This window comes from Caretta caretta, chromosome 13 (genome assembly GCF_965140235.1).
Source record: "Caretta caretta isolate rCarCar2 chromosome 13, rCarCar1.hap1, whole genome shotgun sequence".
In the NCBI taxonomy this organism is placed as follows: domain Eukaryota; kingdom Metazoa; phylum Chordata; order Testudines; family Cheloniidae; genus Caretta; species Caretta caretta.
Window position 1 is genome coordinate 3,482,420 of NC_134218.1, and position 129,397 is coordinate 3,611,816.

Below are 129,397 nucleotides of genomic sequence, written 5' to 3' on the forward strand. Positions count from 1 at the left end.
GAATAAAATATTAGACCACATTTATCTCAGGAGCAATTCGTTTGTATCTGACACAGTTCCACCATGGATACATTTGGCCCATGGTCACTACTGTTCATAAGATTAACGATTACCTTTATCTTCATTATCCATCTCTGCATAAGCTTTAACTTTGCCTTTTTTTAAAACAAACAAACGAACCCTATTGCTAATGTTTGGGGGAGGGGGATTTTAGCTGCTTTGTCGCACTTTCTGATATGACTGGGATGCACCCAGTTCTGTTAACTGAGTCGTCAGGTCTCAGCCCAGTACGCAGTAGAGACATGGCCACACTGTAGCCGGAACTAAATGGCATCCATGTAAATAGCCTTAATGGAGAGGCCAAGGACTGACTAGGAATGGAGACTGAACTTTCCTCTCACCCCTAGAAGCAATCTCTCAAAGTTGGGGCTGGGGCACTATGCTGGGGTATTGTATGGGAGGTTTGCACAGTCATTCGCTGCCTTGCACCTGTTCCATGGATACGGGGTTTCAGTCTCTGTTTTTGTCAGGTCAGGAATTCTTTCAGGGCAGTCCTCTGGCCTGTGTTATACAGGAGCCCAGACTGGATGATCACAGTGATCCCTTCTGGCCTTGGAATCTGTGCATCTCTGAGCAGGACAGTATTGTTTAAAGACATATGCATTGAATTTTGTGGTATGCTGCCTGATCATACAATGCAGCCACTCACTCATTTTTCCAATTCCATCTTGGTACTTTGTCAGATCTCACAACGCTTTCCAGGAGCCTAGAATCTGCTGTTTCCCAGGATGTATCCATAACTGGGGCCTTAAAAGCGGAATTAAAAATAAACAAAAGTGCATCCCAATATGTTAACCACATGTACATAGATTTCCAGAGCAACACATTCCTAGGGCTAGGAAAAGATCCTCAGAACCAGGTAGATCAGGGGAGATGCTTAATCCAGAATGATACATCCACATGGGAATATGTGTAGATAGAGTGTGTGCATAAGTGTGTGAATAGACTGATAAATACTGACATAAGAGACAGATCTATCGACTAGACAGAGACACTAATTATATTGAATTCATTGTAATAAAAAAATTCCAGCCAAGATGCCCTCTAGCAAAGCAGTGATTAATTTATTATCTCACTGTTTTGGTCTGTGAACTGCTTTCTATGGGGCTCAGAACATGGAGGCCAACATTTTCAGAAGTGACAAGTGACTTTGGGTGCCCAGCCAGAGAGGGCCCAATTGTCTGAAAGAGCTGAGAGCACCATCCTCTGAGAATCAGGCCCCACAACAGAGCAAGCTGAACCTGTAAGGCCAGGCACCACGAGCTTGTCAGTTCCAGGTCTCCATCCCTTTAAGGCCAGGATTTGGAGAGCCTGTGACTGGAACTGGCAACTCAGAGCCTGGCCCGCTGGGCTATAAGAGAGGCAGCCTTGCTCTCACTAAAGCAGAGTGTATGGCTGTGAAATTGGAGCTGCTTTGCTGGGAGAGCTGAAGGGGAGCAGCTGTGGCTGTTAAGTCCATCCTGGCAGAGAATCCTCAGGGGGGCTGTGGAAAGATGCTGCTTAGCAGGCTGGAGGCTGCCAGGAGGTGGTCTGAACCACTGCAGCTGAGGGGTGACCTGATTTCCTGGCCCCCCTGCTCCAAGGGGTGAATGCCTACAACCTGAAGGGTTACAGGGTGAAGGTCTGGGGAACTGGTGTTTTGAAGATCTATTTGCAGAGCTGAAGGAAAGCTCTGGATGGCTGAAGGTTTTGAAAACTGACTGGTCTAATGTGAAGGGGCGCTGAGGGAAACCCTCAGGCTGAGCAACTCTCCTGTGCCAGTGTGGGGATGTAACTTGTCTTTGGAGACTCTCTGTTGAACCAGTCTCCTGGAAGGCAGGTTTGGTTTGGACCTTTGTATTCTGTTTGAGACCATCCCCTGTGTGGGAAACTGAGCCTTCATGACACTGATGAGGGTCTGAATTGACAGGAACCCCCTTTGGCCCTTTCATGTGTCTCAAGTTGAGCTCCCAAAGCATCGAGGCACTGCAGATCACTAGTCACTTCTGAAAAATCTTGGCCTGCAGTGATGAGCCAACAAGCAAGATAAAGTCACAGCCCTATAATGCACAACTTGGATCTGTGACACATGGCAGTGAAATGCTCTTTCTATAACCATGAACATACAGGGACTGGGAGAGACAACACTGTGTGTGGCAGCATAACCTCCCTCTTCACATGCTGTAAGAAACAAGCTCACTCTTGCCACACTTCAACCAAGAAGGTCTCGGGGGACCGGGTTCATGCAGCCCTTTCTTCACTTGTGGACCTTTCCTCCTGCTCTGACATTCAGGACACTTTCTCCTTCCTTTGTGCCCCTGTTACTTTGACTGTTTTGTACAGGGGTTCCCCCTATACTTCCTTCCTCCCCTGGCAACTGTCCTCCTCAGTCTGTGATAGATCCTGTGTCCAGTGGTGCAGGAAGGAGGTGAAGGGACGCACTGGCAGAGCGATGCCGTTGTTTTCTCACTTAAATAAAAGGCTTTGTCACGGCTTTGGCCAAGGAGCGAGTCCATGCCACTTGGCCAACCAACTCCCGGGAAGTGCAGCTCACGGGGAGAGCTAGATTTGGCTCCTCGCAAACGTCAGGAGGCTTTGGAATGTAGCGCAGCGTCGCAGCTGTGAAATGGGGGAGGGTGGACAAAGATCTGGGGGAGGGAGTAGTTTCCTGTAACCTCGCTTTGGAATTTGTTTCCCTTCAGCTTGGTCTACACACAGAAGTAAGACCTAGGTAAAGCAACCTAGTCCGGATGCAGTTATACCAGTCCAGCTAGTTCCCATACAGGACGGGGAACACGCTAGACGAGGGGGTTCAACTTTTGTGGAATCGCAGCCCACCTGAGTATTTTCTTTCAACTTGGAGGCCCCTCCCCCCATTACAATAGCAGGAAGGGTACTGCCCCCTTGCATAGCTAATGCATTTGGCCTGGCCACACCTCTGTCTTGACGGAGGGGTGGCCAAATTGGAGTGGTGATGCAACCTCGTGTGCCGGGACGCAGTGCCACTCACTCAAATTAGCCCCCGCTGCCGCTCCCTCGTGCCAGCAGGAAAGGGGCTCTGCTGTAATCAGTATTAGGGTATTAGTGTAACTAGCTAGGCACAAAAATCACACCCCGCCCCCAAACACCATAGTTATACCAGCCCAACCCAGTGTGTCGGCCAGGCCTTGGTCTACTCGGGTGCATTCTGACAGCAAACAACTGGTCCTTGGGAAGGGTTTCTGAGTCCTGGGGGAAATCCAGGTCAGAGCAGGGACAGGCAATGCGGTGGTAATGTGACTTCTGCCCTTGCTGGCACTGGGGGAGCTGGACTGAGAAAATCCTCCTCAAGATAAGGCCAAAGAGTTCACCGCAGACAGACGGACAGAAAAAGGGAGGCAACACAGAAGCAAGGAGCTCAAGGGCCATCTGGCTGGACAGCAGCATCCACAGAACAGTGAGCGGCGCGAGAAGCAGAGAAATCCCTCACTCTCCCTTCCAAAGGGCAGCAGGATTTTAACAAGTGGCTGCTGCGAAGGGCCGAGAGCTCACTCCAGCTCACCGGTGACTAATGCTCTGCTCTTCTTTCCAGGAAGCACTCTCTGAGCTCCACTTCCCCAAATACAATCCCACCTCGAGCCCTTGAGCTGTAGGCAGAAACGATGCTCTCAACTGTCTTGTCCCCAGCTGACGGCTCCCTGTGTCTGTGCACCCCAGTCAATCCCAGGTCCTCTGATGTGGGTCAGAACTGTAAATCTTCATTTTAGGCACCCAGCATAAAGGCACCTGTGTGTACGCACAGCCGGGAAGGATGGTTCAGTGGTTAGAGTGCTACCCTGGACTTGGGAGACCCAGGCTCCGTTCCTTGTTCTGCCACAGCCTTCCTTTGAGACCGTGGGAAGTCACTTAGCCTCTCTGTGCCTCAGTTTCCCATCTGTAAAATGTGGATAGCAGCCCTGCCGTGCCCCACGGGGGTGTTGTGAGATGCTAAAACACTGCAGGGATGGGATCCACCTAAGTACCTGAGATGTGTGTGAACGTAGACACTGTCTACACTTGGAGCCTGATTCACCAGTGTGCCTCTCCAGCTGTATGCTGGTGTAGCCCATACGACGTCAGCTGAGTTGCACTGCAATAAAAATGGAGTAGTGCAGCGATGAACCAGGCCTGTTTATGCTGGTATCAGCTTCCTGCCTGTTGCCATCCCTCTCTTGGACTTGTGGAGAACGGAACCTGATGGCCCAACAGGACTTTTCTCTCACCTTCTGGTGGCCAATCCACGTGGCGCTGCCTGCATGCTCCGCTGACATCTCTGAGAGAGTTAGCTTCCTCTCTTAGCTCTGCTTTATGCAATTAGGACAGGCACTAAATCCAGATAGAGACTGGGAGTGGCTGGGTCATTACACATATTGAATCTATTCCCCTAGTTAAGTATCCTCACACCTTCTTGTCTACTGTCTAAATGGGCCATCTTGATTGTCACCACAAAAGTTTTCTTCTCCTGATGATAATAGCTCATCTTAACTAATTAGCCTCTCACAGTTTGTATGGCAACTTCCACCTTCTCTGTATGTATATATAGATCTTCTTACTATATGTTCCATTCTATGCATCCGATGAAGCTTATGCTCTATACATTTGTTCCTCTCTGAGGTGCCACAAGTCCTCCTGTTCTTTTTTCTAAATCCATCTGATGTTTGTTCTGCTCTCCACTCTCTGCATTTGTTAACCTGAGCTATTGCACTTGAAACATTGCCACCAGACTAACAAGCTCCCTTCTTATTTTCCTGCACTCCTCTCCCAGCTGCAGTGTGCTCCTTTTTCCCGTCTGGTGGGCATCTGCAGTGAGAGAGAGCGAGGCTGTTGGCTTTCTTGCTTAGCTTCAGTTGTTTTCTCTTTTGACAGAGGCAAGGAGCCCTCTCCTGCGTTCTCTGCCAAAGCACTTGAGGTCAGGTGTTGTTTTGCAAGACTCACTGCTGCCTCCCTGCTTTGCTTGGAGTGCCGCAGTAAAAAAAAACACATTTTCAAAGTTGAGTCACCAGTTGCTTTTATTCTGCTCACTGCTGGGTGCTGCTGCACAGTGGAAGCTGCGGAGCTTGTGCAGCAGACTCCGCTTGGCTCAAGGACGAGGTGGTAGCAGAGAGAAGATGTCCCAGAGTCCTTAGGAGGCCAGTGAGTGTGCCCAGCCAGCAGGGTGGCAGATTGCCTGGTGGCTTTGTGCTGCCAGAATGCAGCTGGAGGAGGAGCAGAAACTGCATCTAGAGCACAGGCTGGCCTGGCTGAGGAGAGAATTGGTAAGACATCTTCAATTTTATAGCCCTCCCTGGAGCCCTCCCTTCCCTCTGTGCAGTAAGAGAGAGATGCAAACATGCAAGCACGCACACAGCCAAGACTGCGAGCGCAGGGGGACATGCAAACCAATACACTGAAACACACACAGAGCTCCTCCATAAACATACCCAAATGTAAACACACATGCAAGCCCACACCCCCACAGAGAGAGGCTCTTCTGGGTCAGTGTTTGTGCACACACCTTTGAAATAAACATGCAAGCATGAACATTCATTCACACACATACCCTCATGCCCACAAACATACCTGCAGAAACGTTCAGAGAAACACGCATTTGCCAGCATCAATACACATTCACAGCAGCAAACCCACACGTGGGCACACACAGACAGACACAGAGGCGCACTGACAAACACATATACGCAAATAGTCTGCACATCACAGGGACGAGTCTCCCTCTCTAATCACAATTAGCATTTATATGGCACTTTCACATTCAGTGCATTTTGCACACCCTAGGTGCCGAATCCCCTTGCACCGCTGTGAGTTAGGAGGGTTTTATTTCAAAGGGACTGAGGGGAAACAGGCCGAGAGGTCGTGTTCTCCCCTGCTCCAGATGAAGTAAGTGGCAAAACTACTAACTTCAGCAGGCTCAGGCCCTACGGGACTTGTCCAAGGCCATGGCAGCATCCGTGATTAGAACCTGTTCCCAGAATGACTAATCCCTGGCGTCCTCCCTGCCTCATGCTCAGAGGCTGCCTTACCTGCTGACCTTCCCCCATTAGACACTGTACAGTGCTCCTTGCTGTCTGTCCCAGTCCACCTCCTGACTCCTCACCTGCCTCAGTTAAACCTCCTCCCACACCCTGCGCTGGGAGGAGCTATCTCCACAGCAGCCACTGTGTCCCTGTAGCCTCGGTCTCCTGCTGGGAAGGAGGGCTACCCCTCTCGCCCCCAGGATTCCTCCTGTCCCCCCTGGGAAGGGCTGTTTCCCTCCTCCTTGATGTCTCTTGAGACAGTCTCTTTGCCTGACCCCAGCCTCCCCCTTTGCTCTGTGCTACGCAGACCGCATGTGCATGCTGCGTCCCTTTCACCACATCTGGGTCAGCATTGGCTAGCCAATGCTCTGCAGGTCAGGAGTGGAATGAAGCTAGGGGACTGGAGCAGCCGGTGAGGTGGAAAGGGAGCTTGTGAATTTACCATGTGATCAGTTTTATATCCTGGCCCCTAAAGCTCCTAGCACTGGGAAGACCTTTGAGTGTTACGTCATGGGCTAGTCTGGCAATAGCATACGCGTGGGGGAGATCACGCCAAGCCCGTGGGGGTGATCCTAGCAAAGGCCTTCTTGTGTCACCACCTTTGGCTGCCTAATCCAGAATACCACCCAGATTCCGATGGGTTTGGGTCAGCGTGCACAGGGAAGCAATCCCAGCCACCTTAAACCTAAAGTGCTCCTTGCTGGGGTGGGTGGCAGTTAAAGGGAACTGGGATGAGCAGGGTCCTCTTCCCCCCAAAATACATAAGCTGAGGATGGTAGAAGACGCTTTGCCTGGCAAATCCTGCTACGCGGGTGGGCTGACCACAAAGCCAAATGATCTACAAGAATTAAAACCCTGGAATATAGACTTCAGGAGCTCCAATACCATGGCAACGAGGATGGGGTGGATGGATAGATAGGAGAAGGCCAAAATTAAAGCCTACAAATCAGGAGGAGGAGCAGCAGGAGAGAGCCACGCTCAAACGGGGATGCCAAAAGAAAAGAGAGATGGGTTAGATGGAGAAAAATCTGAGTGAGCTTGGGGCAGTGGATGTGGGAGAGAGATGGGGGTGGGGGCTGGGAAAATAACTGGAAATCGGGTCGGAGGGAAGGGGAGATACACCACTGGTGGACATGCGGAGAAGAGGAATTAGAAGAGGGGTCAAAGAAAGGATTGGCCAATCAGAAAGTGGCGGCACAGTATGAAAGTGGGGGAGAGCCCGGATGTCAGTGAAGGAGAAGAGAGAGAGAGATTGGAAGCAGATAAATGGCCCATAAATGAGAGGAGAAGGAGGAAAGTTGGGAGGGAAGAAATGGAAAAGGGGCACGAGAGAGATGCATGAGCAGGGCTGTGAAGCTGGTTCTGTTTATTTAGGTTCCTCCAATGCATTGTTATTTCACTGGAGGAAAAGGGGAAGTGTGTGTGTGTGTGTGTGTGTGTGTGTGTGTGTGTGTGTGTGTGTGTGAATGCTGAACTCCATCCTGGCCCAGGGCAGAGCTGGCATTTGCTCCCAGCTCTGCTGGGGAGGTAAAGTTTCATTCCTGCCTCTTTAGTATTCATAGCTTTCCACAGCAGACTGAACACCAGCAGCTGAATGCAGCTCAAGGTGACTCAAAGGTCGGGTCTTGATGACAAGAAAAACAGCTGAAGATATCTGGAGCCAGCTGAAAGCTCCAGGGCAGCTTTATACTGAGGCAAAGAACTGCATCTACTGAGGCACTTTCTATCACTCCACTGCCTCACGGTTATGCACCTGGACATGCGCTTAGATAGAATCTCTAAATACAAACAATAGATGGCAATATGCACACATGTACACACACACACACACACACACCCTAATCATGGTGTCTCATTGCTCATGTCCACACGCTGTCACACCCCTATTCACAATTAAACACTTGCACATACTCAAAATCACTAATCTTTGGCAATCACGGAAACATGACCAGAGTTGCAGAATTAGGACTGTCACATAGACGGCAACTAAACTTAAGGCACTGGTGACCTGGGTTCAATTCCTGGCTCTTCAACAGACTCATCATGTGATCCTGGGTGAGACATGTACTCCCTCTGTGCCTCAGTTTTCCCACCTGGAAAATGGGGATATTATAATCCTTACCTTGTCTGCCTTATCTGTTTAGATTGTAAAGTCTTTGGGGCAGGGACTTTCTCTTGTTATATGTTTGCACAGCCCCTCGCATAGCGGGGCTCTGATTTCAGTTGGATTCTCTAGGTGCTACATAATACAGTAATAAACTGCACCGTATTCATTAGAATCCAAGCTTTCATTTAAAACCACAAAGGGGCATTTTTCTAATGCCCATTCAAGGTTTAATGGCCCCATCTTCCATTCACAGATGAGATCCCATACAAGGAGAGGGGCATTTCCAGGGGAGTGCACCCCATGTTTCCATGATATTCTACCATGGGCCCTTTCCTGAGAGACCGGGAAACACAGCCAAGATGATGATAGTCATTTAGAATTGCGGACCCCACAGTGACAGAACAGCATGGGGGTAAGGTGAGGACTGCTTTCACGTTATTCAGCAGAGCTCAAAGTGACTTGTCTGTGAGCTCAGGCCTCTTTAACGGCCTGAGTTTAACCCACGAACCCAGCTCTGAGTGTGGGCAGCGGTGCCAGGCTCAATAAAAATCACAGGGTCACTGTAGGGCAGAGTTTCAAGGATTGCTCTGTTTTTATGTCCATCACTCGTTGCATTCAGCTAGACCCTGATCCTGCACCTCCATTTCTGTAGTGTAGGGTCTGCCCAGGCCAATTCAGTTTTATCCCTCCCTAGGGGTTCAGGGGAGCACAGTGGTGAACAGTCTCTGTCGCTGTGCAGCTTCACTCATCAAGGTCCTGACCCAAAGTCCACTGAAATAATTGAAAAGACTCCCACTGACTTCATGGACTTTGGATTGGGCTCAGGTTCTCTTCATCCTTTCTTTGAAGTCTGGGGTGCCTGAATTCCTTCCAATCTACGAAGTTCTGACCTCCAGCCAAGTGCGGGTGCAAGGCAACACCCATTCAGGCTACACAGCTCGGTTGATAGGGAAGCCCAGCTTTATCTGCTCTACAGACAGGTTTACTTCAACTTTACTGTTGTGCTGACCACTGGGTGAGGGAGAGAGATTTCCCCATGGGCCCACTTGCTGTGCCAACCCCCCAGCCATCACATCACCTCCTAACCCCAAACCTTCCACTGCTTGCTTCTCAAATTGTTTCATTCTGTGGGACAGCCAGAAAAAATCAATAGACGACTGGTGTTCCAAGGACTACAGTGAGAGGGTCACTGTTATAGGACCTTTCTATATTGGGAAGCTGATGTAAGGTGCCCTGATCTGTTGGGAGTTCCCAGACAGCACAAGACAGCCTCAGCTACATCGGCCCTTACCCCTTATGATTGTGAAATCATTCACTGTAATGAATGGGCCAATTTTTCCTCAACTTTCTCATGCAAGTGGTGTCACTGACTACATAAGAACGCAAAAGCTGCCATACGGGGTCCGCTCAGTGGTCCCTCTAGCCCAGTATCCTGTCTCCACCAGTGGGCAGTACTAGAGCTTCAGGAGAAGTGTACAGAACAGGGCAGTCTTGGACAGATCCACCCCATCTTGTCCTCCTGCTTTCTGGCAGTCAGAAGTTTAGGGTCATCCCAAGCATGGGGTTGCATCCCTGACTATCTTGGCTAATAGCCTTGAGGGACATATTAAATTTGTTTGTTTTTTTTAAGCCATTTATACTTTTGGCCATCACAACTTCCCATTGCAATGAGTTCCAGAGGTTAACTGTATATTGGGTGGAAAAAGTACTTCCTCTTGTTCATATAAAACCTGCTGCCTATTAATTTCATAGGGTGACCCCTGGTTTTTGTATTGTGGGAAAGGGTAAATAACACTTTTTTCCATCCCATTCAAGATCTTATAGACCTCTACAATAATCCCCTCCCCCCCTTAATCATCTCTTTTCAAAGTTGAACAGCTCTAATCTTTTTAGTCTCTCCTTGTATGGAAGCCATTCCATCCCTGGATCATCTTTGTTGACCTTCTTTGAACCTTTTCCTGTTCCACTAGATCCTTTCTGAAATAGGGCGACCAGAACTGGACACAGTATTCCAGGTGTGGATGTACCACAGATTTATATAGTGGCATTATGATATTTTGTGTCTCGTTTTCTATCCCTTTCCTAATAGCTCCTAACATTCTGTTAGCCTTTTTGATCGCTGCTGTGCATTGAGCTGAAGTTTGCAGAGAACTATCCACAATGACTCCAATATCACTTTCTTGAATGGTAACCGCTCATTTAGAACCCATCATTATACATGTGTAGTTGGGATTGTTTTCCGGTGTGCATTACTTCGCACTTATCAATGTTGCATTTCATCTGCCATTTTGTTGCCCAGTCACCCAGTTTTGTGAGCTCCTCTGTAACGCTTCACAGTCACCTTTGGACTTAACTATCTCGACTGGTACTACTTGCATGAATAAGACAAGGAAGATTTGGCCCGTTTTAAGGAACTAGCACATTACTTCTCTGATCCCACTGAGTTATCCCGTATGTTCCCTCTTCTGTGACACGCTCTACTGTTCCAGTCTCATGTTTGGTTACTCACGCTCTGCAATCTGATGCAGCTGATGTTGCAGCCTATGGCTGTATGTATGGCCAGGATTTATACCGGCTTAACTAGTCTCTTTTCTGCTGAAATAGCTGTATCAGTATAACTCCTAGTGTGGACACAACTATATCAGTATAAAGGTGCCTTATGTGTATAGCTTATCCCCCTTCCCACAGGAATGGCTAGACCAGTACAAGGCACCTCTAAACCAATATAACTGAGTCCACATTCGAGGAGCTGTATCGCTTTAACCTCACCAGGGTAGTTAGAGCGCTGCTACTTTGTGTAGACAAGGCCTAAGATGCGGTGACCTACCCCGCATTTTCACACTTCTGATCCTTCCAGCCTGTCCTTTTGTCGCAAAGATCACTTCATTCTTTCAGCCTCGTCTACCCACCTTTCCAACTCAGACACCCGTGACTCAGCAACCCTATCTCCCTTGGGCTTCAGCCTCTTTCCCCATGTTCACTCCCCCTTCAGAAAGTCCCCTCCTGCCCTCAGAAACACTAGTAAGTGCTGGAAGACTGTGGCAAGGAGGGAGGGGATGAAAGGCTGAGGGTTTCCAGTTCTGGTTCCATCACGTTTAGATCAGGCAGTTCACAGCAGTGGCTGGACTGTGCCCATTATGTTTGTTTCTCCCCTTCTCTGGATGGATGGAATAAGAGTCTCATAAACCAAAGACTGATTCAGTGCTAAAGACTCAGCATCGTTGCTATATATATATATTTTTATGCCCTGCTCCAGTCAGAGATGCAGCTCCAGGATCAGCAGCTGCTGGAGAAGCTGTTACAGCTGCACACCAGCATGCAGGAGCTGAAAGTGGAATGCGCTTACTGGGAGAGTTCAGAGACGATCAGGGAGACGATCCGCGCCAGAGCTCGGTCCAGTTCAGAAGACATGGGTGCTCCAGTTCCCACGGGAGCCTCAGCTCCATCCCTGAAAGGAGAGACAAGCAGGAGGAACTCCATCCCATAAGGCAGCTCAAGCTATTTGGGGAACGGAACTGATGGTCACGTCAATGTTAAATTCATCTGGAAATAAACAATCATCTCTCTCTTTTTTTGTAATGGTCATCCTGAGGCATAAATTGTGACTGCTCCTTTTAGGGCTGAGCTGGTCACTGCCACCCAGAGATTCTCTCCATGAACTGAACCAAGAGTCTGAAACGCTCGCCATGGATCAGTGTTACTGCCACGTCAGTATTGGTGTCTTCAGCCTACCTGATCACGATGGTCCCGGCCAACAGGCCTCCTTCAGTGGACACCAGGGAATGTTTTCTACCCAAACGCCCCTTCCGGGAAACATCTCGACATGCACAATAAAAGACTGCCCCAGGCGTGCGTGTTTCATGAACCTTCCTTTTCACTTCCCAACACACTGCCCCTGGCTTGGGGCAAATCCTCATGAGAACTTCCAAATTCAAGGAAGCCTGTGAAGTGATTTGGTCTGGTACCTGAGGCCCAGATTCTGACATCCTTATTGCCATTCGGAATCACCGTACTCCCATTAGTCAACAGGACTCCTCATGGAATAAGGTTCCACTAAACCAGAGTTAAAGGTATGTCTACACAGGCTGGTGAGGGTGATCTCCGGGGTGGGTAGACAGACACACACTAGCTCTGTTTGAGCTATCATGCTAAAAATAGCAATGTGGCTGTGGCAACATAGGCAGCTGCTTGGGCTATCCACGAATGTACGCAGGGGTCACACAAGCTTGTAGTCGGGCTGGCTAGCCCAAGCTGCTGCCCATGCCTCCATGGCTACACTGCTCTATTTAGCACACTAGCTCAAGCGGAGCTAGCCCATATCTGTCCACCCGCACTGGGAAGCACCCTCTCAGCTGCTGTATGGACATAGCTAAGAGCACATCAGCTAGTGTGCTGGGATCTCTGCCTATTGTACTGACCAATACTGTCTCATTGTTTCCCTGCACTTTCCTGTTGGTCTGTATCCATCTGTTGTCTCTTATCTTATACTTAGATTGTGAGCTCCTGGGGCAGGGACCTTCTCTTTGCTCTGTGTCTGTACAGCACCTAGCGCAACTGGGTCCTGCTCCATGACGGGTCTCGTAGGTGTCACACTAACGCAGATAATTAATAGTAGTATCAGAATCTGGCCCTTTGACATCTATGGATTAGTGCTTCCATGACAGCTATTATTTCTGTTATCGTGGTAGGGAAAGGAAGGCTCCCAGAGACTGAAAGGTGTGGCAGCATGATGCTACAATGGTTGTGATTTGTGCTTTTAATTCATGAAAATGTACCCACTGCTCAGAGAGGACACAGTCTTATTAATAGAAATAACTATCTGCTAAATCCGAATATGTGTGTGTGTCTGTGTGTGCAGGCGTATAATGTGTTTGCAGAAGAGCTTTCCAAGATACCTGCCTTCACTCCAGTATCTCCGTAACTGCGACTGGTGCTGGGTGTGCATCAGTAGGAGTTGGCATTTTACTGATCCTTGACAGCAAGGAGTTCCATCTGATATAGGAGGGGGACACAGGAAACGCAGATCCCAGCTGAATCCATGAGCAAGGCAGGAAATGTTCAAAGTTATTGCACCATACGTTCAATTAACTCATTTCTTTTAAGACTTAATCAGCACTGTCCTTTAAAAAAAGAAAAGAACAGAATAGAACTTATTTAGAACTACTCTGGAAGTCTCTTGATTTCCCATGCACTCCTGTGCCCGCAGGAACTCTCCAGAGAGTGACTTCTGGTCTGATACATATATTCAGAGCTGAAGGCCCCAAAAGTCCATTAGGTCATTAGTCTGACCTCCTGTAGATCCCAGGCTATTAAATGTCATCCAGTTACCTCCATATTGAGACAGATAACATGTGTCTGGCAAAAGCATCTTCCAAAAAGGCCACCATGATTGGGTTTGTTTGTTTTTTCCCTATTGTATTCAAGGCACTTTAAGAATAATTTGTAGTGAGGCACCCTTCCCTATGTGAGATGTGGTGATTGGGACACTTTGGGTGGTTTTCTTTAAAGGAGGGGATGAATTCTCCAGAGCCAACAAAGTCTGGTCAGGTGAAGTGAGCTTTGTTAAACAGGGTTAGCCTGTGCTACACAATGCCATAGCTCCACCTGGGGAATAGCCCAGTACCAGGAGAGTGCAATTGCAACCAGCCTTCTATTGCCAACAGGAGAAAGGAGGTAGAAGAGCCAGCTACTAAAGGAGGAGGCTGTAGAGACACCTGCAGTGACTGTGTTAATGGGGCTGTGTCCTGATAATAATAATAAAAAACATTCCACCCTGCTCCATTTTCTTCCTCTTTCTTTGGATTCTCTGTAGCTGTCACGAGAGGTTCCCACTCACTTCAATGACACCTACTGCAGGGCAATCACTCATGGCTAATGTGGGTATGATGAGCAGCTTATCCCTCTCCCAGTGAAACCCATGCGGAAGGAAGGACAAGTACCCATGCCGGGAATCAGTCATCCCCCATAAAGAAATGCAGCGTTTGATCTGCCACGCTGCAGGTGCTGTAAGGTAAGTACTTCACCTAGAGGGGGCCTAGCACCAGCACATATGCGAACCAGAAGGCAAAGGATCGATTTCTGACTCCAAAAGCTGCTCGGGGGATGGGCCAGAACCCACTAGATGTGCCAGGGATTTGCATGGGAAACATGTGAAAATGTAACTGATGATAATTGATGTCTAATTATCTTCCGCTAGCACCAGGCCACTGGGGAGATGGGGAAAGCAACAGGGTGAAGAACTGTCCCTGGCGCGGAGAGGCAGCAGCAGCTGATGTGTCAGGCTGAGGCTTTGAAGCCCAGGAGGCTGTCCCCTGTGCTTGGCTTTAATGTAAAGCAAAGTAGGCCTGACCAAGCTGTGAGAACTCTCTTTGCTTTCCTCTTTGTGCTGGAATATTTATCAATGGGGTTGACCAGCTACCCCTTGAAACCATTTGTGGGAGGCAGGGGGGGCCATGTGCCATTCTGCGTATTATCAGCTCACACCTGGCCAGTTACACACACACAGCTGCATATATCACCACCACTGCAGTTCAGAAACGAAGGATTCTCCACATACAACAGAGGCGGGGGTCTAACTTTTGCTATCTGTGATTTCTAGTATGGCCAGAGGTTTTCTGAAATTCCATGCCATGACTTTTATTTATGATTTCCCGTAGCACCCGGCCCGATCCACTGCTCAGTGTTCCGGCCAGTTAGATGTTTGCTGATTGACACAGCACCTCTGAGTCTCCTCACCAAGCTATATTGAATTCCCTACATTAGTTCTTCCAGCCCATGTTTCCCTTCTACAAATTGTCTTCTGTTTCTTGGTACGTTCTACAGGAGGTTCCCAGAAGTGCACTAGGTTCTCTTCTCACACTGGTGTAAAGTTGATGTAAATGAGAAAACCAGGCTCACTGGGTTTAAATCAGACCATTCAAAGTACTTGGGCTGAAAGGAAAAAGGAAAAAAACCCTATCTTTTGAAATGTTTGCAAGAAACTAAATTACATCATCAACATAAGAAAGACAGGGTGGGCAAGGTAATATCTTTTATGGGACCAACTTCTGTTGGTGAGAGAGAAGCTTTTGAACTTACAGAGCTCTTCTTCAGGGCTGGGATAGTACTCAGAGAATCACAGCTAAATACAAGGTGGAGCAGATAAGGGGTTAACATATGTTGTAATAACCTCACCCTGAGGGTCCCGACCCCCAGTTTGAGAACCCCTGCCTTAGAATATAGTAGCAGGAAGGAGTTAAAAATTACTCAGCATAAGAAATGAAAAACGGGGTGACTTTCAAAAGAGCCCCTAGTTTGCGGGGCTTTCTGCCCTCAGCCATGATCCCATCTCACTCATGTTCCTGCTTCTGCTGCGTTCTTGAATGAAGAAAGAGGAAAGGGAAGAAAGTTTCTTACTGGGCAAAGCCACAGTAATTCAGATGCACTTTGAGCTAGCACCCGTGCAAATGTTTTGGGTAATTTCATATATGCGGGGAGAATCACAGCAACAGAATTGCAGAAAAGCAGTGAGAACCTTCTTCCCTGCAGGAGTATGAACTGGAACGTACCATTGTGTTAATTCTCTAGAACATGCAAAACCAGCATGTGTGACTTGTCTGTCAGTCTCATGATGAGCTGCACTTAGTGTCGTTCACTGAAGAAGTGTCTGTTAGTGCAGCTGTCAGATCACCAGATAGGGGCAGGGCCTCCTGGTGTCCAGGTCATGTAAGTTACTCTTTAAAATGTAATTTTGGAAATGTGATTGTAAAATGACACTGTGGGGTTCTATATTTAGTCTCATTTAAAATGCGCTCGGTTCACAAATCAAAGTAGTTTTTTCTCACTGCCACGGTTGCATATTAAGCCAGGGATGTGAAAATCCAGCTGTGTCCAGATTTCCGCCTCATAGTCTAAGAAGGCGCAACTGGAACGTCGCCGGCATTTCTGTTGAGAATAGAGGAGGCAGAATGGAACCCAGCTCACTCTTGCACATGTGCATAGCTAACCGGAGTAAATGAAGCAGCTCAGATACTTCAGCTGATGCAGACTGCTAATGTAACCTACACACCTCCTGGGTGTGGTGTTCTGTCCCATCTTGTGGGCATCAAGACCACTTAGAGAGAGATTAAGGAGTCTGCTCTACAGCCTTAGCTAAGGGCCATGTGGCTTTTAGCTCACGTAGTAGAGGCTCATGCATTTAGCTCCAGAAGTCCCAGGTTCGATCCCGCCCACAGACAACCGGGGTCTGTTGGTGTTACACTAGGAACTCATGAAGCAGGTGCTCAAGGACAGAGGGGCATTGCTGGCACATGATGGCATTTATTACATAGATATCTCCCAGCAATGCCCCTCTGCCCTTGAGCACCTGCTTCATGAGTTCCTAGTGTAACACCAACAGACCCCGGTTGTCTGTGGGCGGGATCGAACCTGGGACTTGGCGTTGGGGCTCTGGCAGGGATTTAAAGGGCCCCGGAGCTCCAGCCACCACTACCCTCCCGGGGCCCTTTAAATTCCCTCCTGAGCCCTGCTGCCGAAACCCCGGGGTAGCAGCGGCGGGGCTCCGGAGGGGATTTAAAGGGCTGGGGCGGTAGTGGCGGCTGGAGCCCCAAGCCCTTTAAATCCCCGCCGGAGTCCTGCTGCCCAAGCCCTGGGGTAGGGGTGGGGGGGCTCTGGCAGGGATGTAAAGAGCCCTGGAGCTCCAGCCACCGCTACTGCCCCAGCCCTTTAAATCCCCGCCGGAGCCCTGCTGCCCAAGCCCTGGGGTAGCGCGGTGGGGCTCCAGTGGGCATTTAAAGGGCCGGGGTGGTAGCGGCGACTGGAGCCCCAGGGCCCTTTAAATCCCCGATGGAGCCCGGCCACCGCTACCCCAGGGCTCGGGCAGCAGGGCTCAGACGAGGATTTAAAGGGCTCGGGGCTCTGGCAGCTGCTACCACAGCAGAGCCCCAGCCCTTTAAAGCTCTGCCAGAGCCCAGCGCCCCAGGGTAGCGATGGCGACCGGGAGCCCCCAGGGCTCCTCAGTGATTTAAAGGGCCCGGGGCTCCGCTGCGGTAGGAGCCGCTGGAGCTCTGGGCCCTTTAAATCGCCCCCAAGCCTCAGGGCTCCCAGCCGCCTCTGCAGCTGGTAGCTCGGGGGTGATTTAAAGGGCCCTGGGCTCCCAGCCACCACTACTGCAGCTAGAGCCGGGGCCCTTTAAATCAAGGTTTAAAGGGCCCGGGGATTTAAGGTCCTGCCTCTTCTGGTTGAGGCCTGCTCAGGACTCCAGCATACTGGTAAATCCTCTAACTTACTTTCACCCCTGGGGCCACCTTGATTACACTGGCCTCATTAGCACTACAAAAGTGATTTCCTCCCCTTTTTGTCAACTGTTGAGACCAGCCCACTTCCACCTTAATTGAATTGGCTCGTTAGCACTGACCCCCCCACTTGGTAAGGCAACTCCCATCTTTTCATATGCTGTGTATTTATACCTCCCTACTGTATTTTCCACTCCATGTATCCGATGAAGTGGGTTTTAGCCCACAAAAGCTTATGCTCAAATAAATTTGTTAGTCTCTAAGGTGTCACAAGGGCTCCTCATTGTTTTTTCTAGGTGTGATGGTGATGGGTGCTGTGTAATTAATAAACCACTACACCTATTTTTATTAACTGATGTGAGTTTATTGTGTCCTATGAATGTTAGCTTAGGCACTCAGACATCCCACTGAACAAAGCATGTAGCAGAGTAGAGAGTAGCTTGATCAGTACACATTTCAGACTGGTGAATATACTCGTTTGTCTCTTGCCATTAAAGTAAACTGGAGATTTGCCATTAATTTCAATAGGAGCAGGTAATGAAGGATTTTAAAGGGCAACCACTGTAAATTGGATTAGCCAATCTAGCGAACACATTTCTTCACTGATAGGCAAGGTGAATTTCAATAAAATTCAGTCCATTTTCCTAGAGGTGAAGGCTGCTTTTAGTTCATTTTGAACCAAGCCTAGGGCCATGGGTAAAAGCGGGTGTTTGTGTTAAATGTTGGTTTCAGAGTAACAGCCGTGTTAGTCTGTATTCGCAAAAAGAACAGGAGGTCTTGTGGCACCTTAAAGACTAACCAATTTATTTGAGCATAAGCTTTCCTGAGCTACTCACTTCAGAGCTGTAGCTCAGGAAAGCTTATGCTCAAATAAATTGGTTAGTCTCTAAGGTGCCACAAGTCCTCCTTTTCTTTTTGTGTTAAATGTTGTCAGTGATGTGGTCTGTTTGTTTTTCTTTTAAAGATAGTTTCAAAACCCAAGGCAGCCTAACCAAACATATTGCCACAAAAAAACAGTTTCCTAACGTCCTGTGGCTAAAGTTAAGCATGTGTGCCAGCGATTGCAGGATCTGGGCCTGAGCCCACAAAAAGCTCTTGATAATAAATAGAATACTAATTAACAATAGCACTTTGCACTAATATCACCCCTTTCCTCGGGATCTCAAAGGGCTTTACAAGGGAGGTTAGGTACTGGCTGATTGTACGGCTGGGGAAGCGAAGGCAGGAAGAGAAGTGGCTTACTCGTGTTTACCCATCGAGTCAGGGGCAGGTATAACAAACCGTACGTTTGTCCATGTCTCCAGCTGCATGTGGGTATTATACATATGGCATAACACACACACACAGTTCCCGGTGTTTACAGTTTTTGGTTCTTTATTTTTCTGGCAGACTCAGATACACAGCAACGAAGGCCGCTGGGCACCTAAACAATAACGTGCCGTAAGGCTCACACCACCAACAAAGGGGTATTTCCCCACACCGGCAGCCCCTCTGCCCAGGGGGCACGCCCGCGCCCACTGGCTCTTGCAGCCTGGCTTCAGCGCGCGAGCCCCTTCGCCGCCGCCGCACGCGCCCACTCGGGGTCTTCGCAGCGGGCCCTCCCCCCCCCACGCGCGCCACTGGCGGTTGGCTCCTCGCGCCACCGTTGCGCGTGCGCAGGGCGCGGGAGTCGGACCGGCGGCGGCGGTTGAGCTGAGGGGCGAAGTGCGGCTGCGGCCGAGCCGGAAGCGGCTCGACTGACTCGACCCCCTGGGTTCGGGGGGGGCGGCGGCCGCGGCCCTGAGTGTACGGTGTCCCCCGCAGGCCTCTGACTGCCCGAGCGCCCCCCTGCCCAGCAGCGCCCCCATGTGCTCCCCGTGCCCTCTGCACCCCCCTCACCCCACATCCCTCCACCCCCATGTACTCCCCGTGCCCTGCACCCCCCACACTCCCCGTACCCTCTGCACCCCCACCCCCCTCACCCCTGCACCCCCCACACTCCCCGTACCCTCTGCACCCCCCTCACCCCACATCCCTCCACCCCATGTACTCCCCGTGCCCTGCACCCCCCACACTCCCCGTACCCTCTGCACCCCCACCCCCCTCACCCCTGCACCCCCCACACTCCCCGTACCCTCTGCACCCCCCTCACCCCACATCCCTCCACCCCATGTACTCCCCGTGCCCTGCACCCCCCACACTCCCCGTACCCCCTGCACCCACACTCCCCGTACCCTCTGCACCCCCCTCACCCCACATCCCTCCACCCCATGTACTCCCCATGCCCTGCACCCCCCACACTCCCCGTGCCCCCTGCACCCCCACCCCCCTCACCCCTGCACCCCCCGCACCCCTCACACTCCGTGTGCCCTCTGCACCCCCACCCCTGCACTCCGCACCCCCCACACTCCCCGTGCCCTGCATCCCCCTCACCCCTGCACCCCCATCTCCCACCCTGCACCCCCCCACACACTCCCTGTGCCCTCTGCACCCCCCATCCCCCACCCTGCACCCCCCATGCTCCCCGTGCCCCCTGAACCCCCCTCACCCCTGCACCCCCATGCTCCCCGTGCCCTGCATCCCCCTCACCCCTGCACCCCACATCCCCCACCCTGCAGCCCCCCCACACTCCCCGTGCCCTCTGCACCCCCCTCACCCCACATCCCCCACCCTGCACCCCATGTACTCCCTGTGCCCTGCACCCCCTCACCCCTGCACCCCCTATCCCCCACCCTGCAGCCCCACACTCCCCATGCCCTCTGCACCCCCTCACCCCAGTACTCCTCACCCCACATCCTGCACCCCCATGTACTCCCCGTGCCTTCTGCAACCCCTCACCCCTGTACCCCTTACCCCACATCCCTCCATCCCCATGTACTCCCTGTGCCCTTCATCCCCCTCACCCCATGTATCCCACCTTGCACCCCCACACACTCCCCATGCCCTCTATCCTCTCACCCAATGTACCCCACCCTGCATCTATGTATCCCACCCTGTATCCCAGGACCTCCATCACCCTCACCCCTGCTCTGCACTCCACACCCCCTCACCTCACTACCCCCAACCTGCATCCTCATATACACCCCATGTCCTCCACCCCATCACCTCATATCCCATGTACCCCACCCTGACACACCTACCTTCCACCCCCATTTATACCCCATGCCCTACACCCCATACATCCCTGCGTACCCCCCCACCCAGCATCCCCTGCACCCCTATGCCACCCTCACTCCATATACCTGTACTCCCCACATTACTCCTGGGGGAATTCTGCACCACTGCATGTGCACAGAATTCATGTCCCCCACAGATTTCTTTGCTTCCCTGCAGAAAAATGACTTTCTGACAGGGAAGCAAAGGGAAGCTGCAAGAGCAGTCACGTACCACTCCCTAGCAGTGTGGGTACATCGTTTCAGGCAGCCGGCAGAGAGGTAAATCACAATGGGGCTGGGGACACCCCAGCCAATGGCTCATAACATGAACCGGGATCAGCTGCTAGTCCCATCTGGGGTGGAGGCAGTAGAGGATGGGACTTCCTCTTCACCTGCAAGGAGTTGCTGGGGTTGTGTCAGAACCTCCCCCAGCTGCAGGAAGGTCAGCCGCCTCCCCTGCTTCCTGCCCACATCGCTCCTCAACTGGGGGAGGGTGGGGTCACTATACAGGGAGCTGCTCCCTCATCCACCCAACCGCCGTGCATCCGAACCTCCCATACCCAGACACCCCTGTGAAGCCTAACCCGGTACATCCAGAACCCCCACTAGCTTTCCATACTTGAACCCCATCCTACTCAACTTCAACCCCTGCATCTGGAGCCCCCCCTGCAGCTGGCCCCTTAGCTTCTGGACTCCAACCCCTGCACCCAGGCCATGCCCCAATGAGCTCACTGCACTCAAACCCCCACCCTGATGCACCTACACCACCCCCTGCACCACCCTGAGCCTCCACATCCATGTCACTGACCCCCAAGTACCTGCACCCAGACCCCCCCCACCAAGCCCCACTCCCCCAGCACCCAGACCCCCCCCTCTGAGCACCTTCACCTGGAAGCCCCTGCAGTCCCATTGCCCCTGTTCCTGGAACTCCCCCCGCCCCCCCCCCCACCATGAACCTCTGTGCATCCAGTTCCCCCGACACCTAGGTCCCCCCACTGAGCTGCCTGCACCCATATTGTCCCACACAGAACCCTCTCACCCCACACCTGGATCCCCCCACACTATGCCCCTTCACACTTGGATCCTGCCTTGTTGAGCCTACCTGCCCTACACCTAGTGCACCTGGCTCAGAGGGGCAGGACCCCAGGGTGTTTCTGGGGCAGGCCCAGGCCTTGTGCTTTGTCAGGGTCTGGTGCAGCCTCACTGCTGAGGTCAGGTGTAGGGAGGCTGCAGGGTGATCTCCCACCTTCGTGCAGCCTGTGGCCTGTGCTCCCCGCTGCCATGCTGGAGCCTCTACATTTGTTTATTGACAAATGAAACTTGCAGAATTTTAAAATATTGTGCACAGAATTTTTAATTTTTTGGCACAGAATGCCCTCAGGAGTACCACATACCCCCCTAACCTGCATTCCCCATGCCTTGTACCACCTTACCCCATACACCCATACATACCATCCCACCATGTACTCCAATGCCCTATATCACCCCTGCCCTCACCCCATACACCAACACACACAGTCTATGTCGTGTGTCCTATCATATCCCTACTCCATATATGCGCCCTCATGCCCTATATTGCCTCTACCTATCATACCATACACCCCTCCTCTTATATATGCCTTATCTTCCCCCTCACTCTGTACCCCCATGCCCTATCATACCCCTGCCCCTTCTGTCTTCTTCCCATGTACCCCTCTCATTCCCTCTACCACCCTCCTCTTGCACATAATCCATCATTCCCTGCCCCACATCTCTCCTGCATCTTCTCCCTGTGCCCCTCCCCACGTATCCCTGATTCCCCCTCATCCTATACCCCTTTCCCCTACATGCCATATAATACAGCTCTCATCCCCACATACCCCTTCTTTCACTTCATTCTCCACTGCATGTACATGGCTTACAACCTGCTTTCTCCACATACCTCGTTCATAGCTGCTCTCCTAGCCCTTGCCCCTACACATTTTCCCACTCTCCAACTTTATTTCCTCTCTCCAGCTACCCCCACTTCTTTATCTCCCCAAACCCCCCTCACACTCATTCTCTATTCTGGCAAACTAAACAAAGCTTAGGTGGGCAGCACATGTTTTGAAAACATTCTCTTCCCTGCACCAACAAATTTAGACCCTTCTGCGGTGGTTCAAGAACTTCCACATTGAGTTGTGTGTGTGCTAATGAGATGGGTTTGCACCCTCTGGTGTGCACCAGTTGCTTTGCACACTCTGGTGTGCACAGTTTCATGGGTTGTGGCACACTCGGAGGAGGAGGGCAAGAGGTTGGACGGCTAGTTGGTGGTGATTGGAAAGAGGGGATGGAAGGCCAGAAACTTTCTGTTCCATTCCAGTCTGCTTTTGCAATATTCCACACCCTAGCTGGAATCTGCTTATCTTCCTATAAATTGAATCCCCATGGTAGTGAAACCTTCCCAATTTCCAACCTTATCCCCCACAAATGAAAACCCTTGCAGCCCTAAATTCTTCCTCTCATCCATTCTTTCATGAAAAGCTGCTTCTTAACTCAAAATTGTCCCATTAGCAAAGATAAAGCCTCCATCCAACTGTCATAACTATCCAGTACACACACACACTTGGCTCCCCTCATGAGCCTCCACCTGCTATGAAACAATACTTCAACACTTATCCATGGGGAGTGGAAAGGACTATGACACCTTAGCTGCTCTCTGTCATACCACATTACAAAGCCACTTTACAGAATGAATAATACTGACAAAGTTTTTCGATATGTGCAAAGTAAAAAAAAGGTAGATTGGGGTGAAAGAGAGGAACAATGGGTGGCTATTCACAAGAAGGAAGTAGAGGAAGGGTATTTGGAAGAGGATCTGAAAAGTAACTGCTTGTACTTTCTGTTTCAGCAGATCTATAGTATTCCCGTTACTCCTCCTTCTTTTTCTGAAGACCCATGGCAACATTTTATTAAAATGCATTTTGGGAAGTCCATGCCCTAGAATGCCATCTACTGTGGCTCACTGGTATTTCGAAGGCAGTGGCTCCTTTCTTCAGCAGGGATTGTAATGAATATGGCAGCCTCTTTTTACCCTCTATGTGGTGGGAGACAGCCAATGGCTGCTTCTTGACTCTGTACGGGTAACGAGATAATAATACTTACATATTTTATAGCACGTTTTGTCTGTAGATCTCAAAGAAAAGTACAAAGAAAAGTAAGTAGCATTATTCCCGCCTCTACCCAGAAGCTAGAAACGGTCCTTTCTTGCCTTTATAAGCTAGTGCTACAAAAGAGAGTGTCTTCTGTAGTTGGGTGTACCTCATGCCCTTTTTTCTTTTTTATATCGATTTCCTTTTAATTCTCCTACTTTTTCTCCATTTCCCCTGCTTTTTTCCTATTCCCTTTTCTTCTCTACTATTGAGCCAAGTACTTTTTAAAATAAGCATTCCGCTCAAAAAACACCCGCTCTTTGATTTCTGACAACTGAAATGTTCAGCATGGCTTACATTTTGTCACTTTACTTTATACAGATTATCCGACCTATGTCCCTATCAAAATAAGAGGTGTATGTGGCTGTAACCAGCAGATGGCTTCTAATAATTTACTGAAAGATCTAGATTTTTAGAGAGTCTAGGGGCCCAAAAATCATGTGTAATTGTGTAGTTACCACTATTATGCACAGAAACAGCTAATCAGACACATTTTCATGCGTAGTCATACAATTTCTACACACAATAGGATTAATTACACAAACATTTTGCAGACCTAAACTGCCTGAAAATCCAATCCGAAGTATTTTATCCCTTTATCTTATAATGAACATTAAAGTCAGTTTTCTTTAATCCCCATTAAAATTGTGCATTCCAGTTTTTAAGATTAATTCTTATGTTTTTCCCTAGTTCACGTGAATTCAGCTACCAAGTATAGGCAAAATGTTCTATATGCATTTGTTTATGAACAAGCGTGGGCCATTGGCCAAAATATGGCTCGCCGCTCACTGGGAGAAGAAGCTCACAAAAACTCACATATTTGAATGCAATTTGGAGACTACCATTGAAAAGATCATTTCACCAAAGGTATGTAACTGACTGAGATGTTTAAGACCAGTTGGAGAAAGGTAGATCCTTTTTTTTTTTTTTTTGAAAAAGAATACATCAACAAATAGTGTAAAGGTCCATATTTGAAGTCAGAGAGACAAGGTAGGTGAGGTAATATCTTTTATTGGACCAACTTCTGTTGGTGCGGGAGCCAAGCCCAGTTTACCCAGAGCTCTTCTTCAGGTGTGGGAAAGGTACTCCTTAGTGCCACAGCTAAATAAAATGTGGAACGGATTGTTTAGCATAAATACTTAACATATATCAAGGGACCTTGGAGATCTTGGAGTCATTGTGGATAGTTCTCTGAAGACGTCCACGCAGTGTGCAGCGGCACTCAAAAAAGCAAACAGGATGTTAGGAATTATTAAAAAAGGGATAGAGAAGAAGACAGAGAATATCTTATTGCCCTTATATAAATCCATGGTACGCCCACAACTTGAATACTGCATACAGATGTGGTCCCCTCATCTTAAAAAAGATAAACTGGCATTAAAAAAGGTTCAGAAAAGGGCAACTAAAATGATTAGGGGTTTGGAACGGGTCCCATATGAGGAGAGATTAAAAAGGCTAGGACTTTTCAGCTTGGAAAAGAGGAGTCTAAGGGGGGGATATGATAGAGGTCTATAAAATCATGAGTGGTGTGGAGAAAGTGAATAAGGAAAATGTATTTACTTGTTTCCATAATATAAGAACTAGGGGCCACCAAATGAAATTAATGGGTAGCAGGTTTAAAACAAATAAAAGGAAGTTCTTCTTCACTCAGCTCACAGTCAACCTGTGGAACTCCTTGCCTGAGGAGGTTGTGAAGGCTAGGACTATAACAGGGTTTAAAAGAGAACTGGATAAATTCATAGAGGTTATGTCCATTAATGGCTATTAGCCAGGATGGTTACGGAATGGTGTCCCTAGCCTCTGTTTGTCAGAGGGTGGAGATGGATGACAAGAGAGAGATCACTTGATCATTACCTGTTAAGTTCACTGCCTCTGGGGCACCTGGCATTGGCCACTGTCGGTAGACAGGATACTGGGCTGGATGGACCTTTGGTCTGACCCAGTATGGTCATTCTTATGTTCTTATGACCCTTCGAGGTGAAGTGGGGCAACGGAAGAGGGGGAAGGCAGCTGGTGCGGGGGGATGGTTAATAGCATAGATTATTGTAATAAGCAATAAATTCAGTCTCTCTGTTCCCATGATTTTTAGTGGCTATCAAAGTTATGCCTTTAATCTCCCAAGCTCATGTTTTGAAGGTGTTGTACAGGTTTCCTTTGAGGACAAGGACTGAGAGGTCAGATATGTAGTGATCACTTAGTGAAAAGTGTTTGCCCAGAGGTGATGTGGTGGTGTTGTCTTTTATCATTTTCCTGTGAGAGTTAATTTGAGAGCAGAGTGATTATCTCGTTTCACCCACATCGTTGTTATTTGGGCATTTAGTGCACTGGTGAGGTACATCATATTTTGTGATAGGTTTGTGTGGGATCCATGAATCTTGAAAGGTGAGTTGCAGGGGTGTTGATCATTGTAGCAGTGTAGATATGTCTGCAGGTTTTGCATCTGTTGCTCTGGCTGTGTCTGGTGCCGCATTGAGTTGCTGGGTCCTGATCTGTGTAGAGCTTGCTTTCTGATGATGAGCTTGGAGAGGTGGGGTGTTGTTTGAAGGTCAGAAGAAGGGGTTCAGGAAAGATTTCTTTCAGGGTGGGATCCCCATCAAGTATGAGTTGTAGTTGTTCGATGATATCCGATATGAGTTCCAGTGTGCGGAGGTAGGGGTGTGCGGTCGGAGAGGGCTTTATTTCTGTATTGAAGCAGGTATATTTGGGTGGCCCATTCCATGATGTGGTCTGCTTCTCTGGTGGAATGTCCTTCTTTGGTGAAGATGTTTTTCAGTGTGTTAAGGTGTATATCCTGGACTTTCTCCTTGGTGCATATTCTGTGGTATCTGAGTGCCTGGCTGTCGATAACGAATTTCTTGGTGTGTTTGGAATGCTTACTAGATCTATGAACGTAGGTATGGTGACCTGTATCTTTCTTGTATATAGTTGTCTATAGGGTTCCATTGTTGAAGCTGATCATGGTGTTGAGAAAGTTGATGCTAGTGTGGGAGTGTTCCAGAAAGAGTTTAATGGATACATGGTGGTTGTTGACGTTATGGTGGAAATCTATGCGGGAGTTTAAGTTGTCTTTCCAGAGGGTGAAAATATAATTGATGTATCTCAGGTATATCATTGGTTTCATGTATAGGTGCCAGAACTAGGGGTGCTGGGGGCACTACTGCACCCCCCAGCTTGAAGTGGTTTCCATTATATACAGGGTTTACAGTTCGGTTCAATGGCTCTCAGCACCTCCACTATAAAAATTGTTCCAGCAACCTTGGTTTCATGGTGCATTTGTTCAAAAATTCTTCCTAGAAACTCCAGCCAAGATTGTGGCCCCAGTTCAAGGCACTGTACAAATGCATAGTAAGGGCTAGTCCATGTCTTGAAAAGCTTGCAATCTAAATAGACAAGACAGATAAAGTGTGGGTGGAGGAGACAGAACACAGAGGTGAAGTGAGTTGCCTGAGGTCACATAGCAAGTGTGGCAGAGCCAGGAACAGAACCAAAGTCTTCTGAGTCCTAGTCCAGTACCCTATCCACCAGGAATTGTCTTCTTTTAAGTGACAATAGCTCTTGATCTCCAACTCTGTTAGCCTGAATATCTCAGAATGACACATACCATGTTGTTTTATTGTTTAATTGAGCTCTTTTTCTATACTTAGCTAGCACATAAAGAAATTGTTCAAAGACTTCACTAGTATACCTTTTGCTTTGTATAGTAACTATACTATCATTTTGTCTTAATGATTTTGCCACGAATATTAATACTTGAACCATTTAAAAAAATCATTAAAGGTTAACATTGCTCTGCGCACCTCAGGACACTTGCTTTTGGGAGTGGTGCGAATCTATCATAGGAAGGCAAAATACCTTTTGGCAGACTGCAGTGAAGCTTTAGTGAAAATGAAGATGGCCTTTCGTCCAGGTATGTACCGAATTCTGCATTTGTCTGTCCATGTCATTTACAGCAGTGGTTCTCAAAGCCCGTCTGCCGCTTATTCAGGGAAAGCCCCTGGTGCGCCAGACCGGTTTGTTTACCTGCCGCGTCAGCAGGTTCGGCCGATCGCGGCTCCCACTGGCCACGGTTCACCGCTCCAGGCCAATGGGGGCTGCGGGAAGCGGCGCAGGCCAAGGGACATGCTGCCGCCCTTCCTGCAGCGCCCATTGGCCTGGAGCGGCAAACCATGGCCAGTGGGAGCCACGATCGGCCGAACCTGCTGATGCGGCAGGTAAACAAACCGGTCCGGCCCGCCAGGAGCTTTCCCTAAACAAGCAGCAGACCGGCTTTGAGGACCACTGCTTTACAGCTTCTTATCTTTAAATTTCATTTGGGATATTCCAGTCAGATATACATTATTGATTTCAACACAAGTTGGACTTCCTGGTGCTTAACAAAAAGAATTAATGGTTATTTTGAATGTAATTTGATCTTTTTGGCTCCTTTGGGGAGGTAGTATTGTTTCATGCTTAGAGCAGAGGGCTATGAACAGAGGAACTTTGGCTCTATTCCCAAATGTACCATTAAGTAATTATATGACCTTTGTCAAGTCATTTAACCTTTTTATGGTCTAGGGCAGGTCTACACTTAAACTGTGACACTATATACCTAGTGGGAGTGCCCTGTAACCCACATATTCATCATTTATATATAACTGTGATATTTCACATAAAGCATGCCATGTGGTGTATCAAAGGAAAGGTTATGATATGCTGAAAGCCATTGTTCTATCTAAATACGTATATCATTAGTGCATATGAAGTAATGAGACTGTGTTTTATGGTTGTCACTAAAATATGCTGTGAGTTGGGGAATTGTCTAGGTATTAGATCCCCAGAGTCAAGGACAAGGTTGCTAACCAACGCCTGGGTGGGTATCAAACAACCAACAGCCATTGTCCAGCAAGGGAATTACAATTCAATTACTTGTTTGAACAAGGCCACACCAGGAGAATTGCTCAACCAGCCTTGCCTGGTGACTCAGCAATGACCGCCATACATGCCTGGACTTATGTTCTCCAAGCACATGGACTAAGGAAGTGGTTTTCAACCTGTGGGTCATGACCCAGTATGGGATTGCGGAATGTAAGGATCATGGCAGCTTTGGTGAGCACCGCTGACTGGGCCATTAAAAGTCTCGTTGGTGGTGCTGCCTGGCTAAGGCAGGCTAGTCCCTACCTGTTCTGACATCGTGCTGCGCCCGGAAGCTGCCAGTAGCAGGTGAGGCTCCTAGGCAGGGGAGCCATGGGGCTCCGTGCACTGCCCCCACCCCAAGCATCAGCTCTGCACTCCCATTGGCCTGTTCCCAGCCATTGGGAGCTGGTGGGGCACTGCCTGCGGGTGAGAGCTGCACAGAGCCGCTTGCTCACCTCTGCCTAGGAGCTGGACCTGCTGCTGGCTGCTGCCAGGGCGTAGCGCGGTCCACGGTGCCAGGACCATCAGGAAGCCTCCTGCCTTACCACTCCTGATTTGCTGCTGACCGGGAGCCACCCGAGATAAGCCCGGGCCTCAACCCTGCGCCCCAATCACCTGCCTCAGCCCTGAGCCCCCCGAAGCCCAGAGCTCCTTCCTGCACCCCAAACCCCTCATCCCCGGCCCCACTCCAGAGCCTGCACCCCCAGACCAGAGCCCTGACCCCCTCCTGCATCCCAACCCCGTGACTCGGCAAGAGCCCCCTCCCACAAAGTGAATCCCTCATTCCCGGCCCAACCTTGCAGCCCTCACACTCGCACCCCAACCGAGTGCCCTAGCCCTGATCTCCTCCCACATCCCAAACCCCTCATCCCCAGCTCCGGTGGGTCGTGGGCATCAACAAATTTCTTCAACTGGGTCACCAGAAAAAAAGTTTGAAAACCACTGGACTAAGGGATGTGTATAAAACAGAACAGAGTGGCCCCATGGGTCTTGAGCAGTGCAAAATGGTATGGTCCTGAATTACAAGGCTGGGAGCTGGGGGGGATTTGGCTGGTGCTTTCTCTGTGTGATTCATGAGTGGCTCTGGGAGCATTCATGCACTCTAGCTGGGTATGGGGCTCCACATGCAGTTGTGTTGAGTTATAACAGCACCTGGAGGGGTTTGCTTCTTGTCACAAGCAAAGCATTGAGAGAGACAGCCCAGGCTGGAGAGTTAAGGGGACACAGCAGTCCCACAGTCCCAGGATATGCCCCAGGGATCCCGTCACATAAACCACTGCAGTGACACAGCTGCAGTGCTTCAGTGAAGACCTTACCTATGCCAATGGGAGACGCTTCTCCCATGGGTGTAGGTACTCCACCTCCCTGCGAGGTGATAGCTATGTCAACGGGAGAATTCTCCTGTTGACTTAGCGTTGTCTATGGAGGGAATTAGGTCGGTTTCACTGTGTAGCTTGGGGTGTGGATTTGTCACACCCCATAGCAATGTAGTTATGTCAACCTAATTTCCTAGTGTATACCTTGCCTTAGTGGTTGTTAGTGGCCAAAATTTTCCATGGTCTTTAAACAACTACCAGTTAGTAGTTCCAGCAGACTGACAGCATTTCAGAACCTCTAGCATTTTTCAATGGCACCATACATTTGTATGTATGCCAATAAATAGTATGCCTCTGAAATGTACATGAATTAAAGATTAAATTCCATTTTTGGGTCCTAGTAACAATGGTAAACTTAGTTTATGATGGCAACAGAACTCCTTGATAGATTAACAGTCTTATTGTAAAAACAACGAGGAGTCCTTGTGGCACCTTAGAGACTAATAAATTTATTTGGGCATAAGCTTTCGTGTTTGTAAACATAAGTTTTTGTAAACACTTGTGAGAACATGACTCCTTATCACTGCTTATTTTGTTATGTTTTGCTTTTCTTTTAGGACTTGTTGATCTTCCAGAAGAGAGCTTTGAAGCTGCTTATAATTCCATTACATTGCCTGAAGAATTTCCTGATTTTGACACACAACTACCTGACTTGAAGTAAATGTTTCTCAGCTTTTCTTTATATTTTGTCTGGCCTCATTTTCTCAGAGGTAAAACTGTATGTTCTTGCTTATTATCTGACCCATACTCAGCATGCAGGTGGTACAGTTATTCCAGTTATTTGAATTTGATAACCTGATTCTTCCATATTCTAAGCCATAGAATTATGTATTGGTATAGTTCTTCCAATCCCATTTTATGAACACAGTCCTTTTCAATGAAGTAGTTGTTTCAATTTAGGCTTTAGAAGTTTTTCATTTAATTTATTTGAATGAATACTAGAGACAGAAAAGTTGAACTGCTGTGCTCCAGAGGAGGCAGCCCAAGTAGCCTAAATTTCATTCTGTTGTAAGAACAGAGTAGCCTGGATCCATGGCATAGCAATCCTTCACTGCTATGACCTAAAACTGAATTTAAAATTCTGGTCTTTTGCTCCCTGAGGTCTGGTAGGCAATGGGAGGCAGCATGTTGACACTTCAGAAGTTATTAAGATCTGGGAACTAAAACACTTGTTTCTGATGGACTTTAGTGGGGTCAGAGCCAAAGCATAGTGCACCTTCTCAGACATTTTCCCTTTACATCTCAATAAATGTAGTTATTTTGGATCTGAAAGTGTTTGCTATTTTTTGTTATAAATCTAATTTCAGAAAACCTGTAGCTTACAGATAATAATACATAATTGTTTTCAGTCGAATCAAGTAGTAAAATGTGCCACTGTGTGAGGAACAATGATGGAGCTCCCTTTTTCAAATTAATTAAAGAGTTTATAGGGTTTAATTTACAGATGATATGCTATATTGAGGAGTCCATTATGTGACATTGTATCTGGCAGAAAATGGGACTTGTATGTAATTGATAGAAGCTGAAGTTGGACAACATGAAGGTGTGGTTGGTAGGTAAAAATAAGTTTTTATAGAACATGATAGGGATGATGTTTTCCCCTGTCAAGCAAGTTTGCAGTCATGGGGTATATCTTGATTACAAATTGCTCCTGGATTCGGAGGTAGTTTTAATAGCCAGGAGCTCCTCTGTCTAAGTGCATTAGGCTAAGGCCTTGTCTACACTGCCACTTTACAGCGCTGAAACTTTCTTGCACAGGGGGGTGGGAATAAAAGCAAGTTTCAGTGTTGTAAAGTGGCAGTATAGACAGTGCACCAGCGCTGGGAGCTACTCCCCTCGTGGGGGTGGGTTTTTTACAGCACTCCCAGTGTTGGTGCCATGACTACACAGCCACATTAAAGCTCTGCCGCAGCAGTGCTTTAACGTTGGTAGTGAAGATATACCCTAAATCAGTGGTTCTCAAAGCCAGTCTGCCGCTTGTTCAGGGAAAGCCCCTGCCGGGCCGGACTGGTTTGTTTACCTGCCGCGTCCGCAGGTGCGGCCGATAGCGGCTCCCACTGGCTGCAGTTTGCCGCTCCAGGCCAATGGGGGCTGTGGGAAGGGCGGCCAGCACATCCCTTGGCCCGCGCTGCTTTCTGCAGCCCCCATTGGCCTGAAGCGGTGAACTGCGGCCACTAGGAGCTGCGATCGGCCAAACCTGCTGATGCGGCAGGTAAACAAACCGGTCCGGCCCGGCAGGGGCTTTCCCTGAACAAGCAGTGGATTGGCTTTGAGAACCACTACCCTAAATGCTTTTCTCTCTAGTGTGGACCTTACCACAGTCCTTGTACCTCTGTGACTTCATGACTAGATTATTTAATGGGTTGTGCAAACTTCTTTGAAGATTACCTAGAAGCTTCAGCATGTACAGAAGGCAGCTGCCTGCTTGCTTTGAGGTATCAAATGCAGGGAATATATAGCATCTATTTTCCAGTAGCTATGCTGTCTTCCTTTTAGCTTCTAGATGCAATGAGAAGTGTCAGTTTTAATCAGTAAAGCCCTAAGTGGTTTGGGCTCTGGCTACCTGGGAGATTGCCTTTCTCCCTGAATAAGAGTTGACATCAGCTGGGGTGTTTTGGAGTCTTAAAAATTAGTAATTTATTGCTTTTTGTCTTTAAAGAAAAACATATGAGGCTTGAGGACCCTCTGGTTACAAGCTTTTTGCCATGCAGCAACATGGCCAATGTCAATTCATGTTGTTTTTTATATCTTTACATTTTTCATTAGTGCCATTGATGTTGCTGAACACTTTACTTTGAATCAGAGCAGACCTGAAGACATCACACTTCCAGAAGATTATAGAAGGACTATGCTTTCCAGTGATGGGAATTTTGGTGAGAACAGCTGATAAATTAGAATTTGAAAAATTTGTAAGAATTTTTACCGCCATTTTTTCTAATTTATTAGATTTGTACTTCATAAGCAAATGCATTTACATTGATAATGATTTATAAAATTACACTTTAAGATTTAATTACTGTATGCAAGCTCATAAAGCTTATTTTTACTCATATGAAGGATTTGTTTGCTTGTTGTAATTGCTGAGTCTACTTATTCTCTTTGGGCTTGATCCAAAGACCACAGAAGTCAATGGAAATGCACCTGTTGGTTAAAGTGGGCTTTGAAATGAGCAATAAGTGCCTTAAAACTTAATGGGCACAATTCTTGTTTACGCTGCCGCCCCTTTAAGTGAGTGGAAACATAATATATGCAATTTAGGCTTGTGTTAACTGCAGAGTTAACTTGACTTCTTACCCAACCCCAACCCAAGTCCCGTCCACACACAAAAATCTCTCACTTGAGTTGGCTGGCCCATCAGAGAATACAGATTAAAGCCCGATCGCTGATCACACTTGAACAGCTAACACAACCACTCCTCTGCTAGAGGAATGTAAAGAGGCCTTAATGTAAAGGAAAATCAAGCCGAAGGCTAAGTCTACACTGCACTTTCGTTGGTAAAGTTGGTCAGGGGTGTGAAAAAAACACACACACATGACTTGTTGGGGGTGGTTTTATTTTGTCCGCAGGAGAGCTCTCTCTTGCCGACAAAGGGCGGCTACACTGCGTACCTTACAGCGGCACAGCTGTGCCACTGTAAGGTGTGCAATGTAGATATAGCCTAATATATTTTGTGTTTTTACTGAACTAGCTTAAATTGTTTGTTCTGTAATGCAACCTCATTTTGAGAATTTTCTAAAATTCTGAGGAAATTGACATATATGTATTTCAACTGTATTGACATAAGGAGTTATCAGTAATTATATATGTTTGTTCAGGTGAGGAGACCGAAATACTAAGAGGACATAGCTTCTTCAATGATGGCAAATTAATCAGTACTAATAGTCTCTTGCTTGATCAGAGCTCAGTGAGCCTCTCTGGAGACAAATCTATACTACGTGACGACACACATGGATTCAAACTCGATGGTTTTGGAGATGAAGATGTCCCGGGGGATATGATTGGTATGGTTTGTCATAGATGAACACAGTCCAATCAATTCTATCTAAAGTATTTTTACTGTAAAAACCCTACACAAAATGTAAATAAAAATAGAACTTGTATTTGAAAACATTTTTTCTGAAACTTACTGTGTGTTTCCTTTGCATTTTTAGTTTTTCACTACTTAATAATAAACTGAACTCATTTATATAATCCCAGACCAAAACTCCGTTAAAATGAAATTAAGGGTGAGAGTACATATCAGCAGTTTGGGGTAAAATATATTTTGGGAATGTGCAATTATCCCACAATCAGGCATTATAAAACCAGAAAATTGAGAGTTAAGGTTAAACTTAAAAGAAATTCAAACACGTTAAGGTATGGAAATGCACAGTTAGGGCATTCAGACAGTCTTAACTTTGCCCTTTCGTGACACCAAGCAATAACCATTTGATTTTGATTAAGGCATTTTAGTGGTTTTGGTTCCAGATTCAATTAAAGTGATATTTTAAAACACATTAGGTTTTTTTCTTTATTTCACCTCATTGTGTCACCTGCTTGGCCCTCTCTCCTTCACCCCACATTTCCCAGCACATGCATATGTGTGCACACAAACCAGTTTTCCCCTTCCCCACTGATCCTCTCCTGCACTATACCCCTGGTTCCCCATTCTGTCGTCTCTGTTTAGTAGATGTGGTGCAACAGTTTGCTTTTGAAAACAAATGTTTAGCATTAATTGTCACTTTTTGTCATTTTTTTTTTTACCAGTGAAAGTCTCTCCATCAGCACAAGCTTGTACATAAGAATCTTCTTCAGTGAAACTTACATAGAATTGCCCATTTTCAAAATGGTTTCAACGCAGGACTGAGGCCATGTCTTCCCTCAGTTAATGTACCCCATTTAAAAATGACCGCTACTTTCCACTGTTCCCAGGAAGAGTGAAGCCACCCATCTTTTTTGTTAAGAGCACTGTATGGCCACACTCCCACTGAGAACAATGGGAAATAGGTGACCTTCTCAAAATGATCACCTAACTGTGGACAAGTTATGTCTTAAGTTATGTCCAGAGTCTTCTTGAGAAAAATGGGATGGCAGCCATTATGAAAGAGGGCAGTTCTAGACAGAATTCATTGTAATGGAATGTTATTTGTTATCCCCTTGCTGAGGAGAAATGTTCAGCTATAAAGAATAAACAGGGAGAAATTACCATTAATCCTAAAAAATAAAGTCTTCAGATGTAGTCTATGGAGTGAGTTTTAACTGTAAATAAAGTCTGAATCATTTGTATTATTCTGTTATTAAGATAATTCAGGACAATTAAAGAGCCCTACATTGTATGCCATATTTTTAGAGGATCTCTTTTTAAATTAATTTTAACTTAATCTAATTAACAATTTACTTGTAAATTCTGAGAAAATTAATTATGTTCCCAAAGAGTAAGTACAGCAGTTTTGGGAAGGATATGCTGTATCTTCATACGTAACAAAGTACTTGAATTGCTGCTTTAAGTGCAAAACTCAGCTCTGGCTTTACTATATCACTGCAAGTGGTGCTTCCATAATAAAACATCACAAGTAAATCATCATTTGAAATTTATGCTTAAAACTGGTTTCAGTCCATTTTCCTCCGCTTGTGTTTTTTGCATCTATATCCAAGCAAAAACATTTTAGAACTACAGCCTTTCCTGTTGTACTACAACAAAATACTTTTCTCAAAAGAAATATTTGGAAATTAATGGCAAGTCAAGTGTGTCATTATGCCTGCCGTTTTGAAGGACCAGCACTGTAAACAGCTATAATTAATGGTCTTAGAATTTACATACAAACCCCTTATTTTAAGGGTTAATAATGAAACTATAAAAAAAAACTTGGATAAAAGTTGGTATGTACATTTTTTTTAAACTGCTGGAAGAAGAAAAAAATGATTATTTTTAACTTTCAGGGGAGAAACATAGATGCCAACTTAAACCAAATATTTTTTTTGACAAGAAGTAAAATATCATAAACTTTTTTTTAATTTCGTCCTCTTCATAATAGCAAGAGCAGCTAAGTACACTTTGTGCGTGGTTTGTTAAATTTTCATTATGATTTTGCAAGACGTGTAAAAATATAAAATAATAGACATTTTACCAAAGTATGGTGGTGTTTTTTGCTTATTTATCTCAAAATAGTTTGTTTACAAACAGCTGTCTTGTAAGTGATTAAATTTGTAATATGAGTTAATCAATTTTGACATTTTCACATAGAATTTTACTAATTATAAAGCACTCTCTGTAAGCACTGGGGCCTCATTGGCAGGATGCTGCACACCTCTTCTTATTAGCCAAACACCCTCAGCTCCCATTGATTTCGCAAGAGATGCACACCATCTTGCAGGATTGAGCTCTATATAATTCCTTCTAAATAATTCATTATAATGGATTCTGCTGGCCTATTGCATAAATAATGCTATTTTAAAACATTTTTATATATGACTACCCTGTTGACTGACTTAATAGCTTTTTAAATTGAAATGTAAATTTACATTTGTATTAATGTAGTAGATATACCATAGGGTATTGTAAAATATGATAATGTGCAGATTAGTTTTAATTTTGAAATGTACTTATTTAGCTTTTGGTGATTCCTGCTGTGTATAAGCTAGAACACGTTTGGGGCTTTGTTTGTTTTTTAGAATAAGGAAGTTATATATAAAAAAACTTTTTAAACAACATTAAAGATCATACTTTCACAGGTGAAAGGCAGAAAATTCAAAATTAAGTCTAATTCTCTCCTTTATACACATTGTTTTGTATTAAGAAAGCTTTAATTCTAAATCTTCAGACTTGTTTAAGTCAGTCTCTTGCTTTAAACGCAAGACTAATATTTAAATAGTAACATTTGGCTGGATCATTTGTTTTATTACCACTAAAGCTTAGAATGATTAAAATTATGCATTTTATTTTCAAGAAAATCTGCTGAGGACTGAGCAAAATAGCCTAATTTATGACATTCTTGACATGGAGGAAGAAGTTCCTTTGTCACAGGAGCTTCCTGATGATAATGTAGTGGGTGAGTCTGTAATGTTTCTGTTCCTTCTGATTACCTAAATCAGCACTTCACTTATTTGTTAATGTACAATACTAGTGTTATGCAGGCATTATGTGATCAGAATCATATCCTTTGCTTCGTTGCTGCCTTGGGTTCTGTTTTCCTTTTTTCTTATATACTTTGTTCCCCTTTCAGGTATAATTAATTCTTGGAATTCTGTGTCTGTAACTCGACATTGATAGAAACATGTTTTTAAATTATACCTTTTTTCTCCCTCATAGGATGTTGTGAGGTTTAGTTTGATATCAGCTCCTTGGATGAGAGGGGATATGATTGCTCTTTATAAATACGTCAAGAGGGTAAACACAAGGAAAGAAGAAAAGCTATTTAAGCTTTTTAAAGGACAGTGTTGGCACAAGAGCAAATGGGCATAAGCTGGCTATGAATAAATTTAGGCAGAAAATCAGAAGCAGGTTTCTAACCATCAGATGAGTGAGGTTCTGAAACAGCCTTCCAGTAGGTGTACCGGGGGAAAAAAATATCGAGATTTAAGATGGAGCTTGATAAATTTATGTATGGGTTTACCTGATGGGGATACCTGTGATAGAAGGGGACTAGAATTGATGACCCAGGAGGTCTCTTCTAGTCCTATGTTCCTATGATGAAAGAAACTGCAGAGTGCAAAATATTAGTATTAAAGTATTGTTTTAGAAGCTAGTTTCAGGGAGAAAAAAAATTCGGTTGTACCTTAAGACTTACCCTCATTTTTCTAACTCTAATATTTGTGTTTTGATACCAAATGAATTAATTAAATTATTTTTATTGGATTGTGGGATGTGTTTTACAGTGAATTCCAGCTATGTAGGTTCTATGCATCCAGAAGAAAACCACCAGATGAGTGAAACTACACTGTTGACAAATGAAAAAGAAGGATTTACACTTGACCCAGTTGATGCTACAGGTCAGAGTTCAATCAGTTTCCTGTTAGGTGCATGCAAAGATTACAATTCCTGCTGCATGGAAAACCCTGAAAAGCATTTTATATAAAATTATTCTAGTTATATGACTTGCTTTACTCTCCTCACTCATTATTACTAAGGATATTTGTGTCAGAGATTATTTTTATTTACGTACATTTCATCTGTTCCTGCTGTCAAAGTTCAGTTCTATTCTGAAAAGTGACTATGGAAAAAGGGCATTTTCTTACTCAACTGATCCACTCCCAATGTGTATTCACAGTCTTCTCCACTTACTAAAATAAGTTTTATTACTTTTCACTCCTGTTAGCAATGCAAAACCAATACTGCTGTAGGAGAGTGAACTGTATTCAATTCTGGCTTATATACCATCAACAGAATTGTTAACTCAATTCCAGTTGCAGAATCTTTGTTTGTGAGTTGTGGCCAGAAAGAACCAACATTGACTTTCAGATTCCAGGATGAATTTTCAGGGTTTGCAGTCAGAAAAAACATCTTTTTACTTATAAATTGATCTGATTTGTTTTGGAAGTCATGCTATTATTATGGTCACTTTTTAGGGTCAAGTCACACTTTAATTTCTCAGATGAATTGTTATCTCTGTGTTGCATGTTCATAAATATTCCTCAGAAACTAGGTCTGATTTAAAATTCAATTGAATGTGTGCTCCTAATTCCCTTGTGTGCTTTTGAAAATTCCACCCTAAGGTTGGAAAACATTCTGTATAGAAATGAATTTTAACAGTTTTCTCTGGAACATCAACAATTCTTTATGCATAGAATGACAGTCTTATCTTCAGATTTCCAACCTTTTAATGCTTTTTTTCATGGTCTTAATTTTACTTAAACATAAAGATTTCCCTAAGATATTGAAAAAGGAAAAAAATTCCTCATTACTGTGATTAACAGGTGTTCAAAGTCAGTTCATTCAAGAAGATTAAAATTGGAAGTCTTGAAGAGATATCTTCAGTCCTTGGAGATACAGGAAATGAAAGTGTAATTTGTTTCATCCACTGGCCAACTCATGTGGTACATTTGTGGGTGTTATCAAATACATAAAATGATACAATGGAAAAGAATGTTATGAAATAAACACCCGCACCATTCATATTGAAACTAAACCTTAGAATGCTTACATTTTCCAATTTTCCTGCCAAATGACTATTGAGATACATATATGTGTGTCTCCATGTGTTGGTGTTCTCCTCATTCAACCTCTTAAAGGGTTAAAACTGACAAAAACAGACATTAATTCTAAAATACTATTTTTTATGGATGTTAGTGATTCTTTGCCTTGCTATCTTCTCAGTAGAGTAAACTGCCTTTACAATACCTGAGAGAGAGGGGAGGTGAGATAATATTTTTATTGGACCAACTTCTGTTGGTGGAAGGTACAAGCTTTTGAGGTATATTGTCTGTCTCTCACACACTTAATCATATCCTCTTACTTAAATAAACCATTACTTTACAGCTTTTTCAGTACAATATTCATAAATCTTCCTGTACTTAGAGGTATTTGAACTTGAGAGTGTGCAGAATTCCCAAAAAAATGAAGAGGCTGTCTTTCTGAAAACTTTTGGTGAAATGGTCCCCTCATTGTCAATGTAATTCTCCAGTTCACTCTACTTTTTTCTAAACTATTTCCAGCCTGTCCTTTTTATTCCAACTATTATATTAATGCTTAAGTTTTAAAGCATCAGAACTTGTTCGTATATATTCATAATTCAACAAGAAATTAGAGGAAAATGTTCTAAACTGTAGTCAAAATGTCCTTATTGTTTGGCTGGTGGTTGCTGTATTGACACTGTTTTTTTTTAGCTTAAAGATTGACCTCAGGATGTGGGGGTGTGGGAGATGAAGGCAATACTTTTAGCCTCTCAAGGAGTGTTACCAGAACACATGCAATAAACAAAATGCCCTCTAAGTTGCTGCAAGAATGTTTTACGAAGAGAGTTGTGGACTGGAAGTAAAGTGGGGGAAATGGCCCACAAAGGGAAGGTCAGCAATGTCAGGGTGGCCTAATATCCAAATCTCTGCTTTAAGAAGATCACAAGCCAGCCCCTCCCCATTCCACACTCTTGGTACAGTATATGCTGTCATCAGAACTATGAGGAAGGGAGAGCTCCTGTTCAGATGTTGACACCAACATGCTGAACAATGAAAATATGGAAAAAAGAATTCAATTTGAATAGCATAGTTTACTTCAGCTGTGTCCTGTGATACCCAGCACCCTAGTATAGTAATAGATAAGCGTCCATCAGAAAAGTAGATAAACGTCCATGTTTGTGAATGTTTCTTATGCTTAGTTGTCATAGGGAGAAGGAGCTTTAAAAGAAAGAGGAAGTTGCTTGTTGATGTAGTGAAGGAGCTCAGCAGCAGTACTATTTACAAACAGCTTAGCAACAGCATGGATACTCTTACTATGTTGGATCTTGCACCCCCCACAAGAAAGTTGATGATATGGAAGAAGTCAGGAGGAGTGGATAAACTTCTGTCCCGTACTACACAGCCTTTGATTAATGCTGAGCTACAAATGGTAAAGGTTTATGCCTTTGTATGCTATTACAACATTACCATATAAGTGATGGGATTGTTGCATATTTAGGACCTGATTATCAGAGATGGTCTCCAATTTTTCAGGTTTAATTTTGTGTGCCCAAGTAACTGTGTGTCCAATAAACTGCAGGTGAAAATATTAACAATTGAATTATCTAATTGTACAGAAATTCAGGTAATTGGATATCTGATGACTATATTTGTATCTACTGGTATTTGCTTCTACAGAAAAGTCTGCCATCTCTAGAATTCAGGCCCTTAATCTTCAAAATTCCAAGAACCAGTACAAGAGGGCATAGAAATATGAGCGTATGTTTGTGATTTCACATATAGGCACTTCGTTGATTGCACACTGGTACATTATTATTTTTCTGATTTATTGCTCTGTAATTAGTACTAGACCATATTGACCTTCTGCAATGATTGTTTGTTATAATAGTAATAAAAATATTATATAGTGCTTTCCACCCGTAGTTTTCAAAGTGCTTTTTGTTTGTTTTTTCTTTAAGTGTTCTGAGGTCTTCAGGCTACCAAGTAAATACAAATGTATTATGATTATTGTTTTATTAATATAATATAATTGAGCAGGAATTATATTCTAGGATGTCCTAGTTTTGAACAATGAATTCCAAGAAAAAAAATTACTAACCTTTAAATTTGTAGAGCCAAATAAGATCAGCTTGAGGAAAAATGTGTGACTTGACCTGACACTGTACTGTTGTAGTAAGAGCCTTATGTTAGAAAGAACATTTTAACAGTCTTATAAGGCAAGAGGTCTTACAGAGAAATGGTGTTAAAATTGTTTTAAATATCTGTAGACATGTCCAGTTTTTCTGAAATTGTCATTTCATTCATTTTAATTACTGAAACATGTTTTCAGTTGCACCAAATGGAAATAGTGCCAGCTAATCAGATCACTGGTGGTGGCTACTTATTTATTGATTTAAAACAAAACTTCATCTGGTTACAAGTAGAACATGCTTTAAAAAAAACAAAACTGTACTTTAAGCTCTTATCTGAAGCACACAAGTCATTTCTCTAAGCCAATCAGAATTCAGCTATTCAATAATGGTACAGTGAACAGCTGTCACTATCTTGCTCCATCGACTGTTAGACAAAAGACTTCAGTCTTTCAGTATAATGGGAATAAAGTAATTGGAATAGAACATTATCACAAGAATACTTCTGTCAGACAAATGTTGAAGCAAAGCAGAAGGAAGAAGTATATTGTGAATCCTGAACAACAGTGTGTATATTTAAACCAGAAGCCTGTGGTATACCTGTTTTTATACTTTTATTTGAAATGTTTTTAATTTTCCCTTTTATTAACTATTTTAGAGGAAGGCAATTGAAACCAATGAGACTATTTGCATGAAATATAATTATTAATATTTTCAAAGCAGTGCAGGGGATTTAGATACATGTCTTTGTGTAGCAAAATCCCCTGCACTGCTTTCAAAATCTTAACCTATGTTTTTAATTTTTAATTTTAAGTAAAAACCTTCATTTGTTAATTGCAATAAGACACTGTACTACATCTTTTTTGATAATAACATACTTACTAGTGTGCCATTGACCTAAAACTTATCTCTGTATCCAGCTATGTCTACATCTCTTAGCACGTTGCAAGACAAGAATCTCTTGAACACTGTCTTCTTATTATTCTGAAGGATGTTGGCTGGAAAAATAGGTCAAATCATGCATGGAAGAACCTTCCAGGCATGGATCCTCACCTCTTTTCCACAGGAGGGAGGTATCAGTTGCTTTGTGGCACTGTTCCCTGCTCCCTCTCCCATGATTTCAGGGACTTTCCAGACAACCTTCTGTTGGTTCAGGGTCCATGATGGGGTGAAGACTGCTGGGAGAGCCCAACTTGGGTGGGAGTAATGCAAAAGGAAGCACATAGTGTCCCCCTACTGGCCCCACAGAGATTATGTAGGCTGTATTACCTTTTATATGGGGCACCTCTTTAGTGGGTCACCCCTCCCTATAAGAGTGTTCCAGGGGAGCTTCTGGAAGAGGACACTGGAGTGCAAGAGCAGGTGTTTAGGCACAGGTGTCCATGCAGATGGCCCCAACCTCTTGTTAATCCTTTGGATCCATACAGATCCCTCAGATCTGCAAGGTTTAGGGACAGAGCCACACCCTGTTCCACATAGAGACAAATCATCCCCCCACAACTATATGAGAGAAACTCCCATGTGAATAACCTCACAGATTTTTCTTTCCCTTATCCCTCTCCAGTGGGTTTCATTATTGGCGTGGTGAGGGGGTTGGTAGGGAGAGATGAGCCAGCCCAGTGTTAGCTTTGCCACTTTCTCACTTAGAACAATTGCTCTTAAATGGTGGCTCGGGACCCTAAAGTGGGTCGTGATCCCGTTTTAATGGTGTTGCCAGGCTGGCTTAGACTTGCTGGGGCCAGGGGCTGAAGCCCAATCACCACTGTCTGGGACCAAAGCCTGAAGGCTTCAGCCCTGGGCAGTTGGGCTCAGGTTACAGGCCTCCTGCCTGGGGCTGAAACCCTCAGACTTTGGCTTTAGGCCTCACCCTACCCCCCTAATCAGAGGGGCAGGGCTCGGGCGGGCTCAGGCTTCGGTCCCCCTTCCTAGGGTCACGTAGCAATTTTTGTTGTCAGAAGGGGGTCGTGGTGCAATGAAGTTTGGGAACCCCGATTTAGAGAATCTCTGCAAAATTGGTTAACAGGGTCTGAGTCAGTGTCTCTAAATTCGGAATTAAAGCAATTAATATACAGTAACTGTCCATCATTTCCTTGTATTTTCTGCTATGTTTTGTTGCTAGTTATTAATCTGAAGTTACATTCTAGAAATATAAAAAAGAAACAAATCTTTGTTTTTACAGTTGTTTTCAAATTGCTTTAAGTATCATGGCTTTAAAACTGGAAGACAAGGTATACAGACAGAGTCTGAAACTGAAGAAACAAGACAAGAGAGAGAGACTACAGGTGAGATTTTTATAATTCTGCTTGTCTCAACTGATTTTATTATTTAACCACCAGAAAATATTTTGTTTTAAACTCACACATTTTATTTAGTGTTTCAGACACAAAACATTCAATGTGCATCACTGGACAAACCAGAAAGGCAAGAAAGCTTAAGAAAACTAGTTACTCACTTAACCATTTATCTTAGTTATAGGGCTGTCGATTAACTGCAGTTAACGCACGTGATTAACTCAAAAAATTAAAAAAAGTAATCACGATTAATCACACTGTTAAACAATAGAATACTAATTGAAATTTATTAAATATTCTTGGATGCTCTTCTACATTTTCAAACATTGATTTCAATTACAACACAGAATACAAAGTATACAGTACTCACTTTATATTAGTTTTTATTACAAATATTTGTATTGTAAAAATGATAAACAAAAGAAAGTATTTTTCAATTCACCTCATACAAGTACTGTAGAGCAATCTCTATTGTGAAAGTGTAACTTACAAATGTAGATTTTTTTTTGTTACATAACAGCACTGAAAAACAAAACAATGTAAAACTTTAGAGCCTACAAGTTTACTCAGTCCTACTTCTTGTTCAGCCAATCACTAAGACAAACTTTAAGTTTGTTTACATGCAACCCTTCTGCCTATCAGAGTTGGCAGCAACAAGGGCCGGGTTCAGTATCTAGGGGTTCCATTCCAACAACACAATGCAAAACCGGCTCCAGCCCTCACCCAGTGACCTGGGACAAATATATACCACCCTCGCTGGGCACCTCCAAGAGGCAATACTTCCCCTCTCGCAAGCACAGAGTCTGAGTGTAGCAAAAAGCCTTTTAATAACAGAGAGAAACAATGTGGCATTATGTTGGGGAAACACCACGAACAGGATTCATAACACAACCCATGAGCAAAAACCCACCCCAAGCAAACTGGGGCATGTCCTTTCCCTTGGGTTCTTGAGTCCAGCAACCCGAAGTCACCCAAAGTCCCAAAAGTCCAATGGCCCAAAAGTCTCTGTCTCTGGTCAGGGCAGCCCCAGAGTTTGAAAGTTTATCTGCAGAGTTTTACCTCCCAACCTGGGTGGAGAATGGTGGGGGGGGAGAGGTAAGGGGCACCTTACATGATCTGAAGCTGACTGCCCCACAGCTCCATAGGGCTTCGCTCCGCTCCACCAGCCAGTCCACAAACTGCTCCGCTCAGCTCTGCGTCCCACAAGCAGCCCCCACCGTCCCATGAACTGCTCCACCAGCTGGTCCACAAGCCACTCCAGCCATCCCGCAAACTGCTCCCCAATATATCTTCAGGTTACCCCACTACTTAACACAACACTCAGTGATTTCAGCTCTTAGTCAGTTTTTAGCTCTTTTGTGATTTCAGCTTGTAGTAGGGGAGCCTTAGCACTGGTGCACCATTAGCCCAAAGTGAATTCAGCTCAGCAGCCTGTAACTAGACTCCTAATGGAATCAACATTAGCTCTTGATATTCCACAGTGGAGAGAGGAGAAAGTTTATTTTTATACTCTTCCACACAGGGAAGAGTATAAAAATATTGCTCGGGCATGTAGGAATGTTATCAGGAGGGCCAAATCGCACCTGGAGCTGCAGCTAGCCAGAGATGTCAAGAGTAACAAGAAGGGTTTCTTCAGGTATGTTGGCAACAAGAAGAAAGCCAAGGAATGTGTGGGCCCCTTACTGAATGAGGGAGGCAAACTAGTGACAGAGGATGTGGAAAAAGCTAATGTACTCAATGCTTTTTTTGCCTCTGTTTTCACTAACAAGGTCAGCTCCCAGACTGCTACGCTGGGCATCACAAAATGGGGAAGAGATGGCCAGCCCTCTGTGGAGATAGAGGTGGTTAGGGACTATTTAGAAAAGCTGGACGTGCACAAGTCCATGGGGCCGGACGAGTTGCATCCGAGAGTGCTGAAGGAACTGGCGGCTGTGATTGCAGAGCCATTGGCCATTATCTTTGAAAACTCGTGGCGAACCGGGGAAGTCCCGGATGACTGGAAAAAGGCTAATGTAGTGCCAATCTTTAAAAAAGGGAAGAAGGAGGATCCTGGGAACTACAGGCCAGTCAGCCTCACTTCAGTCCCTGGAAAAATCATGGAGCAGGTCCTCAAAGAATCAATCCTGAAGCACTTGCATGAGAGGAAAGTGATCAGGAACAGCCAGCATGGATTCACCAAGGGAAGGTCATGCCTGACCAATCTAATCGCCTTTTATGATGAGATTACTGGTTCTGTGGATGAAGGGAAAGCAGTGGATGTATTGTTTCTTGACTTTAGCAAAGCTTTTGACACGGTCTCCCACAGTATTCTTGTCAGCAAGTTAAGGAAGTATGGGCTGGATGAATGCACTACAAGGTGGGTAGAAAGCTGGCTAGATTGTCGGGCTCAACGGGTAGTGATCAATGGCTCCATATCTAGTTGGCAGCCGGTATCAAGTGGAGTACCCCAAGGGTCGGTCCTGGGGCCGGTTTTGTTCAATATCTTCATAAATGATCTGGAGGATGGTGTGGATTGCACTCTCAGCAAATTTGCGGATGATACTAAACTGGGAGGAGTGGTAGATACACTGGAGGGGAGGGATAGGATACAGAAAGACCTAGACAAATTGGAGGATTGGGCCAAAAGAAATCTGATGAGGTTCAATAAGGATAAGTGCAGGGTCCTGCACTTAGGACGGAAGAACCCAATGCACAGCTACAGACTAGGGACCGAATGGCTAGGCAGCAGTTCTGCGGAAAAGGACCTAGGGGTGACAGTGGACGAGAAGCTGGATATGAGTCAGCAGTGTGCCCTTGTTGCCAAGAAGGCCAGTGGCATTTTGGGATGTATAAGTAGGGGCATAGCGAGCAGATCGAGGGACGTGATCGTTCCCCTCTATTCAACATTGGTGAGGCCTCATCTGGAGTACTGTGTCCAGTTTTGGGCCCCACACTTCAAGAAGGATGTGGATAAATTGGAGAGAGTCCAGCGAAGGGCAACAAAAATGATTAGGGGTCTGGAACACATGAGTTATGAGGAGAGGCTGAGGGAGCTGGGATTGTTTAGCCTGCAGAAGAGAAGAATGAGGGGGGATTTGATAGCTGCTTTCAACTACCTGAAAGGGGGTTCCAAAGAGGATGGCTCTAGACTGTTCTCAATTGTAGCAGATGACAGAACGAGGAGTAATGGTCTCAAGTTGCAGTGGGGGAGGTTTAGATTGGATATTAGGAAAAACTTTTTCACTAAGAGGGTGGTGAAACACTGGAATGCGTTACCTAGGGAGGTGGTAGAATCTCCTTCCTTAGAGGTTTTTAAGGTCAGGCTTGACAAAGCCCTGGCTGGGATGATTTAACTGGGAATTGGTCCTGCTTTGAGCAGGGGGTTGGACTAGATGACCTTCTGGGGTCCCTTCCAACCCTGATATTCTATGATTCTATGATTCTAAGTGCAATTAGCATGTAAGGCCCTCACCAGGGGGCCCATGCCACCAAGTATAAATACCTGTCCCCAGCCTCTCTCAATTCACAGAGTTTTGGAACTCATGTCCCTTGCCTAGCGAGTGCTACTTAGTTGATGGCGAGTCCCTCCATCATAACAAAAGGCCCAGTACAGTTCCAAGCACAGTTCCCATAATCAGGGTAATAACAATTTAATCTTCCTGCCCCAATAACAGAGACACTGGGGATCCCACAGCAGCCAAAGTGACCATTTGGGCAGCTATGGCCTCATTCTAGGTTGGATGGGTGTGCCTATGCAAATGAGATCAGCCCCTGAAGTTCTTTTCCACAACTTGCCACACCTACCACCAGATGTCAGGGTGGAGCTCATCCTGACTCTGCTTACATCCATTTATGGGAGATACTGCTGCCTGCTTCTTATTTACAATGTCACCTGAAAGTAAGAGCAGGCATTCGCCTGGCACTTTTGTAGCCGACATTGCCAGGTATTTACGTGCCAGATATGCTAAAAATTCGTATGCCCCTTCAGGCTTCAGCCACCAATCTGGAGGACATTCTTCCATTGCTGATGATGTTCATTAAAAAAGCAGTGCTTAATTAAATTTATGACTGAACTCCTTGGGGGAGAATTGTATGTCTCCTGTTCTATTTTACCCTCATTCTGCCATATATTTCATGTTATAGCAGTCTCAGATGATGACCCAGCACATGTTGTTTGATTTATGAACTCTGTTACTGCAGATTTGACAAAACGCAAAGAAGGTACCAATGTGAGATTTCTAAAAATAGTTACAGCACTCAACCCAGGGTTCAAGACTCTGAAGCGCCTTCCAAAATCTGAGAGGGACAGCGTGTGGCATATGCTTTAAGAAGTCTTAAAAGAGCAACATTTCAATGTGGAAACTACAGAACCCAAATCATCAAAAAGGAAAATCAGCCTTCTACAGGTGGCATCTGACTCAGATGATGAAAATGAACATGCATCGGTCCACTGTGCTTTGGATTGTTATTGAGCAGAACCCGTCATCAGCATGGATGCATGTCCTCTGGAATGGTGGTGGAAGCACGAAGGGACATATGAATCTTTAGCACATCTGGCACGTAAATATCTTGCAATGCCGGTTACAACAGTGCCATGCAAACGCCTGTTCTCACTTTCAGGTGACGTTGTAAACAAGCGGGCAGCATTATCTCCTGCAATATCCTGCAGATATTTGTAATATCCTGCAGATATTTGTAATAAAAAAAATATAAAGTGAGCACTGTACACTTTGTATTCTGTGTTGTAATTGAAATCAGTATGTTTGAAAATCTAGAAAACATCCAAAAAATTTAAATAAATGGTAGTCTATTATTGTTTAACAGTGCGATTAATTGCAATTAATTTTTAATCGCTTGACAACCCTAATTAATTATAAAGAAGAAATACATATTTTGCTTTTATAAATACTTCAATGCCCTGTTTAAAAAATGCTTAAGAATAAGAGGCATAGTACATTTGTTAGCAGACTTGTTTTTCTCCCGGTGGTGTGTTAGGTTTGTGAGGGTCTCTTTATCTGGGAGACCACTGAAACAAAAAAAGGCTTTCATTTTATTCTGAGATTGATCAATAATAGCCCACTGTCCCAAAACAGATATTTAGGTCTATTCTATTCTGGATGACTGAGACTTTGTGGAACATCCAGAAGGAGACACGTTTCTTCTGGAAACTCTTTATTACAGGTGTTCCACCCAATTTTGGTTTTCAATTCATCTAGAGAAAACAATCTGTAATGTTGTCAAAAAGTTAGTTAGAGGAATAGATTAGGATACCCCTATATCCACAATTATTCTTCCTCAGTACTTAGCAATGTACTCTGTCTCTTTTTAAAAAGATTTTCAGACCCAGATTCACCCAGTTCATTTTGAGCAGCCTCATGGCATAATTATAAAAATTTATAGGCATACTTTAATGTTTGCCCAATGGTAGTGAATAAACAGCACGTCATACCCAGCCTGTATCACATACACATTAATCCACCTCTGTATGATGGCTGCTTGCTAAGTATGCTTACCCATAATAACCAAACAAGCAAAAGGAAGCGTGGACAGAAGTGTTACAGACATCTGATGAAGTGAGCTGTAGCTCACGAAAGCTCATGCTCAAATAAATTGGTTAGTCTCTAAGGTGCTACAAGTACTCCTTTTCTTTTTGCGAATACAGACTAACACGGCTGTTACTCTGAGACCATAGACTAGCTCTCTCAGCACATACAGCCATCCCGCCTCTTTTTGGCACTAGTATACCTTAGATCAATTTCAGTCCTGGCATAAATGAGTGCAGAGAAAACAACAGAAATTGCACCTTTTATTCCAATGCTGGGATTGGTCCCTTTTCTTATTTATTCCTCCTCTATTAATTTGAGAATGTGACAACCAGCATTATACTTTACATTGAGTAGAATGCGATATTGTCACTTGCCGAATTTCACTGTAGGATGTGTTGAGAGAACTATACTTGCAGTGGAAAACAGTGTTTATTCCATGGTAAAAAAGTCTGCTTCTTAACCAGTCATTTATTTTGTAAAATTTTCCTGCAAGTGAAAGGTCGGTCTTTAAATGTTTCCAAGAAAACTCTTCCACTAGCTTTTTGTCCCAAAGTACCCTTGGGTACGTAGCTCCTCTGCTCAGCACTCATTTCGATTCTTATCCTCCATGATCGTTAGGTGTCAATGGTGGTTGATTTTTGAGATTCAATGTAATTTCATTTTAAACTTTGTTTTCTTGTTAATATAGAGATGTTGATAATAGAAGAGTCAAGTTACCTGCAAGAGTCAGCTCATACAGAAACTGAGAGAACTATTACTGATGATTCATTTGTGTTGGCATTACAGAATGGCAGAAATGAGGATGCTAATAAAATTGATGAGGCTATAGTAAGCACCTTCAATAAATGTAAAAGAACCAATGCATGTATTTATTAGCCATGCTTTATATTAAGTTTCCATTTTCAGAGAGCTGGTAAATAATTAATAGATGTTATAAGTATGTTACAGACATGAGTAGCTTGTGTTATAGATGTTTTTAAATACATTAGTAAAATGTCTTATAGATGGTTATAAACCATGTTTATAAGCAAACTTGTTGGATGCTATACCAATTTATAAACCATTTATTAAAATATCTTTTCACTTATTAATTCTTTATAAACTACTTATAAATTGAACCTAATCATTATTTATGTGTGCTGGAAAAGATACATGGTATGTCCATTTTTATCAAGATTAGAATTTCAGATCTCCCTCATATTTAGTAACATCAGCCTGGACATTATAAAGTCCTTTACTGTCCTAAGCAAAACTAGAAAATGTCTTTGTTTTGTTTGTTTTAATCTGAGGTTTTTGCTGTAATGTAGAGTTTATATTTTTACAGCAATATGGTGGGTCCTACAATACATTCTGCTCTTTTTTTAAGCAATTGCTGTAGTGCACTGTAGAAGGGTGTGGTGTTGCTGTCACATAGAGGGACCTCTATATCCTTTGTGCACCACAGAGGGAGACTCTGAACAGTTTGGTGCAGGTGAAGGTTGGGAACAAGCTGGGGCGGAGTCTGTGCATACACACTGACTATGAATCTGGTAGTTGCGACTCTCCATTGGAGATTGTGGAGGCATTGCAATCACTCTTGCAGAACACAAGTCTGTGCCTTGCCCATAGGGTGGGAAAATTAGTTACTGTAAAAATACTGAGATATTAAAGACTGGTAGTACATACTCCTTTCTGTATGGAGAGGATGAAGCCAGTAAAAACAATATCCTTCCACAATTTCAAATAAAAATTAATACAGAAGTTATTTATTTTAAAAATGTAGAATTCATGTTTGTCAGGTTTTTCCTGTGGGTGTCAAAATTTGCACAAATATGAAACCCTGGTTTGGTAATCAAGGCCCCGTGTATTCCACCATTTAAGCATTGTAGAATTTGCCTTAAATCAACTCCTTGCTGCAAAATGTAAGCTTTCATTTAAAAAAATGTTTCTGACCTTAATGGTTGTGAAGAAAATCTTAAAAACTTGCACCAAGTTTAAACTTGAGTCTGCAGGCAGCCTGAAACAGTAGCTATGAGTGGTGTGAAGTACCCCATTCATCTTAATAGGGCATTAACTCCAAAATACAAAGATAACATTTTAAATGCCAGATTGGCCCATGAATAGTAGCAAAATATTTAAAAGGTTCTGATACTCTTATTCACACTGATAAGCACCTTACTTTGCAAGTAACCCCACTGAAGACAATGTGGCAGCTCGCATAGTAAGTAAAATGCTGTTAAACAAGATTTGAGCCCATCTGAGTAGCAATATCTAGCTAATGTTTTTACAATTCCTCACAGCCTAGTACTCCACAGGTGCCAAAAGCCCCAACTGTCTCCTACACAACTACCAAAATACCCAGCTTCACACTTAATTACATCTCTGATGTGGTTAGGCATTGTCAAAATAGATAATACACGGGCCACATAAAAAAAAATTACAGCCTTAAAAAGTGAAGTTTACCCCAGGTAGGGATGTAAATAAGTGTTGAAATTTAAATGAGTGAGCTAAAATACTTGTCCCATTTTTAACATAGAATCATAGAATCATAGAATATCAGGGTTGGAAGGGACCCCAGAAGGTCATCTAGTCCAACCCCCTGCTCAAAGCAGGACCAATTCCCAGTTAAATCATCCCAGCCAGGGCTTTGTCAAGCCTGACCTTAAAAACCTCTAAGGAAGGAGATTCTACCACCTCCCTAGGTAACGCATTCCAGTGTTTCACCACCCTCTTAGTGAAAAAGTTTTTCCTAATATCCAATCTAAACCTCCCCCACTGCAACTTGAGACCATTACTCCTCGTTCTGTCATCTGCTACAATTGAGAACAGTCTAGAGCCATCCTCTTTGGAACCCCCTTTCAGGTAGTTGAAAGCAGCTATCAAATCCCCCCTCATTCTTCTCTTCTGCAGGCTAAACAATCCCAGCTCCCTCAGCCTCTCCTCATAACTCATGTGTTCCAGTCCCCTAATCATTTTTGTTGCCCTTCGCTGGACTCTCTCCAATTTATCCACATCCTTCTTGAAGTGTGGGGCCCAAAACTGGACACAGTACTCCAGATGAGGCCTCACCCAATGTCGAATAGAGGGGAACGATCACGTCCCTCGATCTGCTCGCTATGCCCCTATTTATACATTTTGGCATGTGATTTTTATAAGTTACATCTAATGCTTGTATTAATCTCCTATACAGGATATGGTGAGGAATGATCAAGACAGTGAAGAAAGAAGGTGGAGCAAAAGAACTCTTCCAATATTGAACACTTTACGGGTATGATGTTGGATTTAGCCATTAGATGCTTTTTAAATCAGTTATTGACTTGGATTGAACCATAAAATATAATGACAGATTTCAGAGTGTACAACCACTTTCTATTTGTTGATACATTACATGTGCTACTGGTCTCCGAAAGAGTTTCATGTGTGATACAACCATGTTTTATTGTGTGTTGACATGGATACTCTCAGGCTTCAGAATGCTTTGTATAGTGGCAAATCCTGCCCAATTTTTGGAATTTTTCAAATTTCCTAACTTTGGAGTACTTGATTTCTCACTCTGAAGTTTGCTTTAACACTGGACCATGATTTTATTATTGGTGGGTCTGGTAGCACTGCCTATTATTAAGGTTGCCTGACACTTCCCATTGTAAGACCTCTATTTTCAGTTGCTCGTAACTTTGCCAAATTTTGCCAAACTGTTCAAGCTAAAGTTTTACATGCTGGGTGTCTGCATCAGGCTAAATTTTGTGGAAAATTTCAGCCCAAATGATTCAGACATTTCTCAGAATGATGTTAGGGAAATGTACATTGTTTTGCCCATATTAAAAAAATTCTGATGACTTTTACTTTAAGAAGCTCTTGTGTCCATATATTTTGCAGCAGGATCTTGAAATTTGGCAGAGGATTTTGCCTTTATGTCAGGGATGTGCTGTTTACCTTCCCTGTGAAAATCTGCCCAAATTCGGCCAAATTGTAAGTCTTTGAACAATTGCAACAACTGCTTAGTAGAGCTTCACAGCTAAAAACTCAGAAGGTTCATACAGAATCTGGCATTCTCCAGCCCAGGACTAAGCAGGACTTCCCTAAAACTACATGTCTAGACTGCTGTGGGCTAGGCATCAGAAGTAAGAGCAGGGAGACTGCCTCTCCTGTGCTCTTGATGCCCTCCTTCTCTCCCCCACCCCCATGCTGGCACCCAGGCACCACTGAGGAGGCAGCTGTCTGATTTGAATGTACAGAGGACATAAGCCAGATCTGGTAGTGGGGGCAGATGACTGGGTCAGGCAGTTGGTGGGGGAGCCTGGGAGGAATGGGAAACAGAGGGATGGGACCAGGCCTGGGAGATGGCTGTGGGGAGACTGGATTTGAGAGATTGGGGTAAAGAATTAATAGTTCTTCAAATGGCCCTGCATATTCCCACTTATGAGTATTGTGGCACCTAACAGTAGAATCTTCTCCAAGCACTGCCTATTAGAGCGCATGTTCTCACACCCTCACCCCACCCTTCCCCTCAATACTTTTGAATGTTCTGAGGGCAAGACTATATAAGAGGGCACTGCACTCCACCACCTCAGTTCCTTCCAATTGCTGCAGCAGACAGAAGTGAACCATTCCAGGCCATTCAGATCCAGGGGTTTTCCTCCTTTGATAGTTTTAGTTGTTGTTGTTCTTAGTGTGCAGTGTAGTTAAGTAATAAGTGTAGATAGTTAAGGAGAGTTGGTAGGTTTGGTTTCATTATATTGTGGAACAGTAGAAGAAGAATAATCTGGGATTTAAGAGATGTGCTTTGTGCTCAGCTGTCTTCCTGGCATTGGATGACCACATTAGATGTCTGAAGTGCTGGGTTGAAGGTAATTCTCCTTCTGGGTGTTCCATTTGCTGGGCTTTCATGCTCAGAGCATGCAAAGACAGGTAGAATAGACTGCAGGTGCTTCTGCTTATGGAGGCTTTAGCTGCTAAATCCTCTGGTTCCAGATGGTCATCGGATCTGAAGCCTAAGAGATCAGTTTCAGCTCCTGAGGCTTCCTCCAGCAAGACTAAGCTGCCTAAAGGTTCCCAGAACATTGGGATCTTCAATAGTTCAGTCTCCGGATCCTTCTGTTAAAGCTGTCAAGGCTTCGAAAGCACCACTCATGTTAAAAGGCCATCTTCCTGCTGAAGATCCTGGAGCCACATGATCGGCTCCAGCCTTACCTGTTCTGAGGAAGAAGATGAGGGAGAAGACAGCCAGTGTTAACAATGCCAGATTCTGTACGTCAGTTTTATCGGCTCCATCCAACTCTGACATGGCATTTGTGGTTCTGACTCTGAAACCCTGGTTGATTCTGGATTCAACTTCAAACTTGGATCTGGTACTTAAATTTGTGAGACAGGCTCCATCCTCTGCTTCTGTTCAGAGACTGTCCTCAGACTGAAGAGGACTTTTACAGTGCTGTCTGATGTGCACCTTCTTGCTTCTCATCACTTCTCAGAACCAAATGAGAGTCAGAGGACGATGAAGAAGAAACGGGTGTTGTCCATTCCATGGTCGATGTCTTCTTCACCTGGAAAGAGAAGAGCAGAGGAGATCGTCTTTCTCCATATCCATCAGTGCATCCTCTTCCTAAGACTCCTGCAAGATCCTCTGGCAGATCTTTCCCACCTTTTATTTCTCTTTGCCTTCTGGTTCCATTGTTGTCTCTGGTATGATCCAAAGTGGTTCTGAGGTAGTGTCCTCATTCAGAGGAGTAAAGAAAGTATTAAGACATCTGATTCATCCCAGTTCATGCCTCCTCAGCCTGGATTCCCTCACTCCTTTGCTTCTCCTCCTATGGTGTGTTTCCAGATCCCAGCTGTTGGAGAGACTGGCAGTCCTAGTCTCCATGTTGCATTGCACTGCAGGAATTTCTGAATCATCTCCTTATGGATGGAGAGGTGATGTTTCATCTGATAAGGATCCAGTGTCTCAACAATCATTGGATCTGGTTGCACTAGATCCATTGCAGCTCAGGCAATGGTGCCTGATACACTATCTGAAAAGAAAGATGAAGAGATAGCTCCTCTTTTTGAACAAGAACAAATGAATACTGACTTCAGTGTCACCTGATGAGCTCATGTCAGCTGATGAGCATGTGAGTGTGCTTTCTGCTTCTTCCTCTTCTGAGGATACTTTTCAGTTCTACGACCTGGTGGACTGCATGGCATTCATATTGAACCTTCATACGGTGGCCTTGGGAGAAGAGGCGGAGTGGGAGGCGGGGTCATGGTTCGGGTGCTGGTGCCCGCTTCCCCTCCCCCTACCTCCACCCCCCGTTTGAGAGAGCTTCCGCCACTCCTGGAGTCAGTGCTTCAGTCATTATTTAATTAGGACTCTGTTCCAACCTCCTGAGTTTTCAGCACTACACATAATTGGGAATATGCAGAACCACTCGAAGAAGAAATGAAGGTTACTTCCTTGTAACAAGAGTTCTGTGAGATAACTGCATATTCACAGTTCCCACCCACCATCCCCTCTTTCTCAGAGTCTTATTATGGTTTCTCTGGGTTAACAGTGGAAGGGACTGAAGCGGTACAGGGGGCAAGACCCCATTATAAAGCCTCACTCTCAGAACGTTCAAAAACACTGGGGGCGGGGGAATGATAGGGGAGTGCACGTGTTCTGGGCACTGCTTAGAGAAGGTCTACCTTTAGGCACCACCAGGCAGTGCAATACCCATGCATGTGAATTTGCAAAGTAATTTGGAAGAACTCCGGTTACATGTAAGTAAGCTTCATATTTTAATCCCAGAAGGGACCATTAGATCTTGTAGTCTGACTTTAGAGGAGACTGGGACTGGCTGGGAAAAGAGACTGGGACTATGAGCCAGGGGAAAGAGATTGTACATGGAGCCTGGGGCAGGAGATTAGCATTTAGACCCATCAGGGCCAGGGAATGTGGACTGGGGGCAGTCAATAGGAGGCCAGAGGGGAAAGGGGGCTAGTTCAGATGAGGAGTTGGAATTTGGGTGGGTCATGGACAAGGAGCCAGGCAGTGTGGGGAGGTCTGACAGTAGCTGGCCAAGGGTAGTGGGACTGGCGGGGGAGGTGGGGAATGGGAGGGGAGGGGACAGGAGAGAAGGGGTCAAACTTTTGGGGAATGGGCAAAAAAGTGTGCCCACTAGGACACACTCCCTTCCAGGGCCTGTAATGGGACCCAGGATTTCTGAGTCTCACCATTTAAATCGCTGTTTTGAGTATCTGTGAAACCTACTGGCAAAGTGTCTTAACCTGTGCTAGCGCTGATCTGCCTAGAGGACGACATCCTGCTATTCCTATCAATGGCTCCCTTAGCTCATGCGGTAGGGGTTGATGCAGTGGCACTGAAGATTCCAACCCTGCTGATGACCCATATGGGTGTCAATATGATGCCGCATGATGGAATTTCTTGTTTTTAAGTTTGCTTTTTTTTTTAAACCTGGGCAAGTGCACACAGAGAAAACGACATGAAGAGAACATTATTAACCTGCAAAGTCAAAAGCTAGGAAATGCCAGAATTAAAACTGCCTGTGCAACTTTGATTCGGCCTGCTTGCATGCATGCGTTATGATACAGTCTGCCACTGCATAGTCACATACAGGTTTTTCCACAGGACCTCTGTCTTGTTCATTGCACAGGATGGATCTGCTATGGTGGTTAATCAGGATTTTGTAATAAAGGAGACTGCTGTCTGCAGGATCCTTGCTTCATTTGTTGCAGAAGTTGGAAAGTGTGCAATGAATGAGGCAGGAAGATTATGGCAGGAAGAGAAGGATGGTCTTGTAATTAGGACAGTTGAATGTTGTCCTGGAGAATTGGATTCTGTCCCTACCTCTGCCACAGAGTTCCCGTGTGATGCTAGATGAGTCACTTAAACCACATATTTCATAAGTGGTCATTCCTTGGGTGTTCCTCACCTTCTGGGTGCTTAGCTTGAGACTCTGGGGTCTCACGGCTGCAAATGAGGTCAATAGGAGTTCTGCTTTGAACAGTGCTATATAATACTAAATACTCTGAAAAATCTGAGGTCCTTAGTGTCTCAAAAATGGGCACCCACGGTTAGTGGATACTTTTTATCTTAATCTCTCTGCGTCAGTTCCCAATCTGTAAAATGAGGATAGTAATAACTCTTCATCTCACAGAGGTGTTGCGAAATTTAATTATCTAATGTCTGTGAAGCATTCAGATGCTATAGTGATGAGTACTATAGAAAAACCCATGAGAAAATTAATAATTCTCTCTTCAGAACAAGGTTTGAATAATGTGTGGTAAATAAGGCATGGGCCACACATTGAACAATTAGGAGAAAACAAAATATTGAATAGGTGTGCATTAATTGAGCATAGACTATTCTGTGCACTGAATGAGGCAGGGATTCTGTGGAAAAAAATAGTAAGTGATCATACAATTAAAGAATGTATCAAAATGCAAACATACAAGGGGGGTATAAGCAAGCTTAATTCGAGCATTTCCTAACTTTGGAGTGCTTGATTTTGCAACCTTAATAATCTTCTTTTAACATAGTTTGTGTGTGTACACACACACACACACACACACACACATCCGGTGTGATACTTGTGTGTATATTTACATAGTCATACACATAGCCATTTACAAAAATCACACAATTGTTTGCCAAGTTGTGATAGACTTTACTGTATTTTTAATGGTATTTGCTGTACTTAGAAGGGAAGATAGCAAAAGCCACAGTAAATTATAACATAAGGACCGGCAGTTCTGCAAAGCCTTACACATGTGATTGTTTTTATGGATCTGAGTAGTCCCATTGAATTAAATGGAATGAATAACTTATACTGTAAATATACATGTAACGTTTTGCAGGATCAAGGCCTAAGTAGATTTTTATGGGATACATTTCATCTTGTATCATCAACAGTATTGCCAACTCCAACCGTCCAAAAACCATGACTCAGACCCCACAAAATGATGAGATTTTTAAATAAATGTTAGGTTCATTTTGTTTGCCTTTTGCTTTTTAGCCCTGTTAGGATGCACTTGCTTTATCTTTTCAAGCTTTTCTGCATAACCACAAAGGCTAGAATTTTTTTTTTAAATGAAAGTTTAGATTCCCGTGCAATCTCTTGATTCCAGAAGTGGAGGGGTTAAGAGAACACAAACTGTTGTGAGATTTGTGATAAAATTGCAAGAGTTGGCAACATTGTAAAATTTGTGAAGAACTTTAGGAAAATTACATACATTAAAATATACAGATAAGAAACCATCTTAAGGCCTCGGTCCTGTAAATATTTACTCCTGTGCAAAAATGTTTGTAAAATCAGTATCTTGGTTCCAACACCATGGGATCTAGTTTTATGAGCAGATAAACTGACCTAACTATATTTTTCAATTTCTTTTTCTATACAGAACATCAACAAATCAGGAGTGAGTTCTGTCAGTTTTCTGAAGCTCTGTAAGAACGATGACCGGAAACAAGTTTCAGCCAAGTTTTACAGCTTCCTTGTTCTAAAGAAACAGCTGGCTATTGAGCTTACTCAGTGTGCTCCTTATGCTGATATTATAGCAACTGTGGGTCCAAAGTTCCATACTATCTGAGAGCTAGCATTATCTATACATATGATTCAGAGACTGGTTAAAAATTGTGCTCTGAATTTTTCAAAAATTCTTTTTTCCAGAGGAGGGAGTTGGTCTCATCAAACCATGAGGAATTGACAAATAGTTCCCCCTTTTTCATCCTTGCACCTCCTCTCTGGATTATGTAATAGCTAACCTTGCGTAGATGTCATATATATTTCGTGGTTATTCATGGAGAAGATGTTTATTTAGGTTTTTAAAAAATATTTTGTTTAATATTATCAATAGTTCAATATTTTGTTAATGGAGAAAAGCTAAAAATAAGCATTCAATTCAAGCTAATTTTGTATTGAATATTAATTTTTTTTAAAAAATCTCTGTGAAAGTTCTATAAAACCTGTCTAGAGTTACGACAAACACTGTTTTTAAAAATTGTTAAGCCAATTTCTTTTGCACTAGGTTATTTTTCAAAAAAGACCTATTAAATATTCAGTCCAGATGTCACAGGGTCCATGAATAGATTTGACTATTTCCTATGGCATTCTAAGGTTATATAAGTCACATACAAATGTCCATATATAATGGTCCCTGAAATCCTACTAACTAATGCAAATATTCAACTTGTGTACATCTCTGAAAACTTATACAGAACTCACAAACCATGGTACTGTCTGTTTATTTCATAACTGAAAGTCATGTGTATTTATTCTTAACTTTATTTTTATTGGATAACAGCAATAAACAGTATTTTGCTACTTTGTGATAACAGTGATCCTTTAAGTGGTCTTTATCAGAAACATTAGAATCCATTTTAAAATTATAACTTTCTTACAGGGAGAGTTTAAACTTTATTTTTTAAGTTCTCGCAATAGATTTTCAAACACTGCTGACCATGTCTCTTACTCTAGAAAACTAATAGTTCCATTTTCTGTTACTCTGCTGGTTCTTGGGGGCTTTGTAGAGAAGTTACTCCAGACCCAAAATATTCATATAACATCAGGAAGACATGTTAAACTATGAAATACTGCTCAGTATTTTTCTTGAAGATTACTTCTTTTTAAATTATTTGTTGATGTTTAAAATTCTTTGTTAAATTTATATGTAACTAACTCAGTGCATTATTATATCATTTCCTTCCTTTTCTCCTAGGATGTTCTATCACTTTTATCTCAATGTTGTAAATTGGTGTTTTCTGCATTGAGAAATTAGTTATCTTAAATATACTGAAATGTGAGATGGTAATGTACACTAAATTTTTTTAACAAAATGTTGATGTATTTTGTGTGCAAACCATTGAGATTAAATCAGTAAAAAGCAAAAGCAGACATCTTCTTATCTTGTTGGTATCAGCTGTAAAGTGTCAAAACCAACAGAGACATCCTGGAGCCAGGATTTGCTTCCTTGATTTAGCATCTCCCTGGCTGCCTGGAAAATTATACAGTTAATAAAATAGCGTTTACACTTGATTTGTAGGGCAGCCCTAACAGTGATCCATTTTGGGGAAATATCCTGGAGAAAATGTCTCTTTTTAACTGTCAGCAGTTTAAATGTAAGACAGAATGCTAAAGGTTCCTATTCTCCCCATAATTATCTGATTTTTGTGTAGCTTTAATGAAAAAGTGAGCTTATTACCACTGTTATTGAAAGTGCTGATATGCTTGCTCCTAGGATTTGGTGTGCAACTCAGAAAAATTGTAAGTTACGGATGTCCAGCATGACTGGAAGACGCTGAAAACAGGGAATAGCAGAGCTGGTTTGGCACTTATCTAGCAGATCGCACTGTATGTATTTTATATTTGTACAGGCACCTTGAACTTCAGACAAGGGCATTTGAGAAATTAAAATAAATACTGTAAACTCAAGTGTACATCCCAAGGACTCCAGTTCTGCTCCTTCCTTCTCCCAGTTGGGCTTCTGCCTCCTGGATAGAATTCTGGGGATCCCTGTTTGATTCACCACATATTAAGCTGTGTTTCAAGTTGAGGAAGACTTATTCTTTGTTTAACAATGAGGACATGCTTGACACTGTACCAGACATAAAGATAGACCTGGTCCCAGTGGGCTTACAAGCTAAAAGATAGACATAGAGGAGACAGGCTACAGTGGAAAATTCAGAGGAGGGGCTAGCTCCTAGATTTGTTTGTTTTTTTAAATTTTTTATGGGGCATTGCAAAAGAATGGAGTTTTAGAGCTTGATCCAAAGGGGATTTGGATCAGCTCCTTAGCTCCATTGCACATGTAAAGTGAGGCATAATTTAAAGGCATGTGGGCTGCAGAGATGTTACCAAAGTTATGATTTTTGCAAGATCTTTCATTACTGAGAATGATGTGTAAGAAGGAAAGAAGCCAGAGCCCAGATGAAGTTTACAGGGCTAACATTTAAAAAAAATATTTTTTAAAGTGAGCACATTTGGTTATAGAGTCTTTGAGACACAATAAACATGGAATCTCACAATTCCAATTCTAATATATATTTTCCTTTTTACCATTGCTTTTCAAAGCAGGACTGTACTTTAATGTTGTATTTCAATTCAAGAATTGCTTTCTTAGTTTTTGATGTATAAATATAGGCCTTAGTCCTGCAACTGCAGGTGCACCTTTGTGCCCTCATAGAGTCCTGTTGATTTAAATGGGGCACAGCAGTGCATCCGTGGACTGTCAACTGCAGGATCAGAGCCATAGATAGATTTCCACCTGACAGAATCTCTCAGTTCTTCTTTGAGTGATTGGCCACCTGTATTCCACTTCTGGTGTGCATGCGCCTGAGACCATAATCTTTTTGAATAGCAATGTATGTTGGGGCTGTGCCTGCACACTGCACGCCCTCCGGTGCCCCATAGCCAAAGGTATAAAGGGAAGAGTAGCCACAACTGCCCTTCAGTTTCTTCTTACTGCCCAGAACAGCAAGCTGCAGTGTCCCATTCCTGGTGCAGTGCTTTCCCTACTTATTTGTTAGTTGTAACTGGTGTTATAGTTAGACTAATTATATTCCCCTCCATGTATGCTTACCCACCCATTCAACTAATACCATAAGGTCCTGATGTAGCTCAGACAGGATGCAGCCTTAATCATAATGATAGCCCCAATATGGCCCAAACAGTTTTGGTAGGCTCATCAAGTCCATCAATACAGGCTCTGATCACACTTCCAGCTCAACATGATATAATAATGGAAACAGAGGGCCATATTCTAGACCCAGACCCACATCAGTGTACCTCACAGTCTGGATGCTGGCTGGCTAACAACCACAGACAGATCCTCTTCCAAGAACATCCAGGATATTCTGGCTTGTAGTAGAAAGGACCCCACTAAAGCAACTTATGGGGAAAAATTGAAGCAATTCTCTGTCTGGGCAATGCAGATGCCCATACCTCCATTAGAGACTGCAGTAGCCACTATTCTAGTTTACTTGCTAGCCCTAAAGTGTTCAGGACTCTCCGTCAGCTCCATAAGAGTCTTTTGGCAGCTATTTCTGCTTATCATCCTCTCATACACGGTCACTCGATCTTCTCACACCCAGCAGTTGTTAGGTTTCACCAATTGTCAAGGTTCAGCCTTTCTGGAACCTCATAATTATATTATTGGGGTTAATGAGTCCTCCCTTTGAACCCCTGGCATGCTGTTCATTATACCACCTGTCTATGAAGATCACCCTCCTAGTGGCTGTAACCTCATCCAGAAGAATAGGACAGATCCAAGTCTGTATGGCAGGAACCCCGTCTAGAGTGTTCTGTAAGGACAATGTGACACTAAAGCCCCCACCCAAAATTCTTGCTTAAGGTTGTCTCTTAATTTCATTTGAATCTAGTAATCCACTTGCCAGTTTTCTTTCCCACACTTTATACCACTCAAGGTGAAGCAAAACTCCACACCTTGGATGCAGTCAGGACTATCTTTTACCTTTTGGACAGACTGAGACCATTCAGAAATTCTCCAGGACTATTTCTGGCCATTGCCAACAAAATGAAAAGTCAGTTTGTATCCACACAAAAGTTTTCTAAATGGGCTTTGGTCTGCATTACAACTTTCTCTGCAATAGCTCACTTGGACCCCCCTACGGAGATCAAGGTTTGTTCCGCCAGAGCTCAAGCAGCCTCGACAGCTTTGCAAAGGGGCAGTCCAGTCTCAGAGACTTACAGATCAGCTCCCTGGAGTTCAGTGCTCACCTTCACCCAGCACTGTCCCTTAGCTGAGGACTCCAGATCCAATGCCTGCTTTGGCAAAGCTGTTTTACAGTCATTGTTTCAACAGAGTCCGAGCACCCACATCCAGGCCTTGAGCTCGCTGCTTGTGTGTCACCAGAAGTGGAATATGTGTTGACAATCACTCTGAAGAAGAATGAACGGTTGGCTACTCTACCTGTAGTTTTCCTAGATCTGTTGTCCACAATATATTCCACAACTCTCTTTCCTTCCCCCACTACTACAGAGTCCTGTATCAGCTGAGTTCTGTTTTAATGAAGGCGCTACACCACAGTTGAGACGGCTCCACAGGGCGCTGGAGGGCATGCAGAGTGCAGGTGCAGCCCCAGTGGACACTGCTGTTCAAAAAGATTCTGATCTTGCGCACATGGGACACGTGCATGCCAGGAGTGGAATATATGTGAGCAACATATATCAAAGATCCACAGCTACAATAGGGTAAGTGACCATTTTTTTTCACTTACACTTATAAATGATCTGGAAAAAGGGGTGAGGTAGTAAAATTTGCAGGTGATACAAAATTGCTCAAGGTATTTAAGTCCAAAGCTGACTGAAAAGAGTTACAAAGGGATCTCACAAAATCGGGTGACTGGGCAACAACACGGCAGATGAAATTCATTGTTGATAAATGCTAAGTAATGCACACTGGAAAACATAATCTCAACTACATATACAAAATGATGGGATCCAAATTAGCTTTTGCCACTCAAGAAAGAGATCTTGGAGTCATTGTGGATAGTTCTCTAAAAACATCCACTCAATGTACAGTGGCAGTCAAAAAGCTATCAGAATGTTAGGAACCATTAGGACAGAAAATATCATAATGCCACTGTATAAATCCAGGGTACTCCCACACCTTGAATGCTGCATGCAGTTCTGGTTACCCCATCTCAAAAAATATATATTAGAATTGGAAATGGTACAGAGAAGGTCAACAAAAATTAATAAGGGTATGGAGCAGCTTCCATGTGAGGAGAAATTAAAAAGATTGGGACTTTTTAGCTTGGAAAAGAGATGACTAAAGGGGGAATATGATAGAGGGCTATAAATCATGAATGGAGTGGAGAAAGTGAATAAGGAAGTGTTATTTACTCCTTCACATAAGAATCAGGATCACCCCATGAAATTAATAGGCAGCAGGTTTAAAACAAACAAACTGGAGCATTTCTTCACACAAGCCACAATCAACCTGTGGAACACATTGCCAGGGGATCTAGTGAAGGCCAAAAATATAATGGGGTTCAAAAAAGAATTAGATACGTTCGTGGAGGATAGATCCATTAATTGTTATAGGTCCAAGATGGTCAGGGATGCAACCGCATGTTCTGGGTGTCCCTAAGCCTCTGACTGCCAGAAGCTGGGAGTGGACAACAGGGGATGGATCACTTGATGATTCACTGTTCTCTTCATTCCCTCTGAAATACCTGTCATTGGTCACTGTCAGAAGACAGGTTACTGGGCTAGATAGACCATTGATCTGACTGAGTACGGCCGTTCTTATAAGGAATAATTTGACTTCAATCGAAGGCTTCGTTGCTGTCTTCAAAGCAAAATGAACCTCTGCCTGGTAAGTCAAGGATCATACAGTAGTTAGTAATGCTTCACTGTGTACCATATACTATCCATACAGAAAAATGCATGCAGTGTGATTAAAAATAATATTAATTCAATTAATGGATTGAGTACAAACTTGGGCTCATAACGAGCAAGAAGACTCCTGAGCATGTGTGAATATAGTTTCAGGACTGGGTCCTTAATACTCCATTGGAAACATTGCTGGTTATAGGAAACATTGCTATTTATATGCAGGGCAATGGGTGGATCCAGTATTTTGGAAAGGATCACTGAAGACAGACAGGTTGTTTATCTGGATGCTAGCATTAAGGGTATGTCCACAATTCTGGTTAGAAAAAATGGAGGGGATTTTAATATATCAGCCACGATTTTTTTCTACTGTCTAAAAGATGGGGGCAAATACTATTTACGGAAACTGGAAAAAAGATTGGTTTGCCATTGGTTTAAGTCCTAGTACTGCCCCTTCCCCAAAAACGTTAAATAAGTGGTGTTAATTTTCGTTTTGAATTTCTGAATTTCCACACATTTGTCAGTTTGGATACCTCCTCAGGGCCCAAACAAATGTTGCTCACCATTGACGTGTAAAAAGTTACTTGTTTGTGGAATCGGGGCCCAATCCTGCATAAGAGGAGCCCTTCCCATTGATTCAGTTAGACTACTCACATGAGTAAGAGTTAGTAGAATTAACCATTAATTATTACTTAAATGCTGTTTGCTTGCTTGTTGTTGCCCAATTTGAGATAACCTATTAAGGTACAAATTAAACAAGGAGTCCTTGCAGTTATTCCAGGGCTATCAATTTGACAGGTTGCCTTCTGTGAGAAAGAGACCCTACCAGGCAGAACTAAAAGACCTAAGTCTTTCTCTATAGAAGCAGAACATTTTCCACTGATGACACGTGCAGGAGAAATCTCATCCAAATTTAGACTGGCCTGGGACTGTAATTATGAATGGCTTATATTTTTCTTTCTTTGAGGGTTGGCCAGACACTTTTATTTAGGAGTCTGAGTACCAGTTTGTGGAGAAAAAGGGAGTTTGTTTTTCAAAATCTAGCAACTGTTAGCTTGGGAGCAGGCCTATGACCAAGACAGCAATAAAAAAGTGTCTCTGACTTCCAGCCCCAGGCCTTACCCACCAGAGCTTGCTGTCTCCCCATTGAGTCATTAAGAGCCATCTTGTATATGAATCAGGAAGGCTCAAATGAGGGGCATTCTAGGAAATGTAGTTGTAAACCAAAAGTGAAAACTTGTGAGAAATAGGCTCCAAGATGTTATGAAAGGAATTTTTTGGAAATGGCTTCCTTGTCAGAAAGGTAGTTTTCAAGGACTTCCTGAGACTACGTCTGACTATTTAAGGGAGTAGTTACTGACTCTCATTTGTCACTCCTCGAGTAAACTTTTATGCTTTAACTTTTATGCTAGCTGACTGCCAGAAGCTGGGAGTGGATGTCAGTGGATGGATTATTCAATGATTGCCTGTTCTGTTCATTCCCTCTGAAACACCTGGCTTTGGCCACTGTTGGAAGACAGGATACTGGGCTAGATGGACCATTGGTCTGACCCAGTGTGGCCGGTCTTATGTTATATTCTTCTGTACTGGGGGGGGGGGGGGGGAATTAACTGCATATTTTACATCTGCAACTGCCTTGTGTGCCTTCATAAATCCCTGCTACCCTGTTTAATAGCTGTTTTTCAAGTGTAGAGTAGAGGAAGTGACATGTTAGGGTATGATACAAGGAAGGCAACAGGAAAGACCTGCAGTGTATGGTGCAGCCAGAGGAAAATTGTTGCATGAGAGACTCAGGTGGAGAAAAATGAATGCCAGTGATGCAGGAGATGGAGAGCAGGGGGGAGAAGGGTCTGAACATGAAAATAACTGCAGTACCTGAGGTGCATGAGAAGACACGACTGCAGATCCTAGGTGCTACAATAATACAAATACAGAAGGACACAACAGTGAATAGGAAGATGAAACAGCAGAAATACAGTCTACAGTACTGGTGGGTACATTGTAATGGTGACCCAGATGCTGCTCTCTTGCAGGGATGACTATCCCTGCCTCTTTCTTAGCTAGAGAGAGTTCTGCTGCGCTCCAGTCATTAGTGGATGGAAGATATGGACATTCTCACCTTCCCTAGCTCTCTTTTTGCACTCTAGGGATACAATTGTTGGAGCAGATTATTTGTTCTGCTTTCACAGTTCTGGCTTCTGCTGTGGACTGCACAAACTCCTTTGAGCTCCCATTCAGTACGGAACAGTTCAGTTGTCCAGAAAAACTGGCACTCCCAACTTTCAATGTGTTGCAGGTATTTTCCACTGCATGCATCTGATGAAGTGAACTGTAGCTCATGAAAGCTTATGCTCAAATAAATTTGTTAGTCTCTAAGGTGCCACAAGTACTCCTTTTCTTTTTTAGGTATTTTTAAGTCACCAGACTCTGTAGTGTCTGTAGGAAGCATACTGCTGTCCCCTCAAGTCTTTCATGGGAGAAAAGGTCATCTCTCCCTTGTGGAAATCTTCAATAGGACCCAGATTTCAATGCTGGAGATTTTGACTCCTCCACTTAAAGATCAAGATCTGTAGCTGGTTTAGGAACCTTGCAAAGGTCACTGTTTGAAAGACTTCCACAGAATGAGGTGTGTTTTGAAGTGGGATTTGAAGGAGGAAAGGGGTTATTTAGTTTGCATGTGTCTAAGGGTATGTCTACACTATGAAATTAGGTAAATTTTATAGAAGTCGATTTTTAGAAATCGATTTTATACAGTCGATTGTGTATGTCCCCACTAAGCTCATTAAGTCGGCAGAGTGTGTCCTCAATACCATGGCTAGCATCGACTTACAGAGCAGTGCACTGTGGGTAGCTATCCCACAGTTCCTGCAATCTCCGCTGCCCATTGGAATTCTGGGTTAAGCTCCCAATGCCTGATGGGGCAAAAACATTGTTGAGGGTGGTTTTGGGTACATGTCATCAGTCACCCCTCCCTCCCTCTGTGAAAGCAACGGCAGACAATCATTTCACGCCTTTTTTCCTGGGTTACCTGTGCAGATGCCATACTGCGGCAAGCATGGAGCCCACTCAGTTCACCGCTGCTGTTGTGAGCATTGTAAACACCTCACGCATTATCCTGGAGTATGTGCAGAACCAGGCTAAGGGACGCCAGCACGAGGGCAATTGTGATGAGGACATGGACACAGTCGTTCCTGAAAGCATGGGCTGTGGCAATTGGGACATCATGGCGGCAGTGGAGCTGGTTGATACAGTGGAACGCCGATTCTGGGCCTGGCAAACAAGCACAGACTAGTGGGACCGCATAGTGTTGCAGGTATGGGATGATTCACAGTGGCTGCGAAACTTTTTTGCATGAGTAAGGCCACTTTCCTGGAACTTTGCGAGTTGCTTTCCCCCGCCCTGAAGCTCAGGAATACCAAGAGATGAGAGCTGCCCTGACAGTTGAGAAGTGAGTGGCAATAGCCCTGTGGAAGCTTGCAATGCCTGACTGCTACCAGTCAGTTGGGAATCAATTTGGAGTGGGCAAGTCTACTGTGGGGACTGCTGTGATCCAAGTAGCCAATGCAATCACTGATGTTCTGCTATCAAGGATAGTGACTCTGGAAAATGTGCAGGTCATCCTGGATGGCTTTGCTGCAGTGGGGTTCCCTAACTGTGGTGCGGTGGTAGACAGAACACATATCCCTATCTTGGGACTGGACCACCTTGTCAACCAGTACGTAAACCGCAAGGGATACTTCTCAATGGTGCTGCAAGCACTGGTGGATCACAAGGGACATTTCACCGACATGAACGTGGGATGGCCGGGAAAGGTGCATGACGCTTGCATCTTTAGGAACTCCGGGCTGTTTGAGCAGTAGCAAGAAGGGACTTACTTCCCAGACCAGAAAATTACTGTTGGGGATGTTGAAATGCCAATAGTTATGCTTGGGGACCCAGCCTACCCCTTGCTCCCATGGCTCATGAAGCTGTACACAGGCAACTTGGACAGTAGTAAGGAGCAGTTCAGCTATAGGCTGAGCAAGTGCAGAATGGTGGTAGAATTTGCCTTTGGATGTTTAAAAGCTTGCTGGTGCTGTTTGCTGACTAGGCTAGACCTCAGCGCAACTAACATTCCCATTGTTATTGCTGCTTGCTGTGTGCTCCATAATATCTGTGAGAGTGAGCGGGAGATGTTTATGGTAGGGTGGGAGGTTGAGGCAAATCGCCTGGCAGCCAATTTTGAGCAGCTAGACACCAGGATATTAGAAGAGCACAGCTAGGTGTGCTGCGCATCAGAGAGGCTTTGAAAACCAGTTTCATGACTGGCCAGGCTACGGTGTGACAGTTGTATGTGTTTCTCCTTGCTGCAAACCCACCCCCTTTGTTGATTTTAATTCTCTGTAAGCCAACCACCCTCCCGCCCTCGATCACAGCTGGCAAAGGAAATAAAGTAACTGCTGTTTTGAAACCATACATTCTTTCTTTATTAATTAAAAAAAAAAAAGTGAGATAACTGACAAGGTATCCTGGGTGGGTTGGGGTGCAGGAGGAGGGAAGGACAAGGCCACATTGCTTATTGTAGCCACACTACAAATCAAAACTGTTTGAATGACAGCCTTCTGTTGCTTGGGCCATCCTCTGGAGTGGAGTGGCTCAGTGCCCGGAGCCTCCTGCCCCCACATTCTTGGGTGTCTGGGTGAGGAGGATATGGAACTTGGGGAGGAGGGCAGGTGGTTATACAATGGATGCAGTGAGGGTCTGTGCTCTTGTGGCTTTCCTGCAGCTCCAACAGATGCTTCATCATGTCCATTTGCTCCCCCATTAGCCTCAGCATCGCCTCCTGCCTCTGCTCTTCGCGCTCACTTAATACTTTCCTGGCCTCTGCCACTGAATGCCTCCATGCATTAAGCTGTGCTCTATCAGTGCAGGAGGACTGCATGAAATGCAGTCATAAAAAATGTCATCACAAGTGCTTTTTTTTTTCGCCTTCTAATCTGCGATAACCTCAGGGATGGAGATGATAAGGGGAGCATAGAGACATTTGCACCTGGGGGGAGATAAAAAGGGAGAGTAAAATTTAAGATGATACATTTCTGAGAACAAAAGGGAGACTCTTTCACAGTGAATCAAGCAATTCACAGCAGACAGCATATGTGCTTTAGGTACAAGGTCACATTTTGCCTTTTATATTGAGCACCTGCCAGTATGGTGACACATCACAAATGGCTGGGCAACAGAATTCAGTTTCCAGGCAGCCATGGTAAGCCTTTTGGTATGCAGGGTTGGCTTCTTATGCCTTCATAACATGTGGGAATGGTTTCAAACTACATTGCCATCCTTTCCCATAGCAAGCAATGCCAGTTGGGTTTCACATTTAAAGGAGGGGCTGCAGTTTTCGGATGGATGTGCAGCACCCACCTCCTCCCACCCCACCACGTGGCTATTCTCTGGGATGGTCCCTTCACCCCTCCCCCCGCCGCACGACTGTTCTCCAGGATGATCCTGATGAAGTGAGCTGTAGCTCACGAAAGCTTATGCTCAAATAAATTTGTTAGTCTCTAAGGTGCCACAAGTACTCCTTTTCCTTTTAGCCAAGCGCAAACAACCCTGAGTGAATGGGGTCCTTTTACTGTTCTCTTACAAAAATTCCCCTATTTCAACCAGGTGACCGTGAATGATATCACTCTCCTGAGGCTAACACAGAAAGATAAAGACTGAATGTTGCTTGAATGCAATCAAAACCCAGGACCATTCGCTGCCATGCTTTGTGCTGCAATGATTCCAGACTACTTGCTACTGGCTCAGCGTGGCAAAGTGTCCTACCATGGAGGACGAAATAAGGCAGCCCTCCCCAGAAACCTTCTGCAAAGGCTTTGAGCCATATATTTGAGCCATGAGTTTGGTTTATTTAATCTAGATGTTTGTATTTTAAATAATGTAGAAGAAGTTATATTAAATAGATATCAAAGAAAATGTATGAGTCGTAGTATGACCAGCAAGAGTAAATTTATTTCCCTAGTTAAGTATCCTCACGCCTTCTTGTCAACTGTCTAAATGGGCCATCTTGATTATCACGACAAAAGTTTTTTTCTCCTGCTGGTAATAGCTCATCTTAACTAATTAGACTTTCACAGTTTGTATGGCAACTTCCAACTTATCTGTATATATATATAGATCTTCTTACTGTATGTTCCATTCTATGCATCCGATGAAGTGGGCTGTAGCCCACGAAAGCTTATGCTCTCATACATTTGTTCGTCTCTAAGGTGCCACAAGTCCTCCTGTTCTTTTTGCGGATACAGACTGACACGGCTGCTACTCTGAAACCTGTATCAAGATATGTTGCACAAGGGAATCTCTGCCTTGAGTGTCAATATGGATTAAGAAAAGGAGTACTTGTGGCACCTTAGAGACTAACCAATTTATTTGAGCATAAGCTTTCGTGAGCTACAGCTCACTTCATCGGATGCATAGAATGGAACATATAGTAAGAAGATCTATATATACATCTATATATATATACATATATACATCTGTAGCTCATGAAAGCTTATGCTCAAATAAATTGGTTAGTCTCTAAGGTGCCACAAGTCCTCCTTTTCTTTTTGCGAATACAGACTAACACGGCTGTTACTCTGAAACCTGTCAATATGGATTAAGAGTCTGAATGGATGTTTCCCATTAAATGTTTTACTAATGTATTGAGGGGACATCCAGAGACTCTTAAAAAGCTGTACACACATAAATGTGTGTGTTTCCATTACTAAGGATAAACTTTTATTTTGTTAGTTAATGTTTGTTAGTGTTTGTAGCTATATATTTTGTAAATTGCAGTCCAGAGATTGGCTGCATTTCTGTCCTGTGTGAGTGAGCCATATGTATGTATTGAGCTGTGATTTTTGCACATGCTTGACAAATGCTGCACAAAGTTAAGTATGTACACAAGTCTTTGCAGGATTAGGTCTTTATAGACTAAAACGACAGCACCTTTCATCCAAAAGTCTCTCAAAGCACTTTACAGATTTTCCACAGTATCTAGTCACAAACAGATTGAATAGTCAGGAAATACAAAATAGAATCCCAAATACCTTAAACACCTGCCATCAAATGAACTGTCACTGTATCTCCCTGTTTGACTCTTCTGGGTCTGATTCTCCTCTCTTCTCCATCAATTTTACACCAATACACTTCTATTGACTTTGTTGCAGTTACTCCTCATTTAGCCAGTGTGAGAGGAGAATGAAGCCATGTCTATTGATTTCCAGTTAGAATGACATATTTTGGTGTGAAGAAGGGCCAAATTCTGACCGATTACAGTGCTGTCAATTTGGAGTAACTATCGCCTGCACTGGAGTTACGCCAGATTTACACGAATGGTGCCTGAGATCAGAATCTGCCCTAGAGACTGTAAAGTGCTTTGGGGAAATCTGTCTGGATGGGATGCATGTTGCTATAGAAACTATTATTGCTTGTGTGACATTTCCTGGGTTTTTTTTTTTTTCCTTCTTCTTTGTTTTGTGGCAGCCTTCACACGCTGTGCAAGCCATTGGGCGATTCATGGAGTTTCTTGTCCTTTCTCTCCTGCTGCAGTTTATTAACCCTCCGCCTCCCCCTTGACACGGAACACCGTGAGGTGGTGTGAATTACAGCGGGACTGAGAAACCAGGCAGGTAACTCAATGCGGTTAGATGAGATGTGTCCGTAGGCGTGTCCTGGCCTCACGGCACTGACGCCCGGAGTGGGACCAGGAATGAACGTGGCCCATCATGCCGGAGTGGAGCGGATTTAGTCATTCAAGGAAAGAGCCCCCTAACACGCCTGGCTGGAGCGCTTTGGACCCACTGATCGCTGGGAGCGGGGGGTGGGGGGAGGTCTGCTGTAAACTTTGCAAAAACCGCCCATTACGGGGGCAGGAAAAGCCCGCCGGGGCGGGGACGCCCTTGCCGCTGCCCAGTGCCCGCTGTCTCTTTAAGAGGCGAGCGGCAGCTACGCCGCAGCATGTGAGCGAAGGCAGGCGCTGCCTCCCATCCGTGAGCATCCCTCCCCGCGGCCCCAGCCCCAGCGCCCCGCCGGCCGCGCAGGAGCATCCCGGCGAGGCAGCAGCATGGCCGCGGAAGCAGGTGATGGAGGCAGAGCTCCCGTTCCCCCGGCCGGCACGGGAAATGGACGGTGCTTTGCAGGGGGTTAGGCTGCGGAGCGGATGGGAGGGGGTGGACAGCTCCTGCAGGTCGCCCCGCTGTGAGCTGGGGGGGGGGGGTCTGTCTGTGCGCCCGGAATAGGTGCAGGAAACTGCCCATCCCTCCCGGCCGGGGCTGAGGTTTGGGAGGGGCAGGGCCTGGGGGGCTGGTTCTGGGGGGTTACCCTTGCCTCTGTGTTCCCCGCTGCTAGGTTGCTGAGCTAGCCGGCTGCCTGCTGCAGTGGTTCTGCACCCCCCGGGAGGAATTGCCGAGAAGATCCGGCGGGCCCCGCTGAGCAAACTCAGGTGAGCGCAAGGCACCAGAGATGCGCACAAAAAGCGCTGCATCACCTTGGGGGAGGCGGGCAGAGTGTCGGCTGGAGGGGAGGAAAGCCAGGGGCTGGGGAAATGCCCCGGAGACTGGAGTGGAGATACGGGGCGAGGCTGCATTGGCTCTAGCCTCCCCATAAGTGGAACTTAATGATGATGCATGTGACCGGCACAAAACCCTCTGCAAACGCAACGCAGCTCTGGAGCTCAGCAGGCTGGCGCGGAGGCTGGCAGGCTGCTTGTTGTTCTGGATCGCACCCTGGGGCGAAGGAGAGGATATGCCACTTTGGGTCAGGCACACACCCAATCTGCATCTTCCAGGGGCCATTCCAGATGCCTCTCCGGCAGCACCGCCCCCGGGGCCTTGTTGTGCAGCCGTGGGGTTGTTATTTCATGATTTATGCCGCATCTCAAAGGGGCCGCTCGCAGCACAGGGGGTGATTGAGGAGTGTGCTCCTTGCTTATCTCTTCCCCCTCAAGGTCAGGGAAGGCAGATTCTCCCGTAAGAATCCCCTGCTGTGCATGTCTCATCCCTGTAAAATAGCACTCTGCCCCTGTCTCTAGGTCAGGCATATCTGAAGTAATGACCTTGCTCCTGCAGGTTAAACCATTTTTTCCAACCTTTTTTAGGTCTCTTTGATCTTTAAGCGTCTGCCTCTTGTCCTCAAAAGAAAGCAAGGCTCTGCCCATGCTTTAGAGGCCAGCATAAGGTCTCCACCACCACAGAAACCCCACTTCAGCCCCAAAGGCCTCCCTATAAAGCTCAAATGGGACTTCAGTGGGCCATAGACCTTGGGCTGGCCCTTTGTGAACAGTGTCTCCTGGCTCAGGGTGGATTGAGGTTAGAGGGGAGCTGGTTATACCAACATTTCGCTTCTTTCTTCCACATTGAGAAGTGAATTTCTCTTCACGCCTCATTCTCCCTCGCCCTATGGAATTGTCTCTTCGACCCCTGGGTGCTCCCCCAAGCAGGCCAACTCGCTTTGCCTTCTGTAATCAGCTGTGCTCTGCAGGGTTGCTGCTTCTCTGACTCACTGGTCTATCTGGGCCTCACCTAGGAACATGGGGCCTAGATCCCAGGGATCCTGCCTTTAATCTACTCCTGCTCTTATCCCCGCTGGTCCCTAAGTATCTGCCACAGAATTCCACTCCCCCCCCCCCCCCCCGCCTCTGCCCGTGAATATGTGACTCTGCATCAAACAGGGCTTCTTGAAGAGACTGTGTTTTTAACAATGCCACATACTGTGTGAATTGGCCCAGGTGCTGGAACTAAGGGGGCTGCCGCACACCCGGCTTGAAGGGGTTTCCATTATATGCAGGGTTTACAGTTCGGTTCAGTGGCTCTCAGCACCCCCACTATAAACATTGCTCTAGCCCCCCTGCAGATTGGATCAGGCACAATGTAAAGTTGACAGCAAGTGAACCCCCGTGGAACTGGGAAAAGCTGATGAACTGAACCCTTCGCACAACAGGGACTGTGTCAATTGTGGCCAGCTTTAGAATCTTGCCGAATGTTTCTCAAGCTATTCTTGAAGACACATGGGGAAGCTTTCCCGTTGTACACGAAGGGAAAGGGTTACCCTCTGATGATCCCTTCCTCCTGGGAATACCAGCGTCCTTTGTCCGCCTTAATATCAGTTTGAAAAACTGATTGGCTACTTAACACAAAAATGTATTCTTGTCTAACAGGTTTCTCTTTTCAATAGGATCTTTGGTGCAAACTCAGCATTTAGCGGTGAGCCAAAAAAAGAAAAGGTTTCCAGTTACATGTGTAATAGCAGCTCTCAGAGAAATCCCTTTCTGTTGCTGCAGTGGCTCCTTAAAGCACAAATCTTGAATGTGCATGTTAGTCTAAAGTACCAGGTTTTCCCTAGCCACTTCTAGATGTCCCCTGGAAACCACCAAAAACCTCAGAGTCCACAGGATCAAATGATCCTAGAGTGGGGCAGATGCTTCATCTGAAGGAGCAGGAAGCAAGGCAAACCTTAGATTTGCCCCATTATAAAATTGTTATACTTTGCCTCGGAAATTTCCTTCAGATTCTGTGTCTTTAAAAACCATCATCCCATCTCTAAGATAAGAAGCTTTTAAAAATGTAAAAGGATAAGCACTGTGTTTGCTGGGGGGAGCCAAAGGCTCCAACAGCCTCCCTGGGCCTCACTGTCAGAGATGCTGGGAACACAGGGTAAGTCTACATTGCAGGGGAGGGCGAGCCTGCCAGCCTGGGTATGCAGACTCACGCTCACTGGGCTGGAGCTACGGTTGTGGCTCTGGCAGAGACTCGGGCTAGCCACCCGAGCCCAGACGCAGGGGGTTGAGTGGGCTTGAGAGCCTGAGCTGCAGCCGAGCTATAGCGTTAGTATGCTAGCTTGAGCCCAGTTAGCAGGAGTCTAACGAGGCTCACTCCCAGCTGCAGTGTAAACTTACTCACAGAGCCCTCGCTGGCTTTCCATGGCCTTACGAGTGCTTAGCACATCTGAAAATCAGTCCACGACTGCCATTGTGCATGTACAGTCATGCATAAGTGAAGCACAAACATTCCACAGCGAGGGTAAGTAACCACTGGAACAATCTAACACGGGTGGTGGGGGATTCTCCATAAATCAAGATCAGATATTTTTCTGAAGGATCTGCTCCAGTTCAGGGGTGTGCACAAGTGGGGGCAAGCAGGGCCTTGGACCCCACAATAATCAGTGTGGGGCGGGAACACAAAACTCTTCTGGCCCCAGGGCTGGAGCAGGGGACAGCGAGTTCCTCTGGCCCCAGGGCCTCAGCGGGGGCACAGAATGTGACCCTCCAAAAGCAGTGAAATTTAAATTCTTGCGTATGCCCCTGCTCTAGTTCAAACCGGAATTTATTTCAGGGAAGTCCTGTGGCCTGTGCTATACAGGAGGTCAGACTAGGTGAGCACAGTGCTCCCTTCTGGCTTTATAATCTATTAATCAAATCTATTGAAGATGCCCGTAATTCCCACAAACCAGCTAGCTGTCAAAATTGTTACTTTGTATCTGCAAATGATGTGGGCTCAAATGTAAAGGCTGAGATGAAGCTCTTTTGAAAATTTGGCCCAGAATATCTTTGCTTGTATACTCCCTACTCTGTAGCATTGGTAAATAAGCATTTCCACTCCCAGAATGGGGTGTTTTCCTGCTGACCTTTGTAGGTAAGGCTAGAGCACGGCAGTCAAGGAAGTAAACAGAATGGAGCCATGATGGCTTGTGTGCTTGGGTTGAAACACAGAAATAAATCGATGTTGGCCCAGTGGAAAACTGCAAGCTCTGCAGGGAAACAAATTTTGGGTGGAAACGTGAATCTGCTTTTGACAGTGTTTGCACACCTGTCTGTGCATTACCCAAGCCTATTCCTTGCCAATGAAGCAAAGCAGGTCTGGTTGCAAGGTCCTTGGATGCACTTCAAATCCATCACTTCGCCCCATGTAGCAGTTTGGGGACGGGGTGGATAATGAAGGGGAAAGGATTCTGGGTAATCAGGGCCAATCTTCCATATTCTGCATGAGATGATTCAAATCCACATATGTTTAAATACGATCAATAAAGCTTTGGATTTCAAAGCTGTAACAAAGCTAGTATTGTCCCCAAGACCCGGGGTTCAAATGGTGAAGCATTTAACAAAGGCAGGAATTTCTCTTTCTTTCCCTCCATTACATATTTATTATTAAGTAACAAATCTGAGACAAACACTGTCCCACTGGATTGTAACAGTAAGATCACAACTTAAGTCCATCTGTATTATGGGGCAGTTGGCTGCTCCATTGCAAACAGGTGGGATTCAGACTGTTGGTGTCCTACAGCCACAAAAATTACAAGGTTCTTCCTACAGTCACCTCCATACTTGGGCACCAGAGAGACCAATGGCTTCAAAACACCCCCCAGGTGTTTTTGCTGCAATTTGCTGATCAGTACTTAGTGCTTGGAGTTACCCTTTGGCAGGAGGAGTGGAATGTAGCACGTGCAAGTTCATTCGGTACAGAGGCCATCAGGTCTCCAGACTGAGCAGCTGCTCCCATGCCACTGACAACAGATCCTTGGAATCCATGTGGTTCCAGTTTATGGGGGGGGGCTGGATCCCATTGCTCCAAAGAGCCTGTCTCAATCTGCCACTATGTTCAATGTGACCCTAATATAAACACCTTGTATTCTTTGCCCTCCTTCCTCCCACCCCTGGGAAAAAAATAACTGATTGAAATATTTATAATGATCTTTCTGAACTTAGAACATCTTCCCACATATCAGGTTTATGTTTTGTTTGTGTTTTTTTTTAACACGAAACAAAAAAAGGCCTAATATAGAATAGTGCAGTGAGGCCTCTTTAAAGTGCACCTCAGCATTTTGTTAGCCATTTCAAAACTAAGGTTCGGATCTGCCTTCACTGTGTGCCTGTATTTTTAACCCTTTGGAGTTGCTGAACGCTGGGTAAATCCCATTAGCTACTTTGCGGGATGTGGAAGTGACACTGGTACTTGTGAGATCTCCCAATAGTATAGTGAAAAGCAGGGTATAGGAGCTTAAATGTAAATCCTCCATTTTGTGGTAAGTGCTGCTAGTTTATTAAATATGTTTATATCAGAAATGCGTTCTTGATGCTACTGGAGTGATGTGTGACAAGGAAACCAAGGAAATTCTGAGTTCAGATAGTCTTTCTGTTATTCCTTCAGCCCCATTGTGTCGTGGCTTTGCAGTCGCTTTGGGTTTTTATCAGAGTCAGGGCTGTGTGGCTGCACTGGAGTGCCAAGACAGCCTTTCCACAGGATTTCCTGGGGTTTGTCAGTGACCTTTAGGGCCTGTTGTTGTTGTTTTTCCAGAAATGGCCTCCACTTTTGTGGTTGCAGATGAAAGCATTTAGACATTTACCTGATTGTACCCGCAAATCAGATGGTTAGCTGTCTAAATTTGGACATATGTGCCCAGAGTTATTTGCGGACACAGAATTATGCCCACAGGATTGGAGGCTGGGTTGAGGCTCACACCGAAGTGTGAAGTATGTCATATTTTGTTTGCTTTCTAAAAGCAGGGCCCTGGTTCTGAATCAGGATCCTCGCACAGACCCATGCACCCACGCAGAGTGTATCCAACTTTAGTGGGATGCCACAGGTGCAGGGATTCATGTTAGCATATCCTGAGGCAGGATTGGGGATGTGCAGAAGAAGTATATGGGGAAAGAGGGCGCAAATTAACTTTTGGGACAGAAGCCGAACTTACCATCCAGTTCCTGGCATTTTTGTTTTTATTTTTTATTTATTCATTGCCGGTCAGTTAAAATCTTGCTCCAAAATGGCTATAATTCCCATTAAATTAAGAGTAAAGGCTGCAAAGGGCAGACATTAGATTAGTACAAATAAACTCTTTACCTTTGAGAGGAATGTGCTTTCCTGGGCTAGAGCCTAGTAGATTAGCCCGATTATAACTGAACTGGCCCCCTCTCTACTGACAGATCAAACTCTGTTTAGAATCTAAATTCAGACACAGCCAAGTTTAAACTCTGCTTAAAGATAGTTCTCAAACTCTGTTTAAAGCCCTGTGTGAGTGGGAGCATAGCAGAGTCTGCAACCAGGCTGAGTGAGCACAGTTCTCAGGGGGAAAAGATTGTCCCCATCAGTCAGGAGAACCCTTAGAACACTGTTAGCAACAGCCATTTTGAAACAGAGTTGTAGCTTGCTGAGGCCTGCTCCCAGGGCGATCTCGGTTGGGATGTATGTAAACTGCTATTTAGAACTTTGTTCTGAATCCTCCAAAAGGCGGGATAAAGCCTCAGCATAGCCCCCAAACATGAGGTGAGGCCATTCTGTTAGAAACTGGAAAAGGTCAGCATTAGATCAGATTATGTAAAATATAACAAAAGGAGCAATGAAAGGGAAAACAATCCTAAATCCGACAAAATAGCGGCACTGCGTGAGGAACAGAAGGTGGCCATGCAATTTCAGTCTCAGAGTTAATGTTCTGAAACAAGTCTCCTCTGTGTGGCCTCTGCACGTTCCCACTCTTGGAACAATCTGATGGATCCTGCTCCAATTACCCAGTGAAGTTCCTGGTCCGTCTGCTGTCTCAGTTGGAAGGAACTGAGGGAGTCGGAGTGCCATGCCACCCTTTCGCCACCTCACCCTCCGAACCTTCAGAGTCACCCGGGGACACGAGCGCTTCAACAGGCACCGCTGCTAGGCCGTTCCACTGGTCCAGTCTCACTGGTGCCACATCCCAGGAGTGTGAACGTGCCAGGGTCCTATCAAAGAATTCTGGTTCGTTTTCATATCGTCTTGGGAACTATCCAACCTTTACTTTCTCTGGTCACTTTTCTATACGGTAACCAGGCCCTGTCCTCTCCAAAGGGGCTGCCCAGCTCCTGGCAGAGCCAAGAGGTACAAGATGGTCTCTCGGCATTATTGGTAGATCGTCAGCTGGCACAAACGAGCATAGCTCTGTTGCCGTTGTGGAATATATGCCAGTTGACCCCAGCTGAGGATCTGGTCTATATCTCTGCAGAGAAGAGACCCCAAACTGAAGGGTTTAATTCTTTTACTGGGTAGACCCTGTTCTTCCCTTTCAGTAAGCTTCAGATTCCCCTCTCACACAGCTACTAGTGCTTGGCTCCTTTTTAGGTGGCAGCTTTCTGCCTGCCTGAGCTTCGATGGTGCTGAGGGCCTCAACTTCCTTTGGAGTCGGTGGGAGGTGAGGGCATCCAGCACCTAGCAGGATCGTGTGCCCGTAAGCGTGATGGTGGAGTGTAAGGCCTCAACTAGGCTGCAGCGTTAGACTTCCACTGGCCTTGTTCTGGAGCCAGCACAGTACCTCGGCAGCATCCACTGATTCGCTCAGAATTCCAGTGTGGGAGACACCTGAAAATGTGTGTCTGCTTGGCACAGAAAGGGTGGCTGAGCTGGCGTCCCTCCCTGGGTGGATGGCAAACTTATTCCAATATACATTTTAATGCGGTGCAATACACTGTGTTCCACTGTAATATAAACACTCAAATCTTTATCTCGGCCAGGCAGTAACATACGATCGTATGTGATGGTCTTAGCGCTTTGACTCCAGTGAGGACTGCCTTTTGAATCTGTCTACTTGCATATATATTTTGTCCCTATAAAATGCCAGAAATAGCCGTAGCTGTGGTATGCCTGCAAAGCACCAGACTGTGATTGCTGGAATCACAAGATAGAGCAAAAGGCTCCTGACTGATCACTTCAAGTGCCGTTTTTTCTTCGCTTCCAATCCTTAATGGGACTGGCCATCCCGTGCTGTTTAAAGCTCCATTGATTGAAGTGGAACAGAGTCATCCACTGAAATGGCGATTCTGCATTCAACGGCAGTCCAGGGTGTCCAGCACCTGGCAGGATTAGGCCCCTGGAGAAGGTAGCAAGGATCTGTGTGAGCCAGATATCTTCAGTGGGAGTGAGGAGGGAGGTACTTGAGGCATTTCAAGGGGAAGGAACAGATGAGCGGTTTGAAGGTAAAAGTATCAGCGGGTGAGCACAGGAACATAGGCAGCTCAAAGAAGTGAGTCCAGTACCCAGACTCTGACAGTGGCCACCAGCACTGGATTCATCAGCAGAAAGTGCAGGAAACCCTGGAGAAATTTGCCTTAGGAATAAACTTGCCCAAACTCCCATCAGTCCGAGGCTGGCTTATGCCCCGGACCCTGCGGGTTAATTCCCATTTCTAAACTCTTGTTCCTGTTTAACCTTCATCATGTAAGTCTGGAGGTTCCATTATCTATAGAAATGGCCGGGTCTTTTTTTTTGGCTCTTGCTAAGTTCTGAGGCAATGAGTTCCACAAGCTGATTGTGTTGCATAGAATAGGCATTTCCTTTAATTAATGTTAAATGTGCTCCTTTTCGATTGTATTGAATATTCCCCACTCCTCCTCTTATTGTGTTATGAATAGAAGTGCTGATCTACCTTCTCTAGGCCATTCATTATTGTGCCTTCAATTCCAGCACATTGGAACCAAGGACCCTTTCCACATCATTCAAAGCCCTAGTAAAAACCAATAACATAAAAATAAAGAACCAACTAATTAAACTATGAAGAATTTGGCACTGGGGAGTGATCTGTTCTGACTTATGTCCCTTCTTGTTCATTAGGAAAATGGTTCTAGGGTGAGATCCTCACCCACTCTGGCTCCTTGATGCTCCATAGAAAGGCCCTAAAGCCTCATATGTGGGTGAGGGTGGAAGGCTGCCATCCAACTAACCCCTTGCAAGCCCTGGTGTCGGAGGTGTGCTGCGGGCAGGGCTGCAGCATGCAGCACTGCAGAGTTTCTGAGCATAGCTGCAGTCCATAGCAGAGCTCTGGGAGGCTGCCACAACTAAGGCCCCCAGGACTGTCTACGTTACACCGGGGTCCTGTCCAGCCCCCCAGGCAGTCCCGGTTTAAAAGTATATAACGATGTCTTAAAGCCATCTTAGCCTTCCCTCCCCCTTTGCTGCCATTTCTGTGCTGTACCTCTTAGAAGCACAGCAGAGAATTTCAGCCCGGATCTTTTCCATCTCTGTTCGTATGCACATTCTTCCATGTCATTCTCGTTGCCCATTTCAGAGCCTTCTATATTTCTGTTAGATCCTCTTTGAGATGTGGTGTAGGGAGCAAAGTATTTGAGGTCAGGCAAAGCATTGATTTATAAAATGGCATAATATTGCTCTCCATCTCATCCCCTTTTCCTTCTAACATCTGGTTGTCTTTCATGAGCACTGCCTCACATGGAGCACAGAGGTCTCCTCCAAGCTGTCCACAATGATAGCAGTTCTTTTTGTGAATTTATAGCTAATTTAGAACCCAGTAAAAGGCTCAGAGAGGATCTTTTTTGAGACTGGAATGATAGTATCCCTAGCCCTCCCAGAGACAATGTGCTCATTTGCTGTTACATGATGTAATGGAGAATCTGCTCTTCTGGATTTTGGAAGTATACTTCAAAGTATGGAAGTTTGCAGTTTGACTCCCAGCTACAAGTCTTACATTGGTACATAGGGCTGAACCTTAGGGCTTCGCCGGTACACGCGGCTATCGTGCAGCAGACTAGAGAGCTTGGAATGACTGAGCCAGCTGCTCAGTTCTTGCAGTCTAACAGTGACTACAGCAACCAGGTGAAGAATTGAATATCAAAATAAACCTAGGCCAGTGTTCTGACTGTAATATTAATTTTCATGTTTAGTTCAATATAATCTCCATTTTTAAACTGAAACGAAGCTGGCCTAGAATTCCAGTCTGCCATACCAGAGTCCCACACAATCCAGGGGACTTGCTGCATAATTTACATCCAGCTTGTTTGGGAGTCTATGGGGCGAAATGATCTAAGGGTGGGGAGGGGTCTGCTAATATGAATTCCATAGAAATTGTGCAAGTCTCTCTCTCTCTGAGTTGGGAAATGGCTGGCCCTCCCACTGCCATCTGGAATGAGATCACCCTGGACTGCGTAGGGAGTCTCAGGAAGTTGCCAACACCTGCCAGCAAACTGGGATTACAAACATAGTCTAAATACTTCTTCATAAAACCCAATGCCTTGCCTGGTGTAGATGGTCTCATCTTGCATGCCTCCCTGCACACGAGATTGGGCACATTCTGGCTCTGCTTTATTCCAGTGGTTCTCAAACGGTGGGTTGGGAGCCCAAAGTGGGTCGCAACCCCATTTTAATGGGGTTGCCAGGACTGGTGTTAGACTTGCTGGGGCCTGGGACTGAAGACCAAGCCCCACCGCCCGGGGCCAAAGCCAAAGCCCGAGAGCTTCAGTCCTGGTTGGCAGGTTACATGCCTCCCGCCTAGGGCTGAAGCCCTTGGGCTTTGGCTTTCTCCCCCCGACCTGGGGCAGCTGGGCTTGGGTGAGCTCAGGCTTCAATCCCCCGTCCTGGGGTCGTGTAGTAATTTTTGTTGTCAGAAGGGGGTTGCGGTGCAATGAAGTTTGAGAACCCCTGCCTTACTCTGTACTGTCTGTACTGTGGTGACTGCCGAACATTACTGCAGAATGAAGACCTTTCAGCAGGTGTAGACCGTCACTGATGTGCCCAGGTTAAGGAAGGACTTAAACTGTACTTTGCATTTTAGACTCCTGCCGGTGGCCACCATCCTGCTGAATAATGGCATCTCTCGCAGCATTGGCTGTGTGGGGACCCTACTCCAGAGATTACTAAACCAGTTCCAAGCCTAATGAGCAAAGTATGGTCACTGTTTAATACAACTGAGAAGCTCTCTTTTTCAGGTCCATTTCAGTTTATTCATGGTGAGATGTTCATGAGTTTCCCAAATGATCTGCTGCATTAAACAACAGCAACTTCTGTCACAAGTGAAAGGATAAGGAGCCGTCGGATACTCTCTTGGTGACCACCTCACAGTGGGTTGTTAAGTGGCAAATGAGTTGTAGCCACACAATGATTGACCCTATGTGTTTTTGGTCTTGCTTGCATAACAATCACCACCAGCAACTGTCTGCATGGTTTGAACCTGAGGCTTCAGCACCAGCACACAGGCCCTAGCACGTGAGCAAAAGGAGCAACTCCTTCAGGTGGCAGCAATGGTAGATTGTTATTCTCATGGACCAGTCCCTCGAAGAGGGTGTGACACACTTAGCTAGTATGTTACACTTAGAACCAACAGCTTCTCTCCGGTTTGATGGTTTTCTGCTGAGTTTGACGGCTGGCAATGGAACCTGATTGTTCCGGAGCAAATTCCCAAAAGTACTTCATAGCATCATAGCAGTGTAGGACTGGAAGGGACTCGAGAGAGCATCTAGTCCAGTCCCCTGTGCTCAAGGCAGGACTACGTAATAACTAGACCATTCCTGACAGGTGTTTGTCTAACCTGTTCATAAACCCAACTGTGGTGGTCCTACAGTTTAGTGGGGTGGGGGTATGCAAAATAACTTGGGGGCAGGGCCATCCAATTCCCTCTACATAACCATGATCCCGACAGGAGCCGGCTGCCCCCTGGCTGCCTGTAATCCCCTCAGGTCATGACATCCCTGCCCATCTCCATTTTCATACACTCACACACCAACCTGTCTGAAGCGCTGTTGCTCCCTGCTCTTGGGGCTGGCAGTGCCAGTTTCCACATGTGGGCCAGGTGACTGCAGTTGGGGAACTTTGCATTCTTCTGCACTCCCTGGCATCTCTGCCAAGCAGGACCAAAGGCAGGGACTTGGAGTGAGGCTCTGGCTGGCAATTCAGAACTGTAGGACTGCCCAGATAGCCACTGCAGCCAAGTATCCACGGACTTTGGTGGACTATCGCACTGACTTTGGTGGACTATCGCACTGACTATCGCACTGACTTTGGTGGACTATCGCACTGACTTTGGTGGACTATCGAACTGACTATCGCACTGACCGAGTCTTAGGAATATTTTGGAGGTTGGGGGATATGAACCCACTGGCTCTTCCGCCTGGTGTTGGAACACATCAGCCCAATGGTAGCGCAGGGGATGCTGTTTGTTGTCTATCTGCAGCAGCGTCAGATGCTCTCTGATCCTTTAAACCCCATCCCAGTTGCTGTGAGAACCCTTTCAGCTGGGTTATAGCAACCTAGAGGCCAACATGGATTTTTATGTGGTGCTGGTAGCTGCTGCCTTGAGAAGAAGGGACTGGGGGCTGGCAGGGCGCTGGATTTCAATGACAGCTAGGCTGCCAAAGTCCAGGGGCCGTGGCTGAAGGCAGGGTGTCCTTTCTCCAGTAAATGCAACAAACAGGAAGTGGGGGGAGCTGGGGCTTGGCAGTTTGGGCATGAGAGGTGAAATTCATGAAATACCAGTTGTAGGGTAGAAGACGGTTAATCGGGCCCTGTAGCAGAGTCAAAGGATCTATCCCCTCCCCAGACAGCTGTGTTTTAGGGCAAATGGTGACTTGTAGGATAACACCCAGAGCAATGAAGAAAGAAAAAAATTATCTGACTACTTTCCAGCTCTATTTTAGGATTCTTTGTTACAACATTCCATGAGGCCTTATTCCATCCGGTACTAAACCCCTGTATAGCCCCACTTTGTGATTCTTATGCTAGATGCATCTTTGGAGCGTGTCGGGGTATTCAGGTGCCAGCAGAGTCACTCCATTTTGGAAAACATGCTTCTGGACACTAGCTTTGCTATCCAGGGTTGCTGATGTTAAGTGGCCTGTGAACAGGGGAGGGTCAGGTTTTCAAAATCTGCATTTTCAGATCCACATTTGGCATGCTGAGCTCGCATGCCCCGTTTCAGAAGTTGTGCTCACAGATTAGGCGTTCTTATGCATGTTAAAAGCTTTTCAAACTCTTTGCTGTAATCCCTCCTTCCCTACTGACTGAACAGGCTGAAGACGAATGACATGAAGATATGAGGATCAGTTCACTTACGAACTGATCGAATTCTCTGAAGTCTGCCATGTTTCTTCTGTTAGGCTATGTCTATACTGCAAAGCTAGGGAACCCTCTGGAGTGGCGCCTTCATGATGGTGTATATAGGTCCCTGCTGACCCATCGCCTGCTCAGTTCCTTCTTGCTGCCAGTGATGGTCGTTGGAGCAAATGATCTCTTGCTTTAGCAAGTGCTTCCTAGTGGTTTTCCCTGTATATAGTTGTTATTCTTCATCTTAGTTAGTTTGTTAGTACATTTTAGTTGGGGGCCCCCCCCCAATATTTTTCCCCGTCACCGGGGCATGCCGTGGCCCCAGGCGTTCAAGCCGTGTGATAGGTGTGGTAAGCTTTTGCCCAGAGGGGATCCGCACACCGCTTGTCTGAAGTGCTTGGAAGAGGGTCACTTGCAAGACAAGTGTACCATCTGCAGAGGCTTCAAGCCCAGAACTAAGCAGGAGAGAGACTATCATATGAAGCTCCTCTGGATGGAGCCTGCTCTCCAGCTCAAGAGCCAGCACCGGCAGCCTCAGTGCACAGCACACCGGCCTCGGCCCTGAGTAAGGACTCATGTAAGGAGCATCGGCACCATTCCCTTGTGTGGAAGGCCAGCTCATCGGTGTGACACCGATCACAATCCCCGGTACCACATAAAAAGAAGAAGAAGGTGGAACAGGGCCGCTCCCCCACCAAGAAGAGCGGACAGGACTCCGGCATGGTGCATCCCATGTTGGGACACCAGAAGGCTGGTCCGTCAGTCCTGGCACAGTCAACTCTGGCCTCGAAGGGGGAGTCCATCGAGTCTGGTGTTGGTGGACTCTCTGGTCTGGGAAGTGTTGGAGGAGGACTGGACCTACTGGAATGGACATGAGCAACACATCTCGAAGAACAACAGTTACAAAAGGTCTTTTCTGCAGGTGTGAGACTCTTTTCTTGGCATAGCTGTGTCTTCACTGAGGGTTTGTTGGCACTGTTGTGTTGGACGGGGGGGGTGTTTGGGGTTTTTTTTGTTCACATCCCTGACCAAGATAGCTATGCCGATTCTAGGTGTAGACCAAGCCTTAGATTCCACTGCTTGAGTATTGCAAAGCATTCCTCCTCGTCCTTGGTCCCCAAACTGCTGCCAAAACTAAATGGGAGGAGGAAACTATTTCACCTGCTTTTGATCTTATTCAGGACATCACAGAATCCAGCTTGCAAGCAAGAGCCAATCGACCTGATGGGAAAGTGTGATCTTTAACAAATGGAAATGGAACAGTCACCTCAAGATGAATGGATGAAGTTCACATCTCGTTTGGTGCTGTGGCATCCTCACCGCAGGTTCAGCGAGACAGTGCTGCATGAATGTATGAACGACACCTGTACTATGCACGCAGGAGGACTAGAAATGCCATTGTGTAATTATGTCAGCAGGTGGATCTGATGGCTGTTGGTCTGTATTGCTCTGTCCTGACCAGCAAGGCTGATCGCTCCCTTTGTTGCAATAAATGAGCCATAACCTCGCCCTCTAATTAAGAGGAGAGCCAAGAGATTGCAATGTCAGCTCCGGGGTGTACGCTTGGCCTGGTCTACACTTAAATATTAGATTGGCCTTGTTACGCCATTCAGGGCTGTGAAAAATGTTCACGCCCTGAGTGCGATGGTTAGGTCAACCTAACCCACTGTGTAGACACAAGAAGGTCAATGGAAGAATTCTTCGGTTGACCTAGCTACCATCTCTCAGAAAGGTGGGTTAACTACATTGATGGAAGAACCCCTTCTGTCGATGTAGGAAGCGTCTACACTACGGCTTTATGGTGGCACAGATGCAGCAGCTGTGGTGTAGACATACCCTTAAACAGAAACCAGCTTGTTATACATACTTCATTTTTTATGCATTCATTTCCATTGTCTGGATACAAAGGTTGCAATCCTGTTTCCATCTAAGTCAATTGCAAAACTCTGATGGATTTCCATGGAGCCAGGATTTCATTCAAACTGTTGACATGAGCTTTTCTGTTACATATGTAATCTCTGAAATGTTCCTCCCCATTCCCTTGGTCACTTTCTCAGCTGTGATTCCGTGGAACCCATCCCGTGCTGGTTTGGTGGGGCTCTTCATGCCTGCTAATTTGTTGGTCTCTCCTGGTGTTTTTTTGGATAATTGACACAATCCTGGTTTGCTTCAGTGTTTTGTCCTTCCTCCTGGCTAAGACAGATCTGTTACTGATACCTGCCTTACCCGGCACTCTTCATCACTGAATTGTTCACTTAATTGTTAGCAATGTCCCTCTCTCTTTTCTAGGTGATGTAAATAACCCCTGACCCCACTGTTGTTTGATGCAGTGACTTCTTAGTTAGATTAAATGTCTTTTTCACCTTCCCTTTTTATGCTTCCTCACGTCTCTGCTTTGGCCTTCCCATTTTGCGCTGAAATCCTGCCCATCCTCTCCTGCCCCAGATGCTTTTAGATCTCCCAGATGCACCTCTCTCTCTCTCCTGCCTTTGATTACTCTTCTGCATTTTCTTGGCCATCCCCAGTGGCAGCTGGTGTATTTTATTGCTGGAAAGCATACAGAGCACGTGGGCATTCAGTCATTTATCTTTGAGCACTTTCCATTTCCTCTCTGTGTACTTTTCCTAATGACTAATAGATAAACAGCCGCAGTAGAGCATGTTGCCCGCAATGCTTGGGCTCATCGCCACAGCTATAATAAGATAGATTTCGTTAAAGCTGCCATCAGAAATGCCAGGCGTTTCCAGTGAGTATGAGCTCCAAGTGGAGTTGAATGCCTGGGGATGAAGAGGGCAGGGTAGAGATTCTTCCGTGGAGGTGTACAGGCTTCTCCTAATGTAGCACCCCAGTGGCTAATAACGGTAACAGTGCGAAACCCTGGAGTCCACCAAAGCTTCCATGCTTCCACCGATTCTCCACAGAATAAGTATTGTGCCTCCAGTGAAGAACTGCCTGCCCTTTATAGTCTTATTAGCTTTGTACTGGGTGGGGTCTACTCTCTCTTCTTGACAAAATGCTCTGAGGCAGGGTACGTAGAACTGAACTCTTTGCTGCTGGTATCCTCCTTACCTTTCGGATTTGACTAGCTAATCTTGCGTTTGCTGATGCTGTTGTGGAAGGACGATCTCCTTACTGTAAACAAGGACCCAGATTTCCATAGTGGCAATAATGGCGCGTGCAAATTGATACTTTAGTGCATTTTCACGCACAGTTACCACAACTATATATCCGATGGAAATCTAGGCTATATTCTCTACTTTGTTTTTTAGCCTATCTTGACAAACTGGAGAAATGGTCTGAAGTAAACAGGATGAAATTCAATAAGGACAAATGCAAAGGACTCCACTTAGGAAGGAACAATCAGTTGCACACACACAAAGTGGGAAACGACTGCCTAGGAAGGAGTACTGCGGAAAGGAATCTGGGGGTCATAGTGGACACAAGCTAAATATGAGTCAACAGTGTAACACTGTTGCAAAAAAACCGAACATCATTCTGGAATGTATTAGCAGGAGTATTCAGAGGGGTAGCCATGTTAGTCTGTATCAGCAAAAAGAACAGGAGGACTTGTGGCACCTTAGAGACTAACAAATTTATTTGAGCATAAGCTTTCGCGGGCTAAAACCCACTTCATCGGATGCATGCAGTGGAAAATACAGTAGGAAGATATATATATACACAGAGACCATGAAAAACTGGGTGTTGCCCTACCCACTATAACGAGAGTGGTGAGCTATTACCAGCAGGAGAAAAAAACCTTTTGTAGTGATAATCAGGATGGTGCATTTCCAACAGTTGACAAGAAGGTGTGAGTAACAGTGTGTGTGTGGGGGAATTAGCATGCGGAAATAGTTTTACTTTGTGTAATGACCCATCCATTCCCAGTCTTTATTCAAACCTAATTGTAAGCAAGACAGGAGAAGTAATTCTTCTGCTCTACCCCATGCTGATTACACCTCAACTGGAGTATTGTGTCGAGTTCTGGGTGCCACGTTTCAGGAAAGATTTGGAGAAAGTCCAGAGAAGACCAACAAAAATGATTCAAGGTCTAGAAAACATGACCTATGAGGGAAAATTGAAAAAACTGGGTTTGTTTAGTCTGGAGAAGAGAAGACTGAGAGGCGACGTGATAACAGTTTTCAAGTACATAAAAGGTTGTTACAAGGAATAGGGAGAAAAATTGTTCTTCTTAACCTCTGAGGCTAGAACCAGAAGCAATGGGCTTAAATTGCAGCAAGGGAGGTTTAGGTTGGACATTAGGAAAAACATCCTAACTGTCAGGGTGGTTAAGCACTGGAATAAATTGCCTAGGGAGGTTTGGAATCTCCATCACTGGGGATTTTTAAGAGCAGGTTAGACAAACACCTGTCAGGGATGGTCTAGATAATACTTAGTCCTGCCATGAGGGCAGGGGACTGGACTAGATGACCTCTCGAGGTCCCTTCCACTTCTGTGATTCTATGAACTTCCCTGGCTGCCCTTCTGCACATTGAAGCTTGAGATAGCCAAATTGACTTCTTGAGAGCAAAGATAGTGACGATTTATTACTGGTGATTAAAATCAAATATACTTGTTAAAACAGCTGTGAGAAAAGCCTGCCAAAGCAGACCTGGATGTCTGTGTAAGACAAAGAAACAACATGTGGTTTCTGAGCACGTTTGCATTTCACGGCATAGTTGGCCAAGGGATTGGCGGTGCAGGTGAGACACAATTTTAGCAAAGAATGTTTGAAGCTGGATGGAATTTAGTAGAATTCTTGGTGAATGTAAGACAGCACTTTCCAGCTGGAGGGGTTGCCTTTCTGTAGAAGCAAAACCCTTGGCTGCAGTTCTGGGCCCTGGTGCCATGAAGAGGCAGGGGCGGAGTGGTTGGCCTGAAATCCGGCTTTTGTCTTTCCTTTTTCTTTTCTTTTTTTAAATTAAAGTTTTACCAGACTAAAATTGTAATATATATAAACATCAAAAAGCCATGTTCGTTTGCCTCCCAATGCTCTGCTCTGGCCCTTGCAACTCCAACATGGCAGCCTTGAGCTAGTGCTGCTGAACCAGACAGGGAAATGGAGCGGTTCGTTCCATTGTCTAGACTGAGCAAACTATACAAGGTAACAAACGAGAAATGCTGAGTTTGACTTATTTAAAAAATAAAACAATCCAGTTGCGATATTCTGAGGTATTATTAGTAATACCAGTATGGGGACGTTTAAGTGCAGTGGGTGTGTACAAAGATGGAGTATCCATCTAACCATGGAGTGGGCATGGGGGGTGTCTCCGAAACAGAAGCTGATGTGATATTTCAAGGTAGAGCCCTGCATGATCTTGCTACTTAGCACTTGGTCACTGACCAGCCCAAGCATTGCATTAAGCCTGGTGCTGACAGCCACCAGAAGCAAGGGGCTAATGAGGGGGGTTTCAGAAGCACCCAGAGCAGGTTGGGGCCTACATCCCATTGGTGACTTTGGAAATCTCCCCCAAAGACAAACTCTTTAGTCACCCACTAAATAGAGTGTCTCCATGTGGACAAACGCGTGGACAAACGTAAGAGCAGGAGGTCGAGGCAATACCTTGCAACTACCAGCTGCAAGGAGACATTTGCCCCATTCTACTGCAGAGAGGGTGCTAAGTTATTTATATTGCACTAGTGCCTCGCCCCCGCTGTGAATAGTGTGCTAGCCGCTGTCTGGAAACACAGTAAGACAGTCCCTGTTCCAAGGAGCTTATGGCCTAACTAGACAAGCAGAGAGGAAGCATTATTCTCCCCATTTTCCATATGGGGACTTGAGGCAGAGAGAGGTCAAGGAAAAGTGCCATGGGGCATTCAGAGAATCTGTGGCAGAGCCAGGTTTCTCCATTCACTGCCTTAGGCACAAGACCGTCCTTTCTAGGGAGTTCTGTGGCTCACCCTGGAATTCAGCCAGGAACCAGCTGGCCTGGAGCTACTTGTCTAGCACATGCAGCTCTCCGCAGGCACCAGCTGGTCTTAAAACGGTTGGCGAAAGAAGCGATTTCTCGCCGCGCGGCTGCCATTCACATTCTCCCTCTCTGTACCCCGGTGCTGCGCTCGGAGCAGGTTATTGCAGTGTTATCCCCCAGCTCTCCTGCAGCCCGACCCAGAGCCGGTGAAGTGTGGCCCACCTCCTGCAGCCTGAAATCCTCTGCCATGTTCCTGGGGCTGCTGCCTCCTGCACTCCCTGGCAGCACTGGAGCGACTGCTTTTCGCCCAAGCTGCCGTCAGTGCACTTGGCACTCACTGAGCCTCTGCAGTGGCAGCGGTGGGGTTGGGGGTGCATTTGCAAAGCCCCTGCAGCGGCCTGGCTCAGGGAGGCAGACACCGGCTCCTACGCTCCTGAGTGTGGAGCTTTGATCCAGCGTGGCTCATCTGCCTCCTGCCTTCACACCCGGCTGCCGCCACCCCGAGCTTCCGCTCTCAAGGTGGAGCACAAGGACCCGAAGGAGACGTCAAATGTCTCGCAAGGTTTTTGTTTGTTCTGTACTGCCCCAAGAGCACGCTCGATGCTGTGCAGCCCGAGCTGAGGACGCGGTACCTGGCCCAAGTCGCTGATCAGCGAGCTCGGGAGGTCAGTGCATTCATCGGGGTCTATCCATTGCCAGGGCTTTTGATTCTTTAACCGTTTCAGCGCTGTTGGTTTGGGAGCCCTCTGCGCAGAGGCTGCAGGTTGCGGGGGGCAGGGAGGCAGTGGGGAATGGCACTGCGTCAGAGGCACGAGGCAGAATTTGCCATATTTGATGTGCCCAGAAAAAAGGGGTTGGGGAGGAGAGAGAAGGAGGGAAGAGAGCTACAGCGAATGTTGGAGAGCCCTTCAACAGCCATTGGCTCCATCCCTGGTCATCCCCTCTCCCTTCCTTTCCTGCCGCCCCCCAAGGAGCATAAGTTAAGGGATGCTGGCAGAGTTTTCCATGCAGGGGCGAAACTGGTCAAGTACTATTTAAAGCACCAAGGACGGCAACGTAAAACGTAAAACTGCCACTCGTATCTGCTGCCCTTCACGTGTGGGGCAGAGGAGGCCTGGGTGGGGGCCAAAAGGAGGAGACAGAAAGCACATTGACAGGGGCACAGAGCAGCCATATTTTCCATAGGTTTATGGTGTGCTGGAGAGTGTGAGAATACATGAGGGCATATAAAAGAGACACTGTATTCATAGATATAAGGCCAAAAGAGATGGCTCTGATCATCTAGTCCAGTGGTTCTCAACCAGGGTACACGTACCCCTGGGGCACGCAGAGCTCCTCCAGGGGTACATCAACTCATCTAGAGATTTGCCTACTTCTGCAACAGGCCACAGAAAAGGCAGTAGTGAAGTCAGTACACACTACAATTTGATACAGACAATGACTTGTTTCTACTGCTCTACAAACTGAAATGTAAGTACAATCTGTATATTCCAACGGATTGATTTTATAATTATCTGGTAAAAGTGAGAAAGTCAGCACTTTTTCAGTACTAGTGGCTCTGACGCTTGTATTTTTATGTCTGGTTGAGTAAGCGAGTAGTTTTTAAGTGAGGTGAAACTTGGGGGTACGTAAGACAAATCAGACCCCTGAAAGGGATACAGTTGTCTGGAAAGGTTGAGAGCCACTGATCTAGTCTGACCTCCTGTATAACACAGGCCGTAGAACTTCCCTGAATTAATCCCTATTTGAAATAGAGGAAAAACATCTGGTCTTGAGTTGAAAATTTCCAGGGATGGAGAATCCGCCGCAGCATTACAGCTGTGCCTGCTATAATCCAGAGCAGTGGTCACCAACCGGTCGATTGTGATTGACTGGTCGATTCGAGAGGATCTCCCAGTCGATCACGATCTCCGGTGGTGCAGCTGGGCTGCCACTAAGGCAGGCTCCCTGCCTACCCCAGCCCCACGCCGCTCTCAGAAGCAGCCAGCGCAGCCCTGTGGCCCGGGGGGCAGAGGGGGGGAAGCAGGGGTCTCCCTCTGCGCACTGCTCCTGCCTGCAAGCACCGCCTCCGCAGCTCCCATTGACCAGGAGAGCTGCAGGGGCGGGGCTTGCAGAGCGGGGCAGCGCGCAGAGCCACGTGCCCCCTGCATGCCCCAGGGGCCAAAGGGGCGCATTGCTCCCTTCTGGTAGCAAGTTGGTTCCTGGGTAGGCAGGGAGCCCAATGGGAAGCTGCACCCCAACCCCCATCCCTGATTCCCCTCCCAGAGCCAGCACCCCATACCCCTCCTGCACCCCGAACCCCCTCCTGTACCCCAAGCCCCACCCTGAGCCCCCTCCTACACCCTCACACTGTGCCCCAGCCCAGAACCCACTCCTTCACCCAAACACCCTTCCACAGCTTCCACCCCTCACCCCCTCCTGCACCCCAATCCCCTGCTCCAGGCTCAGCCCAGAGCCCCTTCCCACACTGCGAACCCCTCGGCCCCTGCCCAGAGCCCACACCCCCTCCTGAAACCCAACCCCCTACCCCAGCCCGGTGAAAGTGACTGAGGGTGGGGAAGAGCGAGTGACGGAGAGAAGGGGGGATGGAGTGAGCAGGGTGGGGCTTAGGGAAAGGGGCGGGTCCTCGCGGAAGGGGCAGAGTAGATCCTGGGTGGCCCTAAGATTCAAAAAGTGATCTTGGGCATAAAAAGGTTGGAGACCCCTGGTCTAGAAAATATCATCAAAGGAGAATTTAGGTGCTGACCCCATATTTTCTAGATTTCTCTTCCCACGCAGTTTCTTATTCCCACCCAGGGGCCTGATCCAAAGGAAAGATTCCAATTGGCTTCGATGGGCTCTAGATCAGGCCCATTATTTGCATTAAAAACAGGATTTTTGATTTTTCACGAGATTCTCTGCTCACGCTGCATTGCCTGGAATCCTCTATTTCCACATCTGGTTTCTTTGTGCTATGGATGATTTTGATTTAACTGAGGAATAAACAGTAAGAGAACATAACCTCTCTTGAGAAATGCACGTGACCAGGCCCTCTGGTACGGACGGAAGAGAGAGGTCTGGCTGAAGCCCAGAGCTGGGAGTTACTTCTACTCCCAATTGTGCGACTGACTCACTCTGCAACCTTAGGCAAGTTGCTTCACTTCTCTGGGCCTCAGTTTCTCATCTGTAACAGGAGTAAAATGTGTGCAGGGGAACGGAGGTTAATATGTGTAAAGTGTTTTGAGTTCCTTGCATGGAAGGCACAGAGCAGAGTATACAGTATTAGCTGGCTGGGGATAGAACTGAAGGAGGATGAATAATTCAGAGCACAGGAATGGTTAGTTTAAAAAAAAACCATGCTGAACCAAATCTTAATGTGGTGTAACTCAGCAGAGCTCTGCTCAGATGGGACTTGGCCTTTCCCCAGCTATTGGAGAGGCTAAGCATCCGACAGTGCTTCCATTATTTGTCTGTGTTACTGTAGCACCCGACAGGCGCCAGTCAGGGATCAGGCCCCAGAGCAGTAGGTACAGGACACACACAATGAAAAAGCTGGCCCTTGCCCCAGACAGATTACTAACCACACTCCAGCCCTCCAGTCGGGGTGCCTCTCAAGTGACGTCGTCCACACTTCCAGCTCTCACTCTCTTTCCTCCTATCTTTCTCTTTATTTAGCTGGCGTGCCGATTATCCTCACTGCCGGGACCTGCAGCGCTATTGCTATGTCCCTGCCGGGAAGCAGACGGTCCTCCACTGGCTCTCGAAGGTGAGTACGTCCAACCCATTATTGTAGACGACAATGGAATCCGTGCAGTGCCTTTGCCAATAAAAAATACAAACTAGAGGCCATTTTCCCTCTCCTCCCAAATGCATTAGTGCAGCCAGAGTGCAGGAGTAGATCCAAGAGCTTTCATTTAAGAAGGGCAGCTAGCAAGGTCCTTTTCTGGACCTGGACCGGCAGCATTGTGTACAGACCAGACTCCAGGGTCAGGCATTTGTTCTGGCAGCTGCTGAAATACCTTGTGGTATGTCTTAACAACTCTTCTGCACAGCACTTGCACAAGGGCCCACGTTCCTGCATGCACGCTTGCCTTTGTCTCTGCACTGCAGTGCGTGAAGTCGGGATTATCTCTTCAGTTCTGTTGGGCCAAAGGCAGGTGTTGATGGAGTGTCCTTGTCCTCAGCCACTGGTGTGGAGGGTGTGGGGCTTTAAGGGGTTTGCTCTTTGAAGAAATGTTCCCTAGGCTGCCGTACTCTGGGTACAATCAGAGAACAGGGAAGAAATGCTTGTTCACACCAGAGTTTGTTCATTGTTCACATCCTTCCCGGACAGGGGTTATTTCACTATTGATTGTGTCAATGCCTTGCTAATGCCTTACCTCCAGAGTGCGACATGATGCTGTCAAAGAAGAGGAGCCCAGAGGTGGCCCATCAGACAGATGTTTTGGGAGTAGGAGGGTTAACTTCGCTCTAAATAAAACCCAATGAGATTCCAGCAGGCTCAGGAGAGTGTTGGGCTTGTGGTGTGATGGGAAAAGGCTCTCCCGTTATAACAGAACGGGGGTGGGAGAGGAGAGTGCAGAGTGGCTCCAAACCAAAACGGCACCCGAGGCAAAATTCACCATGGCTGTCATTGGGCGCAAGACCCTTGCTGTAAGATGGGGTGGATTGGGGCCCTTTAGCCCAGCCCCTGTCTGCAGTGCCCTCTGTAGGGCTGCTCAAGAGAGGTAGGAGCTCTTGGTTGCGATGGGCAGTAGACATGGGAGATGGGGCGCAGCCTCCCTGGGCCTGGCCCAGGGAACGAGGGCAGCGCCCGGTGTGCAGCGCCCCTCGGCCCTCCCTTTGCTATTGTCGCAGTAGCCGTTGTGAGACAGCCTTGCTCTGTTCCATCTTGATCCCCGCTGTTTGTTTTGTCCTTTTGTCTTGTGTGTCCTTGTGTCTGTGGTGGTTTGGAAGCCGGGGGTTTTATGGACGGAGTGGCTTGGCCTCGTTCTTTAAGTCTTCAGCGCCCCCTGCCACTCCGACTGAGAAACAGCCTCTTCTTCCTGCCTCCAGGCGCCCCTCTCCCCCCGTGAGCATGCGGGACACCTACGGCACCTCTTCGCTCAGCAGCAGCAGCAACTCGGGCTCCTGCAAGGGCAGCGACAGCAGCCCCACCCCAAGGTAACCAGTCCATAGCGCCACGGGGAGGCCGCCTAGCCTCGCCCGCCTGCTCCAATGACTAGCCGTCCGGGCACATGGAACAGGGACCCGGGCCCTTCAGTGGCTCAGTGAGATTTCCCCATGGGGGTCTTGTGTGTGGAAGCCTCTAAAGCGGACTGCTACGCAGAGTCTGAAAGCCCTTGCCCGGACACTGGCTCTGCTGGCAAAGAGCAGCGTTAGAGTCTGAGCCAAGGGCTTGAAACCCCTCAAATCCCTTAGTCCCGTAGGTTGACGTCCCCGCAGGATGCTTGCGGGAATTGTGCACGTGCAGTAAGGCAAGGCGTGGCGCGATGAGGGTTTTGAACGGCCGATCTGCCGGTAGGTCGTGTCAGAGGAAGGTTTTGCCCTGGTGTCCTTGTCCAAAAATTTCCCCCTCTCTGCTCCATTTTCTTTCCCTTCCATCACCTTGATTTCCAAGCACTCTTTTCCCTTTGTCGCCTTCCCCGCCACCACAGGCGGTGTTGCATAGAGCGCTGTGCGCCACTTGTCTGCTCCCCTCCCCCACGCCCTGGTGACATAGCGTGAGATCCTTCAGGAGGAACGGCACCATGCAAACAAGAGGTTGTTGTTATTGTCCCTTTGTGATGCCCGGGGGATGTTGGACTGGAAAGCAGGAGACCGGTGGACTTGTTGGAAGAGGAGAATTTTGACTCTACCCTGGGATAAAGGACAGTTGAGCATGGAGCACGTGAAATGGCCCCAAATATTAAACACAGCTCCCACTGCATTTCTTTCCCTCTTGGGAGTAGAATTCCCCCTGGGGGTGCCATGAAATGCTGTGATACCTGCTGCAGACAGCTAAGTTGGTCCCAGGGCTGTAATGGATCTTTTCTATCCCTCTTCTCCACTCCCAAACCTAGTCGCTGGTTCCTCAACGAATGGCCCAAGCTCATCATGGAGAAATCGACCAACTTCTCGCTATAAGTAAACATATGGCCCCCTCCGAGTTTGCTGAGAGGGACTTAGCGGCTCAGAAACCCCACTCTCTCTGCATTACAGCTGCTGTGAGCCCCTCTGCTCCCTGCCTGGCACCAGTTCTTTGCTCACATGTCGCCTGTGTGTGCTGCAGCTAACGGACCAGCTCTCCAGTGCTGTAGCAAGAGTACAGTGCACAGCTGGCTTGGTTTGTCACGTGCCTCTTCGCCCTTCGCGTGCTGCACATCAGATCTGGGCCTTGCTCTGTCACTTGTGTCTTGTCGTGCTTGACTCAGCCAATACAACAGGAAGTGTCAGGACTGGGTAAACGTCGGCGCTGTGGCCAGGGGATACATGGAGTGGGGTTTAACAGCTGAGAAGATAGTTCTACTTTTCCCGTCCCCCCATTGCCATGCTTTGCTCCCCAGTTAATGAGTGCAGTTCCACTGACGTCAGGGCAGCTGTGCTGATTAGCCCCAGTGGAGAATATGACTCGTTGTCTGCTGTGTTTTGTGTGTTTGGGGTTGGGGGCTGTATCGAAGCCCATTCCAGATGGGCCCCCAAATCTCCTTGGTTCTCCAGAGGCACACACAGCCCAAGGGTGCCCTGTTAGGATAGATATTCTGCTTTGAATTTCTGAATGAATTCACTGTTTGGGACAGCGATGGACTAATGATACTAGCCAGAGGCTGCGGCTGGACACTGCACTGGGTTTCCTCCCGTAGCTCTGTCAATGACCCACAACCCTCATCCATGGTTCACTCCCTGTTTTTCCAGTCCCAGGCACCCATGCAGGCATGTCAATACATTTCCATCCTGAGAGGCAATCCCCTCTTCTAGTTCAGCCCTGGCCTTCTTGAGCAGCGGCTGCTAATCATGCCCCATTGTCCAGTGGTTTTGTGCTGTGGACAGGTGGCCACCATCAGCCTTGATTTGCGCGTCTGATGCCACCAGGATTTGAACGTAGGAGTGCAGGAGCAAAAAGCTAGCCCGTGACTGACTACTCACCCAGCCCCTTAGTGTCCTCTGGGTGACCCTTCGTGGCCACGATGAGCAACTGCCTCAAGCAAGTTCTAATCCAGAGCTCTCTGCCTCTTGGAAACGTGCTCCTGGTGACGTATTCCAGGGGCGAGATCCCAGCTTGGGCTCTCTTTAGAAAATCACTAAGAATCTTGCATTGCCGTGGGAGCTCGCTCAGAGAGGTCAGGGTGTTTGCTGTCTGCAGGGTTCCCCTCTCTCCTAGCAGAGCTCTGCGACGGATCTACCCTTCTTATAGGTCCAGCTTTAGTGTTAGCGTTCAAATGTGTCAGTAACCAGGGCCAGCGATGTTTCTGTAATAAACATCTTTTTTTTATAATGAACCCTTTCTTTTGCTTCTGGTGGTTGTATTTTCCAGGGCTAAAGTGAAGTCCCTCTCCAGGGAGATGCCCCAGAGCCCAGTCTGCTGATAGCAGAGGGACTGTCGGCTGCCTGGGGGCAAGGGCCTGTCTTCAGTGTGTCCGTATGATGCTTTGTACCCCCATGAAGCTCTAGTAATCATCACCACCACCATAGCTCAGGGCTGCTGCACAAATACTGTCTACCTGGGGGGGGTGTCCTAAAGGAGTCTGGTCAGAGGACACCTGCTTTAATTTCTGAATGAAAATATGTGATATTCAGCAGTTCTTAATAGTCTTACCATGTGTCCCACTTTAGGAATATCAGGGCTCTTACACTGCTGGGTGTTGGAGGGCGAGGGGGGTCTTCTGTTAGTCACACAGACAGGCTCCTTTCTCCCGTACCGATCTGGAGTGCTCTAGGTGTGGTCAGCTGAGCGCACGCTGGGATGTCTCACAGGAGTCCAGGAAGGTGTGTAATCCAGGGGGTTTGTACTTCAGATCTGAGAAGTGGGGAGGAAAAGGTTAAAGTTCCCCACTTGGTGAAACTCCTCTCTCCCTTTGAGACTCCTGGCTCCTATCAGCCTGTGTCCCGGTGCCTGGCTGTGCTAGAATTCCTGCCAGCAAAGGCAAGGGAATGAGCTGAGCTGAGGGCCAGGTTGGAACGGCTCTGTGCGGAGCAGCACTGATGTGGTTGGGATTGTTTTACTTGTAGAGCTTGGTGGGGATGTTGACTGTCCTGTTTTCCTAGGCGGCCCATCAAGTATAGTCTGTGCAGCGATAACCATGGGATAAAGCCCCCCACTCCTGAGCAGTACCTGACCCCCCTCCAGCAGAAGGAGGTCTGCATTAGACACCTGAAGGCCCGGCTGAAGGACACCCAAGAGAGACTCCAGGACAGGTAAGTGCTGACGCAGATGAGCAAGTAACAGGAGGGTCCCAACACCAGTGGGGATGAGGAAATGGGAAGGTTGTAACTGAATGCATAGGAACCTCCAAATCAGTGTCTAGTCTCTGACAGTGGCCAGTATCCACTGCTTCAGAGGGCGGCGCCAGAATCCATGTAGTGGACAACTATGACCAGAGGGGAAACAGCCTTCCCAGCTGCAGGCAATTTGTGGTTGGTTTGTGCCCTGAAGCATGAGAGTTTATATCCCGTATATAGGATAAAAATGTGTAGCTGTGGATGATCTCATTATCCACATGAATGTCTAATCCTTGTGCTAATCTGACTAAGCAGTCAGTAACATCCTGTGGCAGTGAGTTCTACAGGTTAGTCAGGAGTTGTGTAAAACAAAGCATTTCTTTTTATCAGTTTTAAGTTTGTTGCCAAATTTGGAGATTGCAGAGACCGTGATTTTCACCTGGCAGGTTTTTGACTCTCCCATTCTCCATCAAGTTGCTCTCTGATCTGATTTTCTTGAGCAGCAGATATTAGTACACTGTGGTGTTCTTATATTTCTATCTGTATACTGTATATTTATTGAGCATTGTATATGAATACAAATCCACGTCCCACTGTCCCCGTCCCCCCAATACCTAATATCTTGGCGGTGTAGGAAAAGGGATGGAGTTGTGAACTAGACTTATAGACTCTAAGGTCAGCAGGGACCATCGTGATCATCTAGTCTGACCTCCTGCACATCTCAGGCCACAGAACCTCGCCCACCCACTCCTGTCACAGACCCCTAACCTCTGGCTGAGGTACTGAAGGCCTTAAATCATGGTTTAAAGACTTCAAGTTCCAGAGAATCCACCATTTACACTAGTTTAAACCTGCAGAGCTTAGAAGATTCTCATCTGAAGGGACCACAGTAAGAGATGGTCACAGGGTTTCTATTTGGCTGTCCCCGCACTTTGCTTCCCTCAGAAAGTATCCCCCCTCCCGTGTGCTTTCTAAGCCCCTTCCCCACTGAACACACACACCTCCCCAGTGCTGCTGTTACCCAAGGGAACCTGGGATTGGACAATCTAATCACAGAACAACTTTGTGCCAAAATACTTTGTGTTTCGGTTTACGACCATTTTTACCCATATAAGTCCTGTCTGCCCTTCTCCTTGTATAGAGGGTCCTTGCGTAGGTGAGAGGAGAAAGATGGTGATTAGGGGGTTTGGACAATAATTTGCCCTCAGAGAGTGACCCCAGAAATGCACCATCCAAACTACTTTTAGCGTGGACTGTCAACACCTATGCAAAATTCCGACCTCCAGTCGTGTCACGCCGGCCCCCTCTGGTTGAAGTGGTGGTGATTGTCTGTCTGTCTGGTGCAGGGATACTGAGATTGAGGATCTGAAGACCCAGCTCTCAAGGATGCAGGAGGACTGGATCGAGGAAGAGTGCCACCGTGTGGAGGCCCAGCTGGCACTCAAGGAGGCCCGGAAGGAGATCAAACAGCTAAAGCAGGTGATTGACACCGTGAAGAACAACCTGATGGAGAAGGACAAAGGCCTTCAGAAATACTTTGTGGACATCAACATCCAGAATAAGAAGCTGGAGACACTGCTGCACAGCATGGAGATAGCACAGAATGGGGCTGTGAAGGAGGAAGGGGCTGGGGAGTCGGTGGGGGGCTCTCCAGCCCGGTCGCTCACCCGCAGCTCCACCTACACCAAGCTGAGTGACCAGGCAGCAGGGGACAGAAACGCTGGCGACTCACAGACCCTGTCAGCTGAGGAGGTGTTGGACAGTGGCTTCGTGGCTGCAGATGACTCGCTGAGCCGGACGGACTTGCTGGAGCAGAGCAGCCTGCTCTCATCAGGGGTAGAGTTCTGCACAGAGGAGGGGTCTCTACAGAGCTCCTTCACGCTGGGCTCCAGACTTCCCACCAGCTCCACCTATGAGAAACTTCTGGGTACACAAGGCAGCGTGGAGGCTGGAGTGCAGGCGAGCTGCATGCAGGAGCAGGCCATCCAAACTGACTTTGTGCATTACGAACCGGACCTGGACACTATCCTGGAAAAGGTCATGAAGTCCCAGGCTTGCAGTCTGGGCAGCCCCACTTCAGTGTGGGTGTCCGAAATGGAAGACATAGTGCCCAGCTCAGAGACTCAGGCCCAGAACTTCTCCGGGACCACGGACTTGATGGCGACTGAACCCAACTCCGCTGTGGTGGTGACTGCAGGAGACGGGCCAGAGACTCCGGAGGGGCAAGAGGGCTGCCAGGGGCTGGTGACCAGCAACCCTGCTGTGCACCAGCCCTCGAGCACTAGCCAGTCGGTGAGCGTCGTTTGCACCCTGGAGGAAGACGCTGCCGAGCTGAGCCAGGAGCCCGCAGCACCGAAACCCTATTGGAGCCGCCATTTCCTTGTGGATCTGCTGGCCGTGGTGGTGCCGGCGGTGCCCACGGTAGCCTGGCTGTGCCGTACTCAGCGAAGGCAGGGCCAGCCCATATACAATATCAGCTCGCTGCTCCGCGGGTGCTGCACGGTCGCTCTGCACTCCTTACGCAAGGTCAACTGTCGTTCCGTTGGCAGCGTGCGAGATAGCAGCTGCAGCTCCCCGCCCTGACTCCCCTCTTCCACCAGCCAAACACACTGCACGTGCTTCAAGGTACGACTTTGCGAAACCACCAGAATTTATTTGACCACTGATTGTAAATTCCAGACACGCAAAACGTTCGTTTTATTTATTCGAAGAACATGGGCGACTTGAAAAGGAGGACTTGTGGCACCTTAGAGACTAACCGATTTATCTGAGCATGAGCTTTCGTGAGCGACAGCTCACTTCATCGGATGCACCCTGACATCCTCTGATCTGCTGCATCTAGAATCTGCACTTCCAGGGGGCCTGCCAGGGGCCTGAGGAAATGAGCTTCTGGGTTTGCTTTGGCTTCTGAGATGTTTGAGGAATTAAAAAAGGCCAATTCTGGAAGCGCAGAGTTGAGGGGGGGGCCACCCCAGCCTCCTGCTGAAGGACACTTGCCCGGCAGGCGATGTAGCTGATGGATTTTGCACTGTCCACAAGCGAAGTCTGTGTAGCACAGATGTGTATGTACAGGGTGCGTCTACACAGCGCAACCTCCTGCGGCAGCAAGGCTCAGAGCCCGGGTCAGCTGTCTCAGGCTCGCGCTGCAGGGCTACATATTGCAGTGTCAGCATTCCTGCTCAGGCTGTGAGACCCTCCCCGCACCAGGTATCGGAGCCCAGACTCCAGCACAACCCCAACTTGCTGTTTTGAACCCTGCTGCAGAAGCCCGAGTCCGTTAACCTTATACTCTGAGACTTGCTGCCACGGGACCCTTTTTTGCTGTGCAGATGTACCCACGGTCACTTCATCTAGAGAGAAAGAGCACTACAAACCCTTTCCTGGACTGATGGATCCCTTCCCCCTACACCTTTCCTCCCCTGACTAGTCCTCTTCTGTTGTTCCCTCGGGACATGGCTGGGTCATTTGAAAGGCTAGCTGCCCAGCTGGCCTTTTATTGTATCGTACTTGTTCTTACAGTTGTTCCTGAGTCCCAAGAGGAAAACACCATGCCTGCCGTCAGCGTGAGGGGAGTCCTGCGGGTAAAACCTGCCCAGTGCTCTGGGGACACAGGTTAATGGTTGAAGTGGCTGCAGCTCTCAAGTGACGTTGCTTGCAGAGACTCATTTTAACGTGTCGAGAACAAAGGGGAAATCAAGACGGCATGGGCAGGAGAGATGGGGACAAGGGCTAGAATGGGGGAGGTGCCTCTCTAGAATAGATGTCCTTATTCCCAACATGCTTTGCAGAATAAACAGGGAGAGGACTGAATTCCCGGTTTGCAGAGAGGAGTCTAGTCTAAATCAGTGTGAGAGCCGATGCAGAACGTGGCTTCCCTCCTTCTAGGAGCAGGGTGGAGCAACGAGGGTTGCCCAAGTCTGCTCCCGTTGCCAGTGGCAGAGTCAGTGACTCAGAATCCCTTCCCCCAGAGGATGGGGTCAGAGGACAGAGTGGACAGATGCTTGCCTACAAATTCACTTTGGAAACCACGTGAACGTCACTCCCTTATCCTTGTCCCCTCCTGGGGATTTGGACCTGTTGGTTCAAGTCCTGCTTTGCTGACCCAGTTCTAAAGCTTTTCGCCTCCTGGAAGATGTGACAGTAAGGGCCCAGTGGCCAAGCGAGAGAAGCCAGATATACCTCATGTGAATCTCCATAGCCAGAGCCACCTGCTGTATCTCTGTGCAGTATTGCATATGCACCCAGGCTGCCCATGGTGAGAACTCCTTAAATTCTGTTTCTTTCATTCCGTGCTTTGCACCATGTTCACTTTTTGCAAACAGAAGCTCCATTGTGGAAATTTCTGTGCTGCACACCTCAGATGGCTGCAGGTTTCAAAGACAGGCTGACATCTGCACTGCAGGTGCAGGGTTTAGGGTTACACTCAGACAAGGACGAGCCAAGGCCCCGGAGTCCTTTGATGCTGCTCTGCTTCCATCCCAGCTCTTCGTCCTGGAGCAGAGAGAAGCAGCTGGGGTTTCCTCAGGCCGGAGACGCGGCTCCCTTCAGTACTGAAGTGTCCGATAGGAGTGCAGGGTGAGAGTGTTTTGGTTACGCTAGGGGTGGGGGGGCATCTGGCTGCCCATTGCCGCAGAGCTTTCGGTGCTGATTTTGACAGCTGGAGATGCCTGAAACTGGCATGGAGTTGTGATTTGTTTTCAGTGGTGGCGGGGACAGAACAGAGAAGGCAGAGGGCCATGCAGGGCACAGGGAGCGCATAGCCCTGTTCTCTGGAGGCAGCTTGTCTAAAACTTAGGCTGGCAGAAAACATCTTCAAGTGGCCTCCTGAAATCCCTTTAAAAGCCAAATTTCACTGCCGAGATTGATCAGCTGGGGACAAATGCCTAGAGAAAATGAGGCCTCATCCAAACCAGTTCCTCTGCCAATCTAGATGTTCAGAGCAAGCCTGCTGGCGTACACTCCAGCGCTCCGATGGGTAATCGGCTCGGGGTTGTCTGCAGTGTTCAGCCCTGAGAGTGCATAAAATCAACTTGGGGTTTGGGTGGCCTTGCCCCTGTCTTCTCTGTGAAGTGACTGACCCAAAGGGCCAGGCCTTCAGAATGGCGAGTGCATTTTTGTGTATACACACACACACACACACACACACATGCATGCACAGTGATAACTATGCACATATACTTTGTTTACAGAATTGCACACGTGTTTCTGAATCTGGCTGCAAAGGTTTTGTTTACCCTGATGATTACTTGAACAAACAATGTTTCTTCTTTTACGTCCCCCCCAACCCTCCCAGTCCCGCTGCCATCTCCTCCACACACATTGGGTGAGGGAGTATTTATTTTAATAGTTTCATTTTGTGATGGTTTAAAGCTAGTTTTCTGGCGGGGTCCAATCATCTGGGGCTGATCACATTGGTACACCTCCCAGGGTTTTTTGCCCTTTGGTCAGACCATCAAACAGCTTTATTTAGACTTTACCAGAGATGGCTGACTACCTTGGTCATGTGTCCTGCCCATTTGTTGAGGGGGGCAGGGGGGGGCAGAGGGGTGTTGCTGCATGTGTTGATGATGCCACATGCTCGTACTTTCACAACCTGTGTCCAGCACGTCTGGACTGTCACAAATCAATATCCCTTTGAGACAAGCGCTTGTTGCAGGGTAAAAGTGGGCTACTGATTTTCAAAATGTGGTAGCCAGTGGGGGAGCCTGGAGTGAAGGAGCCTTGGGTTTGATAATGTAATCTAAAGCATTTGGGGAGAAATGGACAAAATCCAGTCAAAATGGCAACTGTAATTGGAACTAGGATCTAAGGCTCTTGTGCAATGTATTTGTGAATGTGTGTACATGTCTGTTAGACGATCCAAAGCTCTGCCGAGAAATCAGTGTAGGGTTATATTTGAAAGAGAAATCTATATATTTTTTAAATACAGAACTTAAAAGCTGTAACCACTTTTTGTTCCCAGGGGCCTGTAATCTTTGTCTGTTGGTGGATGTAATAAATGGCATTGGGTCTCTGCCGTGTCTGTTTCCATGTAGCCAGCCGTAGGCTTCTGCTCTGGAGAGAGCTGGGCTGGAGCGCACGTTCCGCAGATGTTCCCCTTTCAAAGTGTCCCCGCCTCTGAGTGGCGAAACACTGCTAGGGTGAGGGCCCAGCCCAGGGGTGGCCAACCCATGGCTCCGGAGCCACATGCGGCTCCTCAGAAGTTAACGTGCGGCTCCTTGTCTAGGCACCGGCTCCGGGGCTGGGGCTACAGGCGCCAACTTTCCCATGGGCCGGGGGGTGCTCACTGCTCACGCCCTGGCTCTGCCACAGGTCCTGCCCGCACTCCACCCCTTCCCGCCCCCTCCCCTGAGCCTGCCGTGCCCCCCCGCCCCAGAGCCTGCTGCACGCCACGGAACAGCTGATCGGGGTGCGGGGAGGGAGGGGGAGGCGCTGATTGGCAGGGCTGCCGGTGGGCGGGAGGTGCGGGGTGGGGGAGCTGACGGGGGGCTGCTGACGTATTACTGCGGCTCTTCGGCAATGTACATTGGTAAATTCTGGCTCCTTCTCAGGCTCAGGCTGGCCACCCGTGGCCTAGCCCCTGCTGCATGGACTTGAAGCCTGGACCCAGAATGTGCATTCTGCTCCTGGGGCGCTAACGAGCTCTCAGGCCTGGGCAGTCAAACCCGAGCCAGGGATGGAGAAGCAGCAACGCCCAGAGAGCCTTGTGCTTGAGGGCTCAGCGGAGGCTTTCAGGCAAGCTGCATTGGTGGGGTCACGTTTCCTTCTGTGGTGTGTGTCTCAGGGAGGGCTGGGGAAGTAGGAAGGCTGATAAAGCAGACAGGGGATAGGGCACTTCTCGTCTAACTCCTTGATTCTCCGCGTGGCAGAGGCCCAGCACAGCATCCCTTGCCAGCAGTGGCTCTCGTGGACCATGGAGAAAGGAATAAGACGATGTCTGCTAGTGTTGAGTACAGCGTTCTGAGCCAGGACTGGGGAATTTATGCTGCAGGGTGTTAGGACTTCAGTCCACCAGTCCCCACTACATCTCTTTGGGTAGCAGCCTGGGTGTATTGACATGCACCTGTCTTTCTGCCTTGAGGCCTTTCCCATTCTCACCTTCTCTCCGCCTTAATCTGTGATGGGACAAACCCCCTCTGATCTGACCTGCTCTGCAAACACCTCCCTCAAGCTGGCCTGGGATTTAACTGAGGAAGAACTCATGCCCATGGTTCCCCCCCACCCCAGTTTGTCACGTCCCAACTTGTGCAAAGAGGAACAAGTGTGAATGCATTGCTATCCAGCCGCAGGGCTCACCCTTCAATAGTAAACTACTTTGGGGCAGTATTGCACAGTGGTTTGGGCACACTCGATGCTGGAGTGGCCACTGAGCCAATGGCCACTCAACTGAGTGATTCATTAGCTCCTAAAACTACCCTCACTTCCCTCAGTTTAAGAACAGGCAAAGAGGAACATTTCTAATTTAGTTTATTAAAATAGCTCTGTGTGTGTGGGGTCTTGAAAGAATTGCATCACATGGCCTCCACCAGGGAGGCCCCCCACAACCACTCACCTCTCTTTTGTGTGTGTACACCCGCATCTCTACCCACATCCACCTCCCCACACTCCTTCGGACACCAGCCGATCAATGGACAAAACAAGGCTCAAGCCTGTCCAGGTGAATGAATAAAAGATTAAAGGAAACAGTTGGTCTTTGCTCTAGAATATTCCCCATAGAGATGCACCTGTTTTCCCACGCATTGTAGGAAAGTCTTTCTTATATTGCATTTAATAAAAGGAAGGAAGATTCTCTGAGCTCCCACTGACCAGGTGCCTGGCTTTAAACATCAGGAAGAGAGTGGTCCATGGACGACTTGATCTGCCCAGGTGACAGCCTAGTTAGTAGATGGAAAAAAGGTCAGTTAGGAAGTGTTTGTGCCAAGGATCTGCTCAGTATCTTTGCCTAGCACACCTCCCCCTTCCCTTGGACAGCGCTTGCCTGCCGTACATGTGTGGGGGGTGGAGAGGGCAGGAATTGACTCTTCATGAACAGCACCAAAAAAACTGTACTAGGTAAACCAATGTACGTAGCACAGAGCGTGCCCAGTGCTGTCAGAAAAGGAGCATGACCTGGTCCCTCAAACAGCGTCGACTCTAACCACGCAAGGTACAGAGGACGGTGGAGGAACGGGCCTGCAAAAAGCCTGCTGAGGGTCCTTGGGACTTTGCATGAGCATTGTTGGCACCGTGGGTTCTGATCCTTTTAACTGAAAAGGGAAAGATGCAAGAGTCCAGCGGCAGCCAGCGGCCCCATTGTGCTAAGCACCACACAGAGGCTGTGGGGGATTGTTGGCACCTATGAAAGGCATAATTTCTTAAATTTAAAGTAATTAACCAGACCCTTCTCTAGCACCTGTGACTGAAAGCACCCAGCACTTCACAAACGTGTTAATTTCAGCTCAGAGGCTCCCCGAGGGGTCAGGAAGGCTGATCCGGGGTGCACAAACGGGACCAGCACAGCGGCACTGAGGGCATGCCTACACTGTAATAAAAGCCCCGGGGCACGGCTGTGGCTGGCCTGGGTCAGGTTCGGGCTGGAGCCCAGGCTCTGAATTCTAAGAGAACGCTATGAAGGTCTCACAGATGCCTCCAGCTGGGACACACCGGGCCAGGAGGCACTCACTTTGCCATTGTATGTGTGTGGGAAGCCAATGTCCCTACCGTTTGACCATGTGCTCGTAGATCACTGTGGGGATGATGGTGATGGTGACAGCGTTACCAGCTGTAGCCAGGATATCCAGGATTTGTTTGTCCTTGAGGGGGGAAGAGTTGAGAAACACGATATCACAGACCCAGCTGCTGCACAGGCCAAGGGCTCCCCCCTAGGCCGAGCGAACGCACACCTGCCACTCCGCTGTGCACTCCTGCAGCAGCCCAAGGAGATGTAGTGTGGCCAGAGCGTAGGCCTGTCAGTTCCCTGCTAGGTGTGATGAGTTAGGCATGCATGGGGTGGCTATTTGCTATGCAAACCTCGCTAGTAAAAAAAAAAAAACCCGTCAGCCTTGATTTTTTAAAAAAATTTTAACCCGGCAGCCTTTAAAACCAAAAGACTCTCGCACTAGGGGCAGCTGCAGGGACCTCCCACAAACCAGCCCTTATTCAGGCTGACATCACACCAATTAACTTCACTGCATGACATGAAAAAAGACTTTGTTTCACCCCCGTGCTGGGGCCACGCTGGGCCCCCAGTAAGAGGGAGACCTGGGAAGAGGGACCAAAACAGCCACTGAGTGTGTTCGGCAGCCAACTACTCCAGTTTATATTTTCAGTTCCGCTACGTTTAACAAGAGATCAGCTTCCTTCAGCCTCCAACTGCCAGTTCTTTCTTTTAATCAAAGACACCATCTGGGGGAGATTTTCAAAGCCACAAGGGGGCGTTCGGGACCCGAGTCCCACTGAAAGGGGCTGGGGGCTCTAGAAAATCTTCCCTGCAAACTCCTCAGTACCCAGCTGCTTCGTCTGGTCTGACCCATCTCCACAGGAAACACTTCAACAGCAGCAATTCGTGAGGAGGCAGCAGTAACCCACAGTGGCAGCGTCTCAGACCACTCAGTCCCGTTTCTCAGGAGAGAGACAAATCTTCAGCTGTAGGGCACCATAGCCCGATGCAAGGGGCTTCCTACGGCTGCCCCAGAGAAGCGGGATTCTCCCTCTGTGGGACCAGGCCCCGAGCGAGGGATGGTCACAAGCAGGTCCCTTTCCTGGCCAGGGGCCTGGCTCAGGGAGTCTCACACGCGCACCCCTCCCAGCACGTCTCGCCGGGGACCTTTACCTTCAGGCCGATGACGTTCTGCCCGTTCAGCTCACAGATGTAGTGGTTGATGAGGAGGCCGTTCCGGGCTGCAGAGCCGCCTTTGGTGAGAGAAACAATCTTCCCCTTCTTGATGACAAACCCCACGTGCCCCGTGCTGTCCTTGTGCATCGTCACCGTGCGCTGGAAGGGCCTGGGGGAGGCACCAGGACACGGGCGATTAGTCGGGACCTGACGCGCCGCTGAGAAAGCCGGACACAGGCCGAGCGCGCCCCCCCACCCCACGCACCTGTCTCGCACGATCACGACGATTTTTTCCGGGGAGGCCTTTTTCAGGGCCCTGTTAGCCTTGTCCGTGCTCCAGCCAGCGCAGTCCTTCCCGTTGATCTGCAGCACCTGGTCCCCGAAGCGCAGCCCGACGAGGGACGCCGGGGAGTTGGCCTTAACCAGCTGCACAAACACCCCCTGTGGGATGAGGAGGAGTCCGACTGTCACATGGGCGGCGCTGGGTGCACCAGGCATCCCGTGCCCGGGAAAATGCTCGCATCACTCACCGGTGACCACTCCAGCTGACTGTGGAGCAGCTCAGCAAGGGATGCTGGCCAGTCCTCAGCTGGAAAGACCTGGGGCTGCAATGTGAGGGTTTGTGACAGAGGTAAAGGACCACAGTGGGCGCTGCCAGGACGAGCCCGGCACCAGGCTGGCTCCAAGGGGTTTGTCTCCTGGTGTCCCATCTCATGGTCAGAGCACAGCAAAGTGCATCCTCAGACCAAACAGATCACTATCACAAAGGGGTCCTGCTTCTCCTTGTCTTCGTTCTTATTAACGCTGAGGTTGCTCAGCAGGTCCCAGCCCCGGCGCTCAGGAGCCAGGCCTGATGGGACCCCAGTGAACCCAAGGTGAGCGGCGCACACTGGCCTCAGAACCCACCTGGTCGATGCTTTTCAGCTTGAGCCCAGTCTTCCCGCGCTCGTCCTTGCAGAGGTGGAGCTCCCGCAGGCCCGGCCTGATCTCTGCCCTGCGCAGCCCGAGGTTGTTTCCCGTCAGTGGAGCGACCAGCACACCCTGGGAGGAAGGGACCAGCGCCCCTGCCTGCTGGAGAATCCACCCGGCACATGAACAATCTGAGTCGACTCAAGGGCAGATAGTCCATGGGGTGGAATGAGAGTGGTGGGGGAAGATGGCACTAGGGCTGGTCCCTCACATGTGTCTAACACCGGAGTGGGCAGTGGGGGGCCAGGGGAGGGGGGAGATGGGAGACTCTCTGGTAGCAGAGCAGGCAGCAGAAAAGGGAGGTGACCCCCTCCCCCCATGCATATCCCCCAGCCCCTTGGACCGAACTGGGCCAGGACTCAGACAAAGCTCTTTCCTCCAGAACTGCTGCAGAATGTTGCAGATGCCAAGTGCAAAACCCAGCAATGGTGGCAGGAGCAAAAGCCGGCTGCATCAGGAGTAGCCAGTGGCTGGGGGGCTGTGTGGGAAGGCGGGATTCCAAGCGGCGAAGGAGACAAGGATACGGTACATTCCCCAGAAACCCGGGGAATCAGCCCAATCCCCGGCATCAGCTTAATCCCCGAGAGATCTATGGGCTGGCCAGGAAGCGAGACTCAGGCTGGCTCTCCCAGGGCCACTCCTCAGGCACCCATCTGCTTCTTCAAGGGTACTTTTGCCTGGGTCTGGCCTGCCGGTTCCTTCCCCTCCTACCAGGAAATGCTACAGAGTGTCTGGCGTGGGTGGGGACGAGGACACAGCTTACTGGGGCCTAGGACGTGAGTAGTACGAGCCGGGGGACAGACAGGCACAGTTACATTCTCTGGCCAGACATCGATACCTACGTTGCCACTTGCTGGGACCAGAGCTAGGTCCTTCTGGACCTCTTCACTGGAGAGCGAGAGCCCCATATAATCCCCAAGCTCCCTGAGGTTTGGGTACAGAACAGGTGGGGCTGAGGGGGGAAGAGAGAAGAATATTGTCCATTCAGAGAGCTAAGCTGACCAGGCACCGCCCTGGGGCCCTGTCCTCCTGCCACAGGATTTGAGTGCCTCCCTTGAGACGAACAGCAATTACCCACGTCCTGCAACCCCGAGACCACCCGACCCTGCAGGACAGAAGCCCTTCGCCCCACTGCAGGACTGATGCTCTGAGCCCCGGCAGGTGCGCCCTGGCTCTCGAACTGCTGAGTTTGGCCACCCCTGTTCTATAGCCTCAGGGCAACGATCGGACCTTCCCCCAGATGGTCCCTCCCCCCTGCGTCACCCCAAGCAGCCAATTCACAGCCCCTCCTCACTGTGCGTGGCCTGGCAGGGCAGTGCAGTTGAGATTGACCCTTTGGTCACTGGGGCATAATTGCTTTCCCCTGCCCCCTGAGCTGCTATGGAAACCACTCCTGGTCTAGAAGACTCTCCCTCGAAACCAGCTCTCGTGGCGAGAGGCTGAGTCTCAGCTGGGACGTACCAGTCGCCTTGGCTGGCTCTGACTTCTCTGCAGCCCCAGCCAGAGCCCTGCTGGCTGCATTCGCCTGAGCCTGTGAAGAGAAGACAGACCTCACTATGTGGGCATGGAGAGCGAGAAGGGTGGGTGCATTTTATCACCCCACCCCCGCAGCTCCTGGGGAGCTGGGATTGTCCTTGCGCTCTGTCAGTGGCTGGAGTGAATCCACGCCTTCCCTTTCAGCACCATGTAATGGGCTGGGAAACACGTTCTCAGGGCAGGGTGCTGGGCGACAAAGCTGAGCTGGTCACTGAAACCAAACCACAGGCAAGGTGGGGACCCTGCTCACTCAGTGTCCGAGGCCTTCGCTTGAAAAGGGACATAGCACATCACTTGGGGCAAGGCCGTCAGGGCACACCATCACCGCCCCTCCACACAGGCGGGGCCACACTGGAGGCTTGGCAGAAGCAGCTCCAACAGCTGAGCTCAGTGTCAACTGGACCCAAAACCCAGCCTCTTACCTGCAAGGTTTGATCCACCTTCATGTCCTCCAGTGACGGGTACAGAGTTGACATGGCTGCTTCGTCCACAGGAACCACCTGTAAGAGGGCATGCGAAGGCAAGAGTGAGATGGATGCTCTGGAGCAGAGAGCAAAGGTTACATTCCTCCCCCTCACCCCCAATTCATTGTCAAACCTTATTCCGAGCTGCCTGATGTACCAGTGCAAGGAAAGGCCCAGCCTCTCAGGGCACAAAGCTTCACACACTGCTACACTCATGTCCAGAGTCAGCACGCTGCAGGGCAGTCTACATGGGGCTGGGCAAGTACTGTCCCACAGTTCCCAAGTTTCAGGTTCCAATGTGGTATGTTCACGACACACAGCCCAAGATGTCAGATCAAACATAAAACACTCTTGCTGGAGTGTTGCTAGTTGCAAGGTAACATTGCTCCGTTCTTAGACTCCAGAACCCTCATGTAGCAGAACCAAAACCAGAGAGAGAAAGCAGGCTGCTCCCTAAATCAGTGATGCACAACTCACCCCCGTCTTGCTTTAAGCTGTTTCTTTCTCTCCTGTACACTTTGCTACAGCATCCCCTAGCTTGCAAGCAGGACCAGGAAACCCCATGCAAATTAAAATGACAGCCTACAATTCCAGCAGTTTTCAAATACACCACAAAACGAACCTAGCAGCTCAAAGCAAAACCTGAGTCCAAACCACTATGGTTCACCTCCCTCTGGGCTACAGCCACAGGAAGGATAATTCAGACCAGGTTCACCAATCTGCAAGAAAGAGGCACCTGGCCCAAGTGTCTAGTTTGGAACATGAGCTCTGTCTGGGTTCTCTTAGCCAAGCTGGGCACAATTCTGCTCCAAACCGCCAAAGCAAAAGAGATCAGCCCAATCATCCCCCTGTAACCCGCTCAGCTTCATGGGCAAAAAGCCCAGCGGGGGCATGAGCTTAGGACAGGATCATGGCCAGTCCCCCACACGTGATGCACGTTGGCGCGACAGAACAGAGACTGTGCACACACGCACACAAACGCAAGCGTGCGATGCACACACGCACACACACACACACTCTGCACATGGAGCACATAAGGCATCAGGGTTTCAGTGGAAATTGCCAGGGCAATAAGGTTTTTGTCAGGCTGAGTCATGCCTGGTTCAAATTCTTCCCTTGTCACGTCAATGTCAGTGCCCGTACCACCCCGTGCAATTAAAACTGCATTGTCCCCTCCTGCTGCTTGAGGCTTTCATTTTGTGCACATGTATCACATATCCAGTCAGCTCCACAAGCTATTTATAGCCAGGTGGGGAAACTGAGGCAGAATGTGGTCTCGGACCTGGCCCAAGGTCGCACAGGAAGTCTGTGGCAGAGCCAGGAATAGACCCACAGCACCTGGTTCAACACCAACACCACCAGACCAGCCTGCCACTGCATTCGAACCACTGCAGCCCTGGCCGGGGGGGAGGGGGGGGGCAGGGTTGGGGGGGCTACACACCAAGAGGTAGCTGCTGTAGAAGACTGGCGCCATGCCTCATACATTTGTTCTCTGTGTTTTGCTGGCTTCCAACCCCTACCAGTAACTACCCAAGTGCTGTGGCTTTAGCTGGTGTGACCTGCTGGCTGAATAGCTGCCTCTGTGCCATTAATACCCCCATAATAAACAGGCAGCGGGGTGGGCGCCTGCCCCGGCGTCCGATTTCCCCACAGCTGTGAGCCACCCCCAGCGCTGGGAGCTCAGAGCACAGGAGGCCTGTGTCAGCAGGCACTGCCCATGAAAAGATCCCATTCAAACAGGTTGGTCACGTGGGGCCTGGAACGGATACAGCTTCGGGTCCGGGCCAAGTTTCTGCAGCATCACATGATTGGTTTCTGCACATCAAGGGAAGGAGCCCTAATGCCAGAACATCTTAAAGGGATAGGATCCCTTTTCTATTTCGCCTAGGCACCTCCACCACCCGCGAAGGTTGGCACAGCTCCTTAAAACTCCTCGCCTGCAGGGCGCTCCAGTGGGCTTATCACTGGGTGTTTTAATGTCTTTCTGTGCCCAAGTGACATGTCCCTCTGTGTATGTGTGTGTGGGTACAAGCACATCTGTCCCTCTGCATGTGTGAGAGAGAGCGAGAGAGAGCCCGAAATGGAGCCTACAAATGAAGCACAGGGGAGGATACGACAATACGGTTCGCAGCCTCAGCCCCTGACCTCCATAGACAGAGAGAGATGCACACACAAAACCCAGGGTACAGTCAGGCTCTCTCTCTCTCTCTCGCACACACACCCCTTACCCACCTGTTGGAAGATGCTGCAGGTAAATTCACATCCTGCTCCAAGGAAAATTCTCAGATCAAATCTGCCAATTTGCCCTCCCTGGCAAGACCTGGGTCTTCCAAAAAAGTTCCCCTGCAGACTCCACAACCCAAACGTTTCAGCAGGGCGAACAAGGCAAGGGAGGCAGGGGTGTCAGAAGGCGAAAGGGACCATCAGCATATGTGAAACTGACTAGTCACTCCCCTTGTCTGAGATGCAAAAAGGACACAAACTGTGTGACTAGTAAAATCTGGCTGACCAGCCCTCTCAGTTGTAGGTAGTTGGTAGCACAGGCCTGGACACTGGGTATGGCTGGTTTTATAGATATGGTATCAATTGGCATAGGTCCATGAGAGTCAATTGGAGCGGGCGTTGGCCCACAGGGTTTAAGTTAACATGGCCCTGTTAAAACTCGGTCTGATGGCCGAGCACGCACTGCTGTCCACTGCCGGTGGAAGCAACCTCTGCCAGCAGCCCCACTGGTGGGCGGGGGCTTGAGATGACAGCAGCAACCTGGGGTTGATCGCTGTGCTCGGACTCCAGCCCGATGAGGTGCAGAACTGCGGGTTTTTCTCCGTCCGGCTTCTTGTCAATCCCAGGGTAGAGCTGTGACGGCTTCCCCCGAAGAACCAAGTGACAACCAGCTTTTTACCGTGCCACGCTCCCACCCCCACCCCCCAGTGACACTGACAGAGGGCACGAGACAGGGGCCCAGACCCCAACGGCACGGAAAGCAGCGGAGGAATCGCCCCGAGTCCGACGGGGGCCCGAACCCGTAACCAGTCGGGAGCTGGAGCCGGTTGTTAACCCGCTTCCCTGCAGGGGGCGCTGAGGCTTCGCTGGGCTCCGGACCGGGAAGTGATGTGATTCCTCCTCCGGCCGCCGGGGGCGCTGCGCTGCGGGAGCCACGTGAGCTGCGGCCTGGCCCTGGGCACGAGCCCTGGTGCTGCGGCTGCTCCCCTGGCCCTGGGGCTCCCGCTGCTGCCGGGTGGGTCCCCGGCTGCTCCGAGCCGCTCTGCCCGCGAGCGCCCCCCACCCTGCCCGCAGCCAGCCCTGCACCCCCTGCCTGCAGCCAGCTGCTGCCTCCAGCCACCCCTGCACCCCCTGCCTGCAGCCAGCCCCTGCACCCCCTGCCTTGCCCACAGCCACCCCCGCACCCCGTGGCCGCAGCCAGCCCCTGCCTCCAACCACCCCCTGAACCCCCTGCCTGCAGCCAGCCCCTGCACCCCCTGCCTGCAGCCAGCTGCTGCCTCCAGCCACCCCTGCACCCCCTGCCTGCAGCCAGCCCCTGCACCCCCTGCCTTGCCCACAGCCACCCCCGCACCCCGTGGCCGCAGCCAGCCCCTGCCTCCAACCACCCCCTGAACCCCCTGCCTGCAGCCAGCCCCTGCACCCCCTGCCTGCAGCCAGCTGCTGCCTCCAGCCACCCCTGCACCCCCTGCCTGCAGCCAGCCCCTGCACCCCCTGCCTTGCCCACAGCCACCCCCGCACCCCGTGCCCGCAGCCAGCCCCTGCCTCCAACCACCCCCTGAACCCCCTGCCTGCAGCCAGCCCCTGCACCGCCTGCCTGCAGCGAGCCCCTGCCTCCAGCCACCCCCGCACCCCCTGCCTGCAGCCAGCCCCTGCACCCCCTGCCTTGCCCACAGCCACCCCCGTGCCCGCAGCCAGCCCCTGCCTCCAACCACCCCCTGAACCCCCTGCCTGCAGCCAGCCCCTGCACCGCCTGCCTGCAGCGAGCCCCTGCCTCCAGCCACCCCCGCACCCCCTGCCCGCAGCCAGCCCCTGTCTCCAGCCACCCCCTGAACCCCCTGCCTGCAGCCAGCCCCTGCACCCCCTGCCTTGCCCACAGCCACCCCCGCACCCCCTGCCCGCAGCCAGCCCCTGCCTCCAACCACCCCCTGAACCTCCTGCCTGCAGCCAGCCCCTGCCTCCAGCCACCCCCGCGCCCCCTGCCTGCAGCCAACCCCGTCTCCAACCACCCCCTGCACCCCCTGCCTGCAGCCAGCCCCTGTCTCCAGCCACCCCCGCACCCCCTGCCCTGCCCGCAGCCAGCCCCTGCCGCACCCCCTGCCCTGCTTGCACCAGCCCCTGTCTCCAGCCACCCCCACACCCCCTGCCCTGCCCGCAGCCAGCCCCGCACCCCCTGCCTCCAGCTAGCCCTGCAGCTGGTCCCACATCCACTGGTGCCCTGCAGTTCCCAGGGCAGTAACCCTGCACACCTGCTTCAAGGAGGGGGGCAGGGAGCAGCTGGGACCCACACATGTGCACACCCTAGGGTGACCAGACAGCAAGTGTGAAAAATCAGGAGGGGGGTGGGGGGTAATAGGAGCCCATATAAGAAAAAGACCCAAAATCGGGACTGTCCCTATAAAATCAGGACATCTGATCCCCCAGCACACCCCCAGGGCGTGGCGGGGCCCCACACGTGGGAAACGGAGCTCATTTCTAGCTCAGGCCCATCTTTTTAACAAAGAGCTTTCGGCAGGGTTAACACACACCCATATTTTCCCGGACAGGTCAGGCTTTTTGGTTCTTAAATTGCTGTCCGGGAGGAATTTTTAAATTTTAAAAATTCCTCCCGGGAGGATATGGACGGTTGGTAACCCTGTGGGTACAAAAAATACATACTGGGGCATGTCCCTTAAATCAGAACGTTTTAGAGGGAACTGGTTTAAGATTTTGGCAGCTCATCACTGCCTGTAACTCTGCAGGCTGGCCTCAGGCAAAGCTGCCATTGTCTGCAGCTGGAGTGATGGGAAACCAACCAGGGAAGGAGAGTGGTGGCAGGGGAGTGGTGGCGGGGAGGGTTAGACACATGAGACTCCTGGTTTACTCTGCGGTGTAGCTTTACTTTCTACCCTTCTTGCAGTCTGGCCTGAACCTCTCCTAAAGATTCTGGGCCAAGTTCTCAGTGGGTGTAAATGCGTGCGATTCTTCTGGGTACACCTGGAAAGAATCTGGCCTTCTGCCCATTCCAATCCTACAGAACAAAAACCAGCTGATAGGGCACTCACGCCAAAATCCTAGGTGCCCAACTCCCATTGAACTCACCTAAATACAGCTCTGAGCCTGAGTCCCTGCCCGTCACACTCTTCCTTGTTGAGCTGTCCAGCCTGGTTTTCAATGTCCCAGTGATGCAGGGGTTGGTTTTTTCCACCCACGTCCCTAAGAAACTATCAGCTGATCTAATAGCAAAGGCAAAGGCTATCCCTGCCCACTTTATTGACATGGTGACATCAGCCTCCCTTCTGTTCCGCTACCGCTCTGCAGGTCAGCGATTGCCCAAGTCAGGGATTAGTCAGAACAAAACAGACCATGTTCTGGAGGGGTCACTATTTCCCCCCGCTAGCAGGGCTCCTGCTTCCAAGGGCATGTTGAATGCTGGGAAACAGCCCCTGGCTCTGAAAACACAGCCCAAAAGATCAGGGTCTCCCGAATGACGTGAACTGCTGGAATAAATGCCATGACAATGGCCACTGACGAAAAGGGCCAAGATCTCAGAATAGCAGCACAAACCTGAGGCCAGAGAGAAAACAACCACCCTGGGTCCTGATGCCCCACACTCGGCTAAACCTCAGCCCTTCTGGAACGTGGAAGTACCCAAAAACGCTCAAGTGCCCAGGAGTTCAGAGCTGGAAAGCACAGAAGTAGCAGGAATTCATTAACTCCACTCACAGATCCAGCCAGTGAGGGCATCTGGAAAACAGACTCCAGCCTGAGCTGCGTTAACGTTACCATCTTCCCCGTCCCTGGCACTAATCCTGGAGGAGAAACTTCGGGATCAAGCTCAACAAGTGAAGTCAGTTGCTGAGTGACTCCAGTGGGAGCAGATTGGGCCCTCAACATGACTCCAGGGTGGATGGAAAATGTACCAGGAAAAAAAATCCCCCTCATTCTAGTACCATTCCACCAGCTTTGGATGCGCGATAACCATCAAGGGAAGCAGATCCCAAAGCCAAACAGAGTGATTTCCCAGCAAAAAGAACAGAGCTCCCTTCACACAAGCCTCACAGGGACCTCAGCAATTTAACACTGTGGGGCAAAGGGCTCGGGCCACCTCCTCAACATGAAAAGGAGGACTTGTGGCACCTTAGCATAAGCTTTCGTGAGCTACAGCTCACTTCATCGGATGCATCCTGTAGCTCATGAAAGCTCATGCTCAGATGAATGGGTTAGTCTCTAAGGTGCCACAAGTCCTCCTGTTCTTTTTGCGGTTACAGACAACACGGCTGCTACTCTGAAACTCCTCAACATGTGGAAATTGTCAGAATTCAGTTGGAGTCCATGGACCTAGGACAATTTACATCAGCTGAGGGCCTGTCTCCCGATGTTCCAGTGCGTCACACACACTGCTGGGCCCAGAGGTTCCGTGCTCGGCGCCCATGGCTGGGCCCAGAGGTTCCCGTGCTCGGCGCCCATGGCTGGGCCCAGAGGTTCCCGTGCTCGGCGCCCATGGCTGGGCCCAGAGGTTCCCGTGCTCGGCGCCCATGGCTGGGCCCAGAGGTTCCCGTGCTCGGCGCCCATGGCTGGGCCCAGAGGTTCCCATGCTCGGCGCCCAGCAGCTCCCCGGGTGACTCTTCAGGCCAGCTTTTTGAAGGTGCTGAGCTCCCACTGTGCACCCCAGGTGATGCTCCCTTTTGACAATCTGGCCCTCTGAGCCTAATCCTGTTGTGACATGAGCACTGGGGGCTCGCACTGGTCCCAAGGGAAGGGCTGCCATCAGAGAGCAGAATCTGTGCCTATACCATGCTCAGTTAGAGCAGGTGAAGGCACCTTGTCTCAGCCTGGTTGAAAAAACCAGACTGCATCCCATACAGCACCCGCCAGACAAACCCCCAGCCAAGCGTCCCAGAGAGGAGAACCCCACCTGTGACAACCAACCTTTACTGCTCCGGGGAGTTGAATGCAGAGCTGGGCTGAACCTGAGCCCACAGCAAACACCTGGGCTTGATTACCAACCCTAAGGAAACCGACAGCCCAAAGAAGGAGCAGTGGGATGGGAGAGCCAGGTGAAGCTGAGCGCATCCCTCCCCCTCTCCTCCCCTCCTTACCTGGCGAACAGCTCTGGAGTAGGTTTCTCTTCTCCAGCACACTCTGCCTTCCTCTTCCAAAGGTCTGTGATTTTATAATAGAAGCAAAACACAGGTGCCGCCTGCCTGGGAGGGGCGTCACCCCGTCAGCTGACCACGACATAGTCACCAGAGAGGAATTCAGCAGCCTAGGAAACAGGCAGGTGCAGGAAAGAGGAAGCCAAGCTCTGTCCCTGCACCACGCTGGCAAAATGTGTGAGGATCACCCAGGCCCGAAGCAAGGAGCATGCGTGGAATATGTGTGGGTCTGAGACTCAGGCTGCTCTGTGCAGCAAACCTGGAGTCATGGACTCTTGGGTGCATGGCTTCAACGGGGCACGATCCTGGCTCTTTGTCTAGCACAGACGGTTTGTATCACACAAGTCACAGGAACTAAAATGGCCCATTGGCTCCAGGATTCAGGGTCTAGCTGGAAGGCAGGACCAGTCTGGGGGAACAGCTTCTCCTAGCCTATCTGCAAGGTCTAGGTCGGTCATTGGCGCCCCTCAGGGAGGCAGCGTGGCCTAGTGCTGTGGATGCAGGTCATGGGACCAGGGCTGACTCCTGGCTCTGACACCCGCGCTGTGGCCGTGAGTAAGTCACCTCCCGGCTCTACACTGGGGTTGATGATACACAACCCATCGCTCCCACGCTTCAGCGCACTGGTTGAAAATTCTTTGCAACTGAATGGGACCATCTGGGACGTTTTTAAAGCTGTTGCAAAGTCTGATTGCCCCCCAGAGAGCCATGTTTTCTCTGGCAACGATGTCGCACAGCCTGGGCACCACAGACAGCAACAAGACACGAGGGCTGGGACAGCGTGGAGATCAGTACCTTAGCCGTCCTGATGAGAACAGACACAATAGCCCCAAATCTGCATTTGGGGCCATGGCTGCAAGTTGTGTGGCCTTGTAACGTGGATACAAAGCAACACAAACAGACACACCCAGGGAGCAGTTAATGCCAGAGTTGCTGAAGGTGAGAAATGCACGTCAGATTCCATTGGCTTTAAAGAGCTCCGTCTGTGCTCTGGAGTATCACCGCTACTTCCAGCATGAAGCCTGATGGTGTCAAAGCCCTGCAGTCAGGGACAATGTGTCCCTGGATACGAATTTATTACATAGTATTCTAAATGCTCAGCATTGATATGACACTGTGACGGTTCTCGGGGTACCCAGGACTGTGAGTCACTCTGCCTCCAGAGTGCAGGAGACTCGCTTGTTCTTGGCTGGGTGGCAGCTCCTACCACCACCAGCCTATCAGCCACTCCTTCTCCTCTGGGCTATGCCAGTCCTGGCTATGCCTAGCTGGTTAACAATACGTGCGCCCCAGGCCTCAAGACCCTTTGACTCATCCCCCTGTGATACCCAGCCCCTGACACTGACTACTCACAGAAATCCCAGACCCTCTGCCCCCAAAGGTGCTGTGTACCCCAGTTGACTAGGTTTATCTTAAATCACCATTCCTGTATAGTACACAGCACTTGTGAGCATTTATCATAAAACAAACGTAGGTTGATTTAAGAAAGAATAAAGTTTCAACTAGAAACAAGAGAGCCTGGTGGAAACAAATGGTTACAATACAAAACAACAAAATACCAACCTGGGCCTACTCTTATTAATAGTTCCCTTTCCTAGCTAATAAAATAAGTCCTTCCCCCATCCTCACAAAGGTCAGTTTGTTGCTGAGCTGGCTGGCTTCCCAGGAACCAGTGTCCAAAAGGCCATGAAAACAGCCCTGCTCCCCAAAGGGTTTCCTTAGTGAATGGATACAGAGTGTGTCTCCCTCCTCTGTGTTGTACTGAAAACAGCCAGGGTGAACCCCTGCCTTGTTGTGAGTTTCCTTTTTCACCTTCATGTGGTTTCACTTGTTTGCTGTTGCATCCGGTGTTTTTTTCCATTGAACATCCTTGCATTGCACAAGGCTACACAATTGAGCCGTGCATTACATCACCAGCTAAAAAGGACGAGGTGACAACACCACTCTACCCGAATGAGCCATCACTGAAACACATTATCCCCTGGGTCGAATTTCTAGCCCCCAGTCTATAAAGCCCACTTTCAATATAAATACATTACTCCTTAAATATTACCCATACGTACATCTTGTAATGATTGTGGCGCTTGACATGTTCTGAGCTTTCTGTAGCTACATGTGACTCTTTTTGGCTAAATAGCCTGTCAGACGTGTTTGGTGTGGTGGGTTTGTCAAGTCTGAGGTCAGAGTTGTTTGCAAAGCTCAGGGGACCCCCCTCTGCCCTGCCATTGATGCAGCAGGTTAGCCAGTGGCTAGCCTGTGGGTGCAGGTCTGGGCTCTCTTTTCTGGCCAGGGTGTCTCCTACCATGTTTGCTTTTCCTTTGATGGGCACAGTCTCCAGGTGCTATTCTTGCAGCACTGTGCTCCAGCACAATGCCTAGAGCTGGTACCTTTGGGTGTGATTGGGGAGTGATCTGTTACCCTAATTTTCTGTTGCACAGCTAATGGTTTAACTGTTTGACCGCCCCATTGCACACTCATTCTCTGACAGGGTAGTTTTGTTCAATTGGGGGTGTATGCAAGAATGCAATGGGGTGTTTTTTGTTGCTCTCCCCTCTTTGCATTAGAACTGCCCCCAGTCTGGTATTGGATACAGCTGTACCCAACTCCCTTTATTAAGTGGCACTTCACAAATGTTAATTAAGCCTCACCACCCCCACTGCAGGCAGCCCATTCTACAGATGGGAAAACTGAGTTACTGCAGGCTGCACGAGTCAGTGGCAGAGTCAGGAACAGAACCCAGGATTCCTGATGCTCAGGCCTGTGCTTATCTGCTAGACACTCCTCTGTCTCTGGACATGGGCACGTGCGTATGACACCACTGGGGGAGTGATCACATGCCTTCACTACAGCAGCCTGCGCAACAGCCAATGTAGTAATTGCACAAGGCCTTTGAACCCAGAAGAAACATCAGTAGCTAGTGAGACTGTCTTGTAATGGTGCTTGTCACCTAGAAGTCCTCACAAATATTCACTGCGATGGGTCATCCGGGTCCCTCTGATGTGAAAGGGGAGGTGGGCTGTGGATTTCTATGGCATCTAGGGGTGTTGGGCGTACACTGAATTTCAACGATAGAAAGGGAACACAAGGTTCATGCTCAGGTTAAATGCAAATTTGGTCTGAGCAGAATTTAAATGAGCTTCCCCCTTGTGATCAGCTTCCTCCTTGGTTACAAAGGGTGTGTTCAGTTTGAACAAAGTGGGGAAAGAGGCTGATAAGTATTTTTTGCATAGGGCAAACCGCAGCATAAATCAGAAAGGGTCAGGGAGCGAGGGTCAACTGTCAGGCCATAACTGCCCCCAGATTTTCTCTGCTGCTCTGATGTTGAGCACAAAATCGAGGGCAATAACACAGGTGCGGGGACCTGTTTGTTGTTTGGCAAGACCACCCCTTGTGTGCAAAGTCACCCTGATGCCCTCTGTGTGTATTAGACACCGGGAGTCAGTTCTCCAAAGGAATGCTGCCCTGCCGGCTCTGGGCCATCACTGCAGGAGGGGACCTCAGCCAGGGGAGGACAAATGGGGAGCAGGCTATTCTTAGCAGCAGCCGCGGGAAGGAGTGCCCCGGAAGAGCGTCACTGCCCCTGAAGCCCTGATAAGCTTTTTCCATAACACCCATGCTGTAACCTGGGCCTCTGTGAGAGTAACCCGTAGCTAGCTGCAGGGTGACGGGAGGGCGGGTGAGGCTGTGTTCCTCCACCCACAGCGCTCTTAGTCAGGGTCCCCCTGAGGGTCTTCTGTCTGGGCCAGAAAGGGCCCAGCTTGATTTCCAGATGCCAGGGCAGTTTTCAAGGCTGGCAGTGAGAGAAACCCGGACAGATTCATTCATTCAAAAGTGTGGAGAATTTTATCGCTGTTTAAACTTGGCTTAGCGTGGCCTAGCTGGCCCAGATAAGCGTGTCCGCACACAGACCTGCACAGGTTTCTCATAATCACACCTTGAGCAAAACCGGTGCAAGGTCAGCGTGTTGCCAACCCCCAAACTGCAGGGCTGAAGCCACAAAGAAATGCTGCAGGAATTCCCCTGGCCCTGTGCCAATGCGGCTCGCTATGACAGTGTTGTAGCAAAGGTTAAACTGCTGGGGATTAAAAATATCCAAAAGCCACACAGGGGAAAGGGGATACCCTGGCACAATGAGGAAAAGACCTTAACAAAGCAGGACCCCCGGGATGCAGGGACTCAACCTGTCGCCAGTGGAAGAGAAGGGGAGGTTTTTTAGGGCTCTCAATGGGTCCTGAGCCCCTAATTGCTCAAATTAAAACTGACACTGAAATTGATACTGCTGGAAGCAGCTGTGCCTGCCACATGGCTACTGCTGCCCCGACACATTCAAATCCAGCTCTGCCAGGCTCAAAGCTTGCTCCTGAATCTCCAGCCCTGCCAGTCCCACAGCGCACAAGGCCTAGAGCACTGCCAGGCTGCGGGTCGATTATGTCACAGCCTCCTGAAACTACATCGGGCGCACGCCCTGCTTCCAGCCACGGGGAGAGGCTAGCTACAGGTCAGTAGCTGAGCCCCCGGCTCGGTTTGTAAAACTCCAGAGAGGCTCAGCTTCTGCAGTGATACACTCAAGGGGATGCGCTGCAGACGCCCACCTGCCCTGCTTGAGGTAAGTGAAAGGGAAATCGTCCAGGTTGCATCATTCCTCTGCAGCCGAAACATTGCAGCCTCTTGCTGCGGCATGAGAGCCAGAAAGTGAACCTGGCTAGAAACCACAGCAACACTTGGCGAGGCAACACCCAGGGAAAGGTTACTTCATACCAGCTGCCTCTGAACAGCTGCTAGGCAACAGTGACCCACCCTGTGGATTACAGCACAACCAAGGAGCGCACGTCTGTGCCGTATCGTGTGTCTCATTGGCCCAGTGTATTGTCAGTCGCCACGGCGCTGGGGGCATTTGTTGAGGTGGCGTCATTCCAGCCTGCGATGGGACTGTCTCCTGCTCAGAGCATGCGACAGCGGCTCTCCTGCTCATGCAGGTGCATTGATTTCTGTCAATTAAATAAGTGTTTGAACATTTTTCTGTTTCATAGATTTTAAGAGCAGAAGAGACTATCGTGATGATCTCATTTGATTTCAGGCATAACACAGGCCAAAGAACCTCACCTAGGAGTTTCTGTCTTTCATTCTGAGATTCTTGGCAATGCTAAACGGGGCTACAGGGAAGAGGCTACTTTCATGCATTCGTTAATATCGGCACAGGGCTTTGACAGTGCAGCTGTGCTAGCCAGAGGGCAGGGACTGCTGCAGTTAAGGTTGCAACTGCCTCTTCTGGGTTGATCTTAACGTTCCCCAACTCGCACCTTTTGGCCTGAAATTGCCTGGGTTTGGGGTCCGGTAAAAAACAGAAAGAAAGAAACAGTTGAGCCATTTTGGAGAAGAAGGTTGGGGGTGGGGGGGGGAATGAACTTCTCCTATGACCAAAGAACCCCCCCCCCAAACCCCCCAAAACATACAGAGTTGTTCTGATAACTTTACAGCTAAAACTAGTGTGTGTAAGAAGCTAAAACAGGGCTAGGAAATAGCTGCTCTTGAGGAGAAAGGCCTTTGAGAGCTGCGGTGTAACTGAATTTGATTTGACTGAGTGCTGAGGCTTTGAAAAGTGCAGGCTGTTGACACACCAGCCAGTTTGCACAAGGGTTTTCACTAGCCGTGCCTCCACAGAGGGTGACCAGATTGCAAGTGTGAAAAATAGAGGCATGTCTTTTTTTGGGGGGAAGGGGGGGCATAGTTGCCTCTCTGAGACAAAGTCCCTAATATTGGGATGTCTGGTCACTCCACCTCTGCAGCTCACTTAGGCCCTGGCCCGACTCTGCAAAGACTTCAAGGGACACACAGCTTTATGCACTCTGGGTAGCCACGCTGGAGTCGGTGACGCTACCAGTCCACAGCGTCACCCCCTCCCCATAGAGTCGAACGAGACTTGGTATTTCTCTTAAATCCCAGCGCCTCAGTGAGAGTCCTGGGCGACTCTCAGCTTTCATTTTAGTTTTTAAAAAGTAAGACTGTTCTAGCTCTTGTTTCTGCAGAGAAAAGCTTGAAAAGGCGACCCCTAAAGGCTCAAAAACCAGCAGGCAAAACTCCACAAAAGCCACCGTTCTTCGTTTTAAAAAGCTCATTACTTTAGGGGGCTTGGCCCAGGATTGTTGAGCATTTTGAGCTGGCAGTAACTTGATCCCACAAGATGAGCATTGTACCCATGCAGACCCCAGTAGAAATACTCAGCAGGGTAACAGTAATAATACCCAGCTCTTACCGACCATGATCTTGCAAAGACTTCACAGGATCAGGGCCATACAGAATTTTTAATCCATGGATCTCAAAGCACTTTACAAAGTTGGTCAGTATCATCCTTGCTTCACAGATGGGGAAACTGAGGCACAGAGGGGTGACATGGTTTGTCCAAGGTCATCTGGCAGGCCACTACCAGAGCTGGGACTAGAACCCACCCTGAGTCCTTGACTCTTGCTCCATCCACTAGCCCTCACTGCCTCTCTAGCAGACAGTAATCTATCAGCATTACAATAGCTGTAGTAATAAAGACAATCCCATGCATTTCAGGCTTTTTCCCTTACTGGGCTTTTAAAAAAAATATAGACTCACTTTTTATTTATTGTCCAAACTTAGCAAAAAGTAAACACTCCACGTACATAGAGTGACAAATGCATCTGATGTCAGCATCTCACTAATCAGAGGTTCTGTTTGTAACATAATGAATTTTTGTATCCATTATATATTCGTTTTAACCAGACAGTGTCCAGGTGACCCCGGCGGCATGGAACAATAACTAAGTGAGAAGAAGAGCAAGAAGTGCCAGGCAGGACACAGATATCTATTTCACGCTAAAGAAAGCAGGTTTTAAAAACCATCCCTACTTTGAAGGAGTCCCTCGGTCAGGTCCTTGCTGCTGCCTGTCACGTTGCGTGTGAGAATCTACGTGCCACATGCCAGAATGCAGCCAGGGCTCCCTCCACAAACCCTGCTGAGAGAAATGGGAACACACACAGTCCCTGCAGGCTGCATCCTGTCGCCAGGACCCGGCCCTGTCTGTTCAGAGAGGCCCAGCCCCGGAAAAAGCCACAACAATGGAGTTCAGACAGCTGGCCATTGTTCATCTTTCTCCTGGCAGCTGAGTGCCCTGACCTACTTTAGCAAGAGTAGAATAAGAGGCCTTGGGCACACTGAGTTTCCCGCTCTCGGCTTCCACCCTCCAGTGAGGACACTGCTTGGGATAACTGGCCAGACTCTGCAGGTGCCTCTTCCTCTCACCTTCCGGGATGGACTCGTACCCCCAAGAGAATTAGGAGGATTGCTTGTTAAGCACTGCCCCTGTGCTCAGCCCTGCACACAGACACAGAGCCCAAGCCTGATCGTACTAATGCCAACAGAAAAAATCCTGTTGGCTTCTCCAGCAGCAGGATGGGGCCCACGAACGGTCCACGCCCCAGTGCACTAGCCATGGACGTGACATGCCAGAGGCCCTGGGATGTGCTGGAGGAGTCATCCGACCTGGGCTGTTTGTGGGTGTTGCAGAGAAATAGATGCTCTCCTCCTGCTAGCGCTAGGGCCCTGCACTCTAGAACGGGAACACAGAGCCCCTCACGCCTGGAGGAACAAGCTCTGTGGAGAGGTGGCTGGGAGGGAGCCGGGACTGCTGTCCAACCCACCCGGGGTGCATCGAGCGCCTGGCTTTTCCCACAGCCGAGATGCGGGGGGCAGCGTGGAGAGATTGGCAGCTGCTGTCTGAGCCACACAGGGAAGAACAGCAGGGGGGCAGCTTCTGGCCTCCGAGCTCCTTCACTTACCCCCAAGCCCAGGGCCAAATTCGCTCCATGCATACCTCCCAGTGTTGGGGATACACCAGGATGCGGGGGAGACAACAATCACTAAAGGGAACTGCGTGTATCCCTAGTGCATCAGCCTTTCCTCCCACACCCCAAATCACCCCCACACTCTCCCTTTGAGCACAGCCCCCCGAGGGGAACAGCCACATAGGACACCCGTTCTTTCCAGCTGCGGTGACGTTGCCCCGCTCTGCTCATGACATCAGCTCCCTGTTCAAGCCCCTCATCCGGCACCTGGGCTTCGGGGGTGTAAATGAACCATCCGAGGGCCAATGGGCTGAGAGACATGGCCCGGCCAGCACTTGCTTAACGTTGCTACACTTGGCCTGTATGGCAACTGTTGCTAAGTAGCACAGGAATGGGGGCTGCGCGCCAGAGGGGTCACTTACGAACCCCATAGAAAACAAGGACGCAGATTACTGTATTTTCACAGCCATGATAAATGGAGGCAGAACATGAGAGCAGCACCAAAAGGTCACACACGTGCCATTTAGATAGATTCACCACCCAGTGACTCATGCATTCATTATATAAAAGGGGGGGCAGGCCAAAGAGGGAGGGAGGGAGGGAAGGGGAAACATAGACTGAAAAGCAGGAGATGGATTCCTCTGTGGGCTCTGGCACGGACCGAAAACTCATCCCTTACTTCGCACATAACACAAGCTGGGCTGGGGACGCACAGCGAGGAGCTATCCAGAACTGGCCATGTGTGAGGCTTGGGGCGCCCAGGGGTGCCTCACTGAGGGCAGGATGCCAGGACTTGATGCAATCTACGGGAAAATACCTCAAAACTCCTTTTACTGTTAAAAATGAGCCATAGTTGGTCTCAGAATAAACCCCCCAAAAAGCCAGAAACCAGACTCCACCTCTACAGCCAGACGGCCTTCACTCAGCCCCCACGGACCCGCGCCCGCGGCCTTCGCTCAGCCCGATCTGCGGAACGCAGCACTGCCAGGTGCTGGTTAATAATTAAAGCCAAGAAACCTGCAGCCTGTTTTTTACTATGTGCCTCCAGCCCCCAGCTAGAGTCGCTCCCTCTGCAAGGAGCGCTGAGCAGCAGCCGGCAGCGTTTGCACCCAGGCGCCTGGAGGACAAAGGCACTGCCGTTCTGGGATCCGACAGCAGCACCGGGATGCACCCGGCCGCTGAGCCTGGATAGGAGCCTGGGGAGAAGTTTCAGGGCTACGGCCAATCCGTGCTGGGCAGCCGAGGGGTGCTGGAGCCACGCTGAGGCGTTCGTTGCCGCAGGCTCAGGCTAACCCGGCTCAGAGGAAGATGGAGCTGGCCACCGACGCTTTAGAAAACCCCACTCAATTTCCTCTACCCCCAGCTCAGGTCATGCCGTCGGGGGGGCGGTGACAGGTGTCAGTGACAGGCCAGAGCCTTTCCAGGTGAGGGCAGCAGGGCTCACAGGATCATTATCGCTGTTAGGAGCTGAGAGGCGAGGTGGTGACTCAGACGCTGTTATAAAGTGTGGACCCCCCCTCCCCCCGAGTTCTGAATCACTGGCCCTCTAACTCAGGCGTGGGATAATTGGTGGATGGGCAAGGACGCTGGGATTCATGAAAGCTTGATTCAGTGTGCTCAGCTGTGCCACTGCTTCCTCACGTGGCCTTGAGCAAGTCACCCAACTTCTCCACCCCCACAATCTCCTCCGCTGGGCCACGCCCCTGTGAGCCACCTTCACAAGGCAGTGTGAGATCCACGCTCATAGTGCAGTTAATCAATGGCTCCTGGGGCCAGATCCCTAAGCACCACCTCCACTCACTGCCCTGCCGAAGTCACAGGGCAATGGAGGACTCCCTGTGTGAGGGATCAAATCTGACTTCTGTCCAAGCGGCTTTATGCTTGCTGCTCTAGATCTCCATTCCCTCTCTCGGGGCAAAGCTCTTTAGAAGTTGTCTGCCCATTTCCCCCTTTGATAGAGCTTGAGAAGGGGTCA

The 129,397-nt window shown here is 47.9% G+C and overlaps 3 protein-coding genes and 2 long non-coding RNA genes across 10 annotated transcripts; 3 read left to right on the forward strand and 2 right to left on the reverse strand.

Annotated features, from left to right (window-relative positions):
* The first annotated feature begins 5,053 nt into the window (after positions 1-5,053).
* Positions 5,054-11,519, forward strand: LOC125622522 (uncharacterized). Its single transcript, XR_007352738.2, has 3 exons — positions 5,054-5,312; positions 8,429-8,592; positions 11,432-11,519. It is a non-coding gene; the product is annotated as an uncharacterized LOC125622522 (long non-coding RNA).
* A 12,955-nt stretch (positions 11,520-24,474) lies between these two features.
* Positions 24,475-58,608, forward strand: RAD21L1 (RAD21 cohesin complex component like 1). Its single transcript, XM_048820111.2, has 12 exons — positions 24,475-24,618; positions 27,529-27,658; positions 30,578-30,677; positions 32,787-32,893; positions 33,836-34,021; positions 36,947-37,048; positions 37,875-37,988; positions 40,310-40,539; positions 43,419-43,521; positions 49,744-49,883; positions 52,225-52,302; positions 58,410-58,608. The coding sequence occupies exons 1-12, from the start codon at positions 24,475-24,477 to the stop codon at positions 58,596-58,598; spliced, it is 1,623 nt and encodes a 540-aa protein (XP_048676068.1). The 3' UTR covers positions 58,599-58,608.
* A 10,197-nt stretch (positions 58,609-68,805) lies between these two features.
* LOC142068787 (uncharacterized) lies at positions 68,806-71,870 on the reverse strand. The gene is made up of 2 exons (XR_012664666.1): positions 71,434-71,870; positions 68,806-69,392 (listed from the first exon to the last, which is right to left on the reverse strand). It is a non-coding gene; the product is annotated as an uncharacterized LOC142068787 (long non-coding RNA).
* Positions 71,871-71,931: 61 nt separating this feature from the next.
* Positions 71,932-105,486, forward strand: SNPH (syntaphilin). Of its 4 annotated transcripts, none has more exons than XM_048820349.2 (6): positions 71,932-72,015; positions 72,734-72,827; positions 94,731-94,821; positions 96,012-96,218; positions 99,300-99,449; positions 100,820-105,486. In XM_048820349.2, the coding sequence occupies exons 3-6, from the start codon at positions 94,778-94,780 to the stop codon at positions 102,054-102,056; spliced, it is 1,638 nt and encodes a 545-aa protein (XP_048676306.1). In that variant the 5' UTR covers positions 71,932-72,015; positions 72,734-72,827; positions 94,731-94,777; the 3' UTR covers positions 102,057-105,486. The 4 variants fall into 4 exon arrangements, with proteins under 4 accessions (XP_048676306.1, XP_048676305.1, XP_048676304.1 ...); XM_048820348.2 differs by lacking the exon at positions 71,932-72,015 and adding an exon at positions 72,191-72,514; XM_048820347.2 differs by lacking the exon at positions 71,932-72,015 and adding an exon at positions 72,191-72,465.
* A 1,437-nt stretch (positions 105,487-106,923) lies between these two features.
* On the reverse strand, positions 106,924-119,622 carry SDCBP2 (syndecan binding protein 2). 3 transcript variants are annotated; one of them, XM_048819650.2, is made up of 9 exons: positions 119,558-119,622; positions 112,215-112,292; positions 111,718-111,787; positions 111,099-111,208; positions 110,194-110,355; positions 109,553-109,728; positions 109,285-109,456; positions 108,174-108,265; positions 106,924-107,347 (listed from the first exon to the last, which is right to left on the reverse strand). In XM_048819650.2, exons 2-9 carry the CDS (start codon positions 112,266-112,268, stop codon positions 107,293-107,295), a joined length of 891 nt encoding a protein of 296 aa, XP_048675607.2. In that variant the 5' UTR covers positions 112,269-112,292; positions 119,558-119,622; the 3' UTR covers positions 106,924-107,292. The 3 variants fall into 3 exon arrangements, with proteins under 3 accessions (XP_048675607.2, XP_048675605.2, XP_048675606.2); XM_048819648.2 differs by having other exon boundaries at positions 110,194-110,358; XM_048819649.2 differs by lacking the exon at positions 119,558-119,622 and adding an exon at positions 117,558-117,628 and having other exon boundaries at positions 110,194-110,358.
* Between the last annotated feature and the right edge of the window lie 9,775 nt (positions 119,623-129,397).

Excerpts from the sequence above, each read along its gene's own strand:
- RAD21L1 (XM_048820111.2), top strand. The coding sequence starts at position 24,475 with ATGTTCTATATGCATTTGTTTATGAACAAGCGTGGGCCATTGGCCAAA. Across the intron at positions 27,659-30,577 it reads GAAGATGGCCTTTCGTCCAG|GACTTGTTGATCTTCCAGAA; the intron begins GTATGTACCGAA and ends CTTTTCTTTTAG. Across the intron at positions 40,540-43,418 it reads TTAATGCTGAGCTACAAATG|TTGTTTTCAAATTGCTTTAA; the intron begins GTAAAGGTTTAT and ends TTGTTTTTACAG.
- SNPH (XM_048820349.2), top strand. The coding sequence starts at position 94,778 with ATGTCCCTGCCGGGAAGCAGACGGTCCTCCACTGGCTCTCGAAG. Across the intron at positions 94,822-96,011 it reads TCCTCCACTGGCTCTCGAAG|CCGGGGGTTTTATGGACGGA; the intron begins GTGAGTACGTCC and ends GTGGTTTGGAAG. Across the intron at positions 99,450-100,819 it reads CAAGAGAGACTCCAGGACAG|GGATACTGAGATTGAGGATC; the intron begins GTAAGTGCTGAC and ends TGTCTGGTGCAG.
- SDCBP2 (XM_048819648.2), bottom strand. The coding sequence starts at position 112,268 with ATGTCAACTCTGTACCCGTCACTGGAGGACATGAAGGTGGATCAAACC. Across the intron at positions 109,729-110,193 it reads AGCTGAAAAGCATCGACCAG|GGGGTGTTTGTGCAGCTGGT; the intron begins GTGGGTTCTGAG and ends CTCATCCCACAG. Across the intron at positions 107,348-108,173 it reads TACGAGCACATGGTCAAACG|GCTGTCACCTGGGCAGATCA; the intron begins GTAGGGACATTG and ends TCTACTAACTAG.